The following is a 117,473-nucleotide window of genomic DNA, read 5'->3' as shown; positions in this document are numbered from 1 at the left end:
AATGCCAGTGCTGGCCCTGTACAAATATTAAAGCAGCTCCATCATGGTGAAAAGGGGAGATTTTCCTCATGGCAGTTATCAGTAAGCTTTACTGGTTCTGCTGACTGGTGGAAGTTGTCAAATGAGGACAGTAGGGGTGAGTGCATGAGGGAGCAGCCAGTATGCTCAATCACAGAGACAAACAGCACAGCTCCATGGAGTACGTCAATCCTAATCACAGCAGGACAGCCACAGCCAGCGGGAAGGGGAGCCAGAGAACAAGAGAGAAAGCCAGAGAGGACACAGTGTCAGTATCGTGATCGGATTGTTTCATAACCGCCACCAGTTGAGTACAGCCTGTGTGCAGGAACATATTTTCAGTAATGGGTGCTGCAGGGCAGTATGCACGTCCACAACAGCATACATGCATGCACAGGATTAAAGGAGAATTCCGGCCAATTCTTACGTTAATCTTGATCGCTATAGCTACGAGAGTACTTTCGATAGAAAAAACCCGACCCGAATCAGTGCAGGTAACACGGAGAAGCTGCAGCTACGTACTACAAACGTCCTCTGAGCTAAAACGGCAGTGGTCGGGGCAAGTTTTAGAGTGCCTTTGTGCCTCTTAACAGACACAACATGCAATTAATATGTCTGTGCCACATGAACAGGGCCCTTATGTGTCAACAAGATGCGTTTTCAACTCAGACATTGTTTAAATTCACCTACCCTGGTCCCTGTCTCGATCCTGCCGGTAGCTAGCTTACCCTGCTAGCTGATAGCCGTTAGCTGCTAGCTGCCGTCCGGTGAGTGTATATAAATCCACAGAGCGGCGGTGGTGTGGCTATGTCCTCCAGAGGACAGTTCATGTCAGGTCTTGAAGTGTATTCCCCCCTAAAATAAACAGTACTGTGGTAGTAGCTGTACAGCCACATAGCCGTTAGCCGTTAGCTGCTAGATGCCGTCCGGTGAGTGTATTCAGCCAGGCTTTTGTGATAATCATCCCAATAATAATCCACGGAGCGGCAGTGGTGTGGCTATGTCCTCCAGTTACTGAAGGCTAACTTTAGCTTGCGCTTGGAGCAGCATGTTCATCTGCCTGTTTCCCCTCTGTCTGTCTCGTTCTTTCCAACTCTTGTGAGGCTAGTTCTTCGTCTGTATACTCGGGTTTGAATAAATAAGGACGACCATCAAACTCAAAAGGCTCTTCTGTGTGTTGTATATCTGCTATATTCTCCATAGTTACGTTACTCCAAGCTTATTCCCTTATAAACAACTCCGCTCTTCACTCACTACGCTCCAATCTGCACACTACTGTTTACCTTTTCCTGCTACAACTGAATTTCCAGGAGACAGTGCGATGCTATAGCTAAGCTTCAGTAACGCTATTACTGTGCAAGCCACAGACATCGTTTATCCCGTTTCCATGTAGTTACATAGTCACTGATATGGTCATAACCACTACAGTGCTCAATTACCTATTTTGAGGGGGAAATTATCTAAACCTTTCGCTGCGAAGGCATGATCTGTCCTATGCAGGACATCCACCAGACCACCGGGCGCTCCGTGGATTGTTATTGGAATGATTATCACAGAATACTGGCTGAATACACTCACCGGACGGCAGCTAGCAGCTAATGGCTAACGGCTATCTGGCTGTACACACTCACCGGAGGGCAGCTAGCAGCTAACAGCTACTACCGCAGTACTGTTTATTTTAGGGGGGAATACACCTCAATACATGACATGAACTGTCCTCTGGAGGACATAGCCACACCACCGCCGCTCCTTGGATTTTTATTGGGATGATTATCACAGAAGCCTGTCTGAATACACTCACCGGACGGCAGCTAGCAGCTAACGGCTAACGGCTATCAGCTAGCAGGGCAAGCTAGCTACCGGCAGAATCGAGACAGGGACCAGGGTAGGTGAATTTAAACAATGTCGGAGTTGAAAACGCATCTTGTTGACACGTAAGGGCCCTGTTCATATGGCACAGACATATTAATTGCATTTTGTGTCTGTTAAGAGGCACAAAGGCACTCTAAAACTTGCCCCGACCACTGCCGTTTTAGCTCAGGGGACGCTTGTAGTACTTAGCTGCAGCTTCTCCGTGTTACCTGCACTGATTCAGCTCGGGGCTATAGCAATCAAGATTAACGTAAAAATTGTCCGGAATTCTCCTTTAAGGCTGTCCCTGAATCCGGATTTCAGAGTTGACTCTGAGTTGGCACTGCAAACGACACAAACATTGCTCTGTAGTGCTACTCTGGGTATCTTTAAGGTTAACTCTCAACATTTCTGTTAATATGGAGTTTCTATTTACAATGAAAGCAGTGCAAACAATTCTGCAATCCTCATTGAGGAATGTCCCATTCCAATGCATTGATTTGGGGGATCAACTTTGGTGTATTACTCTACTATAAGGTAACGTTTTAATGCCTTTTGTTTATCATCTGTGATCATCACATTTCCACACAGAGAAATAAAAAGTGTGCGTTCTGGTCATTGTTCAGTTATAAAGTTCTGCACCAGACAGCGCTGTCAGCCAAACACTGTAGAGGAGGTTGTACCAGTGTCTTGTTTAAATGTCGATAGTAATAGTTAGTAGGCTAGTGATATCTACAGTCCGCCATGCTATTATCCTGCGTGGCTCTAATAAAAAAATGCCCAAAAAAAGAATCTTAAAAAGTGTCCGGTTCTGTCCCTGATAGGAGGGAGCTCAGAGTCCAGAGTTCTTGGACTAAGGCTAAGTCCAAACATGTGCAGGCGTGTCTGCTGGTGGACAATATTCAATGATTATTTTACTATCACTGAGTCCAGACTGAATTAAATAACAATAGAGACCTGTACTACAAAGCAAGATTTAGGGTTACTTCAAGGTTCAACCAAGGGTTTTGTGTATCACGACGGTGGGTCACTTGTTACCAGGTTACATCGCCATGGTGGCCACCTAACCTGCTCGGGATCAGAGATCAACGGGTATGAAAGCACTGCCTACTGAACCAATCAATACTCGATGATAAAAGATCCGGTGATGCTCGGTGGTGCTCGTGGTTAGTGAGAGGTGCACTTAGAAAAGCTAGAACATTTAGAGACCGACAAAACTTGTTGGCATTCCCTGATGGGTATCTTTATGAAAGATACAGATTTTCAGCGGAGGGAATTACGTATCTTTGTCAGCTTAGTGAGTTGTATGTTGCTATTGCGACACATCGAAGTCATGCACTTACAGTTCCACAGACTGTATGCATAGCATTGAGTTATTTTGTTAAGGGTTCTTTCATGTATGCTGTGGCTGATGCGGAGAACCTGAGCAATAACACAGTCTGCCGCGCAATTCGCAAGGTGGTCCTTGCTCTAACTGCACTACTTGATACATTTGTTGTGTTCCCAGGGCACTTGCACTTAAAGAGGGCTTTTATGAAATAGCAGGTAAATTATAATTTAAATTGACTATTTAATCAAATGACGGCCCCATGACGTTCACTGTTGCATGTGAAACCCATCATACTCATATGATAGGGTTCCCGAGAGTGAATGGTGCCATAGATTGCACCCATATTCCCATTACAGTATCGCTGGGTGAGAACGAAGGCGATTTCATTAATCACAACTCATTCCCCAGCATCAACGTTCAGGTAAAGGATAAAGAAGGATACACATACTGGTTCAGGAGTCCTTTAAATGCATATTGATGTTTCCCTTGTGTTAATGCTGTCACCTTGTGGACTTATTGTTAACCCGAGATGCTTGATGCAGATGACTTGTGACAATCAATGCTTGGTCACCAGCATTGAGGCAAAGTGGGCTAGGTCAGTCCATGACTCCCGGATCTTTAGGGAGTCTGCACTGTGCCACAGATTTGAGCAAGGTATGGCAACTGTAAGTCAAATTTTGTAATACTGATTATGGTAATATTACTTCTCATCTTCAGGGCTTTTCAGTGGATTGCTGGTGGGGAACTGGGGGTACGCCTGCCGGCCCTTTTTGATGACCCCCTATCCTTACCGAACGCAGGGCCACAGAATACCTTCAACGTAGCCCTTACCAACAATGGTCAGGAAAGAAATTACTTTTGGCATACCGAAAGCCCACTTCAACTGCCTTGGTGGCCTCCAAGTGGCCCCAGAACGGGCGTGTCAAATAGTGACCGCATGTGTCGAGCTCCACAATGTGGCCCCGATACAAAAGGAGGAGAGAGCCCCTCCTGTCAGCCAACAACCCCCTGATGTTGTGGACCCCATGCACCATTGACCCTACTGGCAGGGCTGTGATCACCCAGCAATTCTTTGCTTAAAGCCCCAGTGTGTAACGTTTGTAGTTGTTCATTATCAAAATCTGTATTGCCCTTCACAAACTTGTCCTTTTTTATGAATATTGACCACCATCATCAATTCCTGGGGTAGACGCTCCAGAATGATGCGCCATCTTGAAATACTTTAGCCGGTAAGGCTTCCCGGCCCCAGCAAGTTTGAAGAAGGAAACATGGAGGACCACACGTATTCAAAATCCAAATTTCTTCTTCTTCGCCCAGAAAAAGAAAACGGATATTGAAAAGAGCAAAAGACCGGTGTCATCAGAAAAAAGAGTGAACATTGGAGCTGCTGAACTAGTTAATTATCCTCCGGACTGCAGCATTCTCCTTTTCTTTCTCTCTCCTTTCCATCGCGTGCCCGCTCGTGGTGTGACGTGCGTGTCCGCGCCACTCTCCGACATGAATATCATGCATGAACTCCAACAACCACGGCCGATAGACGGCCTTTTGTACACCTTCGCTTTTTGAAGCGTGAAGGCTACCGTAGCTTAAACTATAAACTTAAACCGTGGTGAAAACAGATTTTTTTTATGGCTGTTGAAACTATATTCTGATTTATGTAGTGATAAAAAAGAGACCTTTGACTCTACTATGTCTTTATCCAATGTTCAGATTTCTGTTCTGGAAATGTATGCAAATTAACACTCCATTAGTTTAACAGATGTATTAATAAGTGAAAAATTGCAACCTCAGTACATGATTTATAATTTCATTTAATGAGGATTTCTATTTCATACAAGGATAATCATGATTATTTTGGGAGTCTTTGACTAAAGATGTTAAATTTTTAACAACTGTGTTTCTTAAAGGTCCAATATGTAATATATTTACTGTAATAAATCCAAAAATAACCCCAATACGTCATCAGATATTAAGGAAACATGCTAAGTTGAAATACTATCTTTTCTGACATCATTGCTAATGCCAGTATTTTCTCCTTTTGAAATTTCCGTTCCGTGACGGAATTTCTGTTTGTGTTTTGGTCTGTGTGTTGTTATCAACTACCCAATTTGACAGTCAGGCCGGTTTGCCAGATATACCTGTAAAAACGTAAACCCAGCGCACTACAGCTTTAACGTTAGTACAGCCATGAAAGCAGCACTCAAACAAACGGGATCAATGGAGATAAATTCTACATGACATTAAAAAACTGCATGTTTCTAACAGTTGCGTGACCAGAGACTTAACAAACTAACTAAATATTGGAGATGTATTTGAAAGATAGAGACAGCTTAGAGCTGTGAATCGGGAAGAGAGGACCGTGAGTTTGCTGTGTGTTTAGCAATTATTTCCTCAATTCTAAGCCAATGAAGTGTGTTCAGTCGGGTGGAATAGGACGGCAAGGTAGTGGTATTTTTAGTAGTTCCTATCCTGGAGTGTGGAGAGGACGACGAGTTGTCGGGTTTTTAGCGGTTCCTACTGTAATTCTAAGCCGAAAAAGTGTGCCTGTCAGTTGGGTACAGAGCTCCGCGTGAGCACAGGCTTTTATGACTGTCAATATAAGCGAGCATCTAACGTTAGCTACTCCGCTGTCTAACATTGCTGGATGCTGCGGTCTCAGCCTGGCAACCAACGTGAACTTCAAGTCTGGGCAGGAGGGGGCGGGTGAGACGACTCTCTCCAGTATTTTGAATTTGTATTGCAGTAACTATTTTAAACACTAGCTGTCAGTATTACATATTGGACCTTTAAATCTTTAAGTCTTATTTTCATTTATGCTTTATGTAAAGCACTTTGACTTGCCTTTGTGTGTGAAATGTGTTTAAAGAGTAAACTTGCCTTGCATTTGTTGACCAACCTCCTACCAAAGAGAACAACGTCCCCCTCCCCTTACCTTTTCTCTAGAGCCACGGTCCATGCCAAACTAAATCTTCAGTGGACAAGCTACTATGGATCATGCTCCCTATTGGATAAACCCTTTCCATTTTGGACACTCAATGACTTTTCCACTAGTGCCAATCTCAGGTAACCCGTCGAGCCAGATGGTTTGTTACACAGAATCATCTGAGCAGCCGTCATTGGAAACTTTTTGGGAAAGGGCAGTTCTTTTTCATAATATTTGTTTCGATGTGTCACTATGGGAGCAAGCCTTACCCTCAGAAGCACTTATCTCATTACGCCAATCCTGATTGGCAAATTCCACGTAGGGTAACTACTTTGGCAATAAATTCCTTTCTGATTCCGATTGTAGAACAAATCAATACAAACCACGCACGTAGCTACCAGGAGCACCATTTAGCTAGAGTCCTTCTCTCTAGAGGATGAACCCAATTCAATTTGGAAATCCTGTGGTGTTTCTTCTCATGACACCCTTACACAAAACTTGCACACAACATACTTCATAATAGCATAAGATGACTGCTCAGCCATGCTCCTCAGGAGAACCACCTGTTGTGTAGTGTTTCCCGAGGTCAAAGTGAACCTTTTTAGCCCCATACTCATAACTTGAATAGTAAAACCATCTGTATGTTTGTTCCATTCAACACGAATATATTCTGGGGTGTAGTGAATATGCAGAATATACAGTAGGCTTTAAACTTTTTATGTTGGTAGATGTAGAAAATTAAAACCTTAGATATATAGCAGATATTTAGATTTTTAAATGGGATGAAAAATGATTTTATTAATATTTTTCTTTTTTCTTTCCTCTCTTGTCTAGGATTTGTGATTTTTAGATGTTCTGAAATGTTAGTGTAAAAGTTACTTCAACTTTAGCAAATTATAAAAACATTTTAGAAAACTATCTACATATTCAACCCTTCTGTCCAGCATGAAATAAATGTAAACCGTGAAATAAAATTCAAAAATGAGAAAACTAGCTAGACACACAACTTGATCAAATACAATGTCTCCATTTGTGTTTATTCTGTGCATTATGCTCTTTTATTATGTCTTCCTGTGATGGTAAAGTGAGGGTTCACAATTAAAAAAAGAACTTAGGTTGGCTTGCTTGTTTCCAACAAGTCAAGGGAGTGTCATGGGGCAAAGTGAAAGATCTACTACATGTTGAGCTGTACAGAATATCGTGTTCTAAAAAAGCATCATGTTTAAAAATTGACAAAATATAAACTACATATGCCATACTAAATATGTCTGATTTAAATGGGCAGTGTGTACTCAAGAGGAGGTTAAATCTGGCCACCTAGACTTATATATTGTTTTGTTATCACCAATGTAATGTTGCAGTGTGTTTGCATTAACTCAATATGCAGACCGTCCTCACCCAGAAAAAGGCTGCATAGGTCGATTGTGAGCAAGCAGCTCATAACGACCCATAGTTACGTTTCTTGTTAGGCGGCGACCTCTCATGGCTGTAGTAATTATGGTGAAAGCAAAAGAGGAAGTAATGTGAAGAAGTACAAGAGTGCCAAATTGTGCGTCAGGAGAAAGGTCAGGGTGGTGAATGTCTCAATCTAACACAGGACTTTCCCCCAGGAGACCAGGGTTCATGTCTGTTTGAAACCAAAAGTCAACTGTCACTTTTTAAAATTAACTGAGTGGCGCAATGATGTCCGTGAAGCCACATTACGTCCTCATTTTAATAGTTTTACATGAGTAAACAAGTATTTTTGTTGCCTAAACTTAGCTAGTTCTGTTTCACAATGCTAACTAGGTGTTTACACACTTCACGTTAAATAGAACCACAACCTCTCAGGAAGAACTCAAGTCGTTTGGAATGTCTCCAAATCAAGTGCTCTTAAAGGTAGTATGGTGACCCACAAGGGTCTGTTCTGGGTCTTCTTATATTCACTATTTATAATAAATAGAATGGCTCTCTGCTACTCCACATTGTTATGAACATTGTTTTGCAGATGATAATGTCTTAAATGTCACATGCGTGTCTCTTAACTGGTTTTGAATACTATGCTTGGGATTTCTTTTCTCAGTTTAACGACAAATATTTGTGTTGTGTGAATTGTGTCAATGTTTTTATACAGTTTTTCTTGTACTGAGGCATCCGAACAAAACAATCTTGATCCAATATCACTTTCTATTTAAATAAAATAACTAAAGCCAGAAACCTGAGTTTATACAATGGGGCTATTTTCTTAAACACATGTTGTAGCTCGAAGGAAAAATCTAGAAAAGCAAAATGAATGCCTGTTTTTGCATTGACAATTATAATTCATGTATTAGTTTTTCATTCCTATCATACATCATCACCTGCTTGTAGAATGATCAAATAAACAGCAGCCAACAGTTTCAACTAATGACATCCACTCTGACAGCAAGGGTCCATGAGTTTTAGTTCTGAGCTAATTCCTGAGTTTAGTTTCTGGGACTAGTAAAATATGCAAAATTGCATTATCAAATCATAATGGAAGATGTACAGTATATCAAGACAGGCCTGTTATAATGAATAATTCAAGTTTATTACAACTTGGGTCATATTTTCACCCATTTCTAAGTCTGTGTATAACTACTAGAAAGTACTAGTAATTTACTCAATCAGATTGCACCATTAGAATGCATATCTTATCTATTACATAATTTGTGAATTGTGTATAGGAAACATCAGTCCTATCCAATTAAAAGCTGTGCAAACAGAGTTACTGTCATTATAAATAAACGGTTGGCTTCTTTCCAATCTGTCTGACTGCTCATGTTTCAGACTTTTATGTCATAGTGATGTCGTATTCCCACACCTCATTAATTTACGGGTGTGTAAAATGCTACAATAACTTATAGAAATGATGACCAAAACTACAAAAATATGATGATGATAAGTTAAACTGGAATCATCCTTTAAGCTTTGTGCAGATCTCAAATTCACTCGATGGCTGAAACAACTGGCCTAATTAATGAGTGCCAATAACTACATTACCCAGATAACCTTGTTAATGTGTTGATGTGGCAGTTGAAATAACTGGAGTATTGCCTTAATCAGGTTATAATCAAATTACAAGCGTGAAAGTAAAGGCTTGATGATCAAAACTTATGCAGTTTAATGAAGAACTATTATCCTCTGCTCGACACTTCACTTTTCTCTAATCAACCTCATGTCATGTTTGAGTTTACTTTCATTTGAATTCCTTCTCTGTAGATGAGTACACACTGCCCATTTGGTAGAAAAGTAGAAATGTGAAACATGTGCAGAAATACTGTAGATGCTGATGTCATGCTCAGACTAAAACTGCATCTGGAATGCTCTCAGTACAAAATCCTTAAGTTAAATACGACTGTGCTGAGTAGATCTAAAACATAAAGACACAGACAGAAGACAGAGGTGGGAATAAATAAAGTCAGAGTCATTTCAGTACACTGATGTCTCCTGTTCTGGTGACACGAGCACTACAAGAACAACAAGAACGACTAAAACAATCAAAAGATGGGAAGATCACCCAACAAATCATTGAGTCAGAACTTTAGATACGGTGAAAGGAGTAATTGCCCCTGTGGTTTGATAAAATCATTCTTTTTTTTATACATAAATTGAAAAAATATTTTTTTCACACTGAGAGGGAAAATAAAATATTTACTGTACAAGAAATGACACCAAACTTGCACTAAAATTTGAGAGGGACCCTCGAGTCCTGATGAGTATAATCCCAAGAAAAATCACCCACAATCCCTTTGTCGATGCTGTTTGGAACACATTGTTAAAAAACACTTGACCTTCAAGTTATTGATAACCAATTCTGATGGTAAGAAAAGCTGTAGAAAAATAAAGTACCAGTAATCTCAAGATTAAAAGACCAAATGCCCTTGGAAATTTTCCTAAACTCCCCAGACAAATTGGAGAGGAATAAACCCACAAATGCTGTACTTTATTTTCTTGTTTCTCTTTAAAAAAGTTTTTTTCATCAGTCCAGCAGTTGATCTTTAATGGAACCAGAGGGGATTGTGGGGAATACCGGGACGGATCTCCTTTAGGCCAAATCCACACTCGTGGAGGTTAAGGTTCAGATTCCAACATCGAAGCTTGTTCCCTCTGACGGTCTGCTGGTTCATGTCCAAGGCAGGGCAGTGGCTGTGATGGCTGGGGGGTGGAGACACAAGTGAGGGGGGGAGAGTAGGGGCAGATAAGAGACCTGAGGCGTGGTTGAAGAATTGGTAGATTGACAGAAAGAGAGATGAACAGATGGCCAGAGAAAGAAAAGAAAGATATTTTAGTGGATTTTAACAGCCAACCATCAACATACAATCACATATTCAATTTTATTTATAGTGTCAAGTTATCTCAGGACACTTGAAGCCCGGTTCAGACCAAAGATTCTCAACGAGACGAAACCCGTTTTAGGAAAAGTTTCAGCGGTCTGAACCCGCCCGTCTCAGTTCGACTCAAACAGCTGATGGTGTCGCTGAGACTCAGCTGGTCCGGTCTCCAGAGGCTGGTTTTAAAACGTAAGAGACGTCACCTGTTTTAACAGCCAATAGAGAAGTTAGATGGACGGAAGCTCATCGAGCCGCGAGCACGGTATGTGGTGGAGCGAGCTAGAGAGTGATTGAAGAGAAGGAGCAGCGTTAGAACAACGCAGAGAATCGGGAGAAATAAAACTTTTTCTCTGTTTCATCTATATAATAGAAATGCAGCGTTAGCAAGTATCTCACATCGCTATCCTCATTCATATTTTAATGATATATTCGCTACAAATGGTATCCAGCTACAAAAAAGCCTGAAAAGTCGGAAGTTAAAACGGAAGTACAGAGAGGGGTCGCTCTGGAGATGATACACCGTCTGGTCTCGTCTCATTGGTGTGAACTGGCAGCTTTCAGAACACTGCAGGCCGGAGACTGGTCAGGAATCTTTGGTCTGAACTAGACTTTACAGATAGAGTAGGTCTAGACCACACAGTATAATTTGCAGTATAATTTACAGAGATCCAACAATTCCCCCAAAAGCTATTATTTGGTTGTACGTATGTGAGCATGTGTTCTTGGAACAGGAACTGTGCGATGACTGATGATGTTACACACATTGAGAAAGGCCTGTAGGCCTCTATCAGGGCCAGAATGGGATAATTTAGCCCAGGCCACACATTCACATGTTAGCATGTTTTTTTCTTCTTCTTTACTTAAAACACTAACCATGTCCCTTTCTCATAAACATATGTGTAGTTTGGCAGCATTCAGCTGCACGGTGCTCCAGGGTTTTTGTCCTTTCAATGCGCTCCCTCTCAGCTCCAACTGTTTCTCTCTTGTGTGTTGTATGTGTACAGGCATATGACCAATCACATGATGACAGCCAGGGATCATACAATATAGCTGTCCCGTGTTGTTTTTACTTATATATATACATATATACCGTAGGATTATACAGACTGCTATCACCATTACTTTCCTAATTTACAAGTTTGCTCATTATGCCCATGCCTTCCTGGTCTGTCAAACATAACTGAGGGCTTCAACCCCCATCTAGACTGGGAGATGTGTTTACATAACAGCCTGTCAGCCGGCTAAATGGACCCATTTAAACCACATAAACAGGCTGACAATAAAGCCACATGGCCATCATTATGGAACATACGTCATGCTTGATGTTGGCGCAGTTACCATACCAATTTACTAAGAAAACGGGGGTGCCCAAATGTGCTGCAGCTTTAATAAGTTTGCAACTGCATGGAACACGAAAATGCAAAATAATCTCCTGTGAATATTTTGTTGTTCAATAAAAGGTTTGACTATAGGCGCAAGCTCATCCACCACGGCTGGTTAGGATGTTGGTAGGTCAGTTTGAGGTCCTTCTGGGGACGCTGCTGAAGAGAGAGAGAAAGTGACGGGAGACACGGTGTGAGCGGACGAGAGAGAGCGATCGGAGCAGAGGAGAGTTAACGTTTAGCGGAGAAGATATCAAGTGAATGTTCAGTAGAGCTACAGTTGGAGCTCCTCCAGAAACAACTGATCCGTTTTACTGAAATCAGTTCCTTTAATTTCCAACATGGCGTCAGTTTTCTCTTCATTGCATCACCAGTCATCATGTATCAAGTTTACAATAATAAAGATAAAACATGAGTTTGAATGCATGGATTCAGCATCCCACTGACTGTAGGAAGGCTATGTAAGCTCAACATGATGTTACAGAAATGTCACTGATCCACGATCAGCAAGTGATGTGTTGTTGTGTCAAGAGTTTGAGTCAGACCAGAGGCCGGATGGTGAAGGTGGGCTCAGTGTGGACACTGTCACGGCACGCTATCTTCTTAATGGTTGTTCTGCATGGCTGTCAGGGCGGGGTAGGTGGGGCTTACCTGGTCACAAAGCCACTAGAGTTTTGAGGAAGGGAGACGTGTTTGAGTGCCGCCAGAAAGTCGATGGAATCCCCTTTTTCCTCCATTAAGTTGTGTTACAGTTATTGTCCGCGTCTTAAATGTCTACACATGAACTGTCCATGGAGCACTGACTAACCAGTGTCGGAGCACGGAGAGCGAGCAGATCGAGTTGACGGATCGGAGCGGTGCCGGGCAACAAGGCGAAAGGTAGGCCTTTTTCACCTTACCTTTAGCCTGACAGCCCAACGCTTATCTGTGGAGATTCATATATGACAAGTAATGATAGGATTGAGTATTCCCAGGGTTGGGGTTTATGCCGTGACAACGCTCACCTTCCAAAGGATCAGTGTGTCTTACTCTGGGCTGATCTCTGTCTCCTGGTGCACAACCACTTTGGTAACAGACATGTCTGGGTGCTGCTCCTTCGCCTCTTTAATGGCCTGAGCCAAAGCCTGAGCAGCGGAGGAAGGACAACAATGCACGCTGGTTAACATGATTAATGAGTTTAATTAAAATGACTTCATGCAGAACAGATTTACTTGATATATGAACACAACTGCTCTATGAGGCTAATTAAGCCAACAAATAATTCCCACTTCACATATCAGGTACATATGCATTTCAGCCAGAACATCTATAAAGCACCTGCTTCCTGGAGAGCTTTGAGGGAAATACAATACTCATCTTCTCCCATCATTTACATTCCTCACCTTGTCGTGATCAATTTCAGTGTCTCCAGTGATGACGATTCTCTTCTCAATGCGAGTCTCAGAGATCCCTCCTTTCACCGTCTACAACAGACACAAGATGACACAAGATAAATATCTAGAAGCTAGGGAAAACATGCACACATTGAAATCCATCTTTATTATCCCTCTGAATTTTGGATGACAACAGATCCACACTGGCAGAAAAGCCTGACACGACTTGTTGATCAGCCGTAAGACCAGAGTGCTGTCTCTCTCTGAAATAAGGCGGATCCAGGCACAGGTTTGGAGGACGATGCAAAGGAACATGGATGTAAGACATGCACAAAATATACCTGTAGAGCAATGACATATGGCCCTCTAATCTATCTATTGTTCTTTTGAACAGTGTAACTGCAGGTTTTTAGGATAACTCATGTTGCACCGTGTAGTTTTGTGTCTTTCATGGAGGTTTCTGAAAAGCTGAGGCATGCTTCCGGGTGCGTCTTTTTTTTACCCAAACCAACAAAATATCAGACTAAACAAAGGAACCTCAAGTGTATTCTGGTCTCAAACCCCTGAGTGCACTCAAAGATTGGCTAATATGGACAAAAACACAGAACTACGTTTCAAATGTTCACATAGACATCCACAGGAAAACATGTTGGAAGCGAGTGGAACAGAGGCTAGCCAGCAGGGCGGGACACTCTCCAGCAGGGACTTACACAGGGTGTAGTGAAGGGTCAATAAGTGATGAAACAGGGATAAGTATTGTACAACATGGTGGTGAGTGACTGTGCAGATGTGGACTGAGTGAGTGCGGGGCTGTTGGTGAGCTTTGCACACCTTGGTGATCTGGGTGGTGGTGGTGGTGCTGACCGTCTCCGAGGTGATGGTCTGGGCACTCAGCAGCACTGCTGAGTCCCTCTCTGCCGGGCTGTCCACTGGCTGTGGGAGAGACACCTTTTGAAGGGTTACACAAGAACCTCAAATCAATCAATTGAACATACTCAATGATCTCCTATCTGTTATGTGTATGTGTGATTTATGTCATTAAGACATTCTAATCCTACTTGCCTGGGTATTGAACTGTTTTGTTATCAACCAAAATGATTCTTTCATTCATTTTCTGATTTAAATCCAAAGTTTCTCATTGTGGGCTGGATTTAGTTCTTGTACAGCTGCTTGTGTTTAACTACTTACATATTTGAGATTTATTTGTATATATATTTGTAGAAATTGTAGAAAAACATCTTTATGTTTAATTAGGTACCAAAAAATAGTGTTTTGGTTCTGAAACTCACGTAAAGTATCAGTATTACCAACTGGGCAAACAGGGCACTTGTCCTGGGGCCCCGGACCCTCGGGACGCCCAAAGGCTCCAGGTCCAATATCCAATGGTAAATGGCTGCATTTATACATCACTCTTATCTAAAGTGCTTTACAATAAGTCTCTCATTCAGCCATCCACACTCACACAGTGATGGCAGTGAGCTGCTATGCAAGGGTTCAGTGTTTGGCCCAGGGACACTTTGACGTGTAGACACTTTGACGTGTGTACACTTTAACATAAGGACAGGAGGAGCCACAGCCGCCCAATGTGTGGCATCTTGGGCCTTTAGTGGGCTCATCTTTGGACATAATATATGACCGTTTGTACCAACCTAAAGGAGCCATGGATGGAAAAACTGTGTAATGTTCCTGCCTGTTGAGTGGCTATTAACAAACTGGCAGAGGTCCTCTACAGTCAACATATGGAAACATGTTTACAAGCATTGCATACAATTTAGACTTGTATTGCATTTAATCAAGGCCCAGAATTCCCCTTACCTGTGCTGACTCGTATGTGATGGTCTTGGTCTCAGTGTGAACTAAAGGGATGTCCTTGTAGGTCACAGTTCCTCTCAGGGAGTTGGTGACGTCTGAGATGGTGATTGTCTGGGTCTTTAGCACAGGAGACTAGAGGGATCAGACCAACAGTCACAAACTAACTCTCTGAGGGCTCCATCACAACTAAAACTACTGGAGCTGTGGATGTGTTAAAGAAGGCAGGAAATCTAGATTACTCATGAAGTTACTATTGTAACTTTAGTTATGGACTACATACAATGAGTTAGGATTTATTTTACGCATATCTTTGTTCAAGTGTGTTAACAGCACGTTTGACCACTGTCTTTGACATTATGTTGTGTTCATATGAAGCCACCAGCACTCAAGCGGCACTTGCGTTACATTTGTGGTGAACCAACTAGTTTGATAGTCATCTCTACTCATTAAAACCAAATGAATGCTTTGAGTAGATTGATCTGCCTGCCTACATCAATACTCAAGCTCACTAATGAAACTCTGATCACCAGTGTTGGGAGTAACGCGTTACAAAAGTAACTTAATTACAGTATTTTACTGTCCAACACTTAACACTGCGGAGAAGTTACTTCCTTCCAAGCAAAAGGTGCTGTGCGTAGAAACCCGGAAATTCAGATGTAGGTAAAGTAACAATATTAAAAGCAATTTCCAAGCAAATGGTGACAATTCTAGTTGATGGCAAGACAACATACACAATTAACACACAGAATACTGTTTAAGCTATACGATATAGAGTTTTCTGTACCTTTTAAGATGAGCTCTGCATTATTTGGCTACATAAAGAGTAGGTGGACAGAGCAACCTGTAGCAAATGTAAGAGGTTGCATCAGATGTACGCCAAATGGGTGACAGCGGTGACTTTCACACATGGGTGTGTCATGTGCATACCCTGTACACTCTTGACCCATCATCATAGCATGCATGCAAGACAACAAACTTATAAATTGGTTCGTTCTGACCAGAAGACCACAATTGTATTATACAAATTCAAATGTACACATCATGTACACGATTTAATGCATTTATTATTTTATAGTACCTATGATAACCTTACTGTAGCTCTAAATAATACTGGAAAAATCACAATATACCAAGAAAGATCAGATAAATCCATTGGCTGGGTAAGAGAAAGTCCATCAGTAGACAATGAAAAACAACTGAAATGTTTCTTTAGTATCACAGTGAACAGTACAGGCTTATAGATTCAGAATTATCCAATAGTCCAATGACACTGAATCATCAGCAGCTCATACAGATGTGCACACACCCTCCTATTGGCTAAGTATGTATACTAAACATGCACAGTATTTTATGGATTTATTTAGTTGAATAGCAGTGTTGTAAAAGTAGTAAAGACACATTGCAGCTTGTATTATGTTAATCCCACCAACATTTCAAAGGGTAAACATTATACTTTCCCAGAGTTCATTTAGATCCAGTCACACTTTGTCAAACATAAGCAAATGGTCAACATTTCCTGTCATCATTTGAAAGTCTAAAACAAAACCTGAAACATTTCTCAGGAAACTCAAGAGACGTTTGGTTTGGCCTTGGTATTGTGGAAGTCACACAGAGAAGTAAAATGATCAAGTGTAAGAGGGAACTAAAATGAAAGATGACATGGTCCACTGAGATGACTCTACTTATCTTAGTGGACCACACACAAGTGCATCAACATACAGTACTTCCAGCATTAACAAACAGACCACAACAAAACTTCACCACATGTACTGTAACCATGCAGTTAAAGGTTTCCAACGGTTTTTCAGCGTCCACTGATCAGGCTGTGCTGTTTGGACACATACACAGAGCAGGGCTAAAGCTAAATATGCAACTTTTCACACCGAATAACAATTGAAATATAGCTACTATTAGCAGAATGAGAATCACAGTATCCTGCAGCATCCACCGTGTGACAACATTGCTACTTTCCAAAGAAGCCAATAACTGGATCAATAGTTAAAAGGAGGCTGTGAAAACATAGCCAAAAGAGCCTTTATTGTAAGCAGTGCCAGAACAATAACCCAAATTTACAGTTACCACAACAACACTTTTTTTTTTTATCTTGATGCTTTACTTTTACAAATATGAACATGTTTTTTTTACTAAACATTTTTAGAAGCCAAAGTTCTAATTGTTAAATACAAGCCAATACTTGGACTTTGTCTTAATAAAAAAGTGTGAAATTAGCAAAATTGTGATTTAAATCAGGAAATATCTGATCAAAGAATAAGCAACAAGGTTTCAAATCTGACCGTATGGTATCCAATGCCAACTTTCAGTACTTTGCTGTAGTTTTTGCTATTTGGTGCTATGGACACATTAAGATCTATATCACACTGAGGGTTTATACCCAGCCCTAGTTGCCCTAAGACTTCATGAGTACTCCCTAATTTCCTTACCCCTATTCTTCACCGGGCGTGTCTAGAAACAACATTGACTATATTGACCGTAGACTCAGATTATATCAGATAGTTTTAGCATTGTAATGCTAATAATGGAGAAAGAATGGATGGATTTATGCCAAAGGCCACTTTGGATTCCAGGCAGTTCCTGATTATCTGTGCTGTATGAACTCCTGCTTGATGCATTCACACTGGATACATCTGCAGTCCACTATTTACTTCCAGTAGATTTAACCATAACCATGGTCTAATCTTTACAAAGTGCATTAGTTACCCAACCATACCTTGGTTGCCACATGCACATGCCGTAGAAAGAAATAATTTTAAAAACATTGGCACTGAACATTAAAAAATGTCACGTTGTAGTTTCATATCCTAAAATGTAATTGCAGATCATACGGTGTCCCGTATGGACCTGGCCAGCCATCAGCTGGGTTCTGCCTGCTTACCATACAACAGGAAACCAGGAACAACAAGAGTAAAGGAAGAAGAAAGAGAAGAGATCAACCAGGTATCTGATAACTCTGTCAGCTAACTTTTTTATGTAGCCCAAGTTCACTTTTAACCTCAGATCATATGGCTGCTGTTCTGCTGCTGTCAAGTTTTAAATGACTTCCTGTCTCAGATAGTATCTGGAATGTACTGTATTTATGCATCGATATGTTGGACTATTGTACAGTCGGCGTAGTAGCTTTCTAGTACTGAAGCGTCTCAACAGGGTACACATACACCTATGGAATGGTAAGCCCCAGAAGGAAAGCATGCATCAGTTAGTCACCACCTGCACTTCTTAAACCAAGTTAAGTTTGTCAGCCAGTAGCCAGGAGAGTTTGTAACACTGTTTAAGGCTGTAATGCTTCCATTTAGATGACTGGCAGTTAGGTAATAACAAAAGCTGAGTAGATGGGAGAAGGCAGGAGCCTTCGTCAGTGTAGGAGTGCGAACATATGGCTATTTCCTGGAGGTAGTACCAGTGTAGACCCGGTGAGAATCAAACTTGTCAAAGAATCATTTGTTTATTTTTAAAGCCAGTCCTGTTACTGCTCACTGCTGGAGACAGCAACTACACCAAGAAAGTTGACTTGAAGCTGTTATTCTTGTGCTACAGTTCTACCTGCACCTTACTGCCTCTCGTTTAGACAAAGACCAAACTCAAGTGGAAGTTCTCTTTGGTCGACAATAGCAATTTGCATTTTGGGAGATTATAGTTACACTGGTCACTAAGTATGTAGTTATTATGGTGTGTCCACACAGAACTTTAAAAAAAAAATTTAGATAAAAGTGCATTCAAAGTAAACTGAGTTAGTGGACAATGAACTTAACCTGTGTCTTTAAGAATCCATGTCATAAACATACAGAGACTAGAGGAAATTAACAGAAAGAACTGGAGTTTCTGGTGAGTTCTGATTAGCCTGATTCTGAGCCGGCGCTAGCCACAGCCAATCGCTATCGCTGTAACATCGCTACATTGGCTGTTTCGGGTGAATAACACAGACTGCACAAACAGTCCACCGGTCAGATTTGTGTGAATAACACAAGGTGACCATTCATTTTATGTTTGGTCTGAACATCTGTATTGTGGATCAGTTAATACTCTGAGCAGGTTTAATCAAAATCGGATCGGGGGAGACAGTTAATATGATGGGTTCTTCCTTTCTGGACTCTCAATGTCTCTGTTCCATTCCATTAAAGCTCTGTCAAGATTGTATACAATTGTTAAACAGCACAAATTTGAATGCCAAAGATCACCAAAGTTGACTTTGCTTCTGCAATAGGATCTGCTGATAGTTGTTATTTCATTCAAATTAAATGAATAATCCAAAATTTTGCTGTCATGAATGCTGACACTTGAATCATGAGTCTTTGGGCAGGATTTCAACAAGCTCAGTCTGTGCCAAAGAGAAAAGTTGCATATTATAGCTAGGCAAACAAAGAATACCTTCAACAGTCACGCAAGCAACACTTGTCCTGTTAGGCTCACAAAACCCTTTCAAAACCCACTGAATTATGTCAGAATTACAACTGCACTCCCAATACTGTCTTCTTATCTGTAGCCTTGAAAGACTAATGGCTCAGTAATTACCTACGGTATTACGTAGTAATTACCTACAGGCAGCAAAGCAATTGCCAGTCATGATCACTGTTCTCATCCTCTGGAAGAAGGACTCTGCTTTCATTATCCCATTCTGACATTGTTGTATTATCATCTCAGCATCACATCATAGTTGTGTCTACATGGTTGGCCCAATCTGGGTTATAAAGTCAGAATCAATATTTGTCCCTCAACATGTTACTGGAAAAAGTAAAAAATTGTTGTTATGCATTCCTGAGTAATTCCTTTTCTCCACTAATGGGTTCTTAACTTACACTTGGCCTGATTGTCTGCTGATACTTGGTCCAACATTAACAGGGCTAACGCATATCAGTCTCTACTAAACTGCACACAGATTCTTAACACAGTCTGAGGGCCAGATGTACGTACATTTGCGAATGTAGCGTTATCAGCGCCATGTCCAACCCGCAGAAAGCGCACCCTGTGATACATCAGCTTACGTCATATTTCCCAAACCTGCAGTTCATCGGGTAATCAGCGCCTTTCTCCGCCCACTATACCGTAAATTGCGAGCATTTAAAAGCGCAATTGAATGGGCCTCCTTCTCTCTTTCTATCATGGATCAGCCACCGACGACTGTCAAAACAGCGAAAACAAAGATTTAGCAATAACAAAGTTGATCTGCTTGTTTATGAGGTAACAGCTTTAAAAGTACTTGTGCGTTAAGTACTTGTGCTATGATACAGCTGAGTGCAGACTGCGATATTCCCACTGCTGATGCTATGACTGTTTGAAATGATCCTAATGCCAATATTTGTAATGTAGCGAGGAGTTTAACAACTGCTGGAAAGGAATGTGAACGCTGAGTCGGAGATTAAATGTCATCTTTGATTTCTTCCAGCAACTGTAATATTGCATGGCTGCTTAATCTGTAACGCTTAATGATTTCGTGTTCACTCAACTGAAAAAGTGTGATCCTTGTGGCAAAAACCTTTTCAGCTCATCTCCTTGGCCTATGTCTTCATCTTGCTCGGATTACTGCTACCATTTCACCAGGAGGCATATGCGAGGAAACCCGCTTCCAGGTTTCCACCTGCTTTTAAGAGGCGGAGAATTTTCACCACTAAATAGAGGCGCGCTTTCACGGGCGGTTTTTGTACATACCGCGGAATACATAATTAGGCGCACTTTACGCTTCCCCTCCCATTTCTTTATGGGAAACTCCCACTTTCCCCTTGACCCTACCGTGAATGCATATGCATGACACGGAAAAGTGCAATTTGCCATTTTCAGTTCCCGCGACAAGCAGTCTGCGATTTTACCTCAGTGCGGCCTGTTTGTACATACCTTGCGCGCACGTTGCGAAACAAATACGCCTGAAGTGGCCGCAAAAGCGTTAGTACATCTGGCCCTCAGAGCTTTGGTCAACTGACTACGTATATATATATATATATATATATGTTTGTTACCTTGCCACATAACTAAGTGTTGTCCAGGGGCTGCATAACAGAAATGTCCAACGTGAGATCTTAGTATACTATATTTTGAAATTGAACATGCAACTTACTACTTTGCTGTAGTACAGTCACTTGGAAATCTACTCAACAGCAGAAATGCTAACTCATAAGGAGAAAATATGTACAATGCAAGCATTAAATGGAAGGTATTAGTAACAACCTTTTCCTTTTCCTGCACAATGCAATCGTGAAGGTTGTATAATCATGTTTCATTTACGAGAACACAGGGATAAAAAATATTTTGCTGATTTCTTTAAGCGAGACGATGTAACTTTTGAGATAAGAAATAGCACTTCCTGCAAGTAGCAAGTCCTGGCAATAAATGCTTAATTGACTTTGCTTTAGGGCTTTAGCTGTTACAGTCTTACTTGGTTTGGTATGCCAGTAGCATTTGGCAGTTTGGCAGGTCTGTTAACCTTTGGACTCTCCACATGATGAAGCAGAGTATTCAAGGCTCTAGGAAGAACCATACTTGATATTCAAAGAGTCTGGAGGATGTGTATTTTTTCTTTTTGTTTACTAACCAGAAACCCAAAAGAAAAAGTGTAAGAAGTAGATTAACCAGTGTGTCTGTCTGCTCCAACATACACAGCTAATGTTAGCATGCCCGGCAAACTTACAGTAGTGACTTAAGAGTTCCTTTCAGGGGAAAATAGCATATCATTAAAGGGATACTTTGCCGATTTGAAACCAGCTCTGTGTCATCTTTGTGTGTTTGGAAAGTGCTTTGCTGCTCTGCTTCGTGCACTAGCACAACGGAGGGAAGCCAAGCACCCTTCATCTGCACACACTGCTATGACACAGAGCTGGATTTAAATCAGCAAAACATCTCTTTAACTACATTTTGTTGGGTAATAGATTACATGAGAAAAAACATCCTGTGTGAGCTGGTCCCAGATGCAATGGTATCTTTGTTTGTCCCTGTCATGCTGTTGATTTTGGAAAAATGTAGTCCTCATTCCCAGAGCCTGTAGAGATGTAGGAATTAATCTCTAACAACTCATTTTCAAAGTAGTACTCCCCTCACTGGTGACTGATGACAGTACATTACTTCCTTGATGAAAACTTACTAAAAAAAAGAATCTATAATAATCCGATAACCCTGTCCAAAATAATAGGCTGCTAAGCTATGAACCCTATAGATAGTGATTGTATAGGCTAATTTTGTACTGAACGAAATGTGACAAATTGGTGTAGCAACAGACTGAATGTACTCCTGAAGTGAAGATGTTGCGGCGGTGTGAACGGTTTTGACACTTGCACTTGACTTGAAAGGGAACAAATTACACAGTCACTGACTGTGAATCTTTGAACCAAACTGAACACAGTGATTTGTAATTTCTCTACAAGCCTCTGTGTTGCTTGTCCAAGTATGTTTTTCTATAGTAAGCAGCTGAACAGGGTTACGTTAGAACAATGTATCAAGCTGTACTGAATTGTCAGGGTAGCCATCTACTCCACAACAGCAATGCTACTCATTTGTTTCTATGCCTTCTACCGGGTTCAATACCTGCTTAGGATGCTGACTTTTTGCCTATGACACGCAGCTGTAGCTTCAGGTTTTGAGCATGATATAGTATTGTGTATGTAGGTATGGCTGTATCCTTGGTCAAAAAGAAGTCAGCAGAAGACACCACCTCAACCACCTCAGGTAAAGTTCATCAGTGAGCCTGCTGGAGCGGATCAAATCTGCCTGGGACAGTTGTCATTTCAGGTGGCAAAATTGATGTTTTTGGTTAAAACTGACAAGACTGATATGCATGTTGCTCTGTTGTAAAGGACCCCCTGTCTCAAAAATTACTATGACGATTTTCAATTAGAAATTTGCCTTCATTATCATCAACACTTGATAGGCGTGGCAACAGTAACTAAGCTGGGGCGGAGCTTAGCAAGAGTCAACTGCCACCTGTGGCCACAGTGACTGTTGTCCAGGAAAAGTTACATAGGCTCGCTTTAAAGACTCAAATTTATTAGTGCCATTTCAGGCTGAACTGAGGCGCATGTAGGCTAAGAAAGGAAACTGCGCATAGAACCGATAATGACTTCAAGGTAGAGGAACGAAACAGAAGTTGAATGAAGCAGTCTGTAAATGGCTGAGGGCACCTTGCAGGATAAATGTTCAGGGATCTAGGGATGTATTTGTCTTTAAATGAAGGCGAGCCACAGCATGGTCAGGGCCATCACCAGCAGCCCTGACAGAAAGAAAGACATCCGGGAATGCTTGAGCCTGGCTTGGTTCAGCTCACATGGGTTAACCAAGCTCCTCCGCTCATCTGGCACATTGATAGCCACCTTTAGAGTGTGACCATGAGCTTGTTCTTCCTCCTCCTCCTCCTCATCATCATCATCATCATCAACCCAATCAACCTCACTGTCCTCATCCTCTTCTTCCAGCAGGCAGTCCCGTGTGTACAGCGGGGGTCCCACTGGCGCTGGGGACAGACTACATGCTCTTACCTTGTGTCCGAACAGAGTCGGCCTCCCTCGCTGTGCTCAGCAGCAGCAGCAGCAGGCCAAGAGAGACAGATAACAATGAACAGACACGTGGGATATGGTCAATTGACAGGAGAAGGAGGAAAGGGGATAGAAGGATGAAGGAATGGAGGAAGGGGATGAGTAGGGAAGGTACAGGAAAGGGAGGCCGCTGAAGGCTGTGTAGCATGGAGGGGACATGCTTTACAGCTTGACAGCTTTTAAATTAAGTTGTTTGTGGTGTCTGAAAGAAGAACATTAACATGAACAGACAATTCACGTCTGACAGACGTTACTCCGTCTGTTAGCTTTGGGAAGTCAAGTAAGCTCAAACTCACATTATGACAAGGTTATGATGCTGGGTGGCTTGCAGTCATATGAAACTAATACATCTGGTTCTTACTTCTATGTGTAAGTAGTGTCACCATTGACTGCTGAACTTTCTTTTCTTTTCACAGTTACACAATTACTACAACAGAAAAAGGATTTTTAGGATTTGTCTTAAAATGAAACTAATAGACTAAGAGACATTTCTGGTTTATATCAACTTGGATCTTATTTTCGTAGCTTATTCATAGTTATTCTATCAAAAAACATTGTACACCCCAAAGTAATTTCCAGAATCTGAGAACACTGTGACATTGCACAAAAAGAGCCTGAAAGGGCAAGAGACATCAGATGATTAGACAAGTTACTAACAAGCCAGATCATCCAAACCACTTAATGTGTCGGTAAAACAGAAAGGATTACCTTTGGCTAACCCTGTCCTAACCTTCAAATAGGGGTTACCCAGGGAAAAAACCCTAATCCTGACCTCGAAATAGTGTTGTCGCTAATAATGCCTTATTGCACAGTAAAACTGTGAGTGTGCACTACACACTACATCAAGTATGGGAGGTCTGATTACAGATTTACAGATTGTAAAGCCCCTTGAGCGATATTGGGCTGTATAAATACTGAAATATTGAAAGAACCAGAGTCATGTCTCTAAACTATAATTGTTTGCAATTTGGATAATCATTTTACAGATGATGTATGGGTTCTCTGCCGAATAAGTTTGGCTAACCTTGTCATCTGACAGCTTCTACTGTATTTCTTGACTTGTTAGACTCTTTTTAGTAATGTCGCCACGTTCATAGATCTCACCAATTAACTTGTTGAATACAAAGTTATTAATTGTAACAAACTGGAATTATGTAATTGTATGAAGTTGTTTTAGGATTTCAGGCCCGATAGCTCTGTTAGTTAGGCTTCAATTACATAATTTTTCACATGCAGCATGAAACAACAGTTTGCTTTCAAACATGTCATGTATAGAGTTGCGTACTGAGATCCGGTGCTAATACGGCACCGGTGCCTAAACGACCGGTATCTACAGGACCGAATAGCGACGGGGATTTCGACGCCTCATTTCAAATGCCTGCTCTGCTCCTGATCCTCCGAAACAGACGTTAGAGGCAACAGAAACATCGCTGCATGTCACGCTAGTTAACACTACACTTGGCAGCAGGTAACGTTAGCCTACTGTTAGCTAGCAGCTGGGTTAAACACGGTTAAAATGCTGACAGCTAAACGGTGTAAAGTGTGACTGTATTTCACTGTAGAGGATTCCAACACCGGGACGTTAACAGTATGCTGCTGCCGTTGTCAAAAAACCCATAGACAGTAAAATAAATGGACAATGTGACGCCGTTGTTTTCTACGGAGACCAGTGAAGTATATTAGAACCACTTTTCTGGTGATGAGTGTTACTGTGCAGCCTCAAACTGAGCGAGATAAAAAGAGAAATCTCAATCATTCCGAATCTTGCAGAGACGGAGAGCGTAGGTATATGTAAGGAGATAACATAGGCACAGGCTAATTATTGCTAACTAAAATGCTAGTTAACATTAGTAATTAAACTTAAACAGCTAATGTAAGTCGAAACTGCCTGCAAGCTTCTCCTGTACTGACATGTATTTGTCTACTATGCGACAGAATGTCGCGTGGTTATGACACAATCGTTAGCCTATTTTTCCAAAACGGCTGCTACAGAACCATAACATGAGATACAAGGTAATGGAGCCTTTTGTACATTGTCGTGTTTCTTTATAAATAAACAATGGACAAATAGAGTCTTTAAACGCTTCAGATGTAAAGCTGTCAAAGTGGCGCAAATGAATGGCAGTCAATGGAATGCTAACGGCACCTGATGGCTTATTAGCATCAAAATGGCTCCATGGGAGGTACGCTTTGTGGAAGCTGGCTTACCCCCTTGGAAAAACCACACAGATGGTGCGTTCACTTGAAACTCGCCTCGCCAGCCTTTGCGTTCAAAGTTATTGTAAAATACACTTTTCCCTAGCTAGTCGTTTTTTGTTGTCGTTTACCAGCAATTTATTGGTGAAATAAGTTATTGTTACATTTTTAATAAATCATTTAATTTTGACCATATGGCCTTAGCAATAAACACGCCCTTCTTAAATGTCACAACTGTCGTTTTGTGCTCCTTTTTTAAATTTTACTTTTTAAAATATTTTTTGAAGTATTGGTTCAGGCACCGGCACCGTTTTAAAAGTATCGTTTTAGCACCGGGATCGAAAAAAAATCCAAACGATACCCAACCCTAGTCATGTACTTTCTTTGCTTTATATTTTTACACAATCTCTGCTCTTGTCCCATGGCATCACTAAAGTAGAAAATCATCTTGACTTTTTGGTAAATTGATTACCATAACTTATAAGGGTGTGAAGAAGCACCAACTCCCTCACCAATCATTTTATTATTTTGTTAATGTGGACATTTCCTCTCACTGTTTTCTTTATTTTCTTAATTTATAGTTCCTACATTAATTAACAAAGACAACAAGTTGATTTGTTTGGATTAATGTACATCACCTGATTACTGACCTGAGTATTGACCTGATTAGCCAGTTTGAACTGGAGAGGTGGGCTCTAATCCTGTGTGAGTGGAGTGTGTGACAGTTTTTGGGACTGTTTTGTTTGAAGAGCAGCACCAGAACAGTTTGAGCAGTGTAAAGAGGAGTTCCCTTTCTGTTTTTCTTTGTTTCATGTTTTTTTGAAGACTGAAAGTAAAAGTCGAGCAGTTTTTCCGTAACATAGTGCAAGAACTGCTGCCTGGAGAAATAATCCTGCCATAGAAGTTCTTCTGTTTCTGTACTCGTCAGTTGGTGGCCAGCTCTGAGTTAGAGCTGGTTGATATATATGAACTGTGTTGAGTAGCAGACAGGTAAGATAATTACTAGAGATGCACCGATTGACCGGCCGGTGACCGGAATTGGCCGATCAGTCTGATATATGCCGATTTTATTCACTGGGGCGCCGCATGATTTACATCGCACAACATCAGCACCACACGTGCACATGCAGGGTTTCAGCTATATGCATGTAGCTGCGATGCACTGCCGCTCAAACAGCTGTTTATGAAATGTCATAGTCGTAATTATACACAGCTCTGCAGAGCCGTCTGCTCTACTGATCTCAGGCGAACAGTCAGCCGCTCTCTCTCTCTCTCCCCTCTGAGGCTGAAAAACTGGAACATGAAAACTGCACTCACGCGTGTCCCGTGAAATATGACAGCTACAGTTTATTGGAAAATAGCATTGGACACACTGACTTTGATGAATTTACTGTTTATCAGACCCCAGATGAGACAAGAAGCTAACGTTAGCAAAAGAACCCCGCTGTATTCCTCCGACATGCTGTATTAACGTTACTGTTTAAAACGCTTTCCAGGTTAGTGGGGATGCATACCGCTGAAAACCAACATTAAAAACGTAGTAATCTTCCCTCAGCGTTTAGTTTTGTTGCTAAACTGTGTGTAAAATGAGCGGTGATTAAATCATCTGTTTCAGGTAATGGCACTCTAGGGTACCGTCTATTTGCTGGATTGTTCCGAGGTAACCGTCGGTAGCTAACGTTAGCAGATAAGCCCGTTGACAGCAACGGTAGTATTTATGCACAATGACACATAAAGCAAACTTGCTAAAAAAGGAACTACACGCTGTTTTCAGGTAACGTTACTGTTGACGTTTAAACAGGCCTGTGTGTGTGTTGTGAGAAATATCTTTATACTGCATTAAGGCTATATTTATTTTATTTTTATGTGTTATTTATATATAATTGTATTGCCATTACCTGTTTTCCCTGTTTTCATACATACAGAAGTTTAGTTTGCTAAATATATTTATATACATTTTTTTAGTTGGATATTGGATGTGAAAAGAAGGAAATGGTTCTTCCATAACATTGCACTTTAGATGTGTGTTAATTTCCCACACCAGGAGTCATTTATATAGTTCCTTTTTTTATAGCGATCGATTATCTATTCAAAATGTTCTATGCAAAATGTAACATTTTCTATTAAAGAAAAGACAGAACATAAATATTTCTAACTACTTTAAAAGTGGTTAGAAAAAAATGAAATTGGAATCGGCTAAAATCGGTACCGGCTGGTCAAACTCAATGAAAAATCTGAAATTGTAATCGGCCTAGAAAATTGTAATCGGTGCATCTCTAATAATTACTTTTGTTATAATGACAACATCCCGAAGGATGCATTTTCTATGAACCCGTTGGAAAGCTGCCAGGCAGATTCAACAGAGCTGCAGAGGCTACAGGTGGGAGGGGTAAAACACTTTTCATTCCATGGGTCACCTGATTTTGAGGGTACATTAAAGACCATTTGCTAAACCCCTCCCCTAAATAGCGATTGTCCAATCGCAGTTAAGCAACTGGGTAACACTTTAGTGTACTTGAAGGGGTGTGCATAGGACTGACATGACACAGTCACAACTATGACATGACACTGGCCATGACCACGGATGCTACTATGTCAGTATTTAAAGTGGCTCTGTCAGGCTCTTACCTAGATGGCATTGCTAAATGTTGATTCATCCTCATTCTCAAAGAAAATCATATAAATGATGTCATAGATGTAATCTCTGTGTTGCTTGTGCAAGTTCTGCTTTGTGTTACAAAAAAAAGAAACTGATAATACTGCATTTTTTTGTTACTATTTTTTGTTCTATAATATTAGGACGATCTAGCTCTACTATGCTATAACAGAACAATGTTGCTTCTTGATTTCTGTGACTTCTACACGGATTATTAACTGGTGAGGATGCTGACTTTTTGTCTGGGACTTTAAACCTTTAAAGGAAAAGCCACTGAAGGATTCTGTCGTTTGTAAAACGATGACAGGTAGGGACAGTGTCCAATCACTTTTGACAGAAAATCTGCTCCATGGTGGGAATAGGAAAGGCATTCTCTGGCAGCTAAAATGCTAGCTAGTGCATTCCATGTTGGCGCTGCAAAGTCTTCTAAATGCCAAAAGGAAGAAAGAAGCACCACCACCAGAAAAACCGTAGCATTTCATCTGCTTTATAATGTGTCAATTATCTTAGCATTTTAGATGACAGGGAGTATTTTTAAGCTAATATCTGCACTGGACACAGTGTGGCTGATGGGGATGTAGTACTGCACACAGGGTAAGAATCTAAGAGCTCAGGGAGAATCTGGGAACAGATGGTGATGCAATTGAGACTATTTCTATTTTTCCGTCTTATATGTCATCATAACTCCTAGCATTCAGCAATAATATGAAATTACTAAAATTGTGCCTCAGGCTTTCAGCAAAAAAGTGCTATTATGGCTGAATTCTCGAGTATTCAAAAGGAATATGTGATTATTCTGCAGGTCCTAATGTCTGGGATAGAAACTGTGTCTTCAGGTTGTGGGTGGAGGAGAGCCTAGAGCCGGAGGGAAATACTTGCAGGTCAGAGGACTGAGATCCTCTCTGACCGTCAGGGTCATTGTCTAAACGCACAGGGAAGGGTGGAGGAGGCTGTGGGGAAGAGGAGGGAGTCGGTGGGGATTTGACTGGGGAAACAGGCCCAGACTTTAATGGGGAAGGGAAAGAAGATGAGGACAGAGGTGGCAGAGAAACATGACAGAGACACAGAAGAACACATAAAAGACATCCAGGGAGGGTTGGAGGGTAGGACAGATGAGGGGAGGAGGGAGGGTCAGTGCTACTAATCATTGGTCTTTAGCTTGTTTTCTTGTGTTCTTTTGCTCTCCAGTCTTTCACTGAACATCTCAGGCACAAGAGTCATGCAAATACATTTTCAGGATTAATCCAGCAGATGAAGCAGGATGACGAAGCTCGCAGCAGCCATTCAGAGAGCGAAGGCAGATCCAGCACAAAGGCGCCAGTATGCTTCAAACAAAGCGGCTGTCAGATTGTTTACTGGTGCCACTTTCCAATGTGGTTTTTGTGTGTCCAACAATTTTTGGAAGTTTTGCAAAACCAACAATCACCCCTTCACAAAGCGATTGGACAGGTGTGTGTAAGTAACCGAGTATGTAGGATTTACATTTCTTACAACCTATATATAAAAAATTTTTACACAACTATTTTCGTCCAGACAGTCCCAAAGTGTGCGCCCTTGTCCCCATTGATATGAACATCACCTCATATCCGTCTCTATGGCTGCAAGCTTTACACCGTGGAATGTCAAAATGTTGCCGTTCAGAACAAGTATAAACACTTTATACGCAGTTGGTTTGAAGCATACTGAACCCTTTAGGTTGCAGCCAAGCACAATCTGGTGATATTGGAGAGCTGTCTGTTAACAGAAGGCCATGGCCATAGCCTCAGGGTGCCATTCTTTATATTGCTCATAAATAAACGCTGGACAGTGTCCATTGACTGCAGCCAGACTGCAGTAGCGTTACCTCAGACATGCCCCCAACCACACTGTATGCAGGTACTGAGGACACCCTCCCCTGCGCGCACACACACACACACACACACACACACACACACACGCACACACACACACACACACACACACACACACACACACACACACACACACCATCTCCACATCAGCACATCTAGAAAGATTGTGTGAAAAGGTGTGTGTATCTCTGAGACTGCACTTCCAGTCATGCTACAGTAGTGGAATGATATGGAGACAGCCAACAGCACCACTCAGTGGACACTTCTAGATGATAAAGTGCATTGTGGACATCTGCCATATTCCTCATAGACAACAAGATATTTATGTCCATTACTACACATATGTGTGTGTCTTACCTATAATATTCTTCCATGCAACATATTAACATTTAAAATAGTGGGAACATACAGTGTGACTCCTGATAAGACCTAATAACTAACCATACAAAGTAAGCAACTGCCCCTGGGCCCCAGACCTTCAGGGTCCCCATACCTTCAGGGGCCCCAGACCTTCTGGGTCCCAGACCTTCAGGGCTGCAGACCTTCTGGGTCCCAGACCTTCAGGGCCACAGACCTTCAGGGGCCCAGACCTTTAGGGGCCCCAGACCTTCAGGGCCGCACACCTTCAGGGGCCCAGAAGGTTGTCTTTGTGGTGATAACTGGGTGGTAATTTGATGAATTTAATTAGTTTGGTAATATGCACTTCTAAAACTCAATCAAAACGGAAAGAATCATATTTTCACCAAATCTTGAAGTACAATTTTAAGGAGGGGCCTTGGGTTCAAATTGAATTTGAATACCATAAATATTTAATTTGATATTATGGATACATAGCGCCTGTTCTTAAACAAATGTGTGTTTAAAGGCCCTGCGCAAACACACAAACACAGACGCTGAATCCTGAAACTGATGCAGCTAAATGGAATTCGTCATTCGTTTGATTTGTGCTTTTCCTGTGACATACAAATGTCAGTAAATCGACTTGACTTGTTAAGGGACTTTAATCAAATGATCCCAGACTACCTACTGACTCACAGTACACTCAGGGCTGGGCAGCCAACAGCGCAGAAATACTGCTTGGTTCCTGGCGCTCTGGGCAAAATGGGTTGGGGGAATATTTGGTGATACCTCTTGTTCCTGAGTTAAGTTTAAATGCACTAATTAGCTGTGTTTACATGGACCCTAATATTCCACTAATAACCAATAATAGCCCAATCAAAATCAAAATGCCTCATGTAACAAGCTGAATTGGAAGAGACTGGCCTGATCGGAAGGGTTTAGAGGGGTGCCTCTAAACCTTTGATACACGTTCAATACGGAAAATATTAACGCCTAATAACCATGTAAACGCCTAATCCAATGTTTGCCCCATGTGGGTGGAACATTATTGCTTCTTGAGAGACAGAAACATGGTGGGAGCAAAACTAAACTGTTGTTGGAGAACGATTCAAAAAAGATTTAAAGAGCAGATTAGATGCACGGCCAGTGGAACCAAGTCAAAAAAGTTCAACTGTTATGAAATACTTATCTTATCTTAATTATCGATCACTTTATTAAAACTTGAAACACTTTTATGTAAACAGTTCAGTTGGAATCTCTAATCAGAATGATTTTAATGGGACTGAAGGAATATTGTCTATGTAACCACAGCTATTCAGAATCAGAATCAGAATCAGAATGGGTTTTATTGCCAAGTACGTTTTTTAACACATACAAGGAATTTGTTTTGGTGTTTTTTGTAAGTGGCTTTGGGCAAAAGCATCTGCAGAATGATTGTAAAGTAATGTCAGGAGTCACAGTGCTCAGAGAGCATTCTTTCTTAAAAGATACACGGCCGGATGAAAAATCCCGGAGATCATTTAACTACACTGCTCTGAAGGCACTCTATTTGTACGTCCAAGACTGATTCACTTTTTAAATGATGGTTAACTAATGTTAACCATCATTTAAAAAGTGAATCAAGTCAGGGATAAATCATCAGGCATTTATCTTAAAATCATTGACTTATTCTTGTAAAGGGAAAAAAGGGGAGAAAATCTGTGAGCAGACTATTTTTATATTTGTATATTTAATTAATATACAAATTAATAAAGTGAGTGTACAGATTGGCTCCGTTTAGGAATCGGTGTGCATGAATTAAACTGTGCAAACAGACTGCAAACTGAGCTCCGAGTTAAGGGGAATCCCTGAACATCTTTACCCCATAAAAATGGGGAACTATAATTTTTTTTTAAACATTTTAAATAATGCAATAAAGTATTAGATTTCATTGCATTCATTCTTGTTATTATTGTCCCCTACTACAGTACATGACCCTCAGAGGGATCTGTCCAGGTTTGATAAAATGCATGAGACACTAACTAGCTCTACTGCGAGCTTGATATCTAACTCAATCACTGTCTCAGTCCTAGTGGGTTTACTTCCTGGAAATCTAGCTAAAGCTATCATTAGTGAGGAACTGGCTGCTAATTAGTTGGCTAGCATACAACGTTTAAACCAAGAGGATCAGTCTGACATTTAAGCATGAGTCAGATGAGAAGAATGTGTCCAGCACAGAGACAGGACAGGGCTGTGAAAGCAGGGGAAGCTGCTAGCTTAGCATATCATACCAACAGACACAGTGATTTCAGTCTACACTCTATGTGACACCGTGGATGCTATCAGCAGTGCGTGTGCAGCGTGTTTTCCTGGACTCACCGCTGGCTGTAGCTGGCCGTTGATGCTCACTGTGCGGAAAGGCGAGTTGGTGGACAGTCGCTTGTCCCACTCACTGGGCCGAGGCTCCGGCACCGACTCCATGAAACTCCTCTTCAGCTCACTGACGCTAGTGTGGTGACGCATGATCTCGGTCTGGGTCTTATCCAGGTCCTTCAACCAGAACGCAACAGTCAGAAGAGGAAGTGGGAACAATGACGGTAGGATGATAGACAATGATTGAATCAGATGTGAAAGAAAGTAAGAGGGAAAAGAACATAGGACCATATAGAAAACGAACATATACAGTATATCGGTAAAAAAAGGTGACAAAGATCGGAAAAAGAAGCCAGGACAATCTGCCACTCTTTCAATATGTTGATAAATGATTTTGTGTGATACTTCAGAACTCTGGACTTAGATGGAGCCTGTCTATTCCCAATGACATGCTGAGGTCGTGGAAGAAGAAATTTTTCAGACAAACCAGACCGCAGACTGTCTCCTGTGATCGCCTGATGGTGTTTCTCTGAAAAACCTGCTCTTATATAGAGAGTGTGTTGGAACCAAAGCAGGGAAGGTGAATGGTGTGCACAGCCGGACATAGGCAGCATGCCAGGAAAAGGACAGGCAGTCTGCACACTGAATACTGCAAGCTCACAAAGATTTCTGAAAATCAAGAAAGAAAGTGCAAGAACTAGAAAGGCTATGGGTTTTAACATATAATCCAACATTATACAAATGTATTTCCTTCTGTTTTCATGGTTACATATATGGTGTTTAGGCTCCTGTGTTGTTATTTAGCCCCATGTGATCTCCTTACAGCAGGCAGAGCTACCATGTTGTCTATATTCTGTATACGGCCACTTTGTATTCACATGGATGTTGACCTGGCGAAGTTTGCTGTATTCAATGTGCAGACTTCCTCTTCTTCCTCATTGAATCATAGCTATATTCTTATGCTCTCCTTAATGATTGAACAGCTTAACAACGACTGAATGCTGAATGATGCAATCTTGCTGGAAGCTGAGCTAGGCTAAACCCGTCCTGGAGCTCCAGAGAGAGATACAGCAACATCTCTGTACACAGAGAGGAAACTGATCGGTTGTTCTTCAGGGTTTGATGGTTAGCAGGCTATTTCCCAAAATGTCCGATTGTTGTTTTAGTCTGAAACAGTAGTGTGATAGTGGGTAATCTACTGCACATTTCAATGACTTTTTATAGGTGCTATGCTGGCAGAATGTGTGGCAGACTGAACTGGAGAAGCAAACAGTACAGACACATGAAGAGAGGGCTGACATGGACCAGTAGCAGTAACGGGGTACAGTTTACTATAAAAACTCTGCAGCGCTGCAAAGATTGCTAATAATAATACTAATGATCGCATTGCATGACTTTGATTCACTGACAATATAACATATAATAACTAATGCAGCTTCAAAAGGGAAATTCACCAACATGTTTCCAAGCTGGAAGAACTACATGTCATCCCTCTCTCTAAAATTATTTAAACCAGCACAGGATGGCAGACACACACACACACACACACACACACACACACACACACACACACACACACACACACACACACACACACACACGTGCTACAGTTAGATTCATGTAGCACATTAATCAAATGAAACTAAACTATAACCATGATGACCAATGACTCTGTTGGTGACATCACAGACATACATGACTGGAAAGGAACAAGGAAGTAATGTCTTTTCTGGTCACAACAGGAGACATAATGACCAGCCGGTTCCAGGGATCTGGTACTGAGCATGCTCACTGAGACACAGTGTTCATGTTGTTTACACCTGTGCTTTTCCTGCTTTGACGAATCTAAATGTCTGCATCCTGGCAGAACAGCAGAGCAGGTAGTGAAACTGAAACTCCTCTGTGGCTGGGACACAGGACATTCTCAGTCTTTAACTATTGTGCATAGCCTACAAAGCACCACTTTTTAAACTCCTACGCCTGGAAGAACCGCTGTGTGATGTCGTCCGTGGTTATGGAGGAGCTTCATCAAGTCTGGGAAAATAACCCCGATGATGTCATCAGGGTTATCCCAGCTTGGGGTTCGAGACTTCAAATTGGGGTTGTTGAATTTAAAAGATGTTTTCATTTCTAAAATCATTCCCCCTGACTGATGAGAACCAGTAGTTGCTTATAGCTTATATACATTTTGAACATCTACATACATCTTTTAAAATTGTATGTTTTTGACCACAGTAAGGCTTTTGTATATGTCATACAGACAGATGGTGTGCAGAGAGAGTTCGGCGGAGAGTTTCAGGATCCTCCCTCAAGAAAAAATGTGTTTTCACATCATTTTGGATAATAATTATTACCATATCTGTGTCTAAAACAATGGAAAAGCTAGAGCAGATAATTACGGTGGCCCTGAAGTGCAAATCACAACAGCAAATAGAAAAACGCAACAGCAAATCATAAAACACAATGGCAAATAGGAAAACACAACGGCAAATATGAAAACACGACAGCAAATAGGAAAACACGACAGCAAATCATAAAACACAACGGCAAATAGGAAAACACGACAGCAAATATGAAAACACGACAGCAAATCATAAAACACAACGGCAAATAGGAAAACACGACACCAAATAGGAAAACACGACAGCAAATAAGAAAACACGACAGCAAATATGAAAACACGACACCAAATAGGAAAACACGACACCAAATAGGAAAACACGACAGCAAATAAGAAAACACGACAGCAAATATGAAAACACGACAGCAAATCATAAAACACAACGGCATTAACTTCTACCGGAAAAGGTAGGGCCTATCTAGTAGAGGACGGACCCTCCTGATTGGACAGACGGACTGTCTCTCTGTTAAAAGTAGGCGCGTTTTGTGTTTTTCACCTCTACTTCCTGTTAAAACACAGACAGTCCGTCTGCCCAATCAGGAGGGTCCGTCCTCTGCTAGATAGGCCCTACCTTTTCCGGTAGAAGTTAATGCCGTTGTGTTTTAAAATTTCTTGACGTGTTTTCATATTTGCTGTCGTGTTTTCATATTTGCTGTTGTGTTTTCCTATTTGCTGTTGTGTTTTCCTATTTGTTCTCGTGTTTTCCTATTTGCTGTCGTGTTTTCATATTTGTTGTCGTGTTTTCATATTTGCTGTCATGTTTTTATATTTGCTGTCGTGTTTTCATATTTGCCGTTGTGTTTAATGATTTGTTGAAGTGTTTTCATATTTGCTGTCGTGTTTCCCTATTTTCTGTCGTGTTTTCCTATTTGCCGTTGTGTTTTCCTATTTGGCGTTGTGTTTTATGATTTGCTGTTGCGTTTTTCTATTTGCTGTTGTGATTTGCACTTCAGGGCCACCGTAGATAATACATAAATAACACGCAAAAAGCTTAAAGACAAAACTTGCTAAAGAAGTCCACTGGGGACCGACTACAATCATTAGATCTGAGGAAAGTCTATTAGTATGTCACGGCATCTATCTTCCTATTGGCTGTTCTGCATGGCTACCTAGTGACAAAGACTGCTAGCTAAAGGCTGTTTTATGCTTCTGCGTCCAATGTACGGTGTACCCCCGCAGACCCCTCTGCGTCGCCGCGAACCCCCCTCCAAGCCCTCCGCCGCACCTCCAAAAATTTGTAACTTAGCGTCGAGGCGACGCAGACCGCAAGGACTGTGATTTGCCAACTCGTCCTGTGTGTTGATAGTCTGGGTTTCAAGCAGCCGACTGTGGAGAGTAGCAACATGCTAGTTCACTGAGTTTGCAAATAAACTCAGACATATTTTGGTTACAATGACGGGGTTATCTGTTTGTAAAGTGTCTATATGTCAGTAACGTTTTGAAATTAGCACTTCGCCAGCAAGCAGTACTTTGTGGGCAGTTGTGCTACAGTTTGCTTGCTAACATAACATAAACTGGCTGGCAGACACCTCGCAAATAACCTCTGACTTATCACCCCCTAGCGTTATGGCGGTGAAATGCACCGCGATGCAAAGCAACTCTTGACGCAGAACTTCGAAAGGAACGATGGCGTAGCTACGGCGTGGAGTTGACGCAGAAGCATAAAACAGCCTTAAGAGGGAAGGATTGAGAGAGCAGCTGTGTTGTTTGTTTCAGCACCAGCGGCCAAGCTGCAGTACCAGTTTAAACTTTAAAAAAAGAGACATTTTTCCAATCATGTTTCATGAAATGAAAACATGAAATGACAAAGACAACGACAATGTGAAGTAAAGCTACTTGCATGAGAATCAGAGAGGAAAATAGTGCATGCCAAGCCTCTAGGGTTAAGCTGGAAACATGCAAGAAATGAAAACAAACAGACGTGTCAAAGCAAAAACAAACCAACGGCGGCATGCAGCAAACAGCCAGAACACAGATGTGAAGAGTGAAGATACCAACCTCCAACATTAAATTGCTATGTCTGATATAAATAGTTTCACCCTCAAGTTTCTTAGCTCTTTTCTGTGGAAAATCAGGAAAAAGGAAGAGCTGGTTGGAAATATTGCAGAATTCATTCAAACATTTGAATATTTGATTTGCAATGGACTCCAATGAGCAGCACCGGCCATGGCATGAAGCACACAAAATGGGCTGTGGGGCTGCAGTTTCCAGCGTGGCCAGCTGAGCAGGGGAAGGTGAGGAACTCAGCCACACACACACACACACACACACACACACACACACACACACACACAACCAAGCAGACACACACTCGCTGATGGAGTGGAGTCACATGCTGTGCATGCACAGGCTGCTGCAGTGTATAGGAGCAGCGCTGTGTGTCTGCTATCACTGCAGGAATCATTCCCTTTCCCTTCATTATTTTCACATTTCAATTAGGGGTGTCACGGTTCTCCAAATCCATGATTCGATTCGACTTTCACTTTTCATTTTTTTTAGCAGGGACGGCAATGCCACAGTAAGAGCCACTAAATGGCAGACTGGTACTATATAACATCAGTTTGAGTTTCTCAGAGTTTTATTTAGAGGCGAAATTGAATGCACCATTAGTTTAACGAGGGTCACATGACTTCAGAGAAGCAGGAGGATCTGCAGAGCATTTCAGAGATTTTATCTGCAGAAATCTCTGTGTGCATATCACATGAAAGTGAAGAGGGTTTTCTGCAAGAAATGTGAGGAGATTTTGCGCTGATGTCCAGGATTAGTTTTGATAGTTTGTATTTTGTTTAGATCTTGTACGCTCTGAAAATCTTTAATAAACAGACCTTGATAAAAAAAGAAGAAAAAAATTGTGACACCCCTAATTTTAATATGATGGCACCATTAATATTATCATCCAAATTCAACCTGCAAATGCTCAGCTTTAGGCTGACATGGTCTCTTATTCAGACAGAGTCATTTGGAGTGGTGTTTGTGGTGAAACGGAACATCAGCTGCTAAATGTGTTCAACTGTCTAGACCAGTGTGTCTCTTCAGTTCATCACACCATAAAGTAATATAGCTACTGTTAGGGAGAAATGTTGTGACATGTTGAGAAAAAAGTCAGAATGTTACAAGAATAAAGTCAGAATTTTCACAGAAAAAGACATAATAATAATAATAATAATAATAATAATAATAATAATAATAATAATTACTTAATATAGCTTGTGATTTTATATTTCTAGAGTAGAACTGTGTGATGATATGCTTAGATTGGGTCCATTAGACCAGTGGTTCCCAAAGTTGGGTCCTCAGCTAAAAGGGGAATCATGTTTTTACTAAGAGTCTAATGTCTGCTCAGTGTCTCCAGGCTGGGACAGTGTCTAATGTCTGCTCAGTGTCTCCAGACTGAGACAGTGTCTCCAATATGGGACAGTGTCTGATGTCTGCTCAGTGTCTCCAGGCTGGGACAGTGTCTAATGTCTGCTCAGTGTCTCCAGACTGAGACAGTGTCTAATGTCTGCTCAGTGTCTCCAGGCTGGGACAGTGTCTAATGTCTGCTCAGTGTCCCCAGACTGAGACAGTGTCTAATGTCTGCTCAGTGTCTCCAGGCTGGGACAGTGTCTAATGTCTGCTCAGTGTCTCCAGGCTGGGACAGTGTCCAATGTCTGCTCAGTGTCTCCAGGCTGGGACAGTGTCTAATGTCTGCTCAGTGTCTCCAGGCTGGGACAGTGTCTAATGTCTGCTCAGTGTCTCCAGGTTGAGACAGTGTCTCCAATCTGGGACAGTGTCTAATGTCTGCTCAGTGTCTCCAGGCTGAGACCGTGTCTAATGTCTGCTCAGTGTCTCCAGGCTGAAACAGGGTCTCCATGCTAGGACAGAGTCTAATGTCTGCTCAGTGTCTCCAGGCTGGGACAGTGTCTAATGTCTGCTCAGTGTCTCCAGGCTGAGACAGTGTCTCCAATCTGGGACAGTGTCTAATGGCTGCTCAGTGTCTCCAGGCTGAAACAGTGTCTCCAGGCTGGGACAGTGTCTCCAGGCTGGAACAGTGTCTAATGTCTGCTCAGGGTCTCCAGGCTGAGACAGTGTCTCCAGGCTGGGACAGTGTCTAATGTCTGCTCAGTGTCTCCAGGCTGAGACAGTGTCTCCAGGCTGGGACAGTGTCTCCAGGCTGGAACAGTGTCTAATGTCTGCTCAGGGTCTCCAGGCTGAGACAGTGTCTCCAGGCTGGGACAGTGTCTAATGTCTGCTCAGGGTCTCCAGGCTGCAAATTTTTTTTTTGCAGGATGGTAGGGGAAGAACCCGCCCTACTGTCCCTCTGAATGGCTAGTACTCGTTACCTGCTCTAGTGGGATTGGTTATGTTTAGGCAAGAGGAGTGGGATTGGTAAGAATGTCAGGGTTAGCCAATCAGGGATGAGTTCCCTAATGAATATTCATGAGTCTTCCCCTACCATCCTGCAAAAAAAAAAAACTCACCTCCAGGCTGGCACAGCTTCTCCAGGCTGGGACAGTGTCTCCTTTTCTGATGCCATAAACATGGCTTTCATTGCATCTGTGAAGCTCATCTCCCATGATGCACCAGGGCACTGCTGGAACTAAAACATGATGCCAGCGTTTGATTTCATTCCACTATCCTAATCTATGGCAATAACTTCAGGTCTTCACAACCCCATGGGACACATACGCTGACAGACTGTGACCTGTCTACTATGATGGGGAATTCAAATAAACATCTTATTCTGACTAAGTTTAGCATAGAATTATGACTTTATGACTGAAAATATTGCAATTTCCTTGTACTGTTACGGCTTACTTGTCATATCATTATGATGTTGATCACAGCAGACACATATTTATTAACTCTGGGAGTTCTATGTGGAATATACTGCTAGCTCATAACTATAATGCACCATGAAAACATCAAGTGTTGGCTTTATTGTTATCATTTCCCAATTCGGATTATGTTCCTACAGTACAAAGCTACAACCTGCCTCACACACACAAAGCCACAACTAAATCATTTTTGGTCACAATAACCAGAAACATCTGCAAATTCCTGGACGGACCGATTCAATCAGCAAAAATAGCTCTTTTCTTAAACAGAGATCCAACACATGAGAATGTGGCCCGACCAAAGGTATGCTCCCTCTTACCAACGCTATGTTGTGAACAATATAGCTGCATGTTTGCTTCTGGAGAAGGAGAAACCGTGTTTTAAACAAGAAAACAGATACAGGGAATGGCAGTGACACAATAATAACTTGTACAATGGATTCATTTCTCTATGGTTTGGCCAGGCTCTTGTACATGTATGGGACATGTACAAGCCTTCACAAAAAGACACACAGCCAGAAATCATAAAGCAATCGGGAGACTAAAGCACCGGGTGTCTCTGCAATGGAAGAGCAAGTGAAAAGTATCTTCATGTGGAAGTGATGAAGGGATGAGGATGATGCTAACCTTCCTCACCCGCACCATCTCCGTCTTTGTTCTGTCCTGAGGAGAGTGCTGCTCCACCATCACAGGAGAGACACAGTTACTGTTTGTTAGGCTCCCACCCCAGTCCACTCAGCAACAAAGCATTTGTTACACAGTAAAAAACATGTCATAGACTTCACGTGACACTATGGACAACTGATGGAACATAGGACTTCATCATCTCAACTATACTGAAGAAAAAAAAATGGTTCAGTTTTAGTCAAAAACTGATATTCATGCAAAAACATTTCCAGTTGTATAGCATAAATTCAAAATGATGGCCAGATGACCAACGTGAACAAATAAAGGCAGGTTCCTCAGAAAAAAGGAGCAATTATATGTATTAAGACTGCTTATGATAAAGTCAGCATAATGGACATTTCCACATCCAGCTGTGGGCCTGTTGCTTTAGACAAACTACAGACTGGGCTTCAAAATACGGGCACGAGTACAGAAGTAGATCGAGAGAGACAGCCGCCCCGCTCTCTCTCACTGATCAAATATAAACCAAGATTCTGTTACTGTACTGCCTATTTCTCCCCTCTAGTGTTTGCTAGGGCTGCAACTAACGATTATTTGGATTAGTTTTGGTCTCAGAAAATAGTGAAAAATGTGGATCAGTGTTTCCCAAAGCCCAAGATGACGTCCTCAAATGTCTTGTTTTGTTCCACCACTCAAAGATATTCAGTTTACTGTCACAGAGGAGAGAAGAAACTAGAACATATTCATATTTAACACACTAACTTCACACAAGTTTCACTGTTTATACATAAAGAACGACTCCAACTGATTAATGGATTATCAAAATAGTTGGAGATTAATTTAATAGTTGACCGAAATATATTCCAGCTCTCCGTTTAACTGTTACATGAGACTGATGGTTACCAGCCAGCAGGGAGCGTTACTAGGCAGGTGTGGCGCAGTGCATTCTGGTAGTTGTATGTTTTCTACCTTCTGATCGGAGCGGGGCTGAGCAGGTGACGGGGCGGAGCGGGGCGGGGCTAAGCACATGACTGGGCTGAGGGGGGCTGAGCATGTGACTGGGTGGAGCAGGGCGGGGCTGAGCATGTGACTGGGTGGAGTGGGGTGGGGCTGAGCAGACTGGCGACAGGTAGGCCCCTTTCACGTTTCCGTTTATCTGTAACGGGCAGGCAAACTTTGGAAGCCCTTAGACACCTAAAGATAATGTCAGGTTTTCCAGAGTTGGGGTTCTGCCATGACATTAAGTCATTAAGTTACAATAGTGTTAATTCTAGCAAAAGAGAAATATAACATCGTATATGACGTGGTAAGAGAGTATTTAGATATTAACATAGTTCAGTATGGTATGAGCTATGATATATAGTGTAAGGTGTAATGTAATACTAACTGTAATACTTCTCATACTGTACTGTGTTCATATGTTATACTCTCTAAAGTATGTTATTTGTTCTTATTTCATTTTATTTTGACGTCTCTTTCCCTGAACTTCTTTCTGTCTCTGTGCTGCTGAATGTTCCCTCTGGGATCAATAAAGGCTTATCTCATCTTATACTGATCAGAAAAGATTTATGGCAATATTAGATGTTTACATTATTTTACATGAATGAGAACTTACACTTTGATTCTTCTCACATTCCAATTGCTGGATTTGATAAAAACAGACATTTTGTCTGGCCAACAATAACTGAACTGACTGCTCCCGTAAGATGTATTATATCACAATATATATGCTGATGTCAAGATATACAATCACATTTATGGTACTTTAGGGTTTTATCAATACTGCTGACTCCTACAGAGCAGGGGACAGAATACGCTTTGAGCCACCGGAAGGCTTGTAATGTGAAAAACCTTTGCACAAGGTATTCAGAGCGATCAAAAAAACCAGCAACAAGAAACACCTGGAACTAATGAGCAGAATAGTGAGTGTGACAGGGCTCTGCTGTGGAGATGAACATTATGCTGACTGCAGCAGTCAGTGCACCGTGTACACGGGGAAACATGGAGGGAGGGGGGGCAGAGCAGAAAACAGGGAGATAAGGTCCTGATTCTCTCTGCATTTCTTAAATAAAGGCCACTATATGATCGTTTACAGTACGCATCATAGATTTCTCTTCTTACTGAGTTAAACTCTTTTCTCCTTTGTTACCCTCAAAGACACAGTGCATGCTGTTTTGCCAAATGTTCGAACTCACTACGTATAATGTAGCTTTAGTTTTGTCTAGTTCCAAGCGGTTCCAACACGGTTTCAGGCTGATCATGCATCAAGCAAACAAACCTGGCTCTTTTTCTCTCTCTTCCCATTGGCGGTGGTGACAGAGGGCGAGTGTCTGCGCTCTCTCCGGGCCACTGTCTGCTAGCACAGACAAAGCTCACACATCAGGATCCATTCCTAGCACAGCCAGGGCTAAAAGCTGTCCTTTTGGTCAACACCGGCTACACTGACACTAAATCATATACAGAATGTTCCTCCCATCATATACACTACAGTGAGGAACAGGCTCCATGTGAACACTAGTTATAGTTAGCAATAGTTCAACATTATTTTGCAAAGAATCAAAATGTGGAAAACTTGCTTTGAGATCAGCCATTAGCTGTGACTTGCTAAAAAGAGAGGAAATGTTAATAACCTGTAGCAATGAAGCAAGAGTTATTTATGCAACTACGGTTCTATGAATTCTAGATGACCATCAGAGGCTTCCATGCAGCCTATTCCAGTGCAGTGGCTGCTTGTTGTGAAATGAATAATTGTGCTTTTTTATGTATTTGAATGTTTTAATTTTTTTTTTTTTAAAGGTTTATTTAGGTAGGGACAGATACAAAAAAACGTAGATAAACTTCAACAGTCATCTGATGTATGTATCTTAGTGTTTTTAGCCGAAGCTAATTCTCGACCCTAGTAGGGCTTTTGGTTACAAATAAAAATACAGATTTACATTATTATTAAAAATACAATAAAGATGAAATAAAAAGAAATGAAATGAAAATAGAAGGAAAGTATACAATGAGAGCACAGTGTAAAAACTAAATATGAGACCAAGATTGTTCCCGAATTAGCCACAATTTGTTTTTGTTTTTTTTAAAAGTGGCTAATGTTGGGATACATTTCAAGTGGTCTGGCAGAAAGTTCCATAATGTTGCCCCATTTTACTGAAAATGCAGTTTGGGCAAATGATGTTCTACAGAAAGGGATGCTACAATTGCCTTTTAACGCTGCTCGGGTGATGGTTCTGGTACCACTTTGTTGTTTTGTTATTGTTCTGCAAAGGGGAAGGGGAGCCGCGTTATTTAGGCATTTGAAGACCAATTTAACAAAATGCAGGGAGATAAAATTAGCAAAGCTTAAAATCTTATGTTTGCTTAAAATTTGGCAGTGATGATATCTTATTCTCTTCTTGTCTAGGACTTTCAAATATTTCTATCTTTCTTTTATTTCTCAATTGTTTCTCTCTTCAAAAACAACAGGTTAATGGGGAGTGAAAGTACTTCTTCATTACAGAGAGCAGCCGACTGCTAAACAGGGTGAGCAACACTCCGATCCAATCAGCTCCTTCAGTAACCAGACACAGGTTAATAGTACGGACACTTACAGAATGAGCGAGCAAACGATGTGGAGCGACAATCGCGACAAAGGAAGTTTACCCAACAGCAATTACACACAGTGGGGAGCATCTGCTCTGGAATCACAACTAAGAAAGGAAAACAATTTGACAAGTGAAAGCAATCGTCAGAGAGACATGGACTTACTATAAAGAGGTTGTCTACCACTGAGGGAAAAAATAAATCATTTCATAAATAGCCGGCGCCGGCTAATGTTATGCTGATCACTGTAGGCGCTAACACTTCCACTTCAAACTGTACTTTAAAGTGCTCATATTATGGTTTTTGGCTTTCCCCTTTCCTTTATTGTGTTATATATCTTCTTGTGCATGTTATAGGTTTACAAAGTGAAAAAGCCCAAAGTCCACCCCAAAGGGACCATCTCCAACAGAAAACACTGTTCACAAACTGCTCCAAACAGCTCTGTTGTAGTCCAGCCTTTACTTCGGTGACAAACGTGCGTCACTTGGTAACACGTTATAATGCTCGCCTAGCTGCTAGCATGGCACACCCTCATACTCTGCTTCTGATTGGGTAGTAGTCCTTACCTAGCTACTGCGCATGTACGACTCCCAACAACAAAAAGTGTGATGCCTCACTCGGTAAAACAGAGAGCTCAACACACAGGATGAAAAGGGGAGCTGCAGCAATGTGCATTACAACAAAAATGAAAATTTTTAAATTAAACCATGTAAACCTATTCGGATATTTACCTCTAAATACAATTATGAACCTGAAAATGAGCATAATATGAGCACTTTAAAACTAACAGAAAGAGAATACTTAGTGTTCCAGTTGAGTCAGTGTAGCCTTGATGGTCTTATCGCAGCCTTCAGAGCATGAAACCGTAGCTCCAACCACGCCGTTACAGGGCTATTTGCCAAGAGTCTTTCCAAAGCTTTTAGTTTCATCTTGCAGTCCTAGATTATTACAAGAAGATACAAGGGACATCTTGATGATGGCATGGGCTGCCCGACATCATCGCAAATCACACGTGACGTTGTTGATATTAAATACTTGACCTACGCAGGATGGGTAACAACTATAGTGTAAAGCACTGCCTCTGGTGGTCAGGAAGAATTCATTTTTAGTCAAATTACATTTCCGTAAACAGTAGACTCACTTCACACATGCAAAACCACATGACTTTCCTTCTTGCTGCACCTTCAAAGTCAAACTCAGTCACTCCCATGGGGCCAGGCACATTCCTTACATTTTACTGTAAACGTATGGCACCCATACAGTGACTAATTGGGATTGCATTTCTTTATTAATACCGTCTTCACTGTTGGTGATTACTGACTGCAGAGGCCCTGTCCCCTCCCCTTTTTGTTCAATAATGTACAGAGTGAAAACTTGATGGCACCTAAAGCCCATGTGCTGGCGTGTGTCCCCTACCTTGATGTCTGGAGTGCCCTCTGGTCTGGGGCTGTGGCTCTTGGTGAGTTCGGCTGGCTGACCCTCTGCCTTCCCCGCTGCCTTCCTGTCTGCAGAGCGCTGGCCTTTGGCTGTGGAGCCATCATGGTGGTCAGAGCGTGGCAGGGCGGGTAGCAGCGGCGAGGGACTCCCTTCCCCCGGAGACACCGCACACATAACAGGGGCGCTGACTGGACGAGTGGATTTATTGTCGGGAGTTGATGCCATGGCTGGAGTGGATGGAGAAAAATTCAAAAGTTAACTCTGACCAATAAGTGTGTTAGGCTCATTTCCCAGCATGGCCTCCCTAAACTTCCTGCAGATTTCTGCATGCTGTTGTTTGATGCTGCGTTAAGATGTCATTCAGTTTCATTCACCTCCTAACATTAACAACTGATCATGTCCATCCATTTATTTTCAGACACATATCAGCACTTCTCACTGCTGTTGGCCATGTGGCCCAGTGAGACAGATTCACTAAACCCATCTGGGAGAAGTGTATGGTGGCCCCTGGGACTTACCAGGCTACATGGGATATAAGAATGAATGAACGACTGAATGAATGAATCGTTTACTTCGTTTTACATTATAATGAACAAAGCATGACCATTGTTTGAACATGCGATTAACAAAAACATTATTAAACATGTTTACACCAATCCATTTCATACGATAAAAGAGGAACAGGCTTGTGTTTGCCCCCCTCCCCCATGCAGCGTTCAGGTGTACAGTTGACTTCATTGTAATATGTAGATATAGATATATTCTTCCCATGAAATCATCATTTTTTTCTTCTAAATTAGTTAAGCTACTCCACAATCTTTCTAAGAACCCCCTGGCAACTGTAGAAGTCCCCCCCCTGGGGAACACGTACCCCTGGTTGGGAAACTTAAGGTTACGACGGTAACCCCGGTTCTCCGATAGCATGAGTGAGGTATCTCACATATGGGTACGCCTCCCCGCATATTCCTCAGAAGCACTTTCTCACTACGCCAGCCATGATTGGCTGGCCACGTCTGACGCAAGGCGCACAAGGGGCAGTCCCTTATATAACCCACAGCCAGTGCGCCATACCGTCATTCATGGTAGCAACCTCTTCTCGCTCCACGCAAGAAGGGTGGTCCGGTGAGATACCTCACGCATGCTATCAGAGAACCGGGGTTACGGTCTTAACCTTAAGTTCTCTTTCAAGCATTCGTTCGGTATCTCACATATGGGATATGTTTACTCCCGTATTGTCGGACACAACCTCGGTGAATAGTGACCTTTCCAATCATACCAACGCATTCTTCGTCCCCGATGACTCCATACTCAAAACAGTATGATCCAGGCGAGGCACAGTAACGTTGTTGTCTCACTGTCTTACCATTTAAACCCACATGACATGCAGATATAGCGGCCAGATCAACTTTAATTGTGGAGAACGCTTTTCCCTTATCCAGGAGAGTTTGTAGGAACGTTAACACAATCCCTACTGAGCACTGAAAGGGCACTTCACCAGCAGACGTGCACCAGTCTTCAAACACATGCCACTTAGCTCATGAGGCTATTAATGTTTTTCATGTTTTGCACCACAGAATCTTTTGAATGCAGTGCCCTCGGCTCTCGGCCTGGATGCACTGATGTGTAAATTTGTATTGTTTTTTAACAATACAGTGTTTGTGCTTATGACAGTGGAAGGGGGCGTTAAAGACAGAATATTGTCCCGTGACTCTGGGTCCTGAGCCGCAACGGCAGGCTCTCGGGACTGGCCCCAATGCTGTAGGAGAGGTGCGTGCGTCTGGCGGACATGCTTTCCCTCCCCTGGCAGCGAGCTAGGCCGCCCGTTTGGCGCTCTTCCCTGGTTGTGAGCGAGGTGGCGCTGGCTGGTTTCCTTGCTGTTCCACTGGTGCAGCTGGTTTGTTGGCCCACGTACCGCTGTCTTCAGTCTTAGGTTGAGCTGAGGTCTGGGTTGTGCAGTGGGTCGTTTTGGGATCCTGTAGCTGGGCGGAGGGCGAGCTACCACCTGTGCGAAGAATGGACGCGGCAGGCGGCTGTGTTTTCCTGGGCTAACAGGTCTGCAGGGCTTCACCCTCTCTCTTCTTCTCCTCGCAGCAGCGTTGCATGGTTGCCATCGCGGGGCCGAACAGGTCCTTCAGATCCACTGCAACGTCGAGGAGCTGGACTTTTTCACGGTGTGAGAGGCTGGATAAATTGAGTCAACGCACTCTCTCTTGCGTCACCATGGTGCTCATCGCCCTTCCCGAGGCTTGTACTGCGCAGCGGTGCAGACGGAGGCATAGGTCAGTCACAACGCACATCTCGTCCCACAGCGCATGGTCCATGGTACCGGCCATCTCATCCTGGAGCTCAGCCTGTTAAGAGCTCGCACTCCGAGGGCTACAGACTATACCTTGTCGGTCATGGATGACTGGAACCCATCTGTCTTCGATGGGAAGCTAGAAGCAGACGATGCCATGAGAGCCTTCTGGCTGGGGTGAAGGTGGTGAGCAACCAACGACTCCACAGGCGGCAGCTTGGATAGCCCCTTCTCTTCCATGGCTACGCAGTCCAGCGTAGCTCCCCCTTGAACCGGGCTCTTTGACAAAAAGGGCTTCAGCTAGGTGCGGGAAGCTTCTTCCATGCATTCTGGGAGTAGGGGGAGTAGTTGCCTCTCCGCACTCTTCACCCTGTGTAGGCGCTTGCTTTCGTACAGGGAGCCGGTCGTCTCAGGCGGAGCGCTGGGCCATAGAATTCCCAGCTTTTCGGCAGCACGTTTGCACACCTCGTGAAGGCTTGTGCCGATAACCGGGGAACCATCATCAATGCCTTTCTCATCCTTGGTGCTTAGGCCATGTGGGGTCTCGGGCATCGTTGCCCCTGAGTCCGGCAGGAACAGATCATCAACGTCGTCGTGCAAGAGGATGTTGTCCGACCCATTGAGATAATCCAGCTTGGTGTCGAGAGTGTTTTCGCAACCCTTGCGTATACAGCTGTACTCAAGCAGCGGAGCTACTTTGTCCATCTGCTCAGCCCAGTCCGCACTCGTAGTAGCTGAGGCTTCTTGGGTTTGACAGGCGCAGTGAGCTCTGCTAGCATGGGGTCCTGGTCAGTCAAACTAGCAAGGCGAGCAAGCCGACGACGGAGACTTTTCATGGGCAGTCGAGAGCAGTGAGCACAAGAGCCCAATGGGGCCAGCGCTTCCTGGGCATGTTTCAGCCCCAGACAGTCATTGCAATAGGGGTGAGTATCCCTCGCGGAAATATTATTCCCGCACAAGCACACCCGCCCTAGCATGCCTTCCTTCGTGGAAGCCATGGTATACTAGCTTAACACCAATTGCAGTTTGGTGACTGGCCAATATTGTGTTGCTACCTGTATAGCTTTTCAGTTAGGTAATGTAGCTTTGCAGCTAGGTATGTTAGCTTTGCAGCTAGGAATGCGCTATGGCTAATGTTTGGGGCAAGCTAGCCGATAGCGTAGAAGCTAGTTCAGCGAACTCTAGTGTGGAGACTAGTGCGCTCAACTGAGGGTAACCAATGTTTGGGGACATGCCGGTTAAGATAGTTGTTTGGGGACAAGCCTATCTGTCGAGTACCACCAAATAGGGACCAGCGCCCGGCGAGCAAGTAGTGACCTCGACTCTGTGGACAGTTAGCGTAGACCCTGGCAGTATCAACAATGTTTGCTTCTGAGCGAGAAGAAGTAGTTGAATGACAGTACAGCGCACGGGCTGTGGCTTATATAAGGGACTGCTCCTTGTGTGCCTTGTGTCAGAAATGGCCAGCCAATCATGGCTGGCGTAGTGAGAAAGTGCTTCTGAGGGATACGCGGGGAGGCGTACCCATATGTGAGATACCGAATGAATACTTGAAAGAGAACCCTGATCTGCTCTACAGATGAACCTACTAATGAAAATGCCCCCCCAACAACACAACACAGAACACTGTCTATCAGAGCTGCACTGATAAATGATTAGATTCTCCAACATAGCCTAGATGTGACTGCTTTATGGGAAATATGGCTCAAACCAAATTATTTCTTAATGATTATACTAACGGCCATGTTGCTCGAGCTGCTGAACAGGGCGGGGGTGCTGCTGTGTATCTATTTTTAATTTAACGTCCAATCTTTATATTAAATTGAACTCATTTGAGGCTCCTCATTAAAACCATCGTAATGCAACTATAACTTGCTTCTTCCAGGACAACAGGCTCCACCTTGTGGCTTTTTGTAGTGTATGAAAAAGTCACGGTTTCAAAACCACTAAAATGTTCCATCATACCGTTCCTGCGGTGGTCAAGCACAGAAAGTGCAGTTTAGAAATCCCTCTCCCTGCCAGTGTGCAATGTGTTATACATTTTGTCCAATGGAAAAAAGTTGTTTTTTTACCCAGACATTTCAAAAGAATACATTTTAAAGCTGTAATCGCAATACCGTGAAACCATGATATTTTTGCTGAAGGTTATTATACTGCCAGACTCTTATACCGACACTATCAGCTGGCTCGAGTCCAGCTGAGACGGGCCGGTTCAGACCGCTGAAACTTCCTGCAACGTTCTAAAGCAGTTCAGTCTCTTCGCTAATGGAACCAAAGGTGTATCTCGTAAATTACCCCACTAATAATGCCTAGAATGATACCAAACTTCTACAGTAGTACCAATAGGCACTGTACTCATAAAACGAGGCATTGGAAAGTTTGTAAGTACACCAGGAGTTTATTTACAGTAAATAACACTTGCCTGATGGCTTCTCCTCTCTGCTGCTACCGCTGCTAGCTAGCTCTCCGATTCTCCTCCATTAGTTGTAGCTCCTTGTCCGTGTATTCAGGCTTTAATAGGTATGGGCGACCTTCGAAATTGATACACTCATCATCGCGTTCGATGCTAACCTCAAACTTTGCCTTTCGTTGATCTCTTCTTCTGTTCTCTCGCTTGTTGCTCCTTCTTCACTACTTTACCGGTAGTCTTTTCCGGCAATAGATGCCGTGCTCTGTGCGGGATCTCGCGCGATCACCCAGTGTTGCTGAGAAAGTTTTTTGGTATATCCAAAACACATAGTTCCAGTCCATGCACTAATATTTTGTTTGTAGTACCAGTTTGGAACAATTGTTAGTTAACACTAAGTTGTAAACACTGCGGAAAAAAATAATTAAAAGCTTTGGATATACCATAAAACTTTTTCAGCAACACTGGGTGATCACGCGAGATCCCCGCAAGATCCCCCGAGATCCCGCACAGAGCACGGCATCTATTGAAGAAAGAGACTACCGGTAAAGAGTTTGAGGTTAGCATCGAACGCGACGATGAGTTTATCAATTTCGAAGGTCACCCGTACCTATTTCAGCCTGAATACACGGACAAGGAGCTACAACTAATAGAGGAGAATGGGAGAGCTAGCTAGCTAGCAGCGGTAGCGGTAGCAGCAGAGAGGAGAAGCCATCAGGCAAGTGTTATTTAAATAAACTCCTGGTGTACTAACAAACTTTGCAATGCCTCATTTTATGAGTACAGAACCTATTTGTACTACTGTAGAAGTTTGGTACCATTCTGGGCATTATTAGTGGGGTAATTTACGAGATACACCTTTGGTTCCATTAGCGCCTGCACTAAGCCAGATAGCGCTAACTCGACCAATGTTAAACCAAGGGAGAAAAAGCTTCTGGGGGGGTGTTTGGCTCGAGGTCATGGTGCAAAGGACCCTAGGGTGAAACTACTCTGAACCATCCCTTTAATTAATCGTAAAGGCTCCGCTACACTGAGTGTTAACTGACTGCACGTTATGTGTAGCAGTGTGTGCAGTTCTTATTAAACCTCCATGACAACATAAACATTCACGTTTGTGCACACATAGCCTACATCAGACGCCGGTCAGGTCATCGCGAGTATTGACTGACAGAGTGACAGTGGCTCTCCATGGTGGGATAACTTACTGCTGCAATTTACGTTACATAAATACATAAACGTTACATAAAGTTAGCAAACACCAGGAAAACACAGAGCAGAGCCAGCCCCCTACCTTAGGACAGCTGCAGCTGCAACAGGGTGTTCAACCCAAGTTGGTAAGCTGGCTAGTGACTTTATTGTTTGTTAATGTTGTTAAGTGTTTGTTAGTTTGTTAACGCTACCAGTTAGCTAACGTTGGCCTGTTTAATGTTAACGGTAATGTTACCGTTAACGTTACCGTGAACAGCTAACGAGTCAGGAGCCGACGTTTGCATTTACAGTGAGTGCACTGATGATAACGTTACATTAAGACTAAGAGGCAAAACTCTGCAACAGCTCAATCATGTCACTGATGTTACCACTTAACATTACTGACTTACTCCTCTTCATCCCCTATGGGACATAAATCTTTCTATCGCATTTATACCTTGGCAACATGCTGCGAATCTCCCTGTGATAGGTGCATCTTGTCTAGCAGCTCCTCCAACTTCTTGACACACCAGCTAGCAGGGCCAATTCTAGCTTTTTGAGGGCCAAAAGCACAGCACTGTTGTTGCCAACTGGGCCTTTGTTTGTGGTTTGACTGATTCACCTCTAGTCTCTAATCTTTTCAGATGAATTTAAATAAAAAGGTTGATGATTGATCAAATAATCATTTTCAAAACATTCAAAACTACTGTGTTATTTCTGTTTCAAAAGGCAGCAATAAATAACACATTACAATTCAGAGTGTTCATGTGATTTCATACATTAGCAGTGAAATGAATTAATGTATAATAATCGTGAAACCGTGATTATTTTTCAGACTATAATCGTACCAACAAAATCTATAATCGTTGCATCCCTAGTCTAAACTGGGCTTAAAAGAACACAAGATCCAGGGGGTAGCCATGATGTCACAGGCCTACACCTCCACCAACAGCAGGGGGAATAGTGTACCTCCATCCAGGCTGCGGGAGTTCCTCTTGCTGGACGAGCGCTGGAACAGAGGAGCCGGTCTGTCGATCAGAGAGCTGGCCTGTCTGCTCTGAGCCTGAGTCCGGCCGCTGTAGCGGAACTTGGAGCCCAACGCCAGGAACTTCCTGGGAGTGGTGACCATCTCAGTGGAGGTTAGCCTACGGACACAGATCACTGAGACTGATCTTCTGAGCTGACTCTGGGTCAGACAGCAGCAAGCACATTCAGTTCCTTCAACTCAAACACTGCAGAGCCATGGGAACACACAACACCTACCTGAAGAAGGTGTGATGCTCCACACACACCTTCCACAGCTTCTTGGCTGCCTTGTAATTGGGTAGTTTGAAGCCAATGGCACTCTCATATTGTTCCACCTGTTGAAATGAGAAACACAGACCTGCTAGAAAGATGACTGATGAAATGAGCGGTTTGGTTCCCATTATGGTTAGGGTGAGTTGAGTGTTGAACAATGGACTACAGATTTTACAGGCGATATGAGAACATGCTGTACCTCGGACGGTCGGATTTTGATGAAGAAGCTGCTGCGTTTGTATGAGACCTTGAGGACTTTGGGCCAGGGGAAACGGTTGATCCTCAGTTTGTCTTTGTAAACCATCAGACCACTGGAGCAAACCCCCAGCATGATGTCAACACCGTCCAGATCCTGGCAGAAAGATGTCCATTAGCAATCAACAGGATAGGCACACTTCACAAAGCTAAGAGCCTTTAAGGAAATGAACGACAAAGATAAAGAAAGATCTTAAACGGGTGACCAATAAAAGGAATTGGTGGTCCTGGTGGTGGACAGTGCTGTCTGAAGAACAATGCATGGCATCGCAGGTTGAACTTTCTGTCTGTTTGATGAATGTGATCACTGGTTCCCAAACTTTTTCTGCAGGGCCCCCCTTTTGTAGATACAAATATTTTCAATTGAATTGAGATCAGCTGTTTCTCCGTAAAGGGGTGAGAGAGAGAGACAGAGAGAGAGTGTGTTTCTCCGTGAAGGGATAGTCAACGAGACAATGCGATTGGACTGGGAGATTAGCAGTGGTCTCCTGAGATGACCTGTGGTCACCACTCTGTATTTTCGTGTCTTTGTTTGGTAGTTGTGGTGTTTGGTGTGGCTTCATCCTCTGCGTCACGTTTCCCTGCCAGTCCTTTCACAGACTGGTCCATGTAGCAGAACCATGCAGCATTTATTCATTCATTATTATTTAGCTTCAATTAACACACATCAAATGAAGTGTAACCTTGCAACAAGGGTGGAGTGTGTTGCACTGAAATTGGTAACTTCATTTTTTTATTTTCAACTTTTACCATGCATTGGTGTCTAATGGGAATAAGAATATTTGTAATTGTTCCAATATTGAGTAAGAACTCTGTACCTAGCGTTTGTAAACCGGGCTGCAATGTAACCCTATAGGATAAATGTTCAGCGTCAGTTAGCGCCCACTAAAAGTTCTGTTTTTGCCGCTGACAGGCTCAGATTATTATTCTAAGTGTCTGACAACATTATGGAAAGAGATAGACCTTTTTGTTAAAGAGTAAGATCCTTTTTGTTTAAAATGAAACTGCCCCGAAATCACCATCACCAAACCCACCACACTCCATGTAAATAATCAGGACTTTTAGCGTGTATAGAGCCAGCATATTTCCACATGTAAATGGATGAATTAAGGGTTTATTTCAACCAAACCAGAACGGTGATTGTTGGAACAGTGGAAAGACGAACCAAGACGGCTTTTGATAGTTTTATTTTGTTTCTGTCCACTTTGAATGAAGTGTGTTTTACCATGCTAAAATAACTGATTATGTTTATGTTTATGTTTATTCTCAGACTCAGTCAAAGTGTTCCTAATATACCAGTGGTGATCAGCACACAGCATGTGTTTAAAGTGTTTTCTATTGTTAGCTTTATGGGAGGAGAGAAGTTGTACTCTGCTGCATTTGCATGCTCAGCAGCTGTTTTATAGTGCAGCGTCAGCATCCTCCACCGGGGGGCAGTACAGCCCTCTACCACAGGCGCTTAAATCCCTCTCTGACGTAAACACATTGACCTGATTTCCACTGTAAAAGCTCATAAGTCACATGTCTTCCTGCTTTCCAGGCCAGGTGTGTATGCTCCTCTGATGCATGAGTGGTAAAGAAAAAAAATGACATGTAATGTAATGTAACAGACGTCTATGCACTTAGTTTTCATGGAGCATTGGAAGACTGAATCCTATCACGCCCAGTTGCCCAGTGTAATGTATGTTGTGTAGTGTATGTATTTGTAGCGCACAGAGAGTTTTTACAGCGGGGAGATTGGGGGGTCCGAGTATGGCCGACGGTAGCGTACGGCTAATTCACCGTTGTTAGCTTCCTGTTGCTGACTCTTGTAAAAGCAAGGCTAAAGTAAATAGTTAAAACCATATATACCGTTAGAAAGGTAACACCATTAAATTAACTGAAACCATTAGAAGATGATTTATATTTGTATTTGATTGAACTTTAGCCAAAACGTGTCCGAGTGTGGACACAGTTCCATTACTTATGAGGCACTTTGTCGAGCATTAGAGAGCAGCTGAAGGCTCACCTTGGCCTGGTGCAGGTCCACTCCGTACATGGACAATTTCTTGGCGTTCTCCAGGAACATCAGGTCTGCCTGGGCCGGACTCATTGACCTGCACAACACCACAGCACCAATCACACACAAGCTGTGAGTACACTGGGACTGTGGAGATCATTTACATCGAGGAATCCAGACAGGAACAATCAGCAACCACAGCACCTCCATTCAAACCATTCAACCAAACCCTCTGATTCATCCTTTATTTAAGCCTCTCTTGTTAATAATTACATGGAGTTACTTCTGTGAATTCAAGTGCATTTACATAAGCACTGTCATTTTTCAAAATTACTTAGTGACTCCATTTATGCTCCTTTAAAACCTCTCTTTGTACTTCACTACATTTATCGTAATGCCATATTTAGTTACATTCAAATTTAAATTGGATTTACACATTATAAATGCGGATGTATTAGAGATTGAAATGAAGGTTTGAAATGCATTTTGCAGGCACTATTTATGTACTTTTCCTTGTGTACATTTTGAATCCAGGGTAAAGAGAGCCCAGTGGTCTGACCTGTAGGTACGGTGCAGCTCCATCATTTTGTCCTCCAGCTCCTTGGTCTGACCCTGGGCCATCTTCATCTCCTTAGCGTAATGGCTGCCGTGCACCTCGGGGTCGTACTCACCCAGCTCCGACTGCAGGGCGTAGGAGCCCAGCAGGGACAGGGTGACGAAGGAGCAGGGCAGGCGGCCCTGCAGGATGTCCTTCCGCAGCTGGAGACACAGGTAGTACCTGCAGAGCACAAACATCTGTATGGAACTCCGCATTCATAATAACAGATAGCTGTATACCAAACTAATAATCAAAGGTCAGCAATGAGCTTTCATGCTCAATTCCTCTCCCAGCTGCACATCACTCTGTAACGTTTGATTCATCAGGGTTGGTTGGGATCTTATATTTAATCCCCCTGGACAAGTCTGTCCAGGTCAGGTGTTGGAGCCTGAACAGTGTGGCTCTTTTTAAACAAAGAGAAACTTCACAGCCGTGTGGCCTCTGAACAAAGAAAGGCCTATATGGAGAAAACCCAGACTGAAACGCAGGACGGTGAAGTTGTCACCCAGGTGCTACTAGTTTGAATCCAAACACTGGTGTTCCCTTGGTGGGAGCTCAAGGAAACCACATGGGTCCCTAACCATGTGACCCAGCGGAATAAAAGGACACAAGGACATCTCTGTGTCTTTCCACTGCGACTCCGTCGCTGAAAAAGGCACACCACTCTGCTAAAGTTTGTACTTTTAATTAGCAGATTTCACCTCACTGATGATAAATAGATATATCTTTACTGTCATTGTATGCGATACAACAAAATTCTATTGGAGCCATCCTCTCCAAATAGTAGCATAGAGTAAAAAGATAAAAATATATACATATACAGCGGGGAAAATAAGTATTGAACGCGTCAACATTTTTCTCAGTAAAGATATTTCTGATGGGGCTATCGGCATGAAAGTTTCCCCAAATGTCAGTAACAACCCAAGTAATCCACACATTCAAAGATATCAAACAAATAAGTCCATAAATTAAGTTGTGTGTAATAAAGTGAAATGACACAGGGAAAATGTATTGAACACATTTGCTGAAATGTATTTAATACTTAGTAGAAAAGCCTTTGTTGGTAATGGCAGCTTCAAGACGCCTCCTGTATGAAGAAACTAGTCGCACACATTGCTCAGCTGTGATTTTTGCCCATTCTTCCACACAAACTGTCTTCAAATCTTGAAGGTTCTGGGGCCATCTTCTATGAACTCTGATCTTCAGTTCTTTCCATCCATCCATCCATCCATCTTCATCCGCTTATCCGGGGTCGGGTCGCGGGGGTAGCAGCTCCAGCAGGGGACCCCAAACTTCCCTTTCCCGGGCCACATTAACCAGCTCCGACTGGGGGATCCCGAGGCGTTCCCAGGCCAGGTTAGAGATATAATCCCTCCACCTAGTCCTGGGTCTCCCCCGAGGCCTCCTCCCAGCTGGACGTGCCTGGAACACCTCCCTAGGGAGGCGCCCAAGGGGCATCCTTACCAGATGCCCGAACCACCTCAACTGGCTCCTTTCGACGCAAAGGAGCAGCGGCTCTACTCCGAGCTCCTCACGGATAACTGAGCTTCTCACCCTATCTCTAAGGGAGACGCCAGCTACCCTCCTGAGGAAACCCATTTCGGCCGCTTGTACCCTGGATCTTGTTCTTTCGGTCATGACCCAGCCTTCATGACCATAGGTGAGGTAGGAACAAAAACTGACCGGTAGATTGAGAGCTTTGCCTTCTGGCTCAGCTCTCTTTTTACGTCTAACGGTGCGATAAATTGAATGTAATACCGCACCTGCTGTGCCGATTCTCCGACCAATCTCCCGCTCCATTGTCCCCTCACTCGCGAACAAGACCCCAAGGTACTTGAACTCCTTCACTTGGGGTAAGGACTCATTCCCTACCTGGAGAAGGCACTCCATCGGTTTCCTGCTGAGAACCATGGCCTCCGATTTAGAGGTGCTGATCCTCATCCCAGCCGCTTCACACTCGGCTGCGAACCGATCCAGTGAGTGCTGAAGGTCACAGGCCGATGATGCCATCAGGACCACATCATCTGCAAAAAGCAGCGATGAGATCCCCAGCCCACCGAACTGCAACCCCTCTCCACCCCGACTACGCCTCGATATCCTGTCCATAAATACTACAAACAGGATTGGTGACAAAGCGCAGCCCTGGCGGAGGCCAACTCTCACCTGAAACGAGTCCGACTTACTGCCGAGAACCCGGACACAGCTCTCGCTTTGGTCGTACAGAGATTGGATGGCCCTGAGAAGGGACCCCCTCACCCTGTACTCCCGCAGCACCTCCCACAGTATCTCCCGGGGCACCCGGTCATACGCCTTCTCCAGATCCACAAAACACATGTAGACTGGTTGGGCATACTCCCAGGCTCCCTCCAGGATCCTTGCGAGAGTAAAGATCTGGTCCGTTGTTCCACGACCAGGACGGAATCCGCATTGTTCCTCTTCAACCTGAGATTCGACTATCGACCGAACCCTCCTTTCCAGCACCTTGGAGTAGACTTTACCGGGGAGGCTGAGAAGTGTGATACCCCTGTAATTGGCACACACCCTCTGGTCCCCCTTTTTAAAAAGGGGAACCACCACCCCGGTCTGCCACTCCTTTCCACAGTTCTTTCCAGAGGTTTTCAATTGGATTCAAGTCGGGTGATTGACTGGGCCATTCTAACAGCTTGATTTTCTTTCTCTGAAACCAATTGAGAGTTTCCTTGGCTGTGTGTTTGGGATCATTGTCTTGCTGAAATGTCCACCCTCATTTCATCTTCAGCATCCTGGTGGATGGCAGCAGATTCTTATCAAGAATGTTACAGTACATTTCTCCATTCTTCCTTCCTTCAATTATATGAAGTCTGCCAGTGCCAGATGCTGAAAAACAGCCCCACACCATGATGCTCCCACCTCCAAACTTCACTGTTTGTATGGTGTTTTCAGGGTGATGTGCAGTGCCATTTCTGCTCCAAACATGGTGTATGCTATGACAGCCAAAGAGTTCAATTTTGGTCTCATCTGACCAGATTATATTCTCCCAGTATGTCATTGGCTTGTCCAGATGTTGCGCAGCAAACTTTAAGCAAGCTTCCACATGCCTTTTCTTGAGCAGTGGTGTCTTGCGTGGTGTGCGTGCATAGTGACCATGGCGGTTGAGTGCATTACTAATTGTTTTCTTTGAAACAACGATACCTGCTTCTTCCAGGTCTTCCTGAAGATCTCCATGAGTGGTTCTTGGTTCTTTGACCACTCTTCTAAGTATTCTATGGACTCCTCTGTCAGAAATCTTGCGAGGAGCACCTGGTCATGGCGGTTAATGGTCAAATGATGTTCTTTCCACTTACGGATAATGGCCCCAACAACGCTCACTGGAACTTTCAGAAGTTTAGATATTCGTCTGTAACCAATGCCATCCGTATGTTTTTCTACAATAAGCTTGCAAAGGTCTTGGGACAGCTCTTTGCTTTTACCCATCATGAAATGCTTGCTTGAGTGACACCTTGGTAATGAGAAACCTTTGTATAGGCCATCAATTAGGACTAATCCAGCTGATATTAACTTGCACTAATAGGGGGCAGGATTGCTTCCTAAATACTGACAGATTTCAGCTGGTTTATTGGCTTCCCGTTCATTTTCACACCCCTTTTTCTTCATGTGTTCAATATTTATTCCCATTATCATTCCACTTTATTACACATAACTTTTGTCATGGACATACATGTTTTGATTTCTTTGTATGTGTGGATTACTTGGGTTGTTACTGACATCTGGTGAAAATGTTATTCCAATAGCCCCATTTGAAATATATTCACTGGGAAAAATGTTGTATGTCAATACTTATTTTCCCTGCTGTATATACACATACACCAACACATTCTCACCCAAGCACATCTCGCACATACACATTCATTCCATGTTCTCAATAAATAGCTAGAAAACAGTAAACACAGCAGTTATTGCACAGAGTCTGATTGCATTGAGGGGGTAAGGGATGTGTGTATGTTTTTATGTTTGTATGTGTGGATGTGTGTATGATTTCTGTAATATGTTGACAGCTCGCTGGATGAGTAACAGACGGTTTTGTGTTCATTGTAGTCTATATAGACAACGTTCCATTTCTGGAAATTCTGCCGGATGTCCCTCATTCCTGTCCACAATACAACATTGTTTGTAGGTAGCAGCTGAACCATGCAGTACCTGGTTATGTCTTCAGACAGCTGGGCCGGGTCTGGTGGGTAGAATTTCACATTGAAGGTGAAGTTATAGTTGGCCCCTGTGGGAGAAAAGGAAGATGTGATGAATACATGTAAACAAGTATGAGAAACATGAAAATGAGAACAGAAAGTTCCACTCACCTCGTACCTGCCGGCGGATTTCCTTGGTTAGGTCCATCCAAGTCTGATCGAGAAAATTAGGGATTGGTATCATCAAACACTGTTAAGTGTAACAAGTCCTTCAACACCATAGGTTGATCTCATCTCATCTCATCTAATCCCGTCTAATCTAATCCCATCTAATCTAACCATTGATGACATAAAATACATAGAAAGTGAAATGGCTGAGGTTGGGATGTTGTAATACTAGCTAATGACTCGTTATTAATCCAGCTGACCTTCATGGTGGCTGTCTCCGTGACGACCAGGCCGTAGTAGTCTTTCTCCAGCAGGTTGAGGTGGTCACACACCTTCAGGAACAGCTCCTGGCCTTTGGCATGTTTCTGACATACAGAGAACAAGACACATTAAACACCAGGGAGGCTGAAAAGTGTGATACACACTTTCTGGTCCCCATTTTTTAACAGGGGAACCACCACCCTGGTCTGCCACTGCTTTGGCACTGTCCCAGACTTCCACGCAATGTTGAAGAGCCGTGTCATCCAAGACAGCCCCTCCACACCCAGAGCTTTCAGCATTTCTGGACGGATCTCTGAGTTTTTTGACTACCTCAGTGACTTCCACCAGGGAAATTGCTCTACCATATAAGGGCGTGTTAGTTGGATTCAGGAGTTCTTCAAAGTGCTCCTTCCACCACCTAAGAAGAAAAAAGTCTGAACCCCTATCCAGGAGTGCGGCTCCAGAACCTCTTGCACTAAATGCATGCTCTTGGGGGAATTGTTGGAATTTTTGGGTCTAAATTATAGTAATTATCTGTAAACTGTCTTGATATAACTGTTGTTATGATTTGCTACTATGAATAAAATTTTATTTAATTGAATTAAGACTGTGTGTAAAGGTAAGCCCCACCAGATCTAACTGGTAGCGCGCCACCTCCCGCACAAGTTCTGACTCCTTCCCCCACACAGAAGTGATGTTCCACGTCCCCAAAGCCAGCCTCTGCTGCCCGGCTCTGGTCCGTTGAGGCCCCTGACCTTCACTGCCACCCATGTGGCAGTGCACCCAACCCCAGCAGTTCCTCCCACAGGTGGTGGGCCCATGGGATGGAGAGGGGGGGTGCCACCAGGCACTCGTTGAAGAGCCCTCCATCTGGGCCTGGCTCCAGATGGGGGCCCCGGGCTTCCTCCGGGCAGGGTAACTCCTCCTCTTTCTCGATGATTCATAAGGCCTTTGAACCATTCTTAGTCTGGCCCCTTGCCTGAGACCCTACCAGGAGCACCAGGCTCCAGACAACACAGCCCTCAGGTTCACAGGAACACACTAACCTCTTCACCACGATAAGGTGATGGTTCCCGGACAGGTGTACATGTGATATGGAACCTTTTGTAATATTTCAGCTAACAGGAGCATGTTAATATTAAATAACAGAGGTCCGAGAATCGACCCTTGCTGAACTCCACATATTGTTGGGGAATTCTCTGATGTACAGCTATCAATTAATACACTAGTAGACAATAGTCTCTGTCTTGAAGGTAGGACTTAAACCAATTCGACCCAGCGTTCAAGTCAGTCAGAACCTTGACAGGAGCAGTCTCAGTTTGTGCTGGGGCCTAAATCCAGACTGAAAATGTCAAGGTAGTTATAATGGCAGACAGCTGCTTTTACAATAGTTTTACTAATAAATGTAGTACAGAAGGATCCAGATTACGGCTGTTCCGTTGTTTGTTTGTTTTTTTACATTCAAAGCTTCCGTCGAGGATTTTGAATGAAGCTTTGAATGTCTGTTGGCATATTTTTATTACATCATCACTAAAAAATACATCCAATGGAGCGCCAAGCGAATGTTTTAACTGTTGATCTGACAAAATAAGCAACTCAAAGACAAAACCTTGGGCTCTGATTTGCTCCTATTCTCTGACAGATACACTCAACAAATAACCCATTGACCAAGAAAAGTAAGTAATAATGGAAATAGTCATACGCTGTAGGCCTAATAAAAATGATACATACATTAAAATAAACTTGCATAATCGTGCTGCTGGAACATTAGATGCTTTATAACGTGTATGTGACTGATATGTTCAGATACTTTTGTTATATCAAAGCAAAATCATTTAACCAGCTGAAATGCAATTTTCCTTTAGTGTGTGCATAATGTCTGAAAGAATGAAAAATAAAGCGCTCTTACATCCAGCTCACACTGGTAGAGTGTGTCGTCCAGCAGCGCGACAGTGATCTGCATGCTCTTGGCTTGGCGTGGAGCTCTGGGAGCTTTGGCCTCGTCCTCGGCCATCTTCTCGCCCTCCTCCTCTCTCTCACCGCCACACTCCTGCTCCTCCTCCTGCTCCTTGGCCTCCTTCTCCAGGGCAGCTTCGTCTCCTTTCTCCGTGGCGTTGTCTTTGTCCTTTCCACCCTCCTTTTCTTCCTCCTCCTCCTCCTCCTCCTCCTCCTCCTCCTCCTCCTCTTCCTCCTCAGCTTCTTTCTTCTCTACCTGCACAGCCTGACAGAAACACTGTGATTATGATGCAGTCTACACTCTAATGATGTGTCCTTGTGGCAGATTTAGTCTTATACATTTAGATATATTTAGAATTAGACTATATGTTACCATTAAAGACATCAATCTCTTTACTGTCAGGTTAAACGGTCCAACGGACGGCTGGGACAAAGGTTTCTGCTCAGCCTCATGAGTTGTCACTGGCCCACACAGATCAGGGAACAGAGAAACGCTACAGCAGCACACTGCACCTTCTGTTCGCTTTGAAATTGTCTTGTTTTTTATTTGAATTGCCTTTGGGGACCAGAGAGTGTGTATCACAGAGAGTGTGTATCACACTTTTCAGCCTCCCTGGTGTTTAATGTGTCTTGTGCCTTTGTGTCTCTTGTTTTGGGGAAGTAACCTTTTTCTGTGTTCTCTAAGAAGTGGAGAATAAAGACTAATTTAATGGGAATATGATTATGAAATGACCCTTTTTCACCGCTCTCTTTCTCTTTATCTCTTTATTAAACAGATAGAGATGCGCTGTGGACACAGACAGACAGGGACGGAGAGACAGGCATACAGACAGGCAGGCAGACAGACAGACAGACAGAGAGGGAGAGAGGCAGACAGGCAAAGAGGCAGACAGACAGACAGACAGACAGACAGAGGGACAGAGAGACAGGCAGCCACACAGACAGACAGACAGACAGACCTGAGGCTCGGCACTGCTGACTGAGTGCTGGTCCAGCGCTGCCTCCCCCTCCGTCCTCAGCTCAGGTTCGGGGTCGGCGATGGGGGCTTTAGCTTCTTCTTCTTCCTTGTCGTCCTTGTCTCCCACCTCGCTGTCACAGTGCGAGCGCCTCTTCAGGAAAGAGGAGAAGAGGCGGGAGAGGCCGCGGCCAGCAGAGTTGCGGTTCCGAGGCCGGAACGGCTGCTCCTCCGGGGAGGGGGGCGGCACGGCGTCCTGACCCACTTCCTCCTGCTGCCTCGGCTTCTTCTGCTGACTCTCGGCCTCGTCTGTTGTCATGGCAACAGCTGTCAAGACACACAAAATCAAGTTAAAAACCAGAAGCAGCCGTGTATATATGCTAATCAAATCAGACAAGCCAAGAAGATGTTAACAGCAGGTGGAAGCGGGGTCTTTGACTGTTACCACCCCATCTTAGAGCCCCAACACTCAACTATGATGCTGATTCTAACGGGAGAAACAATGGTTAACTGCAGAAAACATTTGAGCACATTTTCAACTTAACTGTGTGAGTCAGCAAGGTGTAATATTTTATGCTTAAGTTACTTACATTTGGAGACTTTTAGTGTCTTGTTCTAAAACGCTCGACACATGGATAGGAGGAACCTGGAATGGTTTTTTGTATCTTGCTTCAAGACAGAGATCAAACCTCCAATCAATAAATCAATCAATCAATCAATCATAAATCAATCAATGTATGTGTCACATGACATCATACGAGGTACAATTCCAGTCCAGGAAAAATGGTAAAAATAACTAAAATAGCATAAATGAAGCATTAATTGTTGGCAGGTAGTCAGCTGGACAGATTTACACCTTCTTAGAAAGCCCTTTGGTTTGGTGAGAAAACCTTGTATTAGTTAGGAGTTTATTATTATTATTATTATTATTATTATTAGTAGTAGTAGTAGTAGTAGTAGTAGTAGCAGCAGTAGTAGCAGTAGTATTATTATCAATGAGCATGCAATTTGTTCTTCGTTTCAAAAGTATACCTGCTGGACTCAACATGTCCTCCTACTTTACTGATTAGTCTCTTCCACCATTTTCTTTCAAAACACACACACACACACACACACACACACACACACACACACACACACACACACACACACACATAAATAGGAAAACATTCTCAAATGTTTTCAGTATAAAACATTTTTATTACAGAGGATCAGAGGAATATAACTTTTGGATTATACCAGACTGGTATGTCAAAGTTTAGTCAAGCTATCCCCTGGTCAAAATTAATGAATGCAACTTTATTCACAAAAAACAGAAAGCAAACAAAAAGGACAAAACTATTTCATAGTATAGTATTGTCTTGTCCCCATGAAGGGAAGACACATCCCAGGTTTACACAGCTGTAGCTTTGGAGTGTGTGTGTGTGTGTGGTCTTGTTTAACTATATTCGTGGGGTCCGAAAACCGGGAATACAGTATACTTGTGGGGTCTGGATAGCTTTGTGGGGCCAAAATGCTGGACCCCACAACTTTAAAGGGCTGTTTGAGGGTTAAGACTTGGTTTTAGGATTAGGGTTAGAATTAGGTTATGGTTAGGGTGAGGGTAACGGTTAAGGTTAGGCATTTAGTTGTGATGGTTAAGGTTAGGGTAAGGGGCTAGGGAATGCATTATGTGAATGATGGGTCCCCACAAAGATAGTGCCACGCACTTGTGTGTATGTGTGTGTGTTCTTGTTTAACTATATTCGTGGGGTCCAAAAACCGGGGAACACAGTATACTTGTGGGGTCTGCACAGCCTTGTGGGGCCCAAAATGCTGGACCCCACAAGGTTAAAGGGCTGTTTGAGGGTTAAGACTTGGTTTTAGGATTAGGGTTAGAATTAGGTTATGGTTAGGGTGAGGGTAAGGGTTAAGGTTGGGTATTTAGTTGTGATGGTTAAGGTTAGGGTAAGGGGCTAGGGAATGCATTATGTCAATGACGGGTCCCCACAAAGATAGTGAAACGCACTGTGTGTGTGTGTGTGTGTGTGTGTGTGTGTGTGTGTGTGTGTGTGTGTGTTTTTATCTAATTGTATTGACCTGTTTTCCATCATGGCCCGATCAGCATCACGACTGCTCCTGTGGGTAATGTGTGCTCCTATTCACAGCCCAGGCGTGTGCCCACTCACAGACACTTCATCTGCATCAGCTGACAGCTACAGTACGTAGGCCAAATGTAATTTCAGGATTTGGATATTCTTTTATGTTGTTTTTTGACTCCTTTTTTTAAATTCACCTTTAAAAACTTAAAAACTGTTTACTCAGGATATACAAAATATATTTATCATAGAGACTTCTTGTATACAGATCACATAGACATTGTGAAATATTGGTTGTTGGCCAAAAAAGCAATATTAATATGCAACATTTTCTCTCTGTGCATCCCTAATTTTAGGGGTGCACGATATATGGACTCAATGTCGTTTTTGCAATATCAATATTGAAAATATCCCGAAAAGTATGTGACATTCCGTGTACTTTGTGGAGAGATGCGGCGATCAATTTATACATTTCATAGGGCCAGTTGCCCTGTCACACGCGTACAGTTCGACAGCGTGAGTGAAGTGGGAGATAGAGAAAGTGTGAGTGAAGTGGGAGATAGAGAGGACAGAGTGAACTGCGAAGTGAGTGTGTGGATCGAAAGGAAAGAGACAGAAAAGTAAGAACATGAGGGTGACTTAGGGAGACGACGAAACTATGGAGATTGAAGTGGAAACGTTAGTAGCCAAAAATAATGCCTCCTCGCCAGCGTGGAAGTACTTTGGCTTTAAGCCAACAGATGTTCCTCAAGCTTATGCACAGCTTATGCAGTGTATGTTCGTACAGCGCGTAAGAGACAATACAACCAACCTCTTTTCTCACCTCAAAAACCACCAGAAGACACTGGACGATGAGTGCATAGTAATATCCCGAAAAAAAATCTATTTATTTATTCAGGTACTATTGTCAGTTTAAATAAACCCTTGTGTTGTTTTGATATTATATTAATCTATTTGGACGTGTTTTCCCACAACTTTTGCGTTTTTATATACATTTAAGAATATCGAAATTATTATCGATATTGCAATATTCATGCTCAATTGTGCAATTTCACATTTTGTCAATATTGTGCAACCGTAGTCTGTTTATTGGATTCAATCTTAAATTCAAAGTGGCAACACATGACAGCTACAGCAGCTTGGGAAATGGCAGTATGTGGCAGTGAAATTGATGAATTTACTGTTTATCAGACCACGAATGAGACAAGTCCCCCCCCCGCTGAAGAGCCACCAACTCTGTCACACAAACCAAAAGATGGGAGAATAGGTACTAAAGAAAAGAAAACATTGTTGAAAGGCCAAATGGCGTCGGCTCTGTGTTAAAAAACGACTTGATATCAATGTTGCAGCCTTTGTTTCCAGCCGTTGTGTGTGACGCTGGAGGTCATACTCTGCTTACAACTCAGAACAGCATCAGACCCAACAAATAGAAGTGTTTTCTCATGAAACACTAACCGTCACTGGATCATTACTGCATCAGGCGGCAGCTTGAAAATAATGTTTCTAAAAATAGATGCAAAATAGCACATTTTTGGGTCCTGGTTTAGTGTGGGTTCAAGCTGTTGATCATCTATCTAGCTGTGTGTGGTGTGCGTGGGGGTGGGTGGGTTCTTGATGCTATTAAAGCAGTGCTAAAGTGACTGGTGGTGCTAGTGGTAAATGTCTTTTTATTTGTAAAATGATGAGTAGGATGGACTTATGGACCACATAGCCCTTCCATGCAGCACGTCAGCTTGATTTAACACACAAAAAAACAATGTGGGTAGATTTGTAGACGTGTCAAAAAAGAAATCCAAGCCAAAGACAAAGTGATAATAAGCAGCATCTGAAATGGAGCGGCAGAGACACCCAGTGGACACCGGGTCCACTTGGTGTCTGCAGTTTACTGTTTCTCTACTCCCTAACCCACCAGATGGAACTGTGACATCATCATGTGCATAATGCTGCTCTAAAACAACACATGCAATCTATTTTTCAAAACATAAGAGATAATCAGGAGAGAGGCAACGAGCAGGGGCGCAACTACCCAGTGTCAGAGGGGTATGCAGCAACAATTTTGGCATTAGTCATCATTAGTTTTTCCATATTAATAATATTAAGAAATTAATCTGTTGGTATCAAGTGGCTCCCCCTACACTTCCATCTAATGTTAGACCTACCTGTTGCCTTCCCCTGCCTTTCCTGATCCACCATCCTCACACCTGAATGAAATGAACTCACTGTTAAATATAGCAGCCTAAATTCAATTCTTAAATCAGCCTAGTGATGGCATCAGATAAGACAACTATTATGCAGTAAGGTTGTGCTGCTGTTGAAATTACATTCACATTTTGTATTTTATATATATATATATATATATATATATATATATATATATATATATATATATATATATATATATATATTAGGGCTGTCAATCGATTAAAAAATGTAATCTAATTAATTACATACTCTGTGATTAATTAATCGAAATTAATCGCATACATAATTAACGGTGCCTGAACCGATACTTTTTAAGAAAGTCAAAAAAGAAAAGAAAAAAAAAGGGTACTAAACAACAGTTGGTGACATTAAAGAACGGCTTGTTTATTGCTAAGGCCATATGGTCAACATTAAATGATTTAATAATAATGTATGACAATAACAATAACTTATTTCACTAGTAAATTGCTGTTGAACGACAAAAACAACAACCAGATAGGAAAAGGACATTTACAATAACTTCAAATGCACCACGAGGATGTAGTTTACCAGTTTCATTGTGTTGTGTTGTGTTGTTTCTCTGACGGCAGCTGCAGATTGTTACATCCCGGTGTTGAATCCTCTACAGCAAAACACAGTCAAACTTTACACCGTTTAGCGTTAGCTGTCAGTATCTTAACCGTGTTTAATCCAGCTACTAGCTAGCGGTAGGCTAACGTTAGCTGCTGTTGAGTATTGTGTTAACTAGCGTCACATGCAGCGGGGTTTGTGTTTCCTGTAACGTCTGTTTCAGAGCAGCAGAGAGAAGCGCAGTGGCACCAGATTTTCGTCTGTATGCAAACGTCAATATGGAATGGATTAATCTGCGATATGATCGATATATATATATATATATAATTTTTTTTTTTCATATTTATTTATTTTTCTTGTCATTTATTGTGCATGCTACCTTATATTTACCAGTTGCTATTTTACCTTAATAAAATTGAGATATGTCATGCATGGGATTGGTACCATAGGGTTTAACCAAAATCTAAATGTAGCTATCAGCAATACTGGTTTGCATTAAGTTAGCAAACACTAGCCAGTCTCTTAGCATGAATATTTGCAAGCCTCCAAGTTTGGTAGCAAATCTATGCATGATTCCATGGTAAACCAGAGTTATAGCATTAGTTATGTTTTACAGATTCTTGTCATTTATTGTACATGCTACCTTATATTTATCAGTTTTCAGCTCAGCAACCTCGGTTTTGCATATTCTAAGCTAGCCGTAAACCCCCATTTGGCTGCTACATTCCCAGTGCTAGCAAACGCTAGCTAGTCTGTTAACATGAATATTTGCAAGTCTCCAAGCACAGATGTCACACTTTAAATCCTACCTGTTGCCTCTCAAAAGCTGTTTTGCTTTGAACTTTTTCCATAGACGGCAACTTACTACTCGTACGCTCGTACCTGCTCACTCAGCGCTCACGGCGCCCACCCGCTCCCACCCCCCTTCTATGTCAACATTCTATGATGGAATCTTATGAGACAGGGCGCCTACTCTAGCCTGTTAGTCCTCTAAAATGTTATATAATAACATTGAGGAAATGCAGAAATGATTTAGAAACGCACAACAGCAGCTACATATTGAAAATACCAAAAAAAGATTATCTTTTTTTACCATCGCGCCACATATAGTGCAAACCCACTTTTTGCGCCACTGGCAACGAGCACATGTGTTTTAGAGAGATGAGATGTCCTTTCCTCTGAAGCGTTTTTTGAGGCGGTGTGAGATTCCCATACAGGAAACAGGAAACATCACTGCCTCTATCTCTGCCACAAGAGAGTTTTAAAACACCAAACACAAGCACTAAACTGGCCGGGGGTTTGTGGAACAGCTGTTTCCTCAGTCCCTCCGTCTCTTTTCTTTCTCTCTTTCTCCGGGAAATGAAGCTGCCTCCAAGTGCGCTCGGAAACGTCCAGATCTATAAACCATCTGACCGAAAACAGTAACTGTGAAATACAAAGTCCACTTGTGCTACATTGAGGGTTAAAGAACAGAACAGGACGTCACACAGATGTTTCAGAGAAACTCCCATCGCTGTTTCCTGTCTGAATGCAGCCTAACCTGCGTCACAGAGCAGCCAGGAGTTTACAAAGCAGAAGTGGAGGACAGATCGAGGAGAAGAGTCAGAGGAGGAAAGACATTTATTGCTGAGTGTTGAGACCAAGAGTCCCTCTCAACCCATCAGGTTGTGCTGGTGTTTGATGGCCGTGTCTTAGGGGTCTACAAGTGAACTGTCAACGGAGCATGGAGGTTGACCGGGACAAGAAGTGAGCTACTGGACAGACGGAGCGCAGCGGCGCCAGGGCTACGACCAGGTAGGCCATTCCACCTTTATCTTTAGCCTGGCGCTTAACTCTGTGGTTTAATGTACATGGCTGCTAGACCTGCTGGACGGCCCTAGACCTATCCATAGTACCATGTTTTCCCAAGGTATTTCCGTGACAATAGACCAAACCACTAATCTATTCATCCAGAAAATAATCCACAGATTAATCCACACTAAAAAATTAATTAATTAAAGTTTGTTGCAGCCCTTGTTAACATTATCTGTTGTGTATGTCATTTTCCCACATCTTTGTTTATGTATAGGTGATGTACAGTATGTGTATCAGCTGAGCGTGAAACCAGGGCTTTGGGCCTCAGTAAGTTTCAAGTGTGCGCACTTATCTCCTTTTGTACCATTCATCATATTAAGATAAGTGCTGGGACGATATGCTTTTGTCCCGATGAGATTCTTTCCCGATACATGGCTGCCGATTGGATTTGTATTGCGATTTTCATTCATTGTGATTCTAGAAGTATTGCGATTCGATTTATTGAGTATTGGGATTTTCTTTTCCTTCTTTAACCAAAACTAAAGTTGAATAAAACCCTTCTAGAGACAATATATCATGAGATATTTCTAAATGAATGAATGAACATCACATGTCAGTCAGTCAGTCTGACATTTATTTACTTTGTAAAGAAGAACATAACATGTTTCTGCTTTTTCTGCTTTCCCTGGAAACGCATATGATGTAGTCGCTGTCGGCAGTACCTTATAAACAGGAAATATTAAGGTCAATCGGTAAAATAACAAATAAAAGATACTGAATTTGGGGAAAAGCAAAATTCAAACAAAGTCACGAGACGATACGTGAATCGATTAACCCCCACCCACACTAAGATAACAAAGAGCAGATGGGCAGTAAGACAAGGACAAGGCCATGTCTTTGAGTGGGACCTTCCTTAACAAATATGAATACTATAGAACTTTTTCACGGCAGACATTTTGACATGTCATAGTAGGAAAAGCACAGGTGTATTCAAAACCATTCATGATGGCTGCATTCCACTTAGGCTACGATTACACGTGGCCAGCTATTTTCATTAACAGACATATCACCCTCTCCGTTTTCAAAAATAACATTGTGCGCACGAACCCGTGTATATGCTGTCAAGAGCATGCCAAACCTGTAGGTGGCAGTGTAACGAGAAGCTCAAGCCGTTAGCCAATCAGAATCCCGAAAATAGCAACAACAGCAACAAATCACGTCCTCTTTCTCTTTTGAACAAAGATGAAACCTCCGTTTGTCTCAGTTTACATGCAAACGTGCAACCAAAGTTTTCCAAAATCTCCACTCTGGCCAGAGTTTTTAGAAATAATCATTTTCAGAGGCGAATTCTCCGTTTGGGTGTAAACGAAAGGCACAAACAAAGGGAAATGTCTCAGTTTTTCAAAATAACCATGTACTGTACGTGTAAATGGGGTATTAGGAGAGGCCCTGGTATTGTGCGTGCTGACTCACTGAAATAGCTTACTGGGACAACATGACTTGATGGAATTGAGCCATCGTTGAGGTTATCAATTTCAGCTGTGCTTTTCCTAATATGACAAATCAAAATGTCTGCTGTGAAAAAGGTCAATTGCCTTCAGACGTGGTGCAGCAATATTTTGTGAGCCATTACTGTGTAGCCTGAAATGTTTCATATGCTCAGGCACTGATAGGATGGAAGCTGTGGCGGTAGAAACACAGCTTGCCACCACATGAAGTTAGAGACGCTGCTGGCAGCGTGCAGTGCTGAGTGGACGCTGGCACAGCCGCACACTGCTGACAGGGCAGAGAACAGGGAGAGCTCCAGGTGTACCAATGAGTGCACAACAACAACTTCACCTACAAACAGCTTGTCCACCTTCTCACGCTTCTCCTTTTTACCTGAAAGCAGAACTGCGACACTTTAAATCTTTTTACCAGAGATGTGCCTATAAGTTTCTTTAAATAATTCATTCAGCATGAGAAAGGATACAAATTGACTAATCGACCAATTAGTTGACTCATGGACTCAGAGGAGCAGCCTTACTGGTTATGTATTATGACTATTATATTTCTGGGTCATGAAAGAGTAAAACGTAATTAACTATTCAGCTGAGCTATAAAGTGTTTGCAGGCAGGAATCTCTAACACAGAAACGTTCTAAGTGCTAGTTGAAGGCCTCGGTTTTATTTCGGGCGGATGCTTCAAAGCCATTACTGCACCTTAACCACAACACACACAAAAAAATCACAGGTTCAAAATAGACAATCAATGTGGGTTAGCAAGTTATATTACAGAGCAGCTGTCTCACACAAACTCAAACAGTACATATAACAGATTTTTTTCCGTTAGCGTTGCTAAAACAATACTTTCTAAACGGTGCCTGAACCGATAGTTTAAAAAGATTTAAAGGGCTGATAGAATGCAAAACCGAGTTTAGCTCGTCATAGTTGAATAACGACAGTTCGGTGGGTAAAAAGGACATACAGAGAACCTCAAAGTCCCATTGACACCTCTTTCCTCTGCAAATCTCACAATTTGAAACTGCTGTTGAAAACGGGTGAATCTCAACAAAGCTAAAAGTTGACGTCAACTCCTCAACTCCTACCTTATTTGGCTCTACCTGCTATCTTTGTAAGGCCCCAACATTTACATAGGCCACTGACTGATCTGAGGTCAGTTAGTCTTCTTAATAGGTCGCGCAGATCTCAGAAATTTTATACATTGTTCGTCTGCTATTTCATTACTAAATTCACTAGACTTTTTTATGCGAGAAATCAACTATGTAGAGCTCAAATATGCGCCGTGTTACTAAAATTGATGGCTAATTGCAAATTTTGTATGACTGTGTCGGACTTCAGGAGCTCCACAATCTGCCGTGACAGGAGGTGACTGACGCCCGGGTTTGATGCCTTCCCGGTCGGCCTCTCCCCCTTTGCAGACCCGCTATGAGCTGGAGCTCTTTCAGGATCTCACACACGAGCTGCGCTGTGTACTTTAGAAATATCTAAATATTCATGAGCATACCATATTTGGAAGAAAAGCTGTCGTTCCAAATAGGGCCATATTCACCCCTTTAATATAAATATATATATATATATATATATATATATATATATATATATATATATATATATATATATATATATATATATACACACACACTGTATAAAAAAAGGAGGAGCACAAAACAACAGCTGTGACATTTAAGAAGGGCATGTTTATTTATTACATGTCATTACATGTCCAAAGCGACTTACAATTGCTATATATGTCAGAGGCCACACGCCTCTGAGGCAACTATGGGTCACATTGGTTGATGTATCACAGTGGGAATTGAACCCAGACCTCCCACACCAAAGGCATGTGTCTAATCCACTACGCCATCACCACCATTTATAAGGCCATATGGTCAAAATTAAATGATTTATTAAAAATGTAATTACAATAACATAACAATAACTCATTTCAGCAGTAAATTGCTGGTAAACGACAAAAACGACCACTGTATGGGAAAAGGGTATTTTACAATAACTTGAATGCACCTGGCGAGGCGAGTTTCAAGTGAACGCACCGTGTGCGAACATGTGGTTTTTTTCAGACTGTTGGGTTTTGGAATCCTCTACAGTGAAAATACAGTCACACTTTACACCGTTTAGCTGTCAGCATTTTAACCGTGTTTAACCTAGCTGCTAGCTAACGTTAGGCTAACGTTACCTGCTGCCAAGTATAGTGTTAACTAGCGTGACATGCAGCGATGCTTCTGATGCCTCTACGTCGGAGCATCAGAGAGCAGAGCAGGCATTAATGGGGCACCGAAATGAGGCACCGAAATCCCCGTTGCTATTCAGTCTGGTAGATACCGACCGTTTAGGCACCTGTGCCGTATTAGCACCGGGTCTTGGTACCCAACCCTAGTTACACAGAGCTAGTCTGTGTCAACAGAAGTACATTTCCCCTCCCCTTTGTATGTTGACGTTCTCAAACTCTGTTTTCTTCAGAAAACAACAAACTTCGAGCTAGCGAGCTACACGCTAAAAAAATGTCAAAGTTTTGAAGAAAATGTAGATGGTGCAACAAGGCAGGCCTGCTTGGTTCTTTCGGGGAATGATTGTAAAGATTTACAAAGAATATGTTTAGGGCATTTCCTCTCTAACTGGGACATTTTGGGAGCAATTGGTGGGATTGCTGTTGACGAAGTACACACGGAGATACACTGGTAAGAACCAATGAGGTTTAACCATGTATCAGCTAATTTAATTAGCTCACGTTACTGTATTGTGTCAACAGTTAACTTCATCGCTGCGTCTGGGCTTAGCACCGCCCAAGACCACTGGGATTGGTTTAAAGGTTTTTTTCCGCCTATCCCAGAATGCATCTCCAACTGTGTAACAGACAGCACACTGACAGTTTTGCTATTCTTTGAGGCTTATAAGTGGTTGAGCTAAAATTTGTCTAGAAGAAAACAGGTCGGCAAAATCAAAAGTATTTATGTATCTGGGGACCATTACTACATAACCAAATTCCATGACAATCTAAAAACGTTGTCGAGATATCTGGACAGAGAGACACACTGACTGACCACAAGACAGATTCTCACTGATGGGAATTAAACAAAGCAGCTCTGCTGCTCCACATGCTAAAGGTTAAAAAAAGCTGCTGTGAGGTCAGGAGTCAGTCCATCTACCCAGCCCTATACAAACATCCACAGAGCACACAACACACATCACTGCTTTCCATCTTTGTCCATCTCCTCGGTTAACATTCAAACAATCTCCTGACGCTCAGCTGATGGAAAAGATATTCATTTCATCATTGAGCACCAAAACATCCAAACCCTCACTGGCTTTCTGGGGTCAAAGTAGCGATGTGAACCAGTTTTAATATTTCAAATCGATTCTTAGATTTGGCCTCAGAGTAAGGTTCAAAGGTTAAAACTAAAATGCATTTGTAAAAAGTGAAAACATACTTAAGCATCTGTATTTCTGGCTGCATGGTAGCCTGAGTCAGAGTGGTGGAAATGAGCTTAAGGACTGAAAGCGGCTTTAAAATTAATCGGGCCCTGTGTGGGATTAAAGGCTGCTGTGGAGGCCACAGGAAGCTGGATGTCTATCAGTCACCGCTGGATCCACACACCAGCTCTGCAAACAAGCCACAAACTGAGTTGGCCTGACCCACATGAAATCAGAGGTGGGGATATTTGATAAAACACAAAAACAGAGGGCTGAGCCCTAACACAGCATCTGTGCCGGGTCACCCCTCTAACTAGGCCTTAGGGATTCAGATGTCCTGTGATGGAAGCAATCAATATCCAGAGTCTACACATCTGTGATTAAAGAAAAAATACACTGAAAGATTAGGGTTAGGCAGTTTAGGGAGCCATTTGCATTCTGACTGGCTGCTTGCAGCCATGTTATAAGGAGAATACCAAAATACTATCTTATTGCCATTTAAAGCAACAGCTTTAAAACCATTGTGATGCTACTCTGACAGGGCTTGCACCCTCTTAGTCAACTAATCACAACCGATTAGTCGCTTATGCTTTTTCATGCTGAATGATTCATTTCCAATAAACCTATGAGCACATCTCTGGTGAAGGTATAAGCTTGTCTAATTGTTTATGCTTCTGCAGATTGGTCCACTTGTGCATTGGAAGACCCACTTTCCCAAACTCAACATACTAATGTGATAAATTTGGAGCACCAAATAGTCTTGGGACCTTAAAAGGGGTGATAGAATGCAAAACCGAGTTTACCTTGTCATAGTTGAATTACGACAGTTTGGTGGGTAAAATAGGCATACATAGTACCTCAAAGTCCCATTAACACCTCTTTCCTATCCAAATCTCACAATTTGAAACTGCCGCTGAAAACGGGCGAATCTCAACAAAGCCAGTAGTTGACGTCAACTCGGTGGCTGTACCTTATTTGGCTCTAGTCTGTACCTTTGTCACGCCCCAAAATTTACATATAAACCACTGGTTTGAGAACAGCTGGTGTTCTGAATGTTGGTTGCGCAGATCTTAGACACTTTATACAATGTTTGTCTGCTATTTCATTACTAAATTCACTTCTGAGACTTTTTTATGTGAGAAATCAACTATGTAGAGCTCAAATATGGGCCGCTTTATATTTGGTTCGACTGTGTGACTGTGTCAGAGTTCAGAAGCTCCACAGTCTGACGTGACAGCCGGCGGGTGCCTGCCAGGGTTGCTGGCTTGCCACCCGGCCTGTCCACCTTAACAGACTTGTTGTGAGCTGGCTGGAGCTCTATCAGGAGACTCGCGGACAAGAGGCGTTTATTTCCCCGATCGTTTGTTTAAATAACTCAACACACATATCCATTATAAGACCTGTGGTTTTTCGAAATTATAATGCTCCACAAGCGATTGCGGGTGTAACTCGCTGTCTCCCCTTCTGATTAGTGCTGCTGTGTGAGAAGAAAGCAGAGAGGGGAGGGGCTGCTCCTCAGTCACAGAACAGAAGAAAGAAGTGACTGTTTTGGCTGCCACAAGAGAGAAATACCTTTGCATGCTGGCCAGACAATGCTGGCATCTTTTCTACAGAAAGTCTCAAGATTTGTCGCTAGTCGCTTTTTGGAAAAAATGTCGCTAAGGGGGTTCTGAAAAGTCGCTAAATCTAGCAATAAAGTCGCTAAGTTGGCAACACTGGAGCCTCTGCAGCTTCGCTCAGCTCGTTGTAAAGAGGGGTGGGGCTGTGTGTGTGTGTGTGTGTGTGTGTGTGTGTGTGTGTGTGTGTGTCGCTCGTTGTAAACCAACCAATCAGCGTGCAGCTCATCTAAATATTCATGAGCATACCATATAAGGGAGAAAACCTCTCACTTCCACTTACAATCCAGGGCTATTTTACAGGGATGCATTAGGGCGCATAGAACAGCACCCGGGCCATTTTCAGCCCAACCAATGTTACATACCCTATTTGGAGACCTTAAGGAACAGTGTGAAATACCCTATATAATCATTCTATCACCCCTTTAAAAGACATGTGAGAAACCAAGGAAGTTTGTCACAAAGTGCTTTGTAAATAAATAGAATGCAGAAAATGACTCCAGGTATTTATATAATTTAATAGCTTATAGTTAACTTGTGGAAGCTGATTACTTTGCTCTGATGGTAATATTGGAAAAAATGTGCAAAAGTCTGTGTTTATGTGATAAAGAAGACCTTAATCTATGATTTAAGTCAGTGGCTTCTAAACTCGGGGGCGTGGCGACACAAACATTGCTTGCGTGGACGAAGGAAGAAAAAACTCTGTGGTTTTATATAGGCCTACGTTAAGATAATACCTGCTATTTTGCCTGTTAATTGTGCATTTACAGTAATAATAACAATACTAATAGTTTATAAAGAAAATTGGAACGTTTATATTAAGGATGTCACAAGAACCGATACTTTGGTGCCAACTCGATACCAAAATTCTGAAAACGTGACTCGTTTTTCTACAGTACCGTATGTACCGGGGGGATGTGATTCTTCCTGACCTGACGGGGGCAGTGTATGCCTACAAGTGTTCTAGTTACACTAAATCAGTCGTACACACAGTACTGTCCAACAGAGGACAGGACTGTCTGTGGACATGTTGTTATACTGTTTGTATGCACAAAAAAACAGCATAATGCGTTGTTATAAACTGGTATTGCTAACAATGGGTAAACCTGGCTAGAGCTAACCCCACAGTGAAATCCGACTTGTTTTAATGAAACCCGGTCAGCTCAGGTGTAGTCTATATCCACGACGTTCCACTTCCGGGATTGCTCCGTTCCGCTGGATTTCACGCATTTAGGCCGGATGTCCGTCCCCTTCCTCTTCCTTTGTGTTGGCGTTCTAACCTCCAGTGGATTTCTAAGGACTATGGTTAACTGCTCCTCAGAGCTGTGCAGGGTAAATCCAGACAGCTAGCTAGACTATCTGTCCAGTCTGAGTTTTCTGTTGCACGACTAAAACAACTTTTAAACGTACACATGTTCCACCAAAACAAGTTTCTTCCCGAGGCTATTTTGCAGAAGCACCGTTGCTACCCCCAAGATGATTGAGATTGGTTTAAAGAAATGACAAATAACCAGAGCACGTTTTTCTCCCATCCCAGAATTCTGTGTGGACTAGCCAGACCCTCCTTTGCAGTGCTGTGGAGGAAGGTCTGGCAATGCGAGTGTGACATCATTGCCAGCTTTCCAGTTCCAAGGTGAATGGAACACACTGTCGTCTCTGTGTACCGGGCTCACTGACAGCGTGAGTAAATCTGTTTCTCTCTGCCCTTGTTTTTCACACAGAGCCTAACGTTAGCTACGATAGCTACTGACTATTAGCTAATTTTAGCGCTTGTTTTAGCGGACCTCTACAACATCAGTTCAGTTAACTTTAAGCAGCCCGGTTCTATGTGAAAACAACAACGGCAAAGAGAAACAGTCTGAACATGCTTGCTGTCTGGGAGTTTCAGGTAAACTCATGAACAGGTTAGCGTACGCTGGCTGTGTGCGGGCGTCAGGCTTCTGAGCAGCGGGCTGGGGGTCCAGAACACTGACCTTTTCTCCAGATTAAAAGGAAATCTCGCTCTCCTGCCCCCTCCACTCCATAAAAAGGGTGACACGACACTGTCCCAACCCCCCCAAGTGTTATCCTTGTTATCCTAAAATAGAGTTATAAAAGGAGGACATTGGATTTATTGTTTTGTTTTTTTCCCGTGGTATCTAATTGTGTTATCAAGAATCATGAAATGTCCCTGGTACTGGTATGGATGACTACATTTCTACTATCATGCCATCCAGAGTTGCCACTATTGTTGTTTTTTTTAATAATGTTCAACTGTTTAAATAAAGGAATTCCTGTTTAAGTAGCCTGTTATTGTTCTTTTTCTTTATCTTGTGCTTTTGGTGGTATGGTTCTGAGTAGATTGTTGGTATCGTGACATCCCTAGTAGCCTATAAATCGCAACATAATAAGAATCAAAGCATGGCCGAGCGACTAGAAGCAGCCCTGCTGACTGTCCACAGCCAACCGTCTCCGTCAGGGTTCTACATAGTGACTGCCCCCCATCGCTGCTGGACAACATGGAGACTAGCCGCTGTACACCTTATTATGTCCGATATACCAAACCATTTACAACGTTAGCTACAATTTATCCTTTCAATACATTCATTCTGTAAGAAAAATATGAAAATCATCGCTGTACATATAAGATGCATTTAAACACTTTATCCCGGGTTGCGGACAGGAATGAAAGCAGTGCGCGTGAGAGTGGAACAATAACAGTGGCGGTAGGTGTACCTGTCTGCAAATGGCGCTGAATGTGAAAATGTCAACAAATGGTGTGTGAGCAGCTGCCAGTGTGCTGGCCGCAGACACTCACCCTGTGTTCCGCTCCGCCGGCAGAAGAAAAAGATGCTCCGCGGTCACTAGTCCTGTCCGGGCTTCAGACAAACAGAGCGGGGATTCACGAGCGGTTCCCAGCGGCTTTAACAATGTGTTGAGGTACCAGCCTAGCAGACGGCGCACTGTGGGTTCCTGTGCCCTCAGTCTTGTCTGACAGACAGCAAGGAGAGGCGCAATATGCATGATCCCTACCTAGCTGTGCTCAGACGCTAAAACTGCACAGTATAGTTTTTCTCAGCGGATGGAGAGAGAGAAAAAAAAAAGCTTCAGAAAAAGATAGTAGTCTAGTCTAACTGAACCTTGAGTTCAACTTTTTATTTTTTGTCAAACTCTTGTTTTAAACTGCTCATATTATACTTTTTGGCTTTTCCCCTTACCTTTATTGTGTTATAGGCTATATCTTTTTGTGAATGTTATAGGTTTAAAAAGTGAAAAAGCCCAAAGTCCACCCCAAAGGGACTTACCATCTCCAATAGAAAACACTGCTCACAAACTGCTCCATACAGCTCTATTGTAGTCCAGCCTTTACTTCAGAGACAAACGTGCGTCACTTTGTAACACACGTTATAATGCTCGCCTAGCTGCTAGCGTGGCACGCCCTCATACTCTGCTTCTGACTGGCTAGTAGTCCTTACCTAGCTACTGCGCATATGCAACTCCCAACAAAGAGTCTAGCTGAAACAGAGAGCTCAACACACAGGGTGAAAAGAGGAGCTGCAGCAATGTGCAGTACAACAAAAATATGGTGTTTTTTGAAAATTAAACAATGTAAACCTATTCTGATATAACCTCTAAATACAATTATGAACCTGAAGATGAGCATAATATGAGCACTTTAAAGACCAAGAATGAACTTTCAGGCTAGACTTTTATAATGTTTAACTACAATTAATCAATACATTGATTTCAATTTCCTTGTGAGCTGCTCCAGCGTTATCTCTCTGGGGTGTGCCAGCCCCAGCATTTCCTCGTTGAAGAACGCAAGAACGCAAAGTCTTTTCCGTCCAAACAGTTTTTCTCCCAGTGTTTCTCTTCAGCGTGTCTGTGGTCTGGCGTTGGTTCTGCCTCTGTTCCTCACACTTCTATTTGGATCTCCGTCATCATCAGCCTCACACACACACGCCCCCTCATGTCACGTTAGTATTTCCCTATCAGCCACCACCACTCAAAAGACAATAAACTGATATCATATCAACAAACGACTACCCAAAAGACGAGGTCGTAACAGTTACCTCTTGTGTAGTCTATATCCATGACGTTCCACTTCCGGGATTGCGCCGTTACTCATTTAGGCCGGATATCCGTTGCCTATAGGCTTTCTTTGTTGTTGCTATAACCTGGCCTAAGACATATTCTCTTGTATTACAAGTTTAATGTTTATTTGTGCATTGTCCCTGTTTCAAATAAATCAATTTCCATTCCATTTCCATTCCATTTGAGTTTTCTGTTGCACGACTAAAACAACCTTTGAACGTACACATGATCCACCAAAACAAGTTCCTTCATGAGGCTATTTAGCAGAGGCACCGTGGCTCCATCCGGCACCCAAGACGATTGTGATTGGTTTAAAGAAATGCCAATAAACCAGAGCACGTTTTTCTCCCATCCAGGAATGCTGTGAGGACTAGCCAGACCCTCCTCCGCAGCGCTGTGGAGGAAGGTCTGGCAGTGCGAGTCTACTTTTTGTGATATTAAATTCAACACGTTTGTAACAGTAAAATATTGTAATACACCATCTGTGAAATGTTCTTATTCTAATATATCTTTGTGGACTGAATCACCAAGACATTACTCTAACATAAAAATCACTTCCTGTAGACAAATGGCCGTTGATTTGAATCGCGGAGATATGTGAAATCAACAAACTTGTTTCTTTCTGTTGTCATTTTCAGCCGTAACTGTAATGTTTAAAGATTCAGTTAAACACGGAGGTCCAACCTATCTGTGGTCTCTACTGTCTTATTTTCTGTCCTGTGTGGCTTTGCTAGCGTCTTTGATAAACCAAATCTAGCGTTAGGAACAGCAACATGTCACCATGTCATTTTTTTTAGTCTGTGGCCCAACAGGTATATTAGCTCTCCAAGCTAACGTTCTAACGTCAAAGTGTTGACATATGAAAGCATCAAACATGCCTTTTAGGCAAGGCAAGGCAGCTTTATTTGTATAGCACATTTCAGCAACAGGGCTATTCAAAGGGCTGTACAAAAAACATTAAAGAGCAGTTTAAAACGATAAAACAATTAAAAACAGATAAAATACGAGAATAGAAGTTACAGTGCAGTATAAGAAATTAAACATTAAAGAGCAGTTAAAAACAATTAAAAATATAAAAGCAGATAAAATACGAGATTTTAGGCTGCTAGTATGGGACAATGTATAAGCCGTTGCTCTATACACGTAATCCACCCGCAATCCTTGTCATTCCTGTTTAGATGAACTAGTGCAGTGCCCGTTCAAAACGACCCCCAGAAAGTTGCAGGGAACAAAACAGATCCATTGCTGCTTGTAACTTTCTCCAGAAGCATTACCCTAAAATAACTTACAGAAGGCTCTCAAAGCAACCCACCCATGTACTACTACTGACTTACTGTGCGCTTCTATTTCAGAGGAAAACCCAACACAGAAATATTACTGTTGTGTTGCAAATTCAGATTTTACTTACAAAATATCACAATTAAAATATGATTATTATTCATTAAACTATCTAGCATTATATTGGAGTTGAAAGCTCCACCTTGAACAGACGTTAAGTACATGTAAGTACATTGTGCTGATAACGCAGAACTCATACTGTGCAGTAACAGGCGGCTTTATCATATGGCATAGGTAAAGGGCCTCGTGAAGTTGTGTGTTTTTTATTTATCTTTTATAAAACTCAAGCTGTAACACGCTCATCTAGAGATTCGGCGTGTCACCTATTTTTTTCCGTGTAGCCGTCACACATCCAGGTAGTATTAGGCGATGTGGCCCGGGCCGGGGAAGCAGGGATCCTGGCTCAGCCTGCTGGGGGAGCCGCTACAGCGCACAGAACGGCCAGAGACACGTGCACAACCGCCGGCAGCAAAACGACCTGTAAACTGTGCTGGAGAGCTGGAGAGCCTGGGCGTTTATCTCCCATGTTTGTGTACGTTTATTTTCATAATTTGCATGTAGGATAGTCTGTTGTGAAGAGAGTAGCATCTTAAAAAGTCATGTTAAAGCATGGATATAATTAGCAGAGGTATTTTGCCGGTGGTAACATTAATCAGAATGTAGGCCTACTACAGTCTATGTAGTTAGCCTATAACAGTGTTATAGGCTAAGTTAGTTGGCAAACTTACAATTTCAGTTGGCAGAGTGACGATGCTCCTGACCTGGAGGATATCCACTTGTGAAGAGTTTGGGTGTAAGGTCAGTTAATTTAAAGCCTGCTGGAAGATATGCTTGACTGTGAGCCATGAACCCATTCCCACTGAACACAGAGGTCACTTAGGGTTTTTGTAAATACTTATGTGCATGGATATATTAAACAATAGATGGTCAATTTGTCATTATAAAAAGGTACTCCAGCAGTATGTAGGCTATACACTGAAAAGGTTTCCAATGTTTCCCACTTGAATGTGCACAAGTATTAGTGTCTGCCTCTGAGCCCATGCATACTTTACATGTTTTCTAATACCAAAATCCTGGGATGGGTATAACAGCTCTAAAAGGAACAAAATAGCCAAGCTGATGGATGTAACATCCAGCCTGTAAGACAGCGCGTAGGGCATACTCACCCTGTTACACACCCTTTGGTTTCCCTTCATTTGCACAGGAGGCAAGTGTATTTGTGGAAGCAGCCAATGGGAGCAGTGCAGGGTGCAGCCTGCTTCAATCCCAACTCAGAGCTGCTGTTGATGGCAGAGCCCCACCATCACTAACCAAGGATCCCTGTGCCATAAAAACCAATGCATCCATTTTCACTCAGCATCAGTGAGAGAGGAGAGCGTGTAGGCGGAAGTCATTTGAATTAATTCATTTAAATGTGAATTCAGGTCCCCGTTCAGTCTTTAGCTGTTATGATTCCACACCAAGGTACAATCCCACTCGTGTTTAGGCACTATTTGTTACATAACAGACTGTAGTAGGCCTACATTCTGATCAGATCTGGCAACACTTAGAACCTTTAATGATTAACAAGAATGCAATCTTTTAGGAAGAGGTTGTTGCTACAGCATACTGTAGAGGAGGAATTAAGGAATAGTTCAATGTTTTGGGAATTATGCTAATGCTTCACTGTCTCTGTGAGAGTGAGATGTTTTTTGCAACAGCGCGCTGGATGTGGGCGGCTGCTGTGTCTCGAGCTTCTCCACAACTTTGCTCTTTTTTGTTTTAATTGGTTCTATCTTTTACTTATTTTGACTTTTTTATAACATGCGCAAGGCCAAAGCGAGCACTATCATACAGTATGATAGAACTACTTCTGCACATTAGATCTTTGGTTGACAGCCCTTTTTCACCACGACCAACAAACAATGAGGAATTTTCATGGCTGGGATTACCTGACACCAGCCGAGCTTATGACAGGGCAGAAACCTCATGGCAGGGGGCTGCTTTTATTGTGGCTGGAGATTTTTAACAGCGCCAACTTCAGGAATGTCTTGCCGAGACATCACCAACGCATCAGTTGTGCTACGCGTGGAGGTAATACGCTCCACCATGTTTACACTCCTTTCCAAAACGGATATAAGGCCCTCCCCGGCCCTCCCATCGGCAAATCAGATCACGTCTCATTTCTGCTTTTGCCTTCCTAGACAGGAACTCAAACGTGACCCACCTGTGACATAAACCATTCAGCACAGGTCCGACCTATCAGACTCAGCTCTACGACACTGCTTCAGCATGACAGAGTGGTGTGTGTTTAGGGGACAACACTATAGACACATACACGGAAGCAGGTTTTGGCTACATCGGCAAATGCATCAATGACGTTGTACCAAGGATTACTGTACGGACATTCCCAAATTAGAATTCCTGGGTTAACAGTAAAGTCTGTGCCCAACATGAAGCACGGACCATTAAGTTTGGACTTAAAACTTCAACACCAGAAACATGTGGGCTGAACTACGAACCATCACAGACTACAAAAGGAAAATCAGCAGTGCTGAGTTAATGGCTGCATCTCAAATAAATTGAATTGAATCTCTCCCAGATGAGCTGAACAACTTCTATGCAGGCTTTGAGATCAACTCCACAGCTGAGAAAGTACAAAAGGCCTAGGACCGCTGCCCACTAATCATATCCAGGGTGGATGTGTGCAGATCTTTCAAAAGGATGAACCCACACAAGGCACCTGGACCTGATGGCATCCCTGGCCCAGCTTTCAATGTGTGTACAGACCAACTGGCAGATGTCTTCACAATAGGGCTGTTGGAACAAATTCCGAAAGTCGAATATAATTCGAATAGTAAAAAAATCAATACTATTCGAATGCTGAAATTACTATTTGAATGTGATTTTTTATAAATATGTTGAGACGTTAGCTAATCTCACTCTTCTTAGCCACATGTGAAAACAAAATGCTTTTGTCATGTCACGTCTGATGAACAATACGTTAGCGGGAGTGAGAAACACAAGGCATTGTGAGGTCTTAACATCACGGAGCAAGTAACGTTAGTACAGGGGTACCTGGTACCTGCTTGACTCGGCTCGGCTCGACTCGGCCACGGTGCCCCATCCTCCTTTTTCCATTGCAGATTTAGTACCGCCTCACAGAAAACAAAAACACAGCTGGCTAAACTATTTAAAAATGGCGGGTTTGTTCAGGACACCCCCGTCTTCAGGAGTAGGACACTACTATTGTCCCTGTCCTAAAAAATGTGGCTCCACCACATCCTCCACTCTGACTCTCAACACTGGTGCCCCCCAGGGCTGTGTGCTCAGCCCTCTCCTGTAGTCCCTGTTCACGCACAACTGCATGGCCTGACACAGCTCCAACATATCATAAAGTTCACTGACAACACGACCGTCATCAGCCTGATCGACGACAAGGCGGCCTACAGAGAGGAGATCAGAGCCCTGACATCTTGGTGCTAGGACAACAACCTCCATCTCAACGTCAGTAACACTGACCCTACAGTCACATTAGCTACAAGAGACAGCAACAAAGCAACAGGCTGCCATTTATTTTCAATGGAAGCGGCCGTTTGCCAGCGACAAGCGACGAGCTTGCCGCTGCCATGAGCAAGGCGGGGCCGAAATAGACTATTTTATGCAAATGCTGAGCGATGCGACAAAGCGACTGCCAATCAGAGTGAGGCAGCGTGAGGGCAGCGTGACGTATGTACGTTGGTTGCTTGAGAAAAAAATCATTCAAGATGCGGAGAAAATCATTCAAGATGGCGGAAATGCTTCAGGACATCGTATTTCTGTATATATCTGATATGTTTTTTTTTTTATCTCATATATTTTGTTACTTCTATCGAGAAATAAATGCTTTTAAATCCAAAAACATCGTTCTTGTGACTTAACAATGCCTCTGAAGTGACTTTTAAGACATGCTTGAAGGTAGCACCGGAGAATTTCTGTTTACTGTTGTCAAGCAACCAGGAGTAGGCTAGGCACACCCAGGAGCGCCCACCATAGACAGTATATAAGAATGGACCAACAGATCCCGTTGCTCTGGACGGAGACCAGTGAAGGATATTAGAAGCACTTTTCCGGTGAGCGCTGAGCGTTACTGCGCAGCCTCCAACTGAGAGAGACAACGTAAATGTGATGTGAGCAACCTGTCTGAAAGTTGTAAGTCTTCTGGTAGCTGTGCCAAGAGAAATCTCAATCATTCCCAATCTTGCAGAGACGGAGAGCGTAGGTAATATGTAAGGAGATAACATGGGCACAGGCTAATTATTGCTAACTAAAATGCTAGTTACCATTAGTAATTAAACTTAAACAGCTAATGTAAGTCGAAACTGCCTGAGAGCTTCTCCTGTACTATACGGTAATTTCTCTACTATGCGACAGTAAGTTGTGTGGTTATGACACAATCTTTAGCCTATTTTTACAAAAACGTCTGCTACGGAGCCATAACGTGAGGTACAAGTTAATGGAGCCTTTTATACATTGTCGTGTTTCTTTAGAAATAAACAATGGACAAACAAAGTCTTTAAACGCTTCAGATGTAAAGTTATTCGCTGTCAAAGTGACATCAAAATGAATGGCAGTCAATGGGATGCTAATGGCGGGTGAGCGCTAGGTAGCATCAAAATGGCGCCATAGGACCTACGCTTTCCAGACGTTCACTTACCCCCTTGGCGCCCACAAGCGAGTGTCTGTCGCTCTCTTTTGTAGCTAATGTGACTGTAGGGTGAGGAGCTGATTGTGGACTACAAAAAAGCAACAGAGAGTAGGGCACGCCCCCATCTCAATCAATGGGACTACAGTAAAGAGAGTCAGCAGCTTCAGGTTCCTCAGGGGTCACATCAGTGAGGATCTGACCTGTACTCACCCCACCGACACCATCATCTACTGCTAGACATTCTTCCTCTGCAAGCTGAGGAGGTTCAGCATGGACTCCAGGATACTCTGCAACTTCTACTGGTGCACCATCAGGGTAACCTTACTGGCACCATCACCGCCTGGTACTGCAGCACCGCCCTCAACCAAAGGCTCTCCAGATGGTGGAGAAACAGTTGGAGCTGCTATCCATGGAGGACCTCTAAACCAAGCGGTGCAGGAAGAAGGCCATGCAGATTATCAGAGACCCAAACCACCCCGGCCACAAACTGTTCTGCCTGCTGCCATCTAGCAGACGATACCGGAGCATCCGGTCCTGCAGCACCCGGCTCAGGGACAGCTTCATCCCACATAACATAAGACTGAACTCTGAGCTCATCACCTCACTTTATTTCTAAACCGTCATCTTTACATACTTGACTTAAGACCTGTTTAGTATATAAAGATAAAGTGAGCTCTATATAAATATATATATACAGCGGGGAAAATAAGTATTACATTTATTACATTAAGTAAACATTTTTCTCAGTAAAGTTATTTCTGATGGGGCTATCGACAGGACATTTTCACCAGATGTCAGTTACAACCCAAGTAATCCACACATACAAAGATATCAAAACAAATAAGTCCATAAATTAAGTTATGTGTAATAAAGTAAAATGAAACAGGGAAAAAGTATTGAACACACTTGCTGACATTTATTTTATACTTAGTAGAAAAGCCTTTGACAGCTTCAAGACGCCTCCTGTATGAAGAAACTAGTTGCACACATTGCTCAGCTGTGATTTTTGCCCATTCTTCCACACAAACTGTTTTCAAATCTTCTATGAACTCTGATCTTCAGTTCTTTCCAGAGGTTTTCAATTGGATTCAAGTCAGGTGATTGACTGGGCCAGGCCCGTAATAAGACAATGTGGTGCCCCTGGGCACTATACCTCAAAGCCCACCTACCCCCCGTCTACCACCCCCTTTACCCGTGCTGTCCTCCTTCCAAAAATATCAGACATAATCAAGGGGATTTCTCAAATGTAATTTACTAACTTATCCAACTACATACATGTAGGCATATGAGCAGTGAGCACTATATTCAAATGTCTCAATTCAAAATGTCTATCAATTCAAAAAGTCAAAATCAATGCTATATATGCAGCATTGTGGGTCGGTCAAATGTGTATTTTTCCGACTTTATTTCAGGGGCCCTGAAAGCAACTCATCTGATTGGTCAAAAACTTTCAAAAGCATCATGGGAAAGCTAAAACTGCTTTAGCATCACAGCTTATGACAATAAAAGGAACGAAAATGAATAAGATATAGACAAAAGACTAACAATATTGGATTTAAGAGTATGGATTTATTGCACAAAGTCCTCTGAAAGAAAACTAAATGCTTTTGTCATGTCACGTCTGATGAACAATACGTTAGCGGGAGTGAGAAACACAAGGCATTGTGAGGTCTTAACATCTCGGAGTACGTACCGTTAGTACAGGGGGAGTGACAGGCTGCGGCTAGAAACTGGAAGAAGGTTGGGAAATAGTTTTAACATGACTTTAAAATCGACATCCACCGAGCCAAAATGCTTATGTTATCATTAGTTAGCTCGTTCTTGTTTCCTAACGCAGTTAGGAAACAAAGGTTTTGCAGTCAAAAGTTTGAATATCATATTGTTTATATTATGTCAAATGTTTAGCCAAGGCTGTAGCCAAAGGAATGAACAAATATTAATTATATTAAAAATAACAAATATTAACAAATACTGAAATAAAATGTACAATTATCACACTGTGCAAGTAACATAAACATCCTCTCCAGCAATAAACAATTAAAGCCCCCCAAAAAGTTATCACACACTAGCTAGTAACATGTGTGATGAACAGGAAAGTTAGCAAGCTAGCAAAATACAGATAAACTAGCAGCTTCACTTCACAGGGTCAAACGGTTAACATTCAGGACTCACTGCAGACTCAAACAACTCAGGAATAGCTTAAACTGCTGCAACAATAGCTAAATAGAAAGAGTACAAACTTACATCGTCTCTGACTTCTGAACGGGCAACCATAATGAAAAGAAACATGACGCGATCTCGGGGATTTCTTATGTAAATTACGTACGTAACTAACGTACACACACTAACCTACACAGTCTCCGTGGCGTGAGGAATTCACAACAGTAACGAGTAACGATGCAGCACATAAAAAATCTATCGGAGTAAAAGTATTAAACCCATCGAAAATATGTACTCAAGTAAAAGTGGAAGTAGGAGAAAAAAATAATACTCCAGTAGAGTACAGATACAGCCTTTTAGTACTTAAGTAGAGTAGTGAAGTAGTTCTACTTCGTTACTATACAGCTCTGCTTTTACCCATCATGAAATGCTTCTTGAGTGACACCTTGGTAATGAGAAACCTTTGTATAGGCCATCAATTAGGACTAATCCAGCTGATATTAACTTGCACTAATAGGGGGCAGGATTGCTTCCTAAATACTGACAGATTTCAGCTGGTTTATTGGCTTCCCGTGCATTTTTACACCCCTTTTTCTTCATGTGTTCAATATTTATTCCCATTATCATTCCACTTTATTACACATAACTTACAACTGTTTTGATCCCACTTAGTAGAAGGGGATGTTTTTGCGAGCCTTTATTTTCCCACATTTGAGGTTAAACACACTTACATTGTTACATTAAATTGTAACATTCAGCTGACCAATGTACTTGTACAATGTGTCTGTTGCTGTAAAGCACAAGCTTAATTGTTTTATAATGAGCTGCTTAGAAAAATGGGATGTTTAGTTAACCTTTCCAAGTGTAAAGTGGGACACTACATTGTGTTAGTATTACCAAGTAATGTTACATTCAGGTCAATAGAGACGACACTGGTCAAGGTGTTAAACAACCTCAGGTGCAACTATATGAAAAAACTCTTTGTGTTAGTATTACTGGATCTTACTGCTGCTTTTGATACAGTCGATCACTCAATTCTTTTAGATAGACTTCACAAGCAGGTTGGCTTCTCTGAGACTGTTTTTAACTGGTTTAAATCATATCTTACTGACAAAACAAAGTTATGTTACCATGGAGAAATGCTCATCAAAAAGCTATTAAATGGATTGTGGTCTTTTTAATATCTACATGTTGCCACTTAGACACATCATCAGAAGACACATAATACAGTTCCATCGTTATGCTGATGATACACTATACGCTCTACATTGCCGTGTCTCCTGATAACTCAGAGCCAATTAATGCCCTTTTAACTGTATTTTAGATATGAAGTCATGGATGGCAAAGAACTTTCTCCAGCTCAACCAAAGAGATATAATGGAATGCAAAACTGCAAATGATGGCACTTTAACCCAGCCAACAAGTTAAAAACCTAGGGGTTATTTTTTATTTGTACCTTAGCCTGGAGCCACACGTCAGAAATATAACAAAAACAGCCTTTTATCATCTGAAGAACATTGCCAGAGTGCCTCCATTTATCCATTATTTATTATGTATTCTATTGTGATGCCTTACTTTCTGGTCTTCCTAAGACACATATAGCTTAATTACAATTATTGCAAAACTTAGCTGTACAGGTTCTGACAAAGAACAGAAAGAGAGCCCACATTACACCCATTTTAAAGTCTGCACTAGCTACCCGTATGCCTCAGAATTGATTATAAAATCATTTTATTGGTTTATAAAGCTCTTAACGGTTTCGACCGTAGTTATTTATCAGATTTGCTTTTATCTTATGAACCCTCAGGTCTTCTGGAAGTGGTCTTTTAATAGTCTCAAAAGTCAGAACGAAAACTCATGGTGAGGCATCCTTCTATTACTCTGCTCCACATCTGCCTGAAGACCTGAGGGTCGCAGAGAATGCTGATATTTTTAATGTTTGATCTTTTTAGCCAGGTCTTTCATTAAACAACTTATTCATCCATTTATTTATCTATTTTAGATTTTTAATTAAACAACTTTGTATCTATCTACTTATGGCCTATTTATTTATATGTAGTCTGTTTGTTTTTAGTTGGTTTCATACCTGATATTATTGCTTTAAAATCAGCAGCAACATGCACAAATTAAGCACAAAAGAAACTCAGAGCCCAGCAGCCCATGGGTACAGCCGTCTGCATCCAGCAGCATATTGTAATGGGCATATCTAAGCCCCTCGCAGGGCTTTGTCTGCTCAGCAACGCGCTCGCTGCACCAGCAGTCTGTACAGTCACATCTCCTCATACATTCATACAGACACTCCTTCCCCCATCAATACACAAAAGGCCAGCTTTTGCTCTCGCAGCCCCCCCCCCGTTCACTATCACTAGCAGTCCCCCCCCCCCCGGTGTGAAGAGCAGGTGCTGAGCCAGAGCATCTGCTGTGCTGAAGGAGCACAGAGAAAAGCAGCCCCCTCCCTCCCTGCTGTCTACCCCCCAACATTTCAAACATAAGTGATGCCTGGTGTAGAGGAGCTAGGCAAAGATCACAGCAACACCCTCAGTTAACCTTTCAACACCGGAACTCAGGCTGCGCTGGAAACTCCGCAGACCCATGTTGAACATTTGAGTGCTGATCCAAAAGTTTCCAAATTTGTCTGTATATTGTGTAAGCCTATTGTGTAGGTCTAAAACTGTCTGGACCCTCCTCCAAGCGGGTAGCAGTGATGTCTCGCAGACCGTGGCCATCCCATGATGATCCACTTCCTCTCTCTCATGCTGCGAGACACAAGTCATGTCTGTGCTGGAGACGTTTGTAAAACTCTGTGCTCTCAGTGCTGTTCTGAATCTCAGTGGTTTGAAGTTTGGTTACTCTCCTGCGTCCCTGTTTGTACATTAAGATGTCTGTTTTATTTTAAGCACTATTACCTGAGAGGTGTGTATGCTTTACTTCAGTGTTACAGACCACGATGCTGGCCGCATGCTCTGTAGAGATCGTTCCCCAAACTGAATAAAAAGCGCACATGGAAACACAAAACAAATGCCTTGCCAGCTCAATCTTGTTGTAACTAAAATATCTGCTTAAAGAAAAATATTGCATATTTTTAATATAGCGCTGTGTCACCAACTCCCCAGGACTGAAGACACACCTTCAAGCAGGCGGCCATGTTGTAATGAAGCCTGAATGAAGACTTTTTTTAAATATATTAATTTATTTTATCAGGACAATGCACATTAATCAACATTTCTGTAAATGCGCCAGTGTTAGCCTGATGACTAAGTTTCAACTGTAGTCCTAGTTACCCAGCATGCATGTCTTTATGGTGGGAGGAAACCCACGCAAACATGGGGGGAACATGCACACTCCACACAGAAAGGCCCTGATCGGATCGGTATCGAACTCTGCAGTGCCTATGAGCTATGAGGCAGCAGTGCTAACCACTGAGCAACCATGCCACTTGTGTTACTTCATTATCATTCTCATTCTTATTCTCTCTCTCTCTCTCTCTCTCTCTCTCTCTCTCTCTCTCTCTCTCTCTTCTCCTGCTTCCCCTCATCAGCTGATTAGGGCCGTTTACTCTTTTAGTCAAACTAACCAGATTTAGCTACAATCTCTATCAGCTAATCACATCATTGCTGTCAGCTCTCATTTCAGCATGAAAGGTCGAGACCCTCCTCCTCCCCATTCATCTCCAGCGCTCTGGTCTGAGAGGAGGATCTCATCCAATCAGATCTCATCCTCCTCTTCATCCGTCACCAGCACCACTAGGGTCTAGACTCGATCAGGGTAGCCTACACTTCTCACAACTTCTCCACCCCCTTCAAAATATGACGTCATGATGGGAATTTGATGACATCATGATGGGGACTTTTTTTTATTTGTCGTTTTGTACACGTCGATAAATAATTGTTCACTCAAAAATGAGGTCTACCCTGGTTGAAATGGAAATGCAAACCCCTGCTATGCAGAGCCAAGCCAGCACATGTATGGAAAACCCTATGGCAAGACAGGGGAGACTTTATAAATATTGCCAACCAATAATGGATACACCATAAATTCAGAAAAAGAAGTGAGCCTGAGGAGAACCCTGCAGGGTTCACATATGAACATCCTATGTGTTGGTAGCAGTGGAAGTTCTTAACTTAATTAGTCTTGGTCTGTCAAACAACCTTTCCAGAGACGTCTATGGTTGATAACTAAACTAACAAGTTATAGATAGGACCATGTTGGGATTAACTCACTACATGGCCATGTGAGCCCCACTGACAAACAGCATCGGGCACTGTGGGTGATTTTGCCGTAGTGGCCACAGTCAGTATTGCAGGGTCATATGATGCACTATAGCCCAAACAGAGCTGAGAGCTGTAATGTGTTGGTGAGTCAGCAGGAAATCAGCCAGAGAAAGACTCTAATGTTTATATTATAATGGAGCCAAAAACACAAATGAAGTAGTTTGTTCAAAAACAGACCAAGTAGTGGCGCACTATGTGCCACTGCTTGTTAGGCTCATTGCTCGATGATACCTGAAGCTGCTCCTCTCGCACTGTAAAACAACACACTGTGCTTTACACTGGCTTTTCCCAGGCAGCTTCAACAACAGTGCAGTTCAATTCAAGTCAAGTCAAGTCAAGTGGGTTTTACTGTCATTTCAACCATATACACTGTATATAGTGAGACGAAACAACGTTTCACCATGGATCAAGTTGTCATGAATCCCGCTGTCTGAGTCTGTTTTCTGCCTGAGTTGCCTGTATTCTGTCCTGGAGTCTGTTTTTCTGAGTTTCCTGAACGCACCCTGTTTGGTTGCCTGGCGACGAAGCAAGGCGGGAGATCTCTCAACTACCCACACCTGCATCTCATCAGCTATCTGCACACCTGGTCCTGATAATCACCTCTCCACTTCTTAAGCTCTGACCTGACATCCATTCCCTGCCGGATCGTTAGTCATGAACATTACTCTCCCGGGATATTCACTCCACCTCTGCCAGGTCATCTGTTGCTTCAGAAACAACATTGGATCTGCTCATTCCCTCCCATCTACTCACTTCCACTGCCTGCTCCGTCACCTGGATTCTCCTGCTTCCACATTTAAGTATCTTAATAAATACTCACCTTTATTCAACTCACCTTGTCCTGGTCTGCTTCTGGGTTCCGCTCTAGTGAAACATGACAGAATGATCCGGCCAAAGATGAACCCAGCGGACCTGGACTCCGTTCGCCATGCCATTTCCCAACAAGGGAATATGTTGGGACAACACAGCACGGCGCTACAGGAGATAGCGTCTTCAGTTCGGAACCTTTCTGCCAGTCTGACGAGTATCCAGGCTCAGCTCAGTTTGCCGGCTGATAATCCACCACCTGTTTCACCCCCGTTGCCTGCCGCTTCTGGAGCTGTTTCCTTCCGTGAGCCCAAGGTTCTGACACCAGATAAGTACGAGGGGGATTTGGGAAGATGTCGTTCATTTCTCATGCAGTGTGGATTAGTTTTTGACCTGCAGCCCAACTCTTACACCACAGACAAGGCCAAGATAGCCTTTGTAATTGAACTGCTGCATGGAAGAGCTCTGGATTGGGCTTCAGCCTTATGGGAACGACAGGACACCTGTATGGCGTCTTACCAGGAGTTCACGGCAGAGATGAGGAAGCTGTTTGACCATCCAGTCCGAGGTAAGGACGCAGCTAATCGTCTGTTTTCTCTTCGCCAAGGAGCTCGCAATTGAATTCAGAACATTGGCTGTGGAGAGTGGGTGGAATGAGGCATCACTACAAGCGGCTTTTTATCAGGGGTTGTCGGAGCAACTTAAAGATGAACTGATTTCTTATCCTGAGCCTGGTGACCTGGAGAGTTTGATAGCGTTATCTATTCAGGTGGATAACAGAATCCAAGAGAGGAGGGAGAAGCGATGGGGTTCTTCCAACCTATCATCTACTCTGTTACCATCCAAGTCGGGGAATAGACCAGAACAAGCTGATCATTCTTCACCACACGGGATTAAAGGAGAGTTTCTGCCTTCTGATCCTGAACCCATGCATGTGGGGCGGCACGGGTTAACCAAGGAGGAGCGCCATCGTAGACGTGAGACCAACAGCTGCCTCTACTGTGGTAACCCGGGGCATTACAGCTCCGCTTGTCCCCAGCGCCCGTTAAACTGCCTGGCTCGCTAAGTTTGGGAGGACTTTTAGCGAGCCAGTTTCAGTCTCCCAATAACCCTGTCAGACCCTGTTTTCCTGCAACCCTCATGAACAATAATCAGATTTTGGAGATTAACGCTTTAATCGATTCAGGTGCTGATGACAGTTTTATGGATGCCGACTTGGTGGAACAGCTGGGGCTTTCCAAGGAGCAATTACCGGAAGCCATTGAAGCTACCACTCTTAACGGCAGACTTCTGGCACGTATCACTATGAGGACTGAACCTGTTAAAATGCTACTGTCAGGTAATCATTCAGAGCTCATCTCCTTCTTCATTCTGCCATCTCCCCGTGCCCCCCTGGTTCTTGGTTACCCCTGGCTGAGGGAACACAATCGCACGTTTGATTGGGTGACTGGCAAGGTAACTAGTTGGAGTATTGAATGTCATGCTAACTGCCTTAAAAATGCCTGTTCTCATTCTGTTCCCAACTCAGGTCATTGATTCTGCTTCCCCAGACTTGTCCCTAGTTCCTGAAACCTATCACGAATTGGGTGAAGTGTTCACCAAGCAGAGGGCTCCGTCACTTCCTCCCCACCGACCATATGACTGTGCTATAAATCTGATCCCTGGAGCTGCCTATCCCAAGGGACGTTTATACAGTATCTCTCGAACTGAACGCGAAGCCATGGAGACCTACATAACGGAGTCTCTAGCTGCCGGTCTCATTCGTACCTTGTCATCACCCCTGGGAGCTGGATTCTTTTTCGTGAGTAAAAAGGATGGCTCTCTTCGACCTTGTATTGATGATCAAGGTTTGAATGATATCACTGTCAAGAACAAGTATCCCCTGCCCTTGATGAACTCTGCTTTCGACTCCTTGCAGGGTGCTACTATGTTCACTAAGCTTGATTTACGCAATGCGTATCATCTGGTCCGTATCAGAGAGGGGGACGAGTGGTTGACGGGGTTCAATACACTTGCGGGACATTTCGAATACCAAGTGATGCCGTTTGGACTGACCAATGCTCCAACAGTGTTCCAGAGTATGGTGAATGACGTTCTGAGAGATATGATCGGTTTTTTTTGTGTTTGTTTACCTGGATGACATTCTCATTTTCTCCAAGGCGCTTTCCAGCCACATCCAGCATGTCAAGCAGGTCCTGCAGCGATTATTGAAGAACCGCCTGTTTGTGAAAGCAGAGAAGTGTGACTGTCACGCCCACACCACATCCTTCCTCGGATACATCATCTCCAAGGGAGAGATTAAGATGGACCAAGAGAAGGTTAGGGCGGTTCTTGATTGGCCCCAGCCCGGTACGAGATTGCAGCTCCAGAGGTTCCTGGGGTTTGCGAATTTCTATCGTAGATTCATCTGTGATTACAGCCGTGTGGCCGCTCCATTAACTGCCCTGACTTCTAGCACCAGAACCTTCTGTTGGAATCCTGAGGCGGACCGAGCATTCCTGGAATTGAAGAGCCGATTCACCAATGCCCCTAGTCTCTGTCAACCTGACACTTCCCGTCAGTTTGTTGTGGAAGTGGACGCATCTGATGTGGGGGTTGGCGCCATCTTGTCCCAGCGAAGCTCCACTGACAGTAAACTCCATCCCTGTGCCTTCTGTTCTCGTCGATCTCTCCCCTGCGGAGAGAAATTACGATGTGGGAAACCGGGAGTTTCTCGCTGTTAAACTCGCCTTGGAGGAGTGGCGCCATTGGTTGGAGGGGGCGGAGCAACCGTTTATTGTCTGGACTGACCACAAGAATCTTGCTTACGTGCAATCTGCTAGACGTCTCAACTCCCGTCAGGCCAGGTGGGCTTTGTTTTTTGGACGTTTTAATTTTTCTTTGACTTTCCGACCTGGTTCAAAGAACGCCTTGTCCCGGATGTTCTCCAAGACGGAGGAGAGTGGAGCCAAGACTGAGACGATTCTTCCCCGGGACTTCGTCGATGGAGCAGTTACTTGGAGGATTGAGGTGGAGGTTATGGTGGCCCTTCGGACGCAGCCCGGTCCCGGTAACGGTCCACCCGGTCGGTTGTTTGTGCCAGAGTCTGTCCGTTCTGCTGTTCTCCAGTGGTCCCACGCCAACAAGATGGCTTGTCATCCTGGCGTGGCTCGGACTATGGCGTTACTACGCAGACGATTTTGGTGGCCTGCCATGGGAGAAGATACCTGGAGGTTTGTTGCTGCCTGTCCAGTTTGTGCGCAGAATAAGAGTACCAATCGGCCCAGCTCTGGACTTCTTCACCCCCTACCTGTTCCCCGGCGACCATGGTCACATCTGGCCTTGGACTTTGTCACCTGGGTTGCCCTCTTCAGATGGGAACACTGTCATTCTGACTATTGTGGACAGATTCAGCAAGTTCGCCCACTTTGTGCCCATCTCCAAACTGCCCTCTGCCACTGAGACGTCCGAAATTCTTGTTAGGGAAGTTTTCAGGGTCCACGGTCTGCCCAGTGACATTGTTTCCGACCGTGGTCCTCAGTTTACCTCAGCTGTCTGGAAATCCTTCTGTTTGGCCATTGGAGCTACAGTCAGTCTCACGTCTGGATTTCACCCCCAATCTAATGGTCAGGCTGAGAGAGCCAACCAGAAGATGGAGTCCACGCTTCGCTGCCTTGTCTCCTCCAACCCCACCTCTTGGGCCTCTCAGTTGCCATGGGTCGAGTATGCCCATAATACTCTCCCCACATCTGCCACTGGGATGTCTCCCTTCCAGTGCCTTTACGGCTACCAACCTCCCTTGTTCCCTTCTCAGGAAAAGGATCTCTCGGTTCCCTCTGTCCAAGCCCACATTTGCCGTTGCCACCGGACCTGGCATTGGGCCAGAAGGGCCCTCCTTAGAGTTTCTGACCGGTATCAGCTCCAGGCTAATCGTCGCCGTATCCCAGCTCCTGCTTATGCCGTCGGAGATAAGGTCTGGTTGGCTACACGGGATCTTCCTCTGCGGACACAGTCAAGAAAACTGGCACCTAAGTTCATTGGTCCGTTTGTGGTGGAGAAGGTCATTAATCCTGCTGTGGTTCGACTCAAATTGCCCAAGACGCTCAGAGTCCATCCCGCTTTTCATGTCTCCTGCCTCAAGCCTGTTCTCCTCAGTCCTCTGTTTCCTCCTCCTCCTCCTCGGATGATCGGAGGTGGTCCTGTGGGGAGTACTGTCATGAATCCCGCTGTCTGAGTCTGTTTTCTGCCTGGGTTGCCTGTATTCTGTCCTGGAGTCTGTTTTTCTGAGTTTCCTGAACGCACCCTGTTTGGTTGCCTGGCAAGGCGGGAGAGCTCTCAACTACCCACACCTGCATCTCATCAGCTACCTGCACACCTGGTCCTGATCATCACCTCTCCACTTCTTAAGCTCTGACCTGACATCCATTCCCTGCCGGATCGTTAGCCATGAACATTACTCTCCCAGGATATTCACTCCACCTCTGCCTGGTCATCTGTTGCTGATTCTCCTGCTTCCACATTTAAGTCTCTTAATAAATACTCACCTTTATTCAACTCACCTTGTCCTGGTCTGCTTCTGGGTTCCGCTCTAGTGAAACGTGACACAAGTGGTGTTACACGCTGTTATTCATTTGTATGAGAACAGCGGTATGAGCAAAGACAGTGGCAAAAGGAGTGAGGTCATTGGTATGCATGGCTCTGGGTTGTGACCCAGGTCATGTCTGACTTGTCATGACCAGGGATCAACCTGTGTTGACTGGCTTGGTTTGAATTTACAAAAGCAGGGTTGAACATGGGTCAGACCCTGGTAATTGGTGTGAAAGAGGTATGAGTGTGATGCAAATCACATTTCCCCACGTGTGAACAAAGCAGTGATAAAGAAGTGTGCCCTCTCCTTCTATTGACGTGTTTGTGGCCTCCAGCTGAGCTGAGCATGTGCTCTGTAATGACCTCCCTGGACTTCCACTCCATTCCCCCTGTGCCAGCAGCCTTGGTCATAGCGCCACCGTGACCACAGACAGTTTTATGGTTCAGGGTTTAAGCTTGTTGTAGTCTATATCCACAACGTTCCACTTCTGTAATAGCTCCGTTGCCGCCGGATTTCGCCGGATTTTACTCTTTTTGGCCGGATGTCTGTTACCTTCCTTTTTCTTTGTGTTGGCATTCTAAACTCCGGTGGATTTATAAGGACTATGGTTAACTGCTCCTCAGATCTCTGTAGGGTAAAGCCAGACAGCTAGCTAGATACGTTCCACCAAAACAAGTTCCTTCCCGAGGCTATTTTGCAGAGGCACTGTTGCTCCATCCGGCGCTTAGCACCGCCCAAGATGATTGTAATTGGTTTAATTACAACATCAGCCAGAAGTCAGTGGATATATTCAGTCCATTCTTTGGATACCTGCTTCCACCTGTTGCCTCTTGTTTTCCTGTTTCTTTGATTTGAATGAAACGTGTGAATGTGTCCTCACTGTTTCATGTTGTCAATATGACTATACTTTCTGTATTCTGTGACACTGTTCACACTGGGAAAGAACAAAATGGCTAACACTAGATTTAAAAGTCATTTGTACATGACTTGTATAATTTCCAATCAATAAGATACTCACAGTGCATTAACTTCTTGTACACTTACTGGAGCCAGCAGGGGGCGACACATGCGGTTGCAAAAGGAGTTTGGTTTCTGTAGAAGTCTATGAGAAAGTGACCCACTTCTCACTTGATTTATTACCTCAGTAAACATTTTCATAATGAGTTTATGGTCTCAATCGCTAGTTTTAAAGGAGAATTCCGGCCAGTTGTTACGTTAATCTTGATTGCTATAGCTTCGCGAGTACTTTTTATAGAAAAAACCCCGACCCGAATCATTGTAGGCAACACGGAGTAGCTGCAACTACGTACTAGAAGTGTCCCCTGAGCTAAAACGGCATTTATCGGGGCAAGTTTTAGAGTGCCTTTGTGCCTCTTAACAGAGACAAAATGCAATTAATATGTCTGTACCACATCAACAGGGCCCTTACATGTCAACAAGATGCATTTTCAACTACCCTGGTCCCTGTCTCGATCCTGCCGGTAGCTAGCTTGCCCTGCTAGCTGATAGCCGTTAGCTGCTAGCTGCCGTCAGCTGCTAGCTGCCGTCGGGTGAGTGTATTCAGACAGGCTTCTGTGATAATCATCCCAATAACAATCCACGGAGCGGCGGTGGTGTTGCTATGTCCTCCAGTTACTGAAGGCTAGCTTTAGCTTGCGCTTGGAGCAGCAAGTTCATCTGCCTGTTGCCTCTGTCTGTCTCGTTCTTTCCAACTCTTGTGAGGCTAGTTCTTCGTATGTATACTCGGGTTTGAATAAATAAGGACAACCATCAAACTCAAAAGGCTCTTCCGTGTGTTGTATATCTGCTATATTCTCCATAGTTACGTTACTCCAAGCTTCTTCCCTTGTAAACAACTCCGCTCTTTACTCTTCACACACTACGCTCCGATCTGCACACTACTGTTTACCTTTTCCTGCTACAACTGAATTCCCAGGAGACAGCACGATGCTACAGCTAAGCTTCAGTAACGCTATTACTGTGCAAGCCACAGACATCGTTTATCCCGTTTCCATGTAGTTACATAGTCACTGATATGGTCATAACCACTACAGTGCTCAATTACCTATTTTTGAGGGGGAAATAATCTAAACTTTTCGCTGCGAAGGCATGATCTGTCCTATGCAGGACATCCACCAGACCACCAGGCACTCGGGGATTTTTGTCAGCTGCGGTAGGCGAACGAAGGCTGCTTGCCTGGGTAAGGGAACTAGCTACCACACAAATCAACACTGACAAGCCTCTTACTCACCAACACCAGATCGATCACACACAAAATGGATGAGCTACAAATACTGCTGCGTGATGATTTTTACAAAAGCCTGGCTGAACACATTTATCACGGAAGGCAGATAGCAGCTAACAGCTAGCAGCTAAGAGGCCAAGCTACCCACCGGCAGGATCAAGACAGGGTTGGTGAATTTAAACAATGTCTGAGAACGCATCTTGTTGACACCTAAGGGCCCTGTTCATGTGGCACAGACATATTCATTGCATTTTGTGTTTGTTAAGAGGCACAAAGGCACTCTAAAACTTGCCCCGACAACTGCCGTTTTAGCTCAGGGGACGCTTGTAGTACGTAGCTGCAGCTACTCCATGTCTACTGATTCGGGTCGGGGTTTTTTCTGTCAAAAGTACTCGCGTAGCTATAGCGATCAAGATTAACGTAAAGATTGGCTGGAATTCTCCTTAAGTCTTCTGCAATACAGAATGATGTTCATTGTTTTTAAAGCAGGGGGTGTTTTAGGGCGTGGCTATGATGTGATTGCCAGTGAAAGTGTGTAACGTAACATAGAGTGTAAGCAACTCCTCCCTCACTCCTCCCTCTCGTCTAAAATCGTCACATCCGCAACCAGGATGGCTGCGCCTGTAACGGCAAACTCGACGACTCATAGCAGATCTCCACAAACCAATGGGTGACGTCACACATGCTCTGTCCACTAATTTACAGTCTGGTGCTAGTGACGGACTTTTCAACAACAAAATGAAAAGAGTTTTAAAGTATGCGGAGGAAAACTCGGGTGAAAAAGCTGCGAGACAAGTTGACATTGACCCCAGGAGAATCCGATACTGAAAGAAACAGAAGGATGACCTGACAAGATTAGCCGACAAGAGCAGAGCACGGCTAGCTAGCTGGAGGTGGGAGGAAAAAAGTTAGCCTGGAGCTAGAAACAAATAGCTACCGTCTGTAACGTTAATCAGATACTGGTGTGCTGCAAACCAGCAATGTGTTTTACTAAACTACTGTATGCTCTTATTGTAATCTACCAGCAATACCATAGTACCTGTATTTGAAATAAATAGCCTATCCGGTACATTTACAGGGTTCAAACTGACACAATGGTGGTGTTTGATTAATTCTGACCCAAATTGCTTTGTTGTATATGGTGATATTTTTGCAAATGTTTCTTAAAATATGAATGATCTCTGTCCACTGGAACTCTATGGCTTTTCATTTAAAACTGTTTATTTAAAACAATTATACTTATCAAACAGATGGAATTAGAAATAAACAGACTGTATATAGAATGGACCAACAGATCCTGTTGCTCCAGACCAGTGAAGGCCAGTTTTAAGTCTTCTGGTAGCTGTGCCAAGAGAAATCTCAATCATTCCGAATATTGCAGAGACGGAGAGCGTAGGTATATGTAAGGAGATAACATGGACTCAGGCTAATTATTGCTAACTAAAATGCTAGTTAACATTAGTAATTAAACTTAAACAGCTAATGTAAGTCGAAACTGCCTGCGAGCTTCTCCTGTATTCTACGGTAATTCCTCTACTATGCGACAGTAAGTCCCGTGGTTATGACACAATCGTTAGCCTATTTTTATAAAAACGTCTGGTACGGAGCCATAACGTGAGATACAAGGTAATGGAGCCTTTTATACATTGTTGTGTTTCTTTAGAAATAAACAATGGACAAATAAAGTCTTTAAACGCTTCAGATGTAAAGTTATTCGCTGTCAAAGTGACGTCAAAATTAATGGCAGTCAATGGGATGCTAACGGGGGGTGAGTCCTTGTTAGCATCAAAATGGCACCATAGGAGGTACGCATTGTGAGGAGAAGCTTACCCCCTTGGAAATAACGGCCTGCCTCTAACAAAAGCCTGCTTCAAATAAAAGCCTGGTACTTTCTGCAGTTCAGGTAAATAAAGGCCCCGGTTTTTATTTGAGGAATTACGGTATATTAGCATTGGTTTCATATCAGCTAATGCATAACAATACATTGAAGTTCTTACAGGACAGGTAAAGGCTTTGAGGATGCCACACTTAGACTCGTACAATCATAAACAGGACTCCCTGCTCCCGGTTTAGGGAACGTTGCTTAAGAGACGACGTGAATGTGACGTGAGCAACCTGTCTAAAAGTTGTAAGTCTTCTGGTAGCTGTGCCAAGAGAAATCTCAATCATTCCGAATATTGCAGAGACGGAGAGCGTAGGTATATGTAAGGAGATAACATGGACACAGGCTAATTATTGCTAACTAAAATGCTAGTTAACATTAGTAATTAAACTTAAACAGCTAATGTAAGTCGAAACTGCCTGCGAGATTCTCCTGTACGGTACAATACATTGAACAATACAATTGAAGTTCTTACAAGGCTTTGAGGATGCCACACTCACACTCATACAATCATAAACAGGACTCCCTGCTCCCGTTGCTTAAGGGAACTTTCCTCGACAAAAATAGGAACACCCTGCAACGTCACCAACGCAGCTATCACTTCCTCTGTGCATTACCCTGGAAACATAAAAAGCTTTGATACGTTGCTGCTACTGTGGAAATGTTACACCTGTAACTGATGGAAGAGTTGTACTGTGACTGGGTGTGGCTGCCTCCGTCAGGATAATAACACCAGTCTGTCTAGAAAGGTGATCAGGGTGTTTCACCTGATTCCCAACTGTCCTGTTCACCCGTTTCATTTGACTCCTTCCCTCAGGCCACACAGAGACATGACACACACACACACACACACACACACACACACACTCACCCGGTGAGAATGATATTGGTACTAGTAACAATTATATTTGAGATAGTCAGAATAGTCAGAATTTAATGTCAGATATCAGAAAAGGAATTCAAAATGTCATTGTAGATATTTTCAATGATATACGTACATATCCAAAACCAATAAAGTCATTTCCAAGTTGATCAATGGTTTTGTTTGTATCCACATATCCAAAATGGTTTGTTGATATGTCGGACATATCGGAAATGCAATTTCTAGAAACTGGAAACTGCATTACCACTACTCACATGTGGAAATTCAACTGTACGTACTGTATATGTCATCAGTATAATAATCATCATTCTTGCTAGTAAAGTAAGTAAAAAGTAAAAAATGAAAGATATCTGCAAATCAGTTTTAAATGTTCAAAATGAATTCCCAGACACAAGTTCAAAATGTGATTTCTACAGGTGAAAATATATAAGTTGTTTTACAGTTATTTTAAATGACCATTCTAACGAGTCAAAATGACATTTTGTGAAAGGTAAATCCCTAGTAATCGGCCATTCTGATTAAATGTTTAACTCACTACATATTTTGTCAGGCCCCAACTCTCTCACGGGCCCTTATTAAAACTCTTTCTTTATGTTAAAGGGTATCACACATCCATATTGGCGTCAGCCTAACAATCCAGTATAATTTGAGCTCTGTAAGTAGTGCACAGAACTGAGTTTATCGTTTGAGGACCATGTCACTGAATGTCTCCATCATGCGTGTGTTGGTGTGTTTCTACAGCTGCATGAAGGCTGCACAGGAGTAAATACTCTCGCTATACCCTGCTCTCTCCGTGCCAGTATGGGATCAGCATGCAGACATTAGCTGATGATAATCCCCGGTGAGTCAGAGAGCAGCTGTCCATCTGTCTGCTCTCTGCTGCAGTCTGCTGGACACACTGAGGACAGACCGGAGGAGCAAGAGACACTGGGACTACACACACTCTCTAAACTGCTAAGCTCAATGATATACTGTAGATGCATCTTTTTTGTTGATTTTTTTAATCTAATTTCTACATCTTTTTCCTATACATTGATACAGTGGGGTTGCCAAGCTGCTAGCTGCTCTATAACGTGTGTGCTCTGTGGATATGCTCATCAGTTACCTGCTCTGACTGCATTGAAGGAAGTCCACGATCTCCAGATTGCAGATCTGGAGATCCACAGGATATGAAGGCATGGAGTACTGTGTGTGTCTCTCTCTTACCGCCAGCGCCTGCAACCCTTTTGCTTTGCTTATGTTACTTATGTTTTACTTCACAACACCTTACACATTATCTATACACACATCCACATAAAGACTACTGATGTCACTGACTAACACTCATCCAAACCAAATTTGTTCTTTTGTTATACTAAAAAAGTTATTATTTGGCATCCTGTGTTCGTTCAGGTTTTGGTCATGGCCCACGAGCCGGGTTATGACAAACAGCAGCTGAAGTCTAGTGCAGTGATGTAGAAGTGCAGCATCATTGCTAATGTGGCTATGATGCAACAGAGCAGAGACTTCCAACCAGAAGAAATCTTTTCATCTCACGGTTGGTGTTGGTGTCAGGGTGTAGCCTTAGAGAGCAGTGTCACCACAACCCGCTGCCTCTGGAATCCCACAGTGCTCAGAATATCGACCTAGTTCCTAGTCCGTCTATGCTACACGCTCTCTGATGTACCTAGTACCTCAGTACCTAGATCAGGTGTACTTTTAGGCAAATTACATCAGCAGGAAATAGGACAGTGCAGTAACTGTGTGCAGAGTTCAGTCAAGTTAAGTATACACTACAGGCCGTCATCACAACAGCCGCGACGTCCAATCGGGCCAATGGAGTAACGTGGGGGGGGGGGGGACATGTCCCCTTCCCTACTTCCTACCCCCTACCTCCAGCGCCCTCGCTCAGACCACACCCACCTTCATTCTGATCTCAACCACACACACCTGTAAAGGTTCCTGACTGCCTCCTGATGGTTATAATGCTATCATGGTGACAACATCTGTCAGCACAGACAGACAGACAGACAGACAGACAGACAGGCAGACAGGCAGACAGAAAGGCAGGCAGACAGACAGACAGGCAGACAGACAGACAGGCAGGCAGAAAGACAGACAGACAGACAGACACACACACACACACACACACACACACACACACACTCACATGCAGTTTACTGCTGCTGAACGTCAATCTGCTTTGATTGAATTACAGTGGAGATAGACCATACAGACTGAGATGTGAGGTTTTACTCAACATAAAATAAATGTGTACGTATCAAGTCAAATGTCTGTAAACTCATTCAGAATGTTACTTTTGCAATAAAGCCTTTATATTACTTATTTGATTAGCACCACAAAAGAATTACGTACATATTACACAAAAAAGTCAGAATTCTGAGGAAAAACAGAAATTAATGTCAGGATTCTACGGGCATTACACACAGAATTGTCAATTCTCAGTTCAGCCAACCTTAGACTTTAGTTCTCTCTCTCTCTCTCTCTCTCTCTCTCATATATTAGATGTAATGGTACTCACCATTATATCAGAGGCAGAAGTTGAGAAGATCAGCAGTCATGGGTCCAGTAGTGTGAGAAATGAGACCAGAAACAGACAAAAGGTTAGCACAGTATGAGCAATAACACACAGACTGCTGTTATCATCCTCATTCCTCACTGTAGAGAACACAACTTTTTCTGACCTTCAATCATCATTATTTCATCCAATCAACCATCAAGGCAGCACTCTGAGCTACCCCCATATCATTTTTGTCATTTTATCTACTTGATATTGTCATTTATTTTAATTTCACTATTTTATGTCTGTCCTCTCTATTTTCTAGTTCTCTTCCTGGAGTTTCTTCCTTTTATTGCCCCATTAAAGAATTGTTTGGGGGAGTTTTTTCTTCATGTAGAGGGTGTCATATGTTTCATGAGTTTTGGCTATATAAATAAAATTGACCTGACATATAGTGATGTTATCAGGCGTGTAGTGCTACCGTAGCGCACCGAAACAAAGCTTCCCCACTTTATGTGTTCTCAGTTTGCATAATCCTGTTGCAATTCATATTTTCTAGGCGCTTGAAGATCCAATATCACTAAAACTTAGCCTGTCATGCAAGAGACAAAGCTTCTAAAAACCGCACAGTTCCTTCATTTAATTAACTCAATATGCTGTGATGCACTTTGGAATGTACTACAGAATTTTGGCTCAGGCTTTACCAACTTCCTGACTCCAGTCTTTGCACAATGGTTAGGATACAAAGGTGCATGAAGAGATTAAAGAACATTAATATTAAAGCATATGTTGTATATTTGGTTTGATACCACGACAGCGCCACCTACTGGCAGCAGGAGTTCACCCTCATGTGACAAATCATCTGATTTGCATGACATAACAACATAATGCATGTTAAGTGTGTGTTGTCTAATGGCATGATGGCCATTTTGTGTGTTCCGCTATAAAAATGGTCAAGCCAATCAGTCTGCACTACAGGAAGCAGTCCGCAGCAGGTTCCAGCCACCGTCGACATCACCGATAGATTCACTCAGTCTGTGGTAGCAGAAGCAACTGTACCCAAAACTATAGTACAATCATCCCGCAACCAGAAACCATGGATTACCAGAACCATCCGGGAGGCAGAGACGGCGCCAGGGAGGGGTTAGGGAGTGCTGTAGCTACCCCTATGATTGCCATAGCACCCCCTTAGTACCCCCAAGAAATTGCTGTGGTTGATTTATAAATAAATAAATAAATCGTTAATGTGTAAATAGTATAATTTATATTTGAAAAATGAATAAATACATTAATAAAACTTAGTAGTAAAAAACATGTAGTACAGAGCACAGCTACGATCAGGCAGCCAGACACAGTCCAGTACAGCTCTGAATCATGGGATATATCCAGCCAATCAGAGGCACAGAGAGACAGCATGTTCAGCCATCTTTGTGGGCTCCCTGTCCTTTTTTCATCCTTTACATAATCAGACAAGTGTACACCTTTGCAGTTGCTGACAAGCGTCAGGGAAACAGCACCTAAAAATAAATTCCTATATTATTAGTTATTTTTATAGTGTAGGAAAGTTCAGCAGTCTGAGGCTGAGCCTTGTAGTGCTGCCTGCTGAATAAAAATAGTAATATCACATCTGTGTAAGGACCAGGTATGAACAAAGGTTCTTAGGGAAAATAAAAGACACCAAAGACACTCTGTAGCAGGGAGTGGTGGTAATGCATCACCATAAAACATCAGCATCCACTAGGCTCTACTGTAAACTCAGAGTCATGGAACTCAGAACAACCTGGTCAAAAACGTCCCCAACTTGGGTGGATTATAGGCTTTACCAGATGATCTGTGAGCAGGGTCTTACTACACATCCTACAAAAGCCTGTTCTGATCAAGCATTGGTGCATATAGCTGTGAAAAATAAAGCTCTGTAATTGGTATGTATTCAACGTTTGTATTACTGTTAGGGCTGGGCGATATGAAGAAAATCAAATATCAAGATATTTTTTACCAAATACCTCAATATCGATACTGCAACGATATTGTAGTGTTGACTATTGGTGCTTTCACAAAATATTTACACAATGAGATTTTTAATAAATAATATATATAATAAAATATAATATAATTTGAATAATAATAAGTAATGTGGATATACAGTGGGGCAAAAAAGTATTTAGTCAGCCACCATTTGTGCAAGTTCTCCCACTTAAAAAGATGAGAGAGGCCTGTAATTTCCACACTTCAACTATGAGAGACAAAATCAGAAAAAAAAATCCAGAAAATCACATTGTAGGATTTTTAATGAATTTATTTGCAAATTCCTCGGGAAAATAAGTATTTGGTCACCTACAAACAAGCAAGATTTCTGGCTCTCACAGACCTGTAACTTCTTCTTTAAGAGGCTCCTCTGTCCTCCACTCGTTACCCGTATTAATGGCACCTGTTTGAACTTGTTATCAGTATAAAAGACACCTGTCCACAACCTCAAACAGTCACACTCAAAACTCCACTATGGCCAAGACCAAAGAGCTGTACCAAAGGACACCAGAAACAAAATTGTAGACCCGCACCAGGCTCGGAAGACTGAATCTGCAATAGGTAAGCAGCTTTGTGTGAAGAAATCAACTGTGGGAGCAATTATAAGAAAATGGAAGACATACAAGACCACTAATAATCTCCCTCGATCTGGGGCTCCACGCAAGATCTCACCCCGTGGGGTCAAAATGATCACAAGAATGGTGAGCCAAAATCCCAGAACCACACGGGGGGACCTAGTGAATGACCTGCAGAGAGCTGGGACCAAAGTAACAAAGGCTACCATCAGTAACACACTACGCCGCCAGGGACTCAAATCCTGCAGTACCAGACGTGTCCCCCTGCTTAAGCCAGTACATGTCCAGGCCCGTCTGGAGTTTGCTAGAGAGCATTTGGATGATCCAGAAGAGGATTGGGAGAATGTTATATGGTCAGATGAAACCAAAATAGAAATTTTTGGTAAAAACTCAACTCATCGTGTTTGGAGGGGAAAGAATGCTGAGTTGCATCCAAAGAACACCATACCTACTGTGAAGCATGGGGGTAGAAACATCATGCTTTGGGGCTGTTTTTCTGCAAAGGGACCAGGACGACTGATCTGTGTAAAGGAAAGAATGAATGAGGCCATGTATCGTGAGATTTTGAGTGAAAACCTCCTTCCATCAGCAAGGGCATTGAAGATGAAACGTGGCTGGGTCTTTCAGCATGACAATGATCCCAAACACACCGCCCGGGCAACAAAGGAGTGGCTTCGTAAGAAGCATTTCAAGGTCCTGGAGTGGCCTAGCCAGTCTCCAGATCTCAACCCCATAGAAAATCTTTGGAGGGAGTTGAAAGTCTGTGTTGCCCAGCGAAAGCCCCAAAACATCACTGGTCTAGAGGAGATCTGCATGGAGGAATGGGCAAAAATACCAGCAACAGTGTGTGAAAACCTTGTGAAGACTTACAGAAAACGTTTGACCTGTCATTGCCAACAAAGGGTATATAACAAAGTATTGAGATTAACTTTTGTTATTGACCAAATACTTATTTTCCACCATAATTTGCAAATAAATTCATTAAAAATCCTACAATGTGATTTTCTGGATTTTTTTTGTGTACCTATGATGAAAATTACAGGCCTCTCTCATCTTTTTAATTGGGAGAACTTGCACAATTGGTGGCTGACTAAATACTTTTTTGCCCCACTGTACATGACTAAGTGGGTAAAGGCTGTCATGAATCCCGCTTCCTGAGTCTGTTTTCTGCCTGAGTTACCTGTATTCTGTCCTGGAGTCTGTTTTCCTGAGTTTCCTGAACACACCCTGTCTGGTTGCCTGGCAACGAAGCAAGGCAGAAGATCTCTCAATTCCCCACACCTGCATCTCATCAGCTATCTGCACACCTGGTCCTGATCATCACCTCTTCACTTCATAAGCTCTGACCTGACATCCATTCCCTGCTGGATCCATGAACAGTATGTTGTGCCTGCGTTTCAGCCTCAGTTTGCTAAAAGTTAGTTTTGCTGCTCAGTTATATTTGCCTGCTGTGTACCACTAGCAGCGCCAGGATTTTGATTGTAGGTGGGCCTCCAGAAAACTGGATGGGCCAGTTAAAATAAGCCACAAAAAAAACGAGTTCCCCTTCATCTCCGTTTCAGCGCTTTTCTTCAGCACTGAGGACAGTGACTCAGTAGCCTACCTGTGTGGCTCTTGTGTGGCTGTCCTCAGCTCAGTGCTGAAGCGGACAAAGATATAGACCTTGGCAGTAAGCCTAACTTCATTTATCTTTTTTGAACGTTCAATACACAAAAACACTGAAACGGAATTATTACAGCCAGACACTAACATTAACAGCCTCTTTCCGACCGGAGGGATTTTTACAGTTCCTAGAACATAAAATTCCTAGAACCCTTTTTTTCTCGTGTTCCGACTGGACCAATTTGGGGATTTTTAAGTCCCTCTGGCCACAGTTCCTGTAACTCTTTCAGCTCCTACTTTAGGGCAGGGTCTTTTCTCTTTTCAGCATATGAACCTAGGTGAACGAGGGTCGGGTTTCCGGTACAGACAGACCAACAACGGGACAATTTTCACCATCTTATTCATCACTAATTTCACTTCTGACAACGTTTTAGGCGAGAAATGAACTGTTTAGATTTCGAATCTAGGCAGTCTTGCGAAAATTGATGCCAAATTGACAATTTGCTTCAAAGTTTTCGGAGGTCCATGAAGTGAGGCGACAGCCAGCAGGCGTCTGCCCCGGCCGCTAGCTCATCGCTCGGCCAGTCATACTCAGAAACCCCGCTGTAAGCTGGAGGTCTCTCAGACCGCTCTCGTAAATAAGAGGCTTTTATTTCGCCGTTGACGGTTCGTTTGTCCATCATAAGATTAACGGGAACCTGTGGTTAACTGTCTTTTCGGAGTTAAACTCCACAAGCGTGTCCTGCGGCTGGCCGGCCGTCTCACACACACACACACACACACACGTCCACAGCGCAGCAGACAAAGGCGGGGGAGAGAAAGATACCCGTTTCTCTTCGGGAGACTTGTTTAAATTATGACAAATATTTAGTATTTAGTTCATACTTTTTTGGTGTATTTGTTTTCTGATTTTAACGCTATAAAGACTGTTGCCGTGTTTGCATCATTACCCCTCCTAACAGTCCCTATGGCCACTTGGCCAGTGCGAATGCAATTGGAAAAAACGGTTTTGGAGGAGAGTAGTTACTAGATCTGTTTAGAAGTGGACTTTTCCTATAACTACGTTCCTGTAACTACTTGGTCGGAAAGCGTCTAAACGTTAGCCTAACTGTTGCCTGCTTGCCTTGCTGGTGTGAGGGGGTGGCTACGGGAGGACTTGATGGGGAGAGGGCGGCCGAGCAGGATGGTAACTCGTCACTTAAAATGGCAGGAGTTTCCTCCTCCTGCTCCTCGGAGCGTTTCTTGCTGAATTTAAATGAAAACATGCTGCGTTGCTTTGCTTTGCGTTTCATATTAGCTAATAGCTACCGTCTCGTATCGTTCACTCCACTTCTGCTTGGTCGTCAGTTTCATCAGAAACAGCACTGGATCTGCTCATTCCCTCCCATCTACTCACCTCCACTGCCTGCTCCGTCACCTGGATTCTCCTGCCTCCACATTTGAATCATTAAATAAATCCTCCCCTTTATTCTACTCACCTTGTCCTGGTCTGCTTCTGGGTTTTCCCCTAGTAAATCGTGACAGAACGATCCGGCCAGAGATGAACCCAGCGGACCTGGATTTTGTTCGCCATACCATTTCCCAACAAGAGAATATGTTGTAGTGTAGCGGAGTATGTGATTGAATTCAGGACACTGGCTGTGGAGAGTGGGTAGAATGAGGAGTCACTACAAGCGGCTTTTTATCAGGGGTTGACGGAGCAACTTAAAGATGAACTGATTTCTTATCCTGAGCCTAGTGACCTGGACAGTTTGGTAGCATTATCTATTCGGGTGGATAACAGATGCCGAGAGAGAAGGCGGGAGAAGCGATGGGGGTCTTCCAACCAGTCATCTACTCTGTTATCGTCCAAGTCTGGGAATAGACCAGAACGAGCTGATCATTCTTCACCACACGAGATTGAAGGAGAGTTTCTGCCTTCAGATCCTGAACCCATGCAGGTGGGGCGGCACGGGTTAACCAAGGAGGAGCGCCAACGTAGACGTGAGACCAACAGCTGCCTCTACTGCGGTAACCCAGGGCTCAGTTTCAGTCTCCCAATAACCCTGTCAGACCCTGTTTTCCTGCTACCCTCATGAACAACAGTCAAACTTTGGAGATAAACGCTTTAGTCGATTCAGGGGCTGATGACAGTTTTATGGATGCCGACTTGGTGGAACAGCTGGGGCTTTCCAAGGAGCAGTTACCGGAAGCCATTGAAGCTACCACTCTGAACAACAGACTCCTGGCACGTATCACTATGAGGACTGAACCTGTTAAAATGCTGCTGTCAGGAAATCATTATAGCTCATCTCCTTCTTCATTCTGCCATCTCCCCGTGCCCCCCTGGTTCTTGGTTACCCCTGGCTGAGGGAACACAATCGCACGTTTGATTGGGTGACTGGCAAGGTAACTAGTTGGAGTATTGAATGTCATGCTAACTGCCTTAAAACTGCCTGTTCTCATTCAGTTCCCAGTCAGGTCATTGATTCTGCTTCCCCAGACTTGTCCCTAGTTCCTGAAACCTATCACGAATTGGGTGAAGTGTTCAGCAAGCAGAGGGCTCCGTCACTTCCTCACCACCGACCATATGACTGTGCTATAAATCTGATCCCTGGAGCTGCCTATCCCAAGGGACGTTTATACAGTATCTCTCGAACTGAACGGGAAGCCATGGAGACCTACATAACGGAGTCTCTAGCTGCCGGTCTCATTTGTCCCTCGTCATCACCCCTGGGAGCAGGTTTCTTTTTCGTGCGTAAAAAGGATGGCTCTCTTCGGCCTTGTATTGATTATCGGGGTTTGAATGATATCACTGTCAAGAACAAGTATCCCCTGCCCTTGATGAACTCTGCTTTCGACTCCTTGCAGGGTGCTACTGTGTTCACTAAGTTTGATTTACACAATGCTTATCATCTGGTCCGTATCAGAGAGGGGGACGAGTGGTTGACTGGGTTCAATACACCTATGGGACATTTCGAGTACCAAGTGATGCCGTTTGGGCCGACCAATGCTCCTGCTGTGCTCCAGAGTATGGTGAATGACGTTCTGAGAGATATGATCGGCCTTTTTGTGTTTGTTTACCTGGATGACATTCTCATTTTCTCTAAGGATCTTTCTAGCCACATCCAGCATGTCAAGCAGGTCCTGCAGCGATTAGTGGAGAACCGCCTGTTTGTGAAAGCAGAGAAGTGTGACTTTCACGCCCACACCACATCCTTCCTCGGATACATCATCTCCAAGGGAGAGATTACAGTTTTTCTTGATTGCTTTGACCTGCTTAAAGAAACTGGGATCCATTCGGTTTTCATCATCACTGTCTCAGCAGAGCAGAAGACACCGCTTGCAAATGTGTTAACCCTTTCTCATTGGATTGACACATTTTCCCCACCCTTTTGCAGAACAGTTAACACGGATGTCATTCAAGCAGTCCAAACTCCATTGTTTTAGCTATGGTAACCAAACAGAAACCATCTGTTCCTAACTATTAGAAACTACCTACATCAGTATGAAATCACTGAAGCACCTGTTTGATGCTCCTTCACACAAATCTTCAATTAGCAATCAGTCTGCAGGCCTTAAAGGTGCAGCGTCTGTGTTGTTCTTTGCCAACATGGAAGGTCTAAGACAGAAGAGACTGAGTTTCAATAGTGGCTATTTCTTATACTCTACAGTAATAGATGTTTATACTTTACTGTAATAGATTTTATTTTTATTTTCTTAATTTCTTATACTCTAATAGATTTTATTTTGGTTTACATGTATTTTGTGTAATATTTACAGTATTTCAGTTTTCAGCCATAGTTTCAAAATAAGGATCAGTGGAATCAATAAAATTTGCATCAAAGCATTTCTGATTCTGGATCCAATTCTTTGCAAGAAGGCAAATTTGTCAACAAATGTCACTGGCATGAAAGCTACGTACAGTAATAGACTACAATGACAAGCAATGGTGCACTGATTCATACTGAGTGCTGTATTTTGTATTTTGTTGTCCACTGTGTAATGGTTGATTGGAAGAGCTCATACACTTGTTTGCAAGTTGTGTTGTTTGAAGGCAAAATTTTCTTTTGTTGCATATTTTAAATGTTTTGGCATGGTTAGAGCCTTTTGCAAACAAAATGTGTCATTTTGACCATGAGTGCCACTGTTCGGCCTGTATGTTAACTGTTTTGAAAAATGTGGAGTTTGAGTTGACTGCTGTGTCAAAGCAATTAAGAAAAACTGTAAGATGGATCAAGAGAAGGTTAGGGCGGTTCTTGATTGGCCCCAGCCCGGTACGAGATCGTAGCTCCAGAGGTTCCTGGGGTTTGCAAATTTCTATCAAAGATTCATCCGTGATTACAGCCGTGTGGCCGCTCCATTAACTTCCCTGACTTCTAGCACCAGAACCTTTCTTTTGGAATCCTGAGGCGGACCGAGCATTCTTGGAATTGAAGAGCCGGTTCACCAGCGCCCCTATTCTCTCTCAACCTGACACTTCCCGTCAGTTTGTCGTGGAAGTGGACGCGTCTGATGTGGGGGTTGGCGCCATCTTGTACCAGGAAGCTCCACTGACAGTAAGCTCCATCCCTGTGCCTTCTACTCTCGTCGTCTTTCGCCTGCGGAGAGAAATTACGATGTGGGAAACCTGGAACTTCTCGCTGTTAAACTTGCCTTGGAGGAGTGGCGCCACTGGGAGGAGGGGGTGGAGCAGCCGTTTATTGTCTGGACCGAACATCGTCGTTGGAGCTGTTACATGGAGGATTGAGGAGGAGGTTATGGCGGCCCTTCGGACCCAGCCCGGTCCCAGTAACGGTCTACCCGGTCGGTTGTTTGTGCCAGAGTCTGCCCATTCTGCTGTTCTTCAGTGGGCCCACGCCAACAAGATGGCTTGTCACCCTGGCGTGGCTCGGACTATGGCGTTACTACGCAGACAATTTTGGTGGCCTGCCATGGGAGAAGATACCCGTAGTTTTGTTGCTGCCTGTCCAGTTTGTGCGCAGAATAAGAGTATCTATCGGCCCAGCTCTGGACTACTTCACCCCCTACCTATTCCCTGGCGACCATGGTTGCATCTGGCCCTGGACTTTGTCACTGGGTTGCCCCCTTCTGATGGGAACACTGTTATTCTGACTATTGTGGACAGATTCAGCAAGTTTGCCCACTTTGTGCCCGCTCCAAACTTCCCTCTGCCACTGAGACGGCCGATATCCTAGTTAGGGAAGTTTTTAGGGTCCACGGTCTGCCCAGTGACATAGTTTCCGACCATTGTCCTCAGCTTACCTCAGTTGTCTGGAAATCCTTTTTTTTTTTTGCTTCTTGGCCATTGGAGCAACAGTCAGTCTCACATCTGGATTTCACCCTCAATCTAATGGTCAAGCTAAGAGAGCCAACCAGAAGATGGAGTCCACGCTTCGCTGCCTTGTCTCCTCCAATCCCACCTCTTGGGCCTCTCAGTTGCCATGGGTCGAGTACGCCCATAATACTTTCCCTACATCTGCCACTGGAATGTCCCCCTTCCAGTGCCTTTACGGCTACCAGCCCCCCTTGTTTCCATCTAGGAAAAGGATCTCTCGGTTCCCTCTGTCCACTCTGTTGCCACCGGACCTGGCATCGGGCCTTCGTGACTTTTAACGCCTCCATCCTGGTGCTCCGGGTGGTCCGCCCGGTGGCGTCCGTCAGAGGGGGGGTACTGTCATAAATCCCGCTTCCTGAGTCTGTTTTCTGCCTGAGTTACCTGTATTCTGTCCTGGAGTCTGTTTTTACTGAGTTTCCTGAACGCACCCTGTCTGGTTGCCTGCCGACGAAGCAAGGCGGGAGATCTCTCAATTACCCACACCTGCGTCTCATCAGCCATCTGCACACCTGTTCCTGATCATCACCTCTTCACTTCATAAGCTCTGACCTGACATCCATTCCCTGCTGGATCGTTAGCCATGAACAGTATGTTGTGCCTGCGTTTCAGCCTCAGTTTGCTAAAAGTTAGTTTTGCTGCTCAGTTATATTTGCTTGCTGTGTACTTACCTTCATTTCCTCTGTCTGCAGTTACTCTCCCAGGATATTCACTCCACTTCTGCTTGGTTGTCAGTTTCATCAGAAACAGCACTGGATCTGCTCATTCCCTCCCACCTACTCCCCTCCACCGTCTGCTCCGTCACCTGGATTCTCCTGCCTCCACATTTGAATCATTAAATAAATCCTCCCCTTTATTCTACTCACCTGGTCTGCTTCTGGGTTTTCCCCTAGTAAATTGTGACAAAGGCAAATAATAGAACAGTTACAACAGTCTGGTAAGTTCAGAAAATGACATCACTTTACTGTAATTATGTCATATTACGATATTACGGTATCCAAAATCTAAGACAATATCTAGTCTCATATATCGATATCGATATACTATCGATATACTGCCCAGCTCTAATTACTGTCAGCAGCGCATTGACTGCTGCTGACTGTATAAGAGCGTGAAGATCCTCGTAAGGAGGAGGTCGGGGGGGGGTATGATTGGCTCCTAAAACACAGGGCTTTCAAGCTGGGGCAGAGTTCATGTCCCGGAAGAAGTTAAGGTGAAAACACAAGACTTTCACCCAGGAAACGGGTGTTCATGTCCCGAGAGTATTTGAATCCAAATCACAATCATTTTTAACTATTAGTTCTGGTGTTCAACTGTAAAGGCCGCTAAACTTAACATGTCATGTGACCGGTCGTCACGTAACCAGCCTAATTTCATAGGATTTTATACAAAGTTTTCGTACTCAGATCCTGCTTCAACTTCTCCCATTTGGCAGAAGATATAAAGTGTAAATGAAGCGGCATGTATAGTTATGTGTGCAGTAATGTACATACATTGTATCATCCTGTTTTTGTGTTGACTGTGTTCGGAAGTGCAGCATGAGTCTGCCTGCAGAGAGCAGCCTCCTCAGCACTGGGCTTTCATCATAATCACCAACAATAAATTATATTTCTGCTCAGTCAGACTCACAGGATTCCTGTTCTCTACACAGACATGGGTCAGGGCTGTTTATCAGGACCGAGCTATGGAAGCCCCACAAATTCTGCTGTTTTAGGCATACACACTCACACTTACACAGAGCCTCAGTTCAATACAAAGATAACACCATTTACAATCATCTTAAATGTTTTCAAAAAATGAAACCACCAATTTACTGCACACTGCCATTCTTAAAGTTGAGGAATATATTTAATATGTTTCTGTTTTGACCTGAACAAACCGATGATTCTTAAGTGTCTTCGCTGAGAGGCAGAATGATGGAAGGCTTTTTTTGGCTGATTTGTCAATAGAGTTTGGCGAGGTTTCCCCACATCAGTGACAGCATTCAGCTGTGGCACATGATGATATAATGAAATATGCCTTC

The 117,473-nt window shown here is 43.1% G+C and overlaps 1 protein-coding gene across 1 annotated transcript; it reads right to left on the bottom strand.

Annotated features, from left to right (window-relative positions):
• Window positions 1-7,303: 7,303 nt before the first annotated feature.
• On the bottom strand, window positions 7,304-79,488 carry epb41a (erythrocyte membrane protein band 4.1a). Its single transcript, XM_078267897.1, has 18 exons — window positions 79,339-79,488; window positions 63,355-63,677; window positions 62,349-62,660; window positions 60,439-60,543; window positions 60,182-60,224; window positions 60,024-60,099; window positions 55,809-56,027; window positions 55,259-55,346; window positions 53,195-53,347; window positions 52,960-53,057; window positions 52,666-52,841; window positions 45,785-46,032; window positions 32,948-33,118; window positions 15,024-15,152; window positions 14,040-14,141; window positions 13,218-13,298; window positions 12,840-12,959; window positions 7,304-10,329 (listed from the first exon to the last, which is right to left on the bottom strand). Exons 2-17 carry the CDS (start codon window positions 63,667-63,669, stop codon window positions 12,861-12,863), a joined length of 2,415 nt encoding a protein of 804 aa, XP_078124023.1. The 5' UTR covers window positions 63,670-63,677; window positions 79,339-79,488; the 3' UTR covers window positions 7,304-10,329; window positions 12,840-12,860.
• Window positions 79,489-117,473: the final 37,985 nt, after the last annotated feature.

The sequence above is a fragment of the Sander vitreus genome, chromosome 14 (assembly GCF_031162955.1).
Source record: "Sander vitreus isolate 19-12246 chromosome 14, sanVit1, whole genome shotgun sequence".
Classification (NCBI taxonomy): Eukaryota; Metazoa; Chordata; class Actinopteri; order Perciformes; family Percidae; genus Sander; species Sander vitreus.
Note: the sequence above shows the minus strand (reverse complement) of the source record. Positions and strands in the feature narration are given on the sequence as shown.

What these genes read in the sequence shown, in the direction of transcription:
- epb41a (XM_078267897.1), bottom strand. Translation starts at nt 63,669, where the DNA reads ATGACAACAGACGAGGCCGAGAGTCAGCAGAAGAAGCCGAGGCAGCAG. An exon ending in GAGCATCACACCTTCTTCAG is followed by an intron (nt 52,842 to 52,959) that starts GTAGGTGTTGTG and finishes CTGTGTCCGTAG; the next exon opens with GCTAACCTCCACTGAGATGG. An exon ending in CTCCCGCAGCCTGGATGGAG is followed by an intron (nt 46,033 to 52,665) that starts GTACACTATTCC and finishes CATCCACTCCAG; the next exon opens with CCATGGCATCAACTCCCGAC.